The sequence below is a fragment of the Mytilus galloprovincialis genome, chromosome 1, assembly GCF_965363235.1.
Source record: "Mytilus galloprovincialis chromosome 1, xbMytGall1.hap1.1, whole genome shotgun sequence".
In the NCBI taxonomy this organism is placed as follows: domain Eukaryota; kingdom Metazoa; phylum Mollusca; class Bivalvia; order Mytilida; family Mytilidae; genus Mytilus; species Mytilus galloprovincialis.
Window position 1 is genome coordinate 3,652,780 of NC_134838.1, and position 108,086 is coordinate 3,760,865.

At 31.8% G+C, this 108,086-nt stretch overlaps 5 protein-coding genes across 7 annotated transcripts; 2 read left to right on the plus strand and 3 right to left on the minus strand.

The window, feature by feature from the left end:
* Window positions 1–14,657: 14,657 nt before the first annotated feature.
* On the plus strand, window positions 14,658–41,246 carry LOC143063266 (serine/threonine-protein kinase Nek4-like). 3 transcript variants are annotated; one of them, XM_076235314.1, is made up of 11 exons: window positions 14,658–14,898; window positions 15,937–16,218; window positions 17,039–17,139; window positions 23,249–23,348; window positions 25,452–25,559; window positions 32,126–32,306; window positions 32,730–32,783; window positions 33,139–33,189; window positions 36,031–36,121; window positions 36,709–36,808; window positions 40,246–41,246. In XM_076235314.1, exons 1-11 carry the CDS (start codon window positions 14,764–14,766, stop codon window positions 40,363–40,365), a joined length of 1,323 nt encoding a protein of 440 aa, XP_076091429.1. In that variant the 5' UTR covers window positions 14,658–14,763; the 3' UTR covers window positions 40,366–41,246. The 3 variants fall into 3 exon arrangements, with proteins under 3 accessions (XP_076091429.1, XP_076091447.1, XP_076091437.1); XM_076235322.1 differs by having other exon boundaries at window positions 14,730–14,830; XM_076235332.1 differs by lacking the exon at window positions 15,937–16,218.
* A 5,238-nt stretch (window positions 41,247–46,484) lies between these two features.
* LOC143063285 (nicotinamide phosphoribosyltransferase-like) lies at window positions 46,485–67,249 on the plus strand. Its single transcript, XM_076235343.1, has 9 exons — window positions 46,485–46,576; window positions 47,507–47,737; window positions 49,976–50,104; window positions 51,287–51,445; window positions 52,941–53,071; window positions 53,623–53,848; window positions 59,065–59,325; window positions 65,073–65,195; window positions 67,072–67,249. The coding sequence occupies exons 1-9, from the start codon at window positions 46,520–46,522 to the stop codon at window positions 67,153–67,155; spliced, it is 1,401 nt and encodes a 466-aa protein (XP_076091458.1). The 5' UTR covers window positions 46,485–46,519; the 3' UTR covers window positions 67,156–67,249.
* A 5,763-nt stretch (window positions 67,250–73,012) lies between these two features.
* On the minus strand, window positions 73,013–78,284 carry LOC143063293 (melatonin receptor type 1B-A-like). Its single transcript, XM_076235356.1, has 2 exons — window positions 77,888–78,284; window positions 73,013–74,709 (listed from the first exon to the last, which is right to left on the minus strand). Exons 1-2 carry the CDS (start codon window positions 78,147–78,149, stop codon window positions 73,946–73,948), a joined length of 1,026 nt encoding a protein of 341 aa, XP_076091471.1. The 5' UTR covers window positions 78,150–78,284; the 3' UTR covers window positions 73,013–73,945.
* Window positions 78,285–85,206: 6,922 nt separating this feature from the next.
* On the minus strand, window positions 85,207–88,660 carry LOC143063303 (melatonin receptor type 1B-A-like). The gene is made up of 2 exons (XM_076235366.1): window positions 88,170–88,660; window positions 85,207–86,125 (listed from the first exon to the last, which is right to left on the minus strand). The coding sequence occupies exons 1-2, from the start codon at window positions 88,429–88,431 to the stop codon at window positions 85,284–85,286; spliced, it is 1,104 nt and encodes a 367-aa protein (XP_076091481.1). The 5' UTR covers window positions 88,432–88,660; the 3' UTR covers window positions 85,207–85,283.
* Window positions 88,661–89,852: 1,192 nt separating this feature from the next.
* Window positions 89,853–94,517, minus strand: LOC143063311 (protein sll1483-like). Its single transcript, XM_076235378.1, has 5 exons — window positions 94,099–94,517; window positions 93,129–93,352; window positions 91,953–92,142; window positions 90,752–90,961; window positions 89,853–90,195 (listed from the first exon to the last, which is right to left on the minus strand). The coding sequence occupies exons 1-5, from the start codon at window positions 94,253–94,255 to the stop codon at window positions 90,080–90,082; spliced, it is 897 nt and encodes a 298-aa protein (XP_076091493.1). The 5' UTR covers window positions 94,256–94,517; the 3' UTR covers window positions 89,853–90,079.
* Between the last annotated feature and the right edge of the window lie 13,569 nt (window positions 94,518–108,086).

The window sequence follows — 108,086 nt, forward strand, 5'->3', positions numbered from 1 at the left end:
CCCGGTTAAATGACTTTTCACTAAATAAATGCCTTGCCTGTGCATGGAGTTTGTCATATTAAACTTTACCTTTTTCCTCTTGTTATCGAATGTTTGAGGTATCTCTGGTACTCCTACAAAAAGTTATTAATTGTCTGAGATATACATTTTATCAAGTAGGCTGCAGGCTGGGAATTTTTGTTCAACCGACATATGTACTTTCAGTGAGAACAACGAAAAAACTTTGTTACTGCAAAAAGAACACTGAGCCATTAGTTCTTGCTTAATATTTTTTGTTCTTTTCAACGAGAGCATATTAAAAAAACTGATAAGTATTACCATTAGGGTTGCCAGATGTTTACCTCTCTTATAATGAATCAACTTATGGCTTAAATTTATAAAAACCCAACAACACACATAGGAAAGATGTTCCAACAGTAGACATATATTTAGAAGCCATATTCCCAGTGTGTGAAATATCAAGATTCTTCGCATGCACTCTTACCAAATACGTCTTATGTTGACCTTGATATCACAATTCGAATTGAAATTCCAATTTCAAAAATTAAAAGCTGATTTGGTTTCCCTTCCTTGTTGTTGATCTTCCTTTGGTTCCTCTGTATATGTTTTAGTTTCCACAGTATTCGCATGTTAACAGAAACGTCACTGGCTATTCTTCTATCTAAAGATGGAAGACGGCAACAACATCTTTAGTCACTGTGATTTTTTTTTATATCCTAAGGGTGTCTACTCCATGAAAATATTATCATAGCTGTTCTTTTTGCAAAAATCATTCGGAATGTTGGGTCATCAATGCTTTTGAACATCGAATTCGAACTTTATTTATTTATTTTTTTAATTTTTTTATTCGAGACACTAATGAGTATTTTATAGAAGAAACGCACGTCTGGCTAACAAAAGTATCAGCCGGTATCTTTGATGAAATGTTGTGAATGACATATATCCTTGCAACACAATGTTAAGCCCTATTTATTAAACCACGAGAGTGAATGAAAATCTAGGTAAGACATTTGTTTCGAATCAATAAAAGACAGACACAATAAACTCCATACTTTATTTGTTGCCATATTTCGAAGCGTGTAAGCTATCATCCTATTGTATAAAAGGTATTTGAACAAACTGAAGCAATATTTAGATACGCTATAGGATAGAAAAACAATTCTAATTCAAACTAAACATAAAAAATAATTTGATTCAGGATTTCGACACAAGCGCCAAAGTATTGAACTTCAATATTTGGTATGGGTTGTTACTGACAAAAGGAAAAGTTTGAAAATGTAGAATGTAATTTATTTCCTTCCATCTATTAAATTTCTTCATTTACTTTTGAAAACATGTTTAAAATCAATGTGATCACGACCAATTTGCATATAAGACATATGAATTATTTTGGGTTGGGTAAAGATAATTTTCAATGACATTGGTTCATGAAAATTATCTCGGGTGAGTTTTTTTTTCTCAATTTAATAGTCTTTTTCTTTAAATTTTTGTAGCACTGTCCCGAAAAGAATATACGAAGACTCTAATCATATGTTAATAGCTGATAAATACAACACAATGGATCCTTTACTGGGTCTAAGTAACAGGTTAAAAAGTATAGATGCTGAGAATTGTTTAAGGACTATTTCTGCTCAAACAGTTGAAGACTGGATGTAAGGTTGTATAATAACGACATAAAATTGAAGGACATCAGTCATGTTTTGTAAATATGCAGACCAAAAGTATTTCTTATTTCCCTTACCTTCATTAAAGAAACATCAATCACGTGTGGCTCTTTGATTCCAGTATTGATATTTAACTGTTTTTTATAATTGCACACTTATTTGAATAAAAAAGCCATTTTTTGGTTGATAATTATATCAATTGCGGATATCAACATAGTTATCACGTTACATAAGTGTACAACATATTACGTTTGGGTATAAAAACATCACGATATTTACTTTTGAAATCATTTGTACCAGGAAATTGCGTATTTATTCACAACAAGGGACTACAAAAACAATTATTTGACTTAATCAGATGCATTATAATTTTCTTACTTTTTTGGATCGGAATTCCCTTCTGAGATAGTTATCCGACAAGGCCTAATATATTTTTGTATTTCCTACTAATACGAGAACATTTACAAGTTTGTGAAAATCCTGTCTTTTAATATCAGTATTATTCTTAAATACACTACTTCTAAAAAATACTAAATCAAATAATAATAATAATATAACAATTATGACTCATTACATGGTTACAAAAGGAGAGGGCATTATTAAAAATCAGCAGGACTCCATTTACTTTATATGCCAGCTTTAGCTGGCACTTATGGTAGAAGCATCGTTTTGGAATAAAGAACGATAACTCTCTCTCTCTACACGACCCATCTGAAAAGTTTCGTCACTCTCGTTAAATCTCGTACGATTATTTTTTTTTAATGGCGGCCCAATTTAACGTTTCAACGCGAACTTGAAAAAACGGGACAGATAGGAATAATTTCAATATGAAATACGACATGAATTTTTATTTGTTTTACAGAAACAAGAATTTAGAAATTTTGTTAACTTGTGAAGTTTATTTAAATTTTATTGTACCACGGATACCGAAGTTAGGACAACAACATCTGTCGCCATGTTTCGTCTGCTACAACTTTCCGTTATCAGTAAGGCCAAAACAAATTACTTGAATAATCACAGGTACTTCATTTAAAAGTCACAAAATCATAATTAACGATAACATATTTAGCGTAAACGTTCCGTCCAGCCATGGGAACACAGAAAAAAAAACTCTCACGCAAGCAATACATTTCGGATTTTTTTTTATAATGAGTAATGATCATGCCGGGTATACTCCGGTGCATTGATTGACCATGCAGGACTACTTATGTTCATCTGCCACATAATTCCACACATCAAGGAACAGTGATAATGACGTTGGTTATACTGTTGAATGTGATCACGGTTATTCATGTAGCCAATGGCGAATCCAGAACTTTTCATAAGGGGGGCACGCTGACGGGGCGCTCCAGTCATGCTTCAGTGATTCCCTATATAATCAACAAAATTTTCCCTACGAAAAAGCCCCCCCCCCCCCCCCCCCCTGGATCCGCCTATGGTAGCCCACAGACTAAATCACAACTTTAATAACAAAAGTTTAAAACAAACAAAAAATATTCCAATAATTCACAATCTTTTAATTCTATACTTCCTTTGGCAAACTCTCAACACATCTTTTTATTGATTATGTCACATATCAGATATCTACCTTATAAGTCCCAGGAGAAGGAAACTGTTTTGTTTTCTCTCTCTCCAAGGTTAATCATAAAAGGAGACTTGAGTCTGAGTAGTACATTTAGTACTGTATACATTAATGCTCCCATATTGTCCAAAATTATATTTTATGGGAAGATTATGATAACCCATGAGAATACCATGACTTTGATACATGTAGGTATATACAGGGCATGTTACTTTGAAGAATGTGGGCTACATCCTTTAAAATTCAAGCTGCAGCAGTCCCTTGTATATATTTTATGCATCAGTTTAAACCTGATCAAAACATTTTCACTCTACCAAGTACTTTATCACTATATAACTGTCACTCAGGTTCACATTTCAACCTATTTAGCAATACACACTTATGGTTACATGTATATAACCTCACAGTACCAAAATTGCACTCAGTTACCAAATTGTTATTCAGCAAAAAAAAAAACCTGAAGAAATCTTACAAGTTTTCTTTCACCATGACCATGTAAAGTTATATAATTGTCATCTTTTTAAAATGAGCAAATTAAATTTGTTACCAGCATCCTTTTCTTCAAAAAATAATAGTTGAAGCATGGAATAATGTCAAATTGTTTGAAATATTTGAAGAAATAAAACAAAACATCTGTTTATATTCCAGTTTTAAGGATTTGAAATTAACCATACATGTAATGATGTATGGAATTTGAGTACTGACCTCATTACAGTATCATGGATTGTTTAGAGGTCATTTCAAACCCATTTTTCTATGACTCTACATGGACTCAAAATTAAATTGGTGTAACTATATCTTAAAGAAGGATAGTCTACAAAATAAGCACAGAATAAACTTTTGCCTGGTACATAAAAAAAAAAATGGTGAAAAAAAACTGACAATATACATGTAGGTGCAATTTCAGTATTCTCATGTTATCAACTTCACAACAGAACTACAAATTTATTTTCATGACCAAAACAAAAAAAAGGTACAAACCTAAAGGCAATAAAAAGCTTCGCCATGCACAGCCTGATACAACCACAGATGTATATTTAGCATTTTAAAAACACCATTTTTTTATTTTCAGTTGAAATCAAACATATTCTCTTTTGAAAACAGGTATCAGGTGAACTCAAACATTTCTATTCAGCAGAAGTCTTTAACTTCTTAATTTCATATGATAGTAAGTCCAACAAAAATATTGAAAATGTGTACATTTAATTTTTTTTCTAGCTTCTCTCATGTGAAAGCGGTACCTTTTTGGTCACTATTTATGTGTTGCGTCTAAATAAGAATTGTAACACTTTGTAGTGACTGAACAAGTTAAACAAATACTTCTCAAGAAACAGAAAAAGAAGACAACTTGGAACAGCACAAGTCATGCCAGTATACATGTATGTATGAATAAAAACTCAGATCTGACAGAATATCATGGACAACATGTTAGGCATATGTCCTTGTGAATATAAAGTGAGGAAAGTTATCAATAATTCTGCAGATAATGCAATTTTACCAAGTGTTTTGTACATTTTCTGTTGACATTTTCACACAATAAGTGAAACATTCAAACAGGCTAAACTAAATTTGTATTACTGAAAGTTTCAAACAATGACAAGTGTTTTATTTACCAAATAACTCATGTGTTTCTGTGAGAGAAAAAAAAACATGTGCAATTTTGGTAATTAAAGGGAAAGAAGATCCTTTTGCAGCTCACTGGCGCATATCAATTGTGAATATATATATACTTAGTTACCAAATATATTTTCTTTATCATGATACTCACGTCGACATTATTAAGAAATACACATCATAGGAAAAATGCACTAATTACAGATAAAATATTTAAAACACCCTGTTTTGTGTGCATCTCCTTTCAAATCAGTATTTGTTGCATCTATATATACTAGACCAGTTAAATAAATGTAATTAAGTTAAATTTTGGAAGAAAAACCCAAAATTTTGAAAAAAAACCAACCCAAAAATGTTGTTCCATAACCAAAATATCAAGGTGCAAAAATCAATTCTAATCTTCCTTTTATGTATTGATCCTTCTAGTAAAATGTCATAGAGATCCATTCACTTATACTCAAGTTATTCTGTGGAAACTAAATGTGTCTTCTCGAAAACAACTATGACATGATTAAGCATTACTCGAAAGCAAATTTTTTGACATGCTTGTATTTCCCATTTCCATTCTCAATTTTATTCTGCTGTCATATAAAAACTTGAAAAGTAAACTACATCATGTACATGTAACAAACAAAAAATATATGCAAGAAATGACATAAAACTGACTCTGAATACATGAGACTCACAAACTGAAGATGATCAGGTATACAAATGTTTTTTTATTCGAGTCGGATTTTTTTCACCGAAGCCTTTCAGCACTATCAATTAAAAATTAAAATTATTTAGTCAAAATTTAACATTAGTATTAAAGTTTATCATAACAAATTGGCAAATATAGCCATTATCACCTAAAAAACTACTGTGTACAGACTTATCTGTGCGCTTTGGGAAGTTTTAAATGTTTTTAGATATATAAAAGTTAAATTTATTTTGCATATCTGAAAGATAAAATCATTTTTGGTGAAGTTCTGGATTCAAAATATTTTTTTTGTCCTCTGCTTGAACAGATTTTTTATTCATCAATTTGGGAATCTGGATATTTTTTTAGGAAAAATACCATAACCCCTCCTGCCTTTTCAAGTTCAATGATCGTTCCCTAAACATTTTCCATCTGAAGTTATAATTTTATTTTAGACATAAACAATATGTTAATGTAGCCTAGGACATTCGTTCTGAACATGCATGAAATATTTGCCACTGGACGTTCAACAACCAACAACCAATCAATATATATAGGACATTGTCTTAGTATTTATTTAATAGTTAGCAATACAGCTTATAGGTATATCATAAATAGGTACATGTATAAAGCTGGCATTTAAGGTAGCGCCTTCCTCATATTAACAGTTATCAAAGGTACCAGGATTATAATTTAGTACGCCAGACGCGCGTTTCGTCTACATGAAACTCGTTGTCGCTTACCACATGCCAAGGCAGACACAATGATTTAAATTTATTGAATTGTTGAACGAGCAATTGGACACTCATCTAACCTGTATCGTCTGGTGTTTTTCCAATTTATGTACTGTTCCTGATTGTGACATTTTGATGTGTGTGCATGATAAATGCGTAGCAGGATATGTTGCTCTAACGATGCGCTATGTCTACTTCTTTTGGAGTTCATTTGGTTCCCTCAGATTCGTTTGTTGCTTAAGTGGGTATCTTTTCACTCGATTTGTGAGATTCGAACATCTGTAAAAAAAACTTTCGTGTTCATTTATTGGACATACTAAAAGAGGGACGAAAGATACCAAAGGGACAGTCAAACTCATAAATCTAAAACAAACTGACAACGCCATGGCTAAAAATAAAAAAGACAAACAGAAAAACAATAGTACACACGACACAACATAGAAAACTAAAGAATAAACAACACGAACCCCACCAAAAACTAGGGGTGATCTCAGGTGCTCCGGAAGGGTAAGCAGATCCTGCTCCACATGTGGCACCCGTCGTGTTGCTTAAGTGATTACAAATCCGGTAAATAGTCTAATTCGGTAGGTCATATTCATGAAAGGGAAGGGGATTGTAGTTACGACGTAAGGAACATATCCGATATCATTTGTGAAACGGTTATTCCATAACGGTCAACCAACTCGTGATGGCGTCCGTAAAATTTACGAAGGGATGATTTCAACTTCACCATTTGGAACTCTTGGTTTAATAGCTTCCTTGTGAGCAGCAAACCTCTATCAAGAAAATCATGATAGGAAATGCAAGCACGGGAATATCGTATCAATTGGGAGATATATACCCCGTATGCAGGTGCTGCTGGAATGTTGCTACTTAGAAATGGAAAGTTCACAATTGGAAAGCTGAAATCATCTCTTTTGTCGTAAAGTTTTGTTTTCAACCGACCCTCATTGTCAATTTCTAGATGTAAGTCAAGATATGAAGCCGACTTAACTGTATCTGTAGTATCCTTTATCTCTAGTTCGATTGGATAGATGCGTTCCACATAGTCACCAAATTTTGAATTGTTTAGTGAAAGAACATCATCTATATAGCGGAAAGTAGAGTTAAAGGATATTGCTAACTTCTTATCTTTCTTCCTAATCTAACCTATTCTTTATCATACTACCGTTAACACTATGACTTGTTTCTTATTATAGGACTAATAAGACATGTTGATAAAACCTGTCCCTTACAATGCGACTTATCAGATTCATTCACCTACATTGACACTTATTCTACTAGTTCATTAAAACAGCATGTGAAGCGGGATCTGCTTAACCTTCCGAAGCAAAAGAGATCAGTCCCAGTTTTTGGTCGAGGTTCGTGTTGATCAGTCTTTGTTGTGTTTTGTGTACATTTCTTTATCTGTAGGTATTTTTCTTTTTTAGCCATGGTGTTGTCAGTTAATTTTCGACTTATTAGTTTGAAAGTCCCTTTTGTATCTTTTGCCTCTTTTCAAAACAAAATACCAACAGACAAACAATTGTACACAAAACACAACAAAGACGGATCAACACGAACCCCACCCAAAAAATGAAATTGATCTCTTTTGCTCTGGAAGGTTAAGCAGATCCCGCTCCACATGCTGTTTTTATGAACTAGTCAGATGAGTGTGCCTCATTGGTCGTATAATAAGTGTCAATTTAGGTGAATGAATCTGATAAGTCGCATTGTAAGGGACAGGTTTTATCAACATGTCTTATTAGTCCTATAATAAGAAACAAGTCATAGTGTTAACGGTAGTATGATAAAGAATAGGTTAGATTAGTATGTCCAATAAATGAACACGAAAGTTTTTTTTACAGATGTTCGAATCTCACAAATCGAGTGAGAAGATACCCACTTAAGCAACAAACGAATCTGAGGGAACCAAATGAACTCCAAAAGAACTAGACATAGCGCATCGTTAGAGCAACATATCCTGCTACGCATTTATCATGCACACACACATCCAAATGTCACAATCAGGAACAGTACATAAATAGAAATAACATCAGACGAGACAGGTTCGATGAGTGTCCGATTTCTGGTTCAACAGTTCAATAAATTTAAATCATTGTGTCTACCTTGGCATGTGATAAGCGACACGTCATCTTTGTGTGTATGTTTGTATGTTTTATATAGTATGTTGTCGTTTTATGACCGTGTCTCATTAGTCGTATAATTCGGTATGTCATATTCAAGGGAAAGGCGACCGGGATTGTAGGAACATAACAATTTTATCTATAAAATATGATTTGAATTTGGGTTACATAACTTCCTTTAGAGCAGTGCTCTCTTTCAAGGAAATCATGATAGATTAGAAAATACAAGCCCTGTAATATCGTATCAACGGGGGACGTATACTATGAATTCAGGCGCTGCTAGAATGCTGCTACACAGAAAGCAAAAGTTCACAATTAGGAACCTGAAATCATATTTTTTTGTCGCAAACTTTTGTTTTAACCTATCCTCTTTGGTTGTCAATTTCTAGATATGAGGCCGACTTAAATGTATCTGATGTGTCCTGTATACATCTTACGTTCGTTTAGATAGATGTGTTCAACATAGTCACCATACTTTAAATTATTTAGTGAAAGATCATCATCTTTAAAGAAAAAACTTTCTAAGAAGTTACTATATGAAGACAACCTTATATGAATAAAGGAACCAGTTGGAAAGAAGAAGAGCACTGTTTGTGTTCATGGAACTGTTGATTGTTTGTTGAAAAGTACATCCTACAAACGTTATAACTATTGTGTGAGTTAAGAAACCAAGTATCTTGACTTATCGCGAAACAGTCTGCAAATACAGTAGAAAAAACTAAAGTGAAAGCAAAGCGACTCCATCGAAAACCGGAAAGGATGTCATGTGTTAAATACGGGGTTTGAAAATTCCTGCTCCATATGTGCACCCGTATTGTTTCTCATATCCAAACCCGGTAATAAAGTCAAACTCGGTAGGTTTCATTTTAGGAAAATAGGACGGGATTTCGTTTGGGACAATTGGAAAATACCTGTCGTCCTCTGCGAAACATATACTCCCTTACGGCGAAAACAATCATGATGACTTCTGCAATATTTTCGAAGGCATGGCAATTTTTGCACTTGGACCTCTTTATTCCGCAGTTTTGTTGTAAGCGGCAACACATGTTCAAGGACATATACGTCATGATAGAAAATGTAATCTTAATTGGGAGCTGCTTACCTCGTATGGAGACGCTGCTTACCTCGTATGGAGACGCTGCTGGAAAGTTGTTAAAGGGAATTGGAAGCACACAATTGGGAAACTGAAATAATCTCTTTTATCGTAAAGAAACTTATCGACTTATGGTTGACCGTTATGGAATAACCGTTTCACAAATGATATCGGATATGTTCCTTACGTCGTAACTACAATCCCCTTCCCTTTCATGAATGTGACCTACCGAATTAGACTGTTAACCGGATTTGTTATAACATAAGCAACACGACGGATTCCACATGTGGAGCAGGATCTGCTAACCCTTCCGGAGCACTTGAGATCACTCATAGTTTTTTGTTGGGTTCGTGTGGCTTATTCTTTAGATTTCTATGTTGTGGCATGTGTTCTATTGTTCTTTCAATTTTAGCCAGGCGTTGTCAGTTTATTTTCGATCTATGAGTTTGACTGTCCCTCTCGTATCTTTCGTTCATCTTTTATCAACATATAAGGAATTTTTTTATTTGAGCCAGACGCTCGTATTGTCTACAAAAGACTCATCAGTGCAGCTAAAACAAAAAAAAGTTGTAAGGCCAAAGTAAAGTTTTCTCAAATGACACTCATTGTCAATTACTTAATGATAGCCGATATTTGAAATATTCAGTAAGAGGACTTCATCCATGTATAGCAAGACGAAAAGTAAACGGATCATACTAGTTTCTTTATATTCGTCGATATGCGCTCCTATATAAAGTATGTCCTATATTAATAAGGGAACAAGTCGACAAGAAGAGAAATGTATCCAATGATGTGATAATTAACTACGAAAGAAAGTACGACTATTCTTTCAATGTATTGTTTAGTTTTGAACGGGGAATAACTTTGTAAAGACAAGGTTAGTCCAATGTGTTATTATTATTATAAGAGGAAAGAGGATAGATTTTATGGACCCTAATCTTTTGAATTTAAATTCGTATTTGTGTTTACTTTCAAATTTACACATAAGAATTTACCAAATGTCTCTATATGTTCCACCTTAAAAAAATCGATATAAAATTATTGGTATCAAGCTAAAAATGGAAAGGAAAGGTGATCATAGGAACAGGTTAGATTGAGCATGGAAGTAATATTCAATATTACTTCCATTGATTGATAAAGCTGAGACTCAGTATAGGCTGTAGTTTATAAGCTCTTTGCACCTTTCCGTGGAAAGACCTATTGATTTTGTTCTGATTATTATTTTTTCTCTCTTCCGCCTATTTTTTTCTTGCGTAGTATTGTTGTTTCATAAGATGTCGCTTAGATATTTGGAAAATGACATCGTATAGTTTATACGCTTTTAAAATTTACAACCGCGTAACCAAATAAAGAGTTATCTCCCCAAACACTGTTTTCTTGTGACCACTACTCCTTCGCAACCGTAAAAGATTACGACAAATTTATTTTACCAAATTGCTCGCTACAGCCTCAGGATTAGTATTTTAATTTTGACCGAAGCTAATCGAAGACTCCATATGAGAGCTATATGTATTTGATATTAGTGATTTGTATTTCTAACTGGTAAACCATAAGTGATATTGGCCTAGGATCTTTGATTTTGTGGTCCTTCGTCCAAAAAAAAGAAAATTAGGTCAAAAGTCAAGGTCATATTCTATAAATTTTGATTTTGGCTCATTTTCACTTATTTTCAAAAACTGTAAAAGATATCGACAAATTATTTTTACTAAATTGTTTGTTGCAACATGTCGTTACATGTATATTTTGGTTGAAAGGGTGCGTAGACCATAAATTGGAGTTTTCGCCCCTCTTACATTTAGAATTATGTGTAAAGTGTAGGGTATTTTGATTTAAGGTCCTTGGTTTGTGACCTTGAGATTGAAGTCAAGGTCATAGGTTAATAGGACGTTCTAGATTTTGGCCTTTGCTCTAAATTCATATTTTTACCTCATAAAGCCATAGGAGCTGACATTTTAGACTGATTTTTAATATTTTGATATCAAAATAGATCTTTGCTGGTGGAAAGACCTTCAATTGTTCTCTGAACAATTAGTTTTTCATTTGTCATTATTTTTGTGTTTTATCTTCTGTCATCAGATCTTCTGTCTTTTGAATGTAACTAGGAGTGTCAGCGTCTTAATAGTTTGAATATGAAACTTCCCTTTATATTTATATTTGTTGTCATAAAACACGATTATTTTGTATAAAACAACATTAATGGCATATAAATCCGTCTAGAATCAAACGCCAAGATATTTATAGTGAAAGAAGAATAAACAAAATTATTTAGATTTACGTTATTTAGACATAAATCCAAAGAAATAAAACCTAAAATCACTTATATTGAACAAAGATCCAGTTTTTTCGATACGATTTTGGACGAATAATAGTTTCATGCCAGACAAAAGTTTAGAAAAATCTAACATAGTAACTCATCAGTTGTTAAAGTTTCCTATATTGCATTATCGAATAAAATTGAAAAAAATTAGGGGATGCAGTTTGCTTTGCTTGTCAAAAAGACAAACATATGCAAAAAGACCAAAAGACGAGGTCGTTAATTACTACAGATTACAGTACGGTCTTCAACAATGAGCAAATCCAATACCGTTTTATAAGCTTTAATAGATAATAAAAGGTCATGGATGAAATAATGTGAATCAATCCAACAAACCAACTGCATAACTTAAACTAATAGCATCAAAGGAAAAATAATTTTACTTACAGAACATACAGAAAATCTTTTCTAAATTTGAAAATGTCTGTACCAAGTCAGGAATATGACAGTTCTTGTCCATTCGTTTTTTATGTGTTTTGTTATTTGATTTTGCCATGTGATTATGGACTTTCCTATTTGATTTTCCTCTGAGTTCAGTATTTTTGTGATTTTACTTTTCACTAGTCACCTCGTTCCTGTCTTTGAACATGCAAGTAAGGAATCATTTTATTGTACTTGATTTGAGACAAGTCAATACGACTTTCAATAAAAACGTCTCAAAATACATTACATAGTTAGATTTATATGTCTATTTATCTGGAATGTTCCCTGATCATGCAAAGAAATGACAGATCATATAGATTACATTGGAGCATTTAGTCTGTGAATGTATTCCCAAACTGTCATATTTTATTGTTACATCCACATTTTCTTCGATCTATTCTGTCTGGAAAAAAGAAATATAGTGTAATTTGAAAGTCGACACCTACATTGCGTCATGCTTTATCATACTGAACACACACCAAAAAAATCTATTTTTCGATTAACATATTTTCTCTGGAAGAAAAAATGTGACAAAAAATGAAAATCGTTTATATTTTATCAAAAATATGTTTTTGTTTGTTTAGATTCAACTATGTTTTTTTTTAAATATAATATAAAGAATGGGACACCGTGTTATTTTCTAAGCTATAAGCTATGCAAAAATGCCTAAATGTGCATAGATAAGGCATGAAAAGTTCTTAATTGTGAATAAAAAGAATTATATGAGATATAATTTTAAATAAAAATGAGAAGATAGGTTCTGTATGCTTAAAGAAAATGAAAAGAAAAAGTGTCTTATCGACCTTGTTTTCTTGCTTTAAGAAAAAATGAAAATGTCAATCAAAAATTGAAACATTGAAACATTGAAACATTTTATTTCACTAAAGCATTCCAGTATGAAAATATTCCTATAAGACGGTTTTCCTCTTAAATGGATAAGCTGTAAAATTGATTTAAAAAAAACTAAATATTTAGTATTTATGTTAACATTTTGGATAATGATGCAATAATTTACTTATTTTTTTCTTTATACAAAAACATCCAGTACCATACATAAATTACAAATCTTTCTCAAATTTGCAGATTAAGTCAAAGAACTAGACCGATTGTGTACTGCAATTATACAATCCAATATGACGGTTTACAGTGAATCCACCTTGACTAGGATGTATTAGTAACATGATGAGTTTATTAGTATTGAAGACAATCAAAACCAAGAAGTAAACAAAGACTGAAACATTGAAACATTTGAAGAGCTATATGATCAAAAGGATGAAAGTGAAATGATTTAACTTTATTTATGATATTTTCAAACATTAATGTACGACTCCTAAAGTATCGAACTAAAGCCAAAATTCTGAATAAAAAACTACATTTGTATTTGATGCTTCTCCGCTAGTAATGCTGCAATTAGGAGTAAGAACAAAGACTGGTATACTCGGAAGTCAGAATATTATGTCCAGGTATTAGGTTACTTGTCTCCTGAGGACTGTTTATTTCCTTGTGAACTAGCACCTTAAAAAATCGGCTAAGCGTATCAATCGGTCTAGTACATAGCAGTGTAAATCTGTTAGAATATGGATTTAATTTACATTGCATCATCATCATCAATAATTGAAAATTTATTTTAATCTTACTTTATCGATCTAACGTTTTAAAGGGGCACTAGCTGTCAAATTCATGGTCACCGATTTGACTAAAGTTTTCATATTTTATTTATAACAATGTAAAACATTTATCCAAACTATCAAAAGTGTGAAATAAGCAGTTTACAGAGCATAGGGTCAATAATATGTAGTTTCGTTTCGTGTGTATTTTAGTCTAGACTCCATCTAACTAAATATCGAGTTGACCTCAGATTACCATATAAGTGACGTAAACATAAATATACTAATGATTAGATATAAATAGATTAAGCCAACACGTGCCTTTGAATTTTTTTTTATGTCTGTTTAATTTTATTTTATAGATTAAAAATATATGTTTCTCGTCGTTTTTACATGTAGAAGAAAGATTTTATGGGGATCGAATCAGTCATCAAAGGATTTACTTTTGTTTCACTTTCAATGTTGAAATTCCTTTTCTTTAAATAAACAGTACACGTACAAAGCATGCGTTGTCCATTTCTTGTTAAGGGGTTAAATTGAAGTTCACATGAACAAGGATTTAATGAGGTCGACTTATTTCACTTGCAAGTGAATCATTCATTATCAATATTATTTAGCTTAATTTGACAAAATTGAACCATTTTGGCTGCTAAAAGCGAATTATCATTTCACTATTTCACTTTTATTATTGATTGAACAAAAACAAATCATACTTTAAATTTTTATGCATCTCGTAGCTAGTGCCCCTTTAAGACTTAATTTTTTTTTTAAATAATCTCAGGTGAATCCAAACGTCTATATTTAAATTACCCCGAGAATAATAGATCTATTTTTAACTATGTGAATTTACAACCATTTGTTGGAACTTTTCCATAATTTCAGTAGCATGTTAAAAAAACAACAAACTGACCATTCTTATGCATCATCATGGATCCCAAAGGATTAGTCGGGAAAACATGTGGAGAATTCACAGTTGAAAAACCGATTGGAAAGGGTTCGTTTGGACATGTGTATTTAGTGACGAGGACAAATGAAAAACCAGCATGTTCTGGCACATACAAGGTATTGTGCATTGTGTCGTAGATTTAGGTTTAAATCAATGCTAATGATAGTCAACTAACAAAATGATTATTTTGTTTTAATAGAATCGATGAATTTATGTTAAAAAGTATAGCTTTTGGTTGTGTAATTTGATTGATTAAGTCATTACATCTCTCTAAAAGTTTAACCCTCTTAACCTTGAACGATGTCAGATACCTTTGTGATAACTTGATCACAACTTGTAGTCTTTGCATATAATGATTATAATACAAATTCGAAATTCGTGAATGATCTATTGATAAAAATGCACATACAACGGTTCGGAAGGGAAATATACAAACTGACAACAATTCTAATAGTAATGAGTGAAGTAGATTTACTGTTTCATTCGTTTAGTTTTAAAATGCAATTAGTATAATAGAATGCTAAAACATTGATTACTTCCTCTTGGTTCGCGTTCAAGTATTTACCAATTTAAACAATTTAAATGTATAATTGTTTAAACCAATCGGAGTTAAACAAATTATTTTTATCCCTGCTTTTGTAATTCAAACGTTAAAGAGACACAAAAGATTTTTTGATTTGAGAGACTAACCAGAATGTTTATTTGAACTTTGCACTTGAACAAAACAAAAAGTATTTGAAAATTTTATTCAAGTCAAGAAAACAATGCTTAGTTTACGAGCGTACTAAAAATATGAAAAATTTATAAATCGCGCTTTAAAGTGCATTTGATTTCGTTATGGTAGTCAAATAATGTAAAGATAGATCTCGAAAAGTTTTAATTTACAGCACACAATTATAAAGAGAATTTGAAAAAAATTACAAACATTTGCCAATATATTTATCAAATGTTATTAAAGTAAAATATTTTCTAGAATAATATGAAGTTTCAAAAAGGGAAAGCATACCAATCGATTGTCCTTACGTAACAGTATATAGATCTTTAAGTAAATAACACATAACCTAATTATTCATCCTCCATGTCTAACAGTGTTTTTATTTTGAATCGCTTTGTTATGTTCTTGCTTTATATTCATTTCAAAATTTATATATCAGCCAACTCCATTCGCCATGAAGATGGTCCATACAGCAGGTACAAATATTAGAGAACAAACATTGTTAGAGAGAGAAATACAACTTCTTAGAGATTTAAAGAAATATGATCATAAAAATATTGTGAAATATGTTGATTTCTTCCACTACAAGAACTTTCCGTGTATTATAATGGAGTATTGTGAACGTGGAACACTATATGAATTCATTCGGGACCAAAAGAATAAAGCAGTACAAGAAGACAAGTTTGTTCATATTCTTACTCAAATAGCTGCTGGATTGGAAGTAGGTATCCGCATTAAGCTAGTCTTTGTTTTTTACATTCAAACAACAAATAAGATACAAAAACATCAACGAAAAAACACTTCATATAGACACTACATAGTTCTGAAAGAAGAAGGCGAACGAAAAAATGGTCAAACAAACAGATACGACGGACACTATAGACAAGGACTATCAACTTCTTGTAATTACTATGTATATCAACTCTTATAAAGCTTTATCTGTGGATGTATATATTTTCCATATCGGTTGTGTTTATTTTGTTCAAAAACATTTCTACACTTGATGCAATCTTAAATTTGATGTCTTGTACAAACACAGTCTCTGTTATTTAAAACCTGAAATTTGTTGACCTATATAAATGTATTTTGGTTATTGTTCATTGAAGGTTTGCTTTCCTATTGGTGTTAACCCACACTTCCTTCTAATCGTGTTCTAAACAATTTTTTTATCTAAAAAAATAACCTAATCTTTGAAAATATAAATGATATATAGGATACTTCAAAGGTACCTAGCTAAAGAAACTCTCCCCCTTTGGTAATGTAAATCAATAAACAGCTTCAGACATTCCGAGTATTTAAAAAAGATAGAAACTATTTCAAAAATATTTTGGAGTTTAGTATGGCGTTCATTATCACTGAACTAGTATATATATGTGTTTGGGGGCCAGCTGAAGGACGCCTCCGGGTGCACAAATTTCTCGCTGCATTGAAGACCTGATGGTGAACTTCTGCTGTTGTTTGTTCTATGACACATTCCCCATTTCTTTTCTCAATTTTATTTGCATTTTGTAACACATATCACATTCTATTTCTATTTACAGTTCTTGCATGGTAAACATGTTCTCCATAGAGATGTCAAAAGTAAAAATATATTTATAAGTGGACACCTTGATATCAAAATTGCAGACTTTGGAGTTGCAAGGTAACAATTGTCATATGTTTAGATAGAATTATAATTTACAAATCATAACAAGAAATACAAATAGAGTATCACTCTATTACCGCTTCTCCTCATTTGATGATTTAATTATCACTCTATTACCGCTTCTCCTCATTTTATGATTTCATTGACAGATAGAGTATCACTCTATTACCGCTTCTCCTCATTTATACCACACAGTTTCTCCATGAAGGTATACTATAAATAACTAAGTTGTGACATAGTTAAGGACTCATTGATTACCGTCTGTAGGTTACAACTGGTATACACTTGTAATTGACCTTAATGACCTGTACCAAGTCTGTAATTAAGTGGCTGGTGGTGCTTGCCTGACTGAAACGAATACATTTCAACAGAGAAAAACTGACAAATATAAAAGATATATAAATTTATTACAAAAAATAAAATTATATAGGTATTGCCCTTGGGAAATCATCTCAGCTAATTTTGAAAATATTTTTGCTAATTATGAAAATATTTTCCCGTCGAATTCCCTGAATCCTGATCTGTTGTAAAGCGTAGTTTGCGCGAACTATTGATGCTTGCGAAACAGTGGTTGACAGGAAATTCGACATGACTTGTCCTATCAACTGTAGTATAACTAATGAAATGTGAGTTGTAAGTTGATAGAACTTGGGGGATCAAAAATTGTCATTTAAAAGACTGACCAGTGATAAAAAATGCAATGAATGGCCATTGCTCAGATTATATGAAAAATTATAAAAAAAATATATATGAGCTGAGAAATCCCCCAAGTGGTAAGATTTTAAGTGAGGTGGAATTCAAAAGGGGGTATAAAGGGAGCCTTCAAGTCGCATGTGCTGAAAAAGTATTAGAGAGAGAGAGAGAGAGAGAAACAAAATGAATATATACAAATATGATGCACAAAACATAACTGTAAAGTTTGAATGTATCTAGAAAAATAAAACAGCAACTCGTCACATGGCTGAATATTAAGAAAATTATAAGGTTCACATGTGTTTCTTTTCACATTCCAAGCAGGCTCTAAATTGAAATACGCGTTTTTTGGCAAAAAAACTCAATGACACAAGTTCTGTAAACACAGTGAAATATAAATCCAACATGTATCAGGTGAAAACAGCAACTCTTCGAACGGCTGAATATTCTATGAAATCGGTAAATTCGAATTCAAATAATTGTCACTATATAGATAAGACTTAAAGTTAAAATACATTGTTTCTTCTGCTAAACGATAATGTACAAATATAAGTCCAAGTGTATCGCAAGACAAACAGCAACTCTTCGTACGGCTGAATACTTCGTAACAAGTATAGTAATTCGCATAAAAGTTCTGTAATGGTCAACAAGTTCACATTAAAGTTCATTGTCCTTGGTAATCCATTCAAGTTCGATAATGTCCACATATCAAATATCACTCAGTTATTTTTAGACAATGTCAAAGACTTCTGTGCTTTTCGAATAGTGTCATTGGAAATACGAATATAACGACAATAACTGTCTGATGTCCACCGACCAATTGTTTTGATAAGATGATCTTGAATATTAACGGATCCTGCCGATGTACTGGCACCAATTCTAAAGGAATGACCATTGTATAAGCTTGAGTTGTACCCACAAATATCTAGTACATGTCTTAGACTTCTGATGAAAAAGTCCCGGTCTAAAGCGTTACCATTCTCTTTGACAAACAATGGATCTGAAAAACAAAAAGATGCTTCTCTACCCTTCCTGATTGCAATATACTTTTGGACAGCAGAGAAAGGACAAATGGTATGATCGGATTTGTGAAGCTGTATACTGACACCTTTACGAAAAGGATCTGTTTTTGAGGTTTTAAGGTGTAAAATAGCATAAGAATCGAGAATCTCAACATCCGTTACACTTAGATTTACAGTAGAATCAAAATGTTTTGAAACTGTAAATTCACCACATCTAAGAAATCCAAAAAAGGCTACTGTACAGGCCGTTTCTAACATATAATCAGTAAAGGCAGAAAAAACACCTGCTCTAAGAGAATTGCAAATTCTCCCAAGTACCTGAAAAGTAATAGGAAGACGTGGTTTTGAATTATGCTCTCTTTGTATACGTTTGACGGCGCGCATTATCATATTGAGTCTAAGGAGTGTCGATTCATTTGTATAATCAAATGGATGGTCACAGTTACTTTGGATATAATAAAACCGAATTCCACATAAATACAATTTAATGGTTGTATGTAAAAGTCTCAAGTTTTTGTAACAATGTGCGACAAAATAAATCAAAATATCCTCAGAAATCGGAGGCATAGGTTTACCTAACCAGACAACCCCGTTATTAGCCAGAAATGCAGTATAAGCTCGATATCCAACTTTATACGTCTGAGATGTTCTAGTTGATATTACATGTCGCCATAAATCCGATACTGTAGACTTTAATGCCACATTACTCGTGAGACTGGCGGGCACTTGTGAGGTACTTTGTCTGCTAAAGGTGCAAGTATCTTGAACCGCTCTAGCTGTAAACGAGAAAGAGAGTCACTGATATTATTCTGAACTCCAGGAACGTGTTCGGCGCGAAAACAAAAAAATATTTATGCAGGCATACAAAGTAAGAGTTCTCATAAGTTTCATTATCAATAAACATCTGGAACGACCTTTATTAACAATATGTACGGTGGCTTCATTGTCACATCGAAATAAGATTCTTTTAGTTGTCCATGAATGACCCCATAAGATGGCTGCAACAACTATAGGATAGAGTTCTAGAAAAGCCATGGAAAATTTCTTTTCGCATGGAGAATTTAAATCATCCGGCCAAGGAGAACAAAACCATTTTCCCTTGAAATAGCTACCATAACCAATGGTAGAAGCCGCATCTGTATATAGTTCGATATCCCTAACACTAGTATAGTCAGAATCATAAAGCATATTAATGCCATTCCAGTTTACCAAAAACGAGTACCAAAAACGCAATCGGTACGACATTCATCGGTCAAATATATTTTGTCTTTGAGATCCTTGACAGTTGTTGATAAAGATATTAGGTTTGAGACAAAAGAACGACCCGGAATTATAACCCGCATAGCAAAATTTAAATGCCCTAACAATTGTAGAAGTTCACGTTTAGTACAAGATTGTCTGTTTAAAAACTTCTTGATAAATTCACTTATGCGACTTGTTTTATCTAAAGGCAAGCGGGTCTCCATCTTTTCCGTATCAAGTATAATACCCAAATATTCGATAACTGTACAAGGGCTTACAACTTTGTGTTTAGCCAGTGGAATATTAAGTCTTTTAAAAAGAGTAGTCATTAATGCCATAGTTCTCTCTGCGCAAGAATCAGGTTTATCTATAGTCAAGAAATCGTCTAAAAGATGAAATATATATATATAATTTTGTAGATATTAGTAGCAATCCAACAAATCGCTCTGGATAAGTTATCGAAAATAATTGGCGAGCTTCTACAACCAAACGCTAGTCTATTAAAGAAAAGGTATTCTTTACACCATTTAATGCAAAATAAATGCCACTGGTCCTTTCTTATACCTAATTGTTTGAAAGCGGCCTCTATATCGAACTTTGAACAAAATGAAAAACGACCTAATTTTCGTATAACTTTAATTGCATCATCTATTCTGACATACGTCATTGAACAATCTTCCTTACTGATCAAGTCGTTAATACTACAATTATCATCATCGTCATGTGGGGCTGATAAATCCAATATAAGACGCTTTTTCCCGGAGTACTTTCCGACAGCAAGTCCCAAAGGGCTGACTCGATAATAGTTAAACGGTGGAATTTTATACGGACCTGACAAGAAACCTTTTTCACATTCTTTGTTTATAAGTTCCCGCACAGATAAAGGTTGAGAGCGAGCAGAAAAGTTATTCTTACATTCAAGTGTCGGTAAATCAGTACATTTAATCATAGTGTCAAAACCCTCGTTAATACCACTACAAAGATAATTAACAAAATTTATATCTGGATGCGTTTGCAATAAATCACGTAACAAGTTAACATTGATAGGTGAATTTTCGATAACAGGAATTGTTACTAGTCATTTTGTATTTTCGTTGATTGTAGTCGACCCTCTAGAAGATTTGTTCCTTTGAGTATCTTTGTTGCAGTTAAAGGCGGAATGAAAAGCGAAACAAGAACTGCAAATATGAGTCAAAGAACAACCCGGTCTGGCACACCCCCTTGCCGTGTTATAGTTATTGCAGACCTCTTTCCCATCGTGCAAAACTCGTGTTCTGCCCCTCCTATCGACGCGATCGGAAGATGGTCTATTCCGCGGATAAGTACTACGTTCTACTGATTGAGAAGAAAGAGGGCAAAAATTTGTTCCGTGATCAATAGCGTAACAAAGTCTACAAACTTCTGGCCTTGCATGAGGTGCTGAAAGCGTAAGAATGTCATTGTCTTTAACTCCCCAGTCAAATTTAACTTTGAAATCGCGAAGTGCAGTTGCAGCTTTGGCAGCAAAAAGCTTATGATATTCGTAAAATTTTTCACCGTAGCTAGATTCAATTTGGAAGTAACAATCTAATTCTTCATTGCGTTGAGGAAAAACCCTACACATGATGCGTTTATATTTGCCAAAAGCGCAAACGAACTCTTTAATAGTAAGCGTTCTATGTAGCCGGATATCCTTTTTTCCTGGCAAATTAATTATTTTAAAACCACTGCTAGTAAGTAAAGTACTAGCTGCCTGAACGGATTCGTAATCTTTCATAAGTAATCAGGCTAAATTAACGTCCCTACCTTCAATAATTTGCCTTTTAAGCGCTGGTGAAATTGTATCCAAAAAAGGAACAGATGATGACGGCACTCCGCTAATAGTAGCTGTAGATGTGTTAAGGGTGGGATTTATCCCGCAATCGCTTTCACTAGGAGAAACACCGTACCATTTTTATAATGAAAACACATGCTCATCTGCTGTGTGCACTTGTTGAAATCTATTTCGTCTTGTATCTTGTATATTCCCGGGAAAATCCGCTGATAAAGAAGTATTAGAATTATTCCTATTGGTGTTAGAATTCATTGAATCCCTTAATCCTATAACAACTTCGGTTAAATTTCCGATCAAAAGTGGAAGCTCATTAGACGAATTACTGGTCACATTAGGTAAAGTTGGCGAGACTTCCTGGTCTTCATTTGACAATAGTTCAGGTTCGGAAACTGATTTGAGATTATCAAAATAAATTTGTTGTACACTGTTTTACTTAATTTTGAAGTAATGTTTATTCCAATATTTGTCAGTTCTTTCTTGAACTTCTTAACTGTCCAAGACGAACAGTCACTTTCTTGTCTGCTGATTTCAATTGAATCCGGAGAAAACCGACTTGTAGATTTCCTTTTTCTCCGAGAAGCCATAATGTTAAGTAATCCGTAAAAAACATTCAAAAGTTAAAAACTAAACTTTGCATATATATTAAAAGTGTTGTATTAATTCCAGAATATTATTTTTGGTAAGACAAGAACTGCTAACGAAACTGATCAAAAGAAGAAGACAGCGTTATCTATCAAAATAATTTCAATAATGATTATTTTAACGCCTATGGTCTGACCGCTATCTGACTGCTAAGCTATAAAATTCTCGACGAGACACAGAAACAAAAACAATCACCCGAAAGTCGTTATGGATCATTAAGAGAAGAACTTCTCAAACGAGCAATAAAATGCAGCTGTCGAAACAATTATAAACCAAATTATATGCTATATATTCAAATAATTTAACATTTGATGATTTCATTTACAGATAGAGTAACACTCTATTACCGCTTCTCCTCATTTGATAGTTTAATTGACAGATAGAGTAACACTCTAGTAATGCTTCTCCTCATTTGATGATTTAATTGACAGATAGAGTAACACTCTATTACCGCTTCTCCTCATTTGATGATTTAATTGACAGATAGAGTAACACTATATTACCGCTTCTCCTCATTTGATGATTTAATTAGAGTAACACTCTATTACCGCTTCTCCTCATTTGATGATTTAATTGACAGATAGTACATGATCTATTGATTTTAATTTGAAACAAATATTTGCCACTGAACATTTCAACAAAGAATAGTTAATATATATGTATTTTCTGTTAATAAATCATTTCATAAATGTAGGGAAATACCTATTGCTGATCCAGGACAGATGTCTGTTATGATTGGAAGTCCGCAGTATATGAGCCCAGAGATGTTATCACAGAAACCATACGATCATAAGGTAAACAAGTACACACCCGTGATATCGCGGGTCCGTGACTGAATTAAAGTATATAACTATGCCTAAGCCTTATTTTAGTAATTGGTATTGTCATCTGATAAAGTCATGTCGATCATAAGATACACAGTTTTCTCTGCTTTCAAATCTTTCTGTTTGAACCCGTCGACCTGGAACTTATCAATTATTGGAAATATTAATTATTTGGAAAACAAAAGGTCCAGGCTATCCAGGAATGGGTTATTTTTTAATCAACAGCATTGTCCTATATTAGTTATCTTAGAAAGTCTTGCTGGTTGCTGAATAAAGCTACAATAGGGAAAAATTTGACAATGATTTAGCAGTGTCAGCCCTTTTATTATGACCCGTGTATATAGCAAAATCCTAAATACACCGTTTGGTGGTGCGCCTGTCAAATGCGGAACGTATAAATAAAGTAATAGCTAACAGGTGAATATACTATTGGTATCGGTATCGGATTAGACCCGGAACTTGTTAATTATTGGCAATATTAATTATGTGGAAAACAAAAGGGTCTGGAGTGGTGTAATTTTTAATCTACACCATTGTCCTATATTAGTTATATAAAGAGTTGAATTCTTTGATTTGTCGTTTTTACCCGATGACGGCTGACAAATTGGACCTCGTAATTTTAGTATTATAGATATTATATAGAAAGCCCAATATCACTGATTAGACTTTAAGCTATTCGGTTGATTTGATTCTGGTTATGACTATTATTTGAATTTTTATAGGCTTTATACGGATAAGCTTAAATGCGTCAGAAATACCAATAACAAAACAAACTTGAGAATAAAACACACGAAAAGAAGAAAAATCTGTATCTTTCTTGAATTCAACGTTTTTCATTATTTGACTAGTGTAAAGGTCTAGATTGCCAAATGGCTGAAGGAAATTGTTTATAAATTTAAAATTGACTATCAGAACTGATATGTCTTCATTCACGACGTCCTTATTGGACAAGTACAAAAATTATCACAAAAACAATCAAGTTGCAACAAATGTGCAATCGTAGACTTATAAAAGGTAATAGTCAAAGGATTTATAGAGTCATATATTATTCATTGTGCAAAGTAGTTTAAATCAAATGATTTGTTTTAATTGAAAATTTCCATTTCCTCGCAATAATAATTCCTGCAGCACAGGTCTATAGTTTTTATCGTGCACTTTTGCTAAATGAAATATTGGTATCAAGATATGATATCAAGCTGTCCACTTATGTATACACTAAATATGTAGTTGATTATTTCTGCGGAGGTTTGGCTTTATTTGCTGCCTTCTTATTATCGACAATTAAGTTTTTTCCGCAATCTGTTTATTGTCATTTTTTTATACTTTCAATTGATTGTATGAACTATTACTATATATAACATATTGAAGTGAAATTATTTAGTTTATTAAACCTTTAATAAATTACCAAATTTTGGAGAAATTTATTTATTCATCTGACTTTCCGGAGCACCTGAGATCACCCCCAGTTTTTGGTGGGGTTCATGTTGCTTAGTCTTTAGTTTTCTATGTTGTGTCTTCTGTACTATTATTTTTCTGTTTGTGCTTTTGTGTTTAGCCATGGCGTTCTCAGTTTATTTTCTATCTATGAATTTGACTCTCCCTCTGGTGTCTTTCGTCCCTCTTTTAGAGTATACGATAAATATTTTAGAAATAACATATTATCGTTTCAAGGGAATAAAAAAAATTATTTTATTTACTCTTAAAAATTTACAAAAGAAGATGTGGTATGATTGCCAATGAGACAAATCTTCACAAGCGACCAAAATGACACAGAAATTAACAACTACAAGTCACCGTACGGCCTTCAAAATGAGCGAAGCCCATACCGCATACGAGAAAACTAACGGCCTAATTTATGTACAAAAAATGAACGAAAAACAAATATGTAACACATCAACAAACGACAACTCCTTAATTATAGGCTCCTATGGACAGGCACATACATACAGAATGTGGCGGGGTTAAACATGTTAAAATTTGTTTTATCATTTCAAAGTTTTGTTTTTTTGACGTTACCCTTTTTATGTCTTTTCCTACGAAAATAATAACATTATATTTCTGTATTAATTACAGACTGATGTATGGAGTTTAGGGTGTACATGCTATGAGATGGGAACAGGGGATTATGCTTTCAAAGCTGACAGTATCACCAAGATTAAAGAATTGGTTCGCAATAATGAGGTAGGAATCATATACAGATAAATAATAACATAAATACTATTTAATTACATCAGACATTGAGGCGCCTATTTAGGTCTATACTAAATTAAGAAGTTATGTTATTACTGTCTACGAGACAACCATCCACAAAAGACTAAAGAACAAGGCAGTACAAAAGAACGGGTGACTGTGCGACTTTCATCAATGCCCAAAACATACGTTTATTTTGCTTTAAAAGAGTATTACTACTAATGTCGAACTTATAGGTAAGTACAAAAAGGAGGAATACCTTAAAACTAGACAAAATGAACCGCTTAACTATATCAACCAACGTAACGAATTGAAACAACCTGTAGTATCATTAACTTAGTACAACCATATTTCGACGGGAAAGCATGAACAAATACAAAGCCACGTCATGAAAATTACGACTAAAAATGACAATATTTGAAACATTTCGAAAAAACAAGAAATCAGATTGAAAAATGACATCATGCCCTGTTGTCTTTAAAATCAAGTATGATTGCACGGTTCTGAAGTCATTGCAAAGAAACGACATAAAAATGACCTATTGCAATCGAGCAAGATCAATATCTCTAGACTGACAAAAGTAAAAATCGTCATAACGAGCTTGACCTCCATTCTGTGATCAGCTAGACAACACATGAAAATGTGAAAAGCAAGGATTAAGAGAATCAAATATTATTGCATCGAATCATTTTCCAATCAACCATGGACCATAACTCTTGAACCACAAAAAAAAAATTGCGTATTTTCGAACTTAATCTCCATTTTTGCATTTCATAGCAGCATATTAGAATTTGAAATGCATCGGTTAATAAGTTTGAGCATAGAGTCAATAATAAGTGAAGAAAAAAAACATTTTGACTTTCAATAACCAACGACGCGGGTATACATTATGACTTAAAAATTATTTTTTATTAGTATGAATATTTCCTAACAGTTACCTCCAATGAAAAAAAAGGCTGACTATTGTCAAAATGTTTTTTTTTTATTTGTTAACAGTTATCTCCAATAAAAAAAAAAGCTGACTATTGTCAAAATGTTGGTTTTTTATTATTTCTTAACAGTTACCTCCAATGAAAAAAAGGCTGACTATTGTCAAAATGTTTTTTTTTTATTTGTTAACAGTTATCTCCAATGAAAAAAAAGGTGACTATTGTCAAAATGTTTTTTTTTTATTATTTCTTAACAGTTACCTCCAATGAAAAAAAGGCTGACTATTGTCAAAATGTTTTTTTTTATTTGTTAACAGTTATCTCCAATGAAAAAAAAGGTGACTATTGTCAAAATGGTTATTTTTTTATTATTTCTTAACAGTTACCTCCAATGAAAAAAAAGCTGACTATTGTCAAAATGTTGTTTTTTTATTTCTTAACAGTTACCTCCAATGAAAAAAAAAGCTGACTATTGTCAAAATGTTTTTTTTTTATTTCTTAACAGTTACCTCAAATGAAAAAAAAGCTGACTATTGTCAAAATGGTTTTTTTTTATTATTTCTTAACAGTTACCTCCAATGAAAAAAAAGCTGACTATTGTCAAAATGTTGTTTTTTTTATTTCTTAACAGTTACCTCCAATGAAAAAAAAGCTGACTATTGTCAAAATGTTGTTTTTTTATTTTTTCTTAACAGTTACCTCCAATGAAAAAAAAAGCTGACAATTGTCAAAATGGTTTTTTTTTTATTATTTCTTAACAGTTACCTCCAATGAAAAAAAAGCTGACTATTGTCAAAATGGTTTTTTTTTTATAATTTCTTAACAGTTACCTCCAATAAAAAAAAAGCTGACTATTGTCAAAATGTTTTTTTTAATTATTTCTTAACAGTTACCTCCAATGAAAAAAAAGCTGACTATTGTCAAAATGGTTTTTTTTTTATTATTTCTTAACAGTTACCTCCAATGAAAAAAAAGCTGACTATTGTCAAAATGTTTTTTTTTATTATTTCTTAACAGTTACCTCCAATGAAAAAAAAGCTGACTATTGTCAAAATGTTTTTTTTTATTATTTCTTAACAGTAACCTCCAATGAAAAAAAAGCTGACTATTGTCAAAATGTTTTTTTTTTATTATTTCTTAACAGTTACCTCCAATGAAAAAAAGGCTGACTATTGTCAAAATGTTTTTTTTTATTTGTTAACAGTTATCTCCAATGAAAAAAAAGGTGACTATTGTCAAAATGGTTATTTTTTTATTATTTCTTAACAGTTACCTCCAATGAAAAAAAAGGTGACTATTGTCAAAATGGGTTTTTTTTATTATTTCTTAACAGTTACCTCCAATGAAAAAAAAGCTGACTATTGTCAAAATGTTTTTTTTTTATTATTTCTTAACAGTAACCTCCAATGAAAAAAAAGCTGACTATTGTCAAAATGTTTTTTTTTATTATTTCTTAACAGCAACCTCCAATGAAAAAAAAGCTGACTATTGTCAAAATGTTTTTTTTTTTATTATTTCTTAACAGTTACCTCCAATGAAAAAAAAGCTGACTATTGTCAAAATGGGTTTTTTATTATTTCTTAACAGTTACATGCAATGAAAAAAAAGCTGACTATTGTCAAAATGTTTTTTTTTATTATTTCTTAACAGTTACCTCCAATGAAAAAAAAGCTGACTATTGTCAAAATGGGTTTTTTTATTATTTCTTAACAGTTACCTCCAATGAAAAAAAAGGTGACTATTGTCAAAATGTTTTTTTTATTATTTCTTAACAGTTACCTCCAATGAAAAAAAAGCTGACTATTGTCAAAATGGTTTTTTTTTTTATTTCCTAACAGTTACCTCCAATGAAAAAAAAGCTGACTATTGTCAAAATGTTTTTTTTTTTTATTATTTCTTAACAGTTACCTCCAATGAAAAAAAAGCTGACTATTGTCAAAATGGTTTTTTTTTATTATTTCTTAACAGTTACCTCCAATGAAAAAAAAGCTGACTATTGTCAAAATGTTTTTTTTAATTATTTCTTAACAGTTACCTCCAATGACAAAAAGCTGACTATTGTCAAAATGGTTTTTTTTTTATTATTTCTTAACAGTTACCTCCAATGAAAAAAAAGCTGACTATTGTCAAAATGTTTTTTTTTATTATTTCTTAACAGTTACCTCCAATGAAAAAAAAGCTGACTATTGTCAAAATGTTTTTTTTATTATTTCTTAACAGTTACCTCCAATGAAAAAAAAGCTGACTATTGTCAAAATGGGTTTTTTATTATTTCTTAACAGTTACATGCAATGAAAAAAAAGCTGACTATTGTCAAAATGTTTTTTTTTATTATTTCTTAACAGTTACCTCCAATGAAAAAAAAGCTGACTATTGTCAAAATGGGTTTTTTTTTTATTTCCTAACAGTTACCTCCAATGAAAAAAAAGCTGACTATTGTCAAAATGTTTTTTTTATTATTTCTTAACAGTTACCTCCAATGAAAAAAAAGCTGACTATTGTCAAAATGGTTTTTTTTTTTATTTCCTAACAGTTACCTCCAATGAAAAAAAAGCTGACTATTGTCAAAATGTTTTTTTTTTTTATTATTTCTTAACAGTTACCTCCAATGAAAAAAAAGCTGACTATTGTCAAAATGGTTTTTTTTTATTATTTCTTAACAGTTACCTCCAATGAAAAAAAAGCTGACTATTGTCAAAATGTTTTTTTTAATTATTTCTTAACAGTTACCTCCAATGACAAAAAGCTGACTATTGTCAAAATGGTTTTTTTTATTATTTCTTAACAGTTACCTCCAATGAAAAAAAAGCTGACTATTGTCAAAATGGGTTTTTTTTATTATTTCTTAACAGTTACCTCCAATGAAAAAAAAAGCTGACTATTGTCAAAATGTTTTTTTTTATTATTTCTTAACAGTTACCTCCAATGAAAAAAAAGCTGACTATTGTCAAAATGGTTTTTTTTATTATTTCTTAACAGTTACTTCCAATGAAAAAAAAGCTGACTATTGTCAAAACGTTTTTTTTTATTATTTCTTAACAGTTACCTCCAATGAAAAAAAGCTGACTATTGTCAAAATGGGTTTTTTTTATTATTTCTTAACAGTTACCTCCAATGAAAAAAAAGGTGACTATTGTCAAAATGTTTTTTTTTATTATTTCTTAACAGTTACCTCCAATGAAAAAAAAGCTGACTATTGTCAAAATGTTTTTTTTTATTATTTCTTAACAGTAACCTCCAATGAAAAAAAAGCTGACTATTGTCAAAATGTTTTTTTTTTTATTATTTCTTAACAGTTACCTCCAATGAAAAAAAAGCTGACTATTGTCAAAATGGGTTTTTTATTATTTCTTAACAGTTACCTCCAATGAAAAAAAAGCTGACTATTGTCAAAATGGGTTTTTTTATTATTTCTTAACAGTTACCTCCAATGAAAAAAAAGCTGACTATTGTCAAAATGGGTTTTTTATTATTTCTTAACAGTTACCTCCAATGAAAAAAAAGGTGACTATTGTCAAAATGTTTTTTTTATTATTTCTTAACAGTTACCTCCAATGAAAAAAAAGGTGACTATTGTCAAAATGTTTTTTTTATTATTTCTTAACAGTTACCTCCAATGAAAAAAAGCTGACTATTGTCAAAATGTTTTTTTTTTTTATTTCCTAACAGTTACCTCCAATGAAAAAAAAGCTGACTATTGTCAAAATGTTTTTTTTTTTATTATTTCTTAACAGTTACCTCCAATGAAAAAAAAGCTGACTATTGTCAAAATGTTTTTTTTATTATTTCTTAACAGTTACCTCCAATTAAAAAAAAGCTGACTATTGTCAAAATGTTTTTTTTATTATTTCTTAACAGTTACCTCCAATGAAAAAAAAGCTGACTATTGTCAAAATGGTTTTTTTTATTATTTCTTAACAGTTACCTCCAATGAAAAAAAAAGCTGACTATTGTCAAAATGTTGTTTTTTTTATTTCTTAACAGTTACCTCCAATGAAAAAAAAGGTGACTATTGTCAAAATGTTTTTTTTTTATTATTTCTTAACAGTTACCTCCAATGAAAAAAAAGCTGACTATTGTCAAAATGTTTTTTTTTATTATTTCTTAACAGTTACCTCCAATGAAAAAAAAGCTGACTATTGTGAAAATGTTTTTTTTTTTTTATTATTTCTTAACAGTTATCTCCAATGAAAAAAAAGCTGACTATTGTCAAAATGGTTTTTTTTATTATTTCTTAACAGTTACCTCCAATGAAAAAAAAGCTGACTATTGTCAAAATGTTGTTTTTTTATTTGTTAACAGTTACCTCAAATGAAAAAAAAGCTGACTATTGTCAAAATGGTTTTTTTTTTATTATTTCTTAACAGTTACCTCCAATGAAAAAAAAGGTGACTATTGTCAAAATGTTTTTTTTTTTTATTTCTTAACAGTTACCTCCAATGAAAAAAAAGCTGACTATTGTCAAAATGTTGTTTTTTTATTTCTTAACAGTTATCTCCAATGAAAAAGGCTGACTATTGTCAAAATGGGTTTTCTTTTATTTCTAAACAGTTACCTCCAATGAAGAAAAAAAGCTGACTATTGTCAAAATGTTTTTTTTTTATTTCCTAACAGTTACCTATAATGAAAAAAAAGCTGACTATTGTGAAAATGTGTTTTTTTTTTATTTCCTAACAGTTACCTCCAATGAAAAAAAAGCTGACTATTGTCAAAATGTTTTTTTTTTATTATTTCTTAACAGTTACCTCCAATGAAAAAAAAGCTGACTATTGTCAAAATGTTTTTTTTTATTATTTCTTAACAGTTACCTCCAATTAAAAAAAAGCTGACTATTGTCAAAATGTTTTTTTTATTATTTCTTAACAGTTACCTCCAATGAAAAAAAAAGCTGACTATTGTCAAAATGGTTTTTTTTATTATTTCTTAACAGTTACCTCCAATGAAAAAAAAAGCTGACTATTGTCAAAATGTTGTTTTTTTTATTTCTTAACAGTTACCTCCAATGAAAAAAAAGGTGACTATTGTCAAAATGTTTTTTTTTTATTATTTCTTAACAGTTACCTCCAATGAAAAAAAAGCTGACTATTGTCAAAATGTTTTTTTTTTTATTATTTCTTAACAGTTATCTCCAATGAAAAAAAAGCTGACTATTGTCAAAATGTTGTTTTTTTTATTATTTCTTAACAGTTACCTCCAATGAAAAAAAAGCTGACTATTGTCAAAATGTTGTTTTTTTATTTGTTAACAGTTACCTCCAATGAAAAAAAAGCTGACTATTGTCAAAATGGTTTTTTTTTATTATTTCTTAACAGTTACCTCCAATGAAAAAAAAGGTGACTATTGTCAAAATGTTTTTTTTTTTTTTTTTATTTCTTAACAGTTACCTCCAATGAAAAAAAAGCTGACTATTGTCAAAATGTTGTTTTTTTATTTCTTAACAGTTATCTCCAATGAAAAAGGCTGACTATTGTCAAAATGGGTTTTCTTTTATTTCTAAACAGTTACCTCCAATGAAGAAAAAAAGCTGACTATTGTCAAAATGTTTTTTTTTATTTCCTAACAGTTACCTATAATGAAAAAAAAGCTGACTATTGTGAAAATGTGTTTTTTTTTTTTATTTCTTAACAGTTACCTCCAATGAAAAAGGCTGACTATTGTCAAAATGTTAAAAAGTTAATAATGTGGATGCTCCAGAATGAGTCCGTAAACAGACCAACTGCCAAACAAGTTCTAGATAATATACAAACACATAGATGTAAAACCATTGATTCGCATACGACTATGGATATCGCAAAGGCTGTAACTACAGGTAAGCTTAAAAGGCATACATTGATATTCACATTTATCTTTTTCAATTAATGGCAAATATACCCTGATTTACAAAACAAATAAAACATAAGAAAAATGTGTAAGTACTAAAATACAAGATGTTTTTTTTCTTTCAATTTGAATCTTTATCTTCATCTCTATAAAGATATTTGAATAATCACACAAGAGTGTATTATATTTTTTCAATTGGAGGTTTTTCGAATACAAGTTTATATTTGTTAATTTTGCAAAATATGTTTTGTTTAGAAAATTCCTTGCGATTGTCATTGACTCAATTAATTAAGCTGACATGTCTTCTAAATATACTGGTGCAAACGACACTATGCAGATATTAAACAGCGTTTGCCATATGAAGAAAACACGTTTTTATAATAAATACAAATGTACTTACATACTTTGACAGTTTCCCCGACGAATAGAGAAGAAGAAACGACAACTCGAAAGACTAGTGTTATTGGTAAGTAGAAAAAACAATAGTACTCTAGTGAGAGCAAGTATTTTGTTTTGATTTATAGTGAATTGGGTTGATAGTGTAAATACATGAGATACTTGTAGCAATCGTTTCAGAGAGAAGTTAGATTATGTCTTAGAGCGCGTAATAGGCAACTACTTATTCATTCTCACAAAAGGAATATGCAATGAAATAATTTTAACAGACTTCTGCTGAAATATTAAATCTATTTTACTTTACTTCCATCAGCCTTTTATAAACATGTGGTCATATGACTTTACCCAAAATGTGAAATTTTAAAAACGACGTGCCTAACTTACATACAAGACAGGAAAAAACACTCATTTCATTTTTTTTTCAGACCCTCCTGACAGTGGCATGTCGAGTGGGACAGGAACGGTGGAAAACTCATGTAAGCTAACCATACTGTTGTACATCCCATTGTTTGGCCGAAAATGTATTATATATTTTTTTTACAATTTAAGTTAGCTAATATACTTACTGCTCTCAATGAAAAGTTTTTTTGTTTTTTGTTTGTTCTAATAGTATAGATACTTTATTGAAAACTTTCACATTTGTTAGTTTGATACAGAAAGTACCGGTACCTTATCCCGGCCTCGTTAAACATTAGATTGTATATTTAGAAAAATTGTTAGTAATTGTTAGTATTCAAAATTACAAAATATATATACAGTATATTATTGTGTATCAATTATTTCAATATTGATCAATAAAAAGAGAATTTTATTTAAGAGAGAAAGTGAGAAGAGAAGAGAAATTAATAAATAAATAAAACACAAATGCAAAAGAAAAAAAAAAAGAAAAAACTAGAGAAAAAAAAATTAAATAAAAACTCCTTGAAATTTGGAATTTGGCAGCAGTATTTTTTTTCTTAAGATACAACATTAAATAAATTTTGCAAAGTTGGTTTTCCATTGTAAATAATTCATGCAAACAAAAAACAGATATTAAAGAATGTATATGCTATTTTAGGCACAAAACAAGTACAAAAACAATAAACAACATATAACAGTATATTATATAAAAAAAATATATGTTGGTGTGGAGAAGGCTAAAAAACAAAATACACAATAACATTACATAGGGTAATGCTAAGTTGCTTAAGTGTAAATTAATCTAGTAATGGAAGCCAGGGGTCCCAGTAGAGGTTGGCAATGTGAAGAGGCTTTGTTTTAAAAAAATATATTCTTTTCTAGTATTAGATTTTCTTTTAGATAGTTTTTCAGCCCTGTACAATTTACTTGATTTTCACAGTTTTGTTCTATAGATGAAAAAATTTGATAAGAGTATTTTTAAGTTTTTTATTTTATTATTTTCTGTTTTTTCCTAAGTTTCCGAATAAAAGTATATCCATGTTCAATGAAATAATTATTTGTTTTTGGTTATAAATCCAGTCAATGAGTCTTATCGTCAGATCTACTATTTTATGGCATGTCCAAAATACTTTCTTAATATCAAAACATATTCTTATATTATTCGGCATAATTGGTCCTAGTGTTTTATAACAAATGTTTATGGATATATAGTGTTTTAAAGCCTTTTTATATGATTTTATTGATGAAATGACCCCATTATAAGTAAGAAAGTTTGACTTAATTTTATAAATGTTTTCGAATTGTTGAAAAGTCATTAGTTTTCCCTCATCGTTTAATAAATCATTTATCAAAAAGATCCCTTTATCTATCCGGTCTTTTTAGAAAATAGATGTTGTTACTATTTTTATGTTTTCTATATTCCAGAGCGAATCTGATAAAAACTCCTCTTCATTTTTTGGTATGAATTTATTTTCTAAATCTGTCCATGTTTCAATAACTTCTTCCCAAAAAATGAAAAGTTTTCTGTTCACTACCGAAAAATAAGGAAATTTATCGGTAAAATACAGAAAATGAATATAAAGATTAAACAGTGTCAATTCTTCTTTGTGAAAAATGTTCCTGTCTAAGTTTTGTTACATTCCATGTAAATAAGACAAAATTCTCCAAGCTTTCCTATCTTGACCAAACGACTGAACCATAATGTTGACTGTATAAAACATTGAGAAATAAATCCATCACTTCCATGAATTCTAAAGTGAAACTAAATTACTCTAAGACTTGATGGTATTACTCGATTATAAGAAAAAATCTGTCAAAGCTTACTGAAATCTAATTATGGTTTGAAAAGGGTTATTGATGTTTAATGAACTCTAATCTTAGATTGTATTTAAACGGCATCTTAAAAAAAAGGCCATACATCAGTAAAATACAAAAAAGTTAAAAGAAATCACGTATTTAAATTGTTTTCCTCAGATCCTATTTATTTAACAAGAATAAGGCCTTGCTTAAAGTTGACAAAGTTATTATTCTGTAAATTGTACAAGCAAAAAATTCAACAATCAATAAAATACGCGGGGAAAAAGAAGTTAATGCATTTTCAAATCTTTGCTGAATTTTTTGTGTCTCTAAAAAAGCATATGTCCGGAATTCGTCATTTTTCTTCGAAGGATTGACGAAGTTATTGTGTCTAAAAAAATCTTTGTCTCTCTCAAGACAAAATGTAAGCTGCTGAAAATTTTATTTTATCAGTAAAAGACTGCATTTAAAAAAAAAACAAAAAAAAAGCTTTATAAATGTCCATACAAATTTCACAAGATAATTGATAGCTAAAAGAGATATAACCCCAGTCTAAACAACAACAAAAACTATGTTCAATCTATGTGCACACAAAGAGACAATCTCTTAGTTCCTTTATTTTAAAAACGACGGTAATGCTTAAGCATTTTCATAAATGAAACTTTGTTTTGTTGTTACTGATGTTATTACTTCTACTCATTCTGAACTTGAAGTTAAGGATGTTTGCTTGTCATGTTTTGGAATTTTTGTCAGATTTTCGGAATCCTCTGGTTTTATCCATCTGAATGCCTTAAAACAATTGGCCATTGACCCCCTTTTTTCTTTTTATAAATCTTTTACATGTATAATTATAACCCATCTGTAAAAGTCTTATAAAGTCCTTGTTATTTTTTAATAGTTTTTTGAGCACTTAAACATGCCAATGATAAAGCTATGAAAAGTCCAGAGAGAACATTACCCACCAAAATTTCAATGGCTAGTATCTGAAAACAAGCACATTGACCCATATTTTTTTTTGCCCTTATCCCCCATCAATATATACTGGTGTTATGAAAAGCTTGTTATTTCGAAACTGAGTAGCAAACCTCCTTAATCTTTAACAATCAATATATAACTTTCAGTACCAGGAGGACTTGGTTCAACAGTAGAATCAACAATGGCAATCATCAGTCAAAGCAATGATTTCCAGAAACTGTCTTGCCGATATCAAGCGTACGTATATTCCATCTGTTTCCAAGAATATAAAAAAAAAATTGATATGTTGAGGGGAAATATATTTGTGTGGTATCCCTTATATATCCCAAAATCAAGGGAAACAGTATAGTTATTTGCAGGAAATTTCTTTTAATACATGAACATCTTCTTTTAATATGCGTGGTATCACACAAAGTTAGGCAACATTTTAAAACTTATCAAACTAATTTAATTATAATGAGTTGTGGATTACCAACAAGACAAGTCTTTAAAAAAATCACCAGAAGACGAAAATGTGACTATGTTTCTTGATTTCCAATATTCTTTTCCATTTTGTTAGACCTTTCTTTAACATAAAGACCTGTACATACGTTAAACTAACTTTACCTTTTATTACACAAACTATATTAGAGTTATGTTCTTTCTCAAAAAATTCTTGGTCTACCTTTTTATCTTCTTCAATGAAAAAAAAAGCATAAACAGAAATACCGTACCAAGAAAAATGTCCATTAAACCTGACAAAATTAAAAACTCGACTATATCGACCAACAAAATGTTCAATTCTTGGATATGCCGGATTTATGTATACAATTTAATGCTTTCAGAGACCTGGTTCGTTTGATTGGAGATAACACAGCAAGTAAAAAAGTTTCTAAAATCATGAAAGTTCTTCGTAGACATCCACAGAATTATGATAAAATAAAGGTATTAGTTTTTATTTTGCCTGATGAAGAACTTTTTGCCAATTTCTTATTTCAATTTCATGTTTTAAGATCTATAATTATAAACTAACAATATTACACAACCCTATAGGTATAACCAATAGTATCGCAAAGACTTCGAATTTCTAAAGCAATCACAAAAATTCGAGTAGTTCAATGTATATAAATAGGCAAAAGGACATGTCCATATGTAAAATAATTAAAATTTGACGTTCGTATGTTTTATTTTGAGGCTCAATTAAACATAGTACAACCTCATTAATAGCTTTATTATAGTACCTACGCGTTCTATATAAAAAAAAAAGTGTGTGATAACATTGTGTGAGGGAATTCGACGTTTGATGTACCACTGTTCACTCCAGTGCAATTTATGACAATACCACTGCATCAATCAGAATTATTTTTTTTGCAGTGTTTTAAGAAATGATTTTGCTTTGTTGTCGCGTATTATTTGTGAAACATTCAATGTTTTAAAAAGGCGAATTTTCTGTATAAAGTCAATGATTATATTGACTTTTGAAGGCCAAACTTTCTACAGCCTTAAATACGCTAATGAAAGATCCAAAAACTATACCAATACATAACGACATGTTTATGAAATTATAACAAATCTATTGGTTAACAAATTTTTACTCGTTATTGCAAAATAATGAACTTAATATATCTGACATTTTCTCCCTACCCAGTTTACCCCTATACATTTTTATGATGTGGACTGGTCATTGTTATTGAATCGTAGGCAATTTGATTGGATTAAGTTGTTATTAGTTTACCTTCAAACTTGTTTATGCTTTTCATACATGACTGTTGATTAATTAGAACGTGCATGAATGTGTACGGTAAATAAAATGACCTTCAAACTGGACACTGGACGAGTCAATATTATGTTTTATCAATGAAAGTTAAGGTATGAAAGGTAAGAAGTGCCACTTATTCGATTTTCACAAAATTTTCGGAATATACAGTTGAAAGGTTATTTTTTTAAAGCCTATTGTGAAGAGTAAAGAGAAAGTTTACAAATAATACGTTTGTTCCATTAAACAAGTCATTTTCGTAAGAGAAATACCGAAATATATTTTACGCACGACTACGGCAGGTAAAACTAAAGTCAAAATATGTCCGATCTGCCTATTTCTGCACATCAAAAGTCAATACGATCGTTTTAAAGTCAATTTCGTCTACCTCACAAAATCTTGTTAGGCACTATAATCGAAGCTTTTTGCATGTGTAACTGTCTTGTTTGTATCAATATTGATTTATATCACGTGATTTATATCACTCGTGATTAACATGTATTCCTTACCTATTCATGGGCGTTTTTTTATTTATTAAATTTGACACGGATTCCAATTTCAATGCTTCAATTATATAAATTACAGGTATAATTTCAGCGTTAATCATAGACTTTTATTGGCGAATCTGCTGTCTTGTTTGACAAACGTCAACATTAGTCAATCGCGTAGTGGAATGAACTATTTGTTGATTCTTATAAATTCCATAGAACTTTGGACTATTTTAAATATGGGTGTATTTCTGAAATTAATTCTTAAATACTTTTGACTTTTTAACCCTGTATGGTAACATTGCCAATGTGAAATTTTAAAATTGTTTGTATAAACATTGAACGACAAAAATATGTGACGTATAAAATTTTCTGACGTCAGACACGCGAATCGATGATGTGTTTGTGTTCTGTTAAATTGTTCCTTTTTAAATTGTTACACGATGATGACTGCTGTATCCATATTTTGAATATTTTATTTATTATGTATGTTTAATTCACACATCATTGTTAATATAACGGAATTTGATGAGACTGTCAACAAAGTGAGAGGTTTAGCGCTATAAAACCAGGTTTAATCCACATTTTTCGACATTTGAAAATGCCTGTACCAAGTCAGGAATATGACAGTTCTCGTCCATTCGTTTTTTATGTGTTTTGTCGTTTGATTTTGGCATGTGATTATGGACTTTCCGATTGGATTTTTCTCTGAGTTCAATATTTTTGTGATTTTACTTTTTGTTAACACCTGACTAGTCGAATGTAAAATTGTTTGGTTTATTAAAGTAAAACAACCGGAAAAAGGATTCTCATAATAACGAAAACTCAATGAAACATTGCATTGATGCATGTTTTTATCCCAGGCATAGTTTACCTTAGCCTCATTTGGCACAACATTTTGAAATTTTCGGTCTTCAATGCTCTTCTATTTGTTTGGCTTTTTTACAATCTTGATCTGAGCGTCACTGATGAGTCTTATGCAGACGAAACGCGCGTCTGGCGTATCAAATTATAAACCTGGTAACTTTGATAACTATTTAATATGGCATTGGTGAACCTTGACATTTTTCATGTGACACAGATACGCGGAATAATTAAAGTGTTATCATACGTTTACAAAAAATGTATAGAGTATGTTGTTTACAGTAAAATTGTAAAACACATAACTTCGGGAGACCTCCTCTGTAATCTCGATAAAGCTTGCTTACATGAAGTTTAAAGGGTCGTGGGTTTGATCCCTGCCAGATTCAAACCAAAGACTTCAAGGTAGTATTTACTGCTTCTCTGAATAAAAACAAACCGCGACACTTAGTAAATCCACATGTACATGATATTTCAGATTTTTCATTTGCAGTCAGGATTTCATGATAGAATTTGTCTTCAAACAATGAATCTATTGAATCAAGGGTTCTTATGGTAAACACATCAATGATGTATAAAGACATGATTTATAACCTGATTTCCTTAGATTCTCCGTTGATAAATTATAAACTATTAAGAAACCAATCTTCAAACTGTCTCCGACACAGTTTACCTTTGATTAATTTGATTCCCATTGTCTTATACCTCCTCAAGATCAAGAACATTGATTAAGAATAATTCATAACCAAACTACGTCCGGTCTTGATTGCTCAAGTGTTATTTTCATTTACAACTGTGAATTTAGAATCTGGCAATGGGAAACCTGCAATCGTCACGTTTGTCTATGTTCTTATTTGAACTCTCGTATATCTCTGTTAATATCATAAAAAAATTCAGATCTGACACAGACTTCAAAATAATGGTGCTATCTCTCATAGAAGTTCACTGGTTTGATAAAGTTCACATACTTATAAAATGTAGGTTATGGCGACAGGGTATCTTTAATACTTCTGACAATGCATTTGTTTATATAAATCTACTAGTTAACATATGTTTAAAACTTTAATGTTTGCTTTTAAGGCGTATCTCTTTATATAATGTTTGATAAATGTGTGTTCAATTATTCTTTCTCATCAGTATTCGCTGTTATCTTGTTCACAACTATACAAAAACTTCTACCAAAATTGTACACGCATGAAACATGTTTATTAGTGAGTGTTTCCATGTTTTACTGATTTCTAATTATTATTTATTCCACTTTTAATTGTTTTTCTTAGGAAAAGGTTAGAAAATATGTACGGGAAGATAGGTTTGATAAAACCTATTCTATAGTGATGGCATTGAAAGGAATAGAGGAAGCTATAGCAGCACAGACACAAGTAAACTCTTCTGACTAGAGATAATAAAAGACCTTTGACCTTGATAACACATCGTGTACTTTCTAGTATATAGTTAACGACACAGGTGTGTTGAATTTCATCATGAAATGTATAGATATCTGTGGATGTATTTCTACTTGGTATCATTTATGTGTCAATCCGTTTTGCATTACGTTAAAGCGTTAATCTTGAGCAAGCTTCCGGTGAAATCAACAACATACTTATGTTTGTTAACAGTGACTACGGCCAATCAACAGTACAATATGTGCAAAAAACAAATACAGCACATATCTGATATTGGAGTTCCAAAAAATCTCTAGCATTTAATTATGAACATGGTAGCTGCGTTCTATCTTATGTTAGTTCTATTATAGTATCAATATAATTGAAACCGAGCATATGAATCAGATGGACTCGATTTGAAAATATCGGCAAGGACGTTAACCATTTGTCATGTGTTTTGTCTTGTATTCTTAAATAGTCGTTGGTAGTGTTTTTAAACAATTTGTGCCTTATATTTCTGCGATCAATACGTATAAATTATGGACTTTTGACGAGGTCAATACGTATAAATTATGGACTTTTGACGAAGTTAATACGTTATGTATGGACCTGTTTAGATTATATTGACCGATGACGAAGTCCGAGTGTCAATATAATCTAACATGCCCATATATAACGTATTGACTGAGTGAAAGCTCTTAATTTATATATTACATGTGTAAATAATGTATTTGGAAAATGGCCCCCAATGTTCTTTACGAGTATTTTTAAATTGTATTTTTCAAGAATTATAACATGTTATTGAAAATATGAATATTTTTTAACAACTTCATAGCTTGTTGTATTAGCTTTCATAGCGTCTGCATTTAACATAAAATTCTTGAAATATTCAGTGATCAACTTGCAAACTTTTTTTTTTGTCTGCTGCGACGTTTCCTCTGTGATTGCTATGTGTGACGTCATGACGTCATAAATCAATATACATGTAAATAGAAACATAGAGTCAATATACCTAAAAATAAAAACCAGGCTATGGATACGTAAAATAACTTTAGAAACACGTGATTGTAATTCACTGAAAATAGTAAAATTGCTATACCATACGTAATATTAATGAATATGGCATCGTTTGCTATGGCAATATTTCATGTAAAGAATTGCCATTGTGCCTGACAAAATCTAAAACTTGTGTCTTAGTAATTGTACATAATATGAGCGATAAAAGAAACAGATGGGTCAGTCGGTTTACATGAATTTATATAGATTATGACATAAATAGTTGATGCTCGTTTGAATAACAGAATTTAGAAAATAATATGTATATCAACAACCAGTTTACTAGATTCAATTATAAACCATTTGCATTTTCACTTCTAGTGATGTTTTTGTGTGTACTTGTCTTAGGTTGAATAACAGTGGTTTACAAATTAGAACCAAAGCTGAAGATTTCGGACTTGCCACTTAAAACAGTATGTGTTCTACTTCTATTTCTACCGGATAATGACCACAATCAACAAACTGAATATTTTGCCTTGACTTCGGTGCGCATGAGGAGTAAGCAAGATGCTAAACCACCTAGAATGGCGATCACTTGAACAAAGACGAAAAGTTGCAAACCAAATCAAACAATCTTCCTTTGTCACAGCAACTTTCTCATTTACTTTTTTGAAGAGCATAGTTAGTCTTTCGTCTTTGTTCAAGTGATCTCCATTCTAGGTGGTTTAGCATCTTGCTTACTCTCGAGTGATTTTGGTGTTAATTTATCACATAACGTGCTGCACGTCGCTGGATCATCTCCAGTCGGTCTATTTCTGTTTTATTGTATGGATCCCATACAGGGCTGGCGTATTATGTTATTGGTCTAACACGTGTTTTGTACGCTCTTTCCTTTACAGACGTAGATCCGATATTCAGGTTTCGTTCAGGAAGCCGATTGTGTTATTGGCTTTGTTGCAGATGTTGTTAACATGGTCATTCCATTTCAGTTCGGACGTGATTGTGCAGCCTAGTTATTTGGCGCTTTAGACAGGTTCTAAAGTTTGACCATCTTGGTATATTTAAGTGATCTTGTACACAAACTCAATTAGTTGGGTTTCACAAAATCGTTTGGAGCGAAAGCCATGTTGTAATGGGTAGAGAAATTGTTGGTGATCTGCTTGGTTCATGATATGACTTGTGACTATGAGCTCTATGAGTTTGCAGCATATACAAGTCAGAGATATTGGTCGATAGTTCTCTGTTCTATATCTCTCTCCTTTCTTGAAGACTGGGCTAACATTAACATTCCTCCAGTCAGATGGTATATCCCTTGTTTCGATTGACGTTTGGAAGATCAGTGTGAGTTTCATTAGCAAGTTCTTTCAGTAATCTTGTCCTGCTGCTTTGTTTGGATAGCTTTAATATAAAATTTTCTGTTAAAGTGAGTTCCTCAGCGGACGGATATTTGCCTGAAATCTGACATCGAGATGAGAACTCATGCTGGTTGTATGTCTGTTTGGTGGAGAAAGCCGATTGATACTGTTTGTTAAGGATGTTTGCTTGTTCTACTGGGTGTGAATGTAGTAGTCCCTCACTTCGAAGTGGTGCCACTACACTGCTCTATGTACGTTTATGTTTTATGTACGTCCAGAACTGTTTCATACTACTGTATTGGTTATTTTCCTCTTAAGGTGTTACAATATTCTCAATATCTTTCCAGTATGCTCGACGTAGCTCTTTCTGGACCATTCGCTTGGTTTCTTTAAATGTGGAGTTGAATTTTGGATCAGCTGATCTTTTCTTCTTCTTGTACAGTCTGTCTCGTCGATGTATTAACTTGCATATATACGGAGTGAGTCAGGGGGCTATCTTTTTGCTTTTCAGTTTTATGCGGGATATGATTATTTAGATTCTGGTTAAGCTTAGATTTGAACAGTTACCAGAGTTCCTCCACTGAACTCCCATTTGCAGCTAATTCTTTGACCTTCTGGAAACTTTCATTCATTTCCTGTTTGTTATAAGTCAGAAAAGTGATTTACAAGTAAATGTTGGAGATAAATAAAAAAAAATCAAACTTCAAAACCGCAAGTATCAAGATTTGTTCAAAGCCTTTTTGAATGAGAAGATGCAAGAAAAATGAACTCCGATGAAAATTCAAAACGAAAAGTTCGTAAACTAATAGCATTATCAAAAGCTTAAACACATCAAACGAATGGATAACAACTGCCATATTCCTGACTTGGTTTCAGGTATTATTTCAAGTACATCAATTCATTTTTGTTAATTGCAACAGCAATGTACGTGTGTTGACAAGTTAGCATGTTAACAATTTTATGCAGAAGTATGATTGCATTCCTTTCTAGGTATAGCATTGGTTAAAAACAAGAAGCAAGTTGGAACGGTGAAAATATATAATTAAGTCAGTGGTTTGATTAATTTTCAATACACGGTCGGTGGGTGTTGTTTATTTTAGACAAACGGTTAGTATTAGAGTTACGTTTCTTTTAAAATTTAAATTCAAATAAGTGATTTGATGGTGTTGTCAAATTACCATACACTGCTAACATACATAGGTATATTTGTTCATGATTTAGCTGTAAACATGTTGTAGAGACGCAGACTATCTCACAATAAAAAAAATGTTTCTGAATGTTCCCTTTTTTCGTTTTTTTAAATTTCGAGTATATTGAAATTGATATCTTACTTACAGTTTTGATAAATGTCGAATGTGCAGGGAGAAAATTATAGATTATCGATGTTTATATTCAAACGAGATTTCTTAGCAACAATCTTAACGTAGTGTGATAGCCCTGAGATTGGATGTTGCCTTGGACATTCTCGTGTTTGAGACACCATTGATAATCTATTTTTCGCTATTTTGCCTATGACGTCGTCTATATTTATATTGATAACGTCACATACGTCCTTAGTTTCTGATAATAATTGGTCTATATCAAGAGAGTGGCATAATTTAAAACATAATCACATAAAAAGATCAAAGCAAAAATCAAGCGATTTATATTCAGTTATCAACTCTAAAATCTTATATCTATAGTATAAAATCAAAGTGGGCAATACATACAATTTCATTTTTACTACACACGAAAATGCCTATACCAAGTCAGAAAAAGGACAGTTGTTTTCCATTTTTTGAAGTGTTTGAGTTTTCAAATTAGGTATTTGTTAAGGAACTTTTTAAATATTTCTACGAGTTCGGCATTTCTGTTATTTTACTTTTAATACTTCGAATATGAAAAAAATATAGTGCATTTTAACAAGATAAAAAAGGAACACACAACCCTAATAATGAAATAATGGTTTTCCATTTCCCATTCGAAACAATATTTTGTTTATTAGATGGTTCAGTGAAAGTCTTTATGTTTAACATGGAACACTAACAGAATATATTACCAGAAAGTGGGATTTAATGAAAAGTTTAATCATAAGGGCTCTTGCTACTTCGATCATTATATTACACTTTTTCATTCATCATATCGACAGAAAATCACTAATGCTTTAAATATTTGAAACCGCGACCTGTATATCATCTCAACTGTGTCACTAAATTTCATCAAATAACATTTGCAAAATATACATAGTTAGTATCTTCAGTGAACCATATCGGGTGTCCTTTAAATTTTCTAAACATAAAGAAAGAGGTAAGACAAATTTATATTTACTTCATTTCAATATTGTTAAATTTGTATTTTTTTCTATTTATCATGATTCTCTAGCCAAATATTGCGGAAGGTAAGCAGGCTTCAATTGTTCGCGTGTACTTTAATTCAACTGTATGTTAAGCAATGTGTAAAACCTTTTGAATGGATTGCAGTCAAACGTAATTATTTTTTACTATAAATAGTGTAACAGTGTGAGGTTTATATTCTATTAAACCAAGAGTTCCAAATGGTGAAGTTGAAATCATCCCTTCGTAAATTTAACGGACGCCATCACGGGTTGGTTGACCGTTATGGAATAAACGTTTCACAAATGATATCGGATATGTTCCTTACGTCGTAACTACAATCCCCTTCCCTTTCATGAATATGACCTACCGAATTAGACTATTTACCGGATTTGTAATCACATAGACAACACGACGGGTGCCACATGTGGAGCAGGATCTGCTTACCCTTCCGGAGCACCTGAGATCACCCCTAGTTTTTGGTGGGGTTCGTGTTGTTTATTCTTTAGTTTTCTATGTTGTGTCGTGTGTACTATTGTTTTTCTGTTTGTCTTTTTCATCTTTAGCCATGACGTTGTCAGTTTGTTCTTTTGTATCTTTCGTCCCTCTATTATATTGGTTTGATGAATTTCTAATAACTTATATGATATTGATCTCAAGGATTCTTCCAAAAGTTAGAATATAATGATATCTCGTTTTTTATTATGCTCGTTGGACGGATGGTATCGCTCTGATAAGATATCATGAAGTTAGTGTTGTTGTAATTTGCTCTGTCTAAGCAGCTACTATGGTTCTTAATAGCATATTCTCTTTTTTGACTCACTTATTTCAATTGACTCTCTGGTCTGGTATTATCCTCACGTATACTGATTTCCAATTTAATTTCCCTAAGTTTTATATATTTGATTTTGAATATATAGTTCCTCACATATTCAGGCAGTTTTCTTCCGGGTTTTGTTTTTTTATTCAAAAGTTCGCTATGACGGAATATTTAAAACTAAGCTTTAAAAACACAAAAATTTTCCAGTGTTATTTAACATTTTCACATCGGTTAGTTGCCGTTTGGTTGAAATCAAGGCAAACAAGAACCGTATGTAAAACAAATCCCAGACAAAACAGTTCAACTATTTGGCATTTTTAATAATTGTACTTAAATGTGTTTACCGATTCCAAATTGATCTCCATTAATATGGTAAAGAGCAAACGAACAGACGTTTCAAAATTACGTTTTAGTTGTGGCATTCTCACATGGTCTTCTTTCTAGAATGAATATTAGTATGTTCACACTTTATTCAGCGTTTTATTTTGGAAAGGGTAATAATATCAACCAAGGATAATTTTCATTGCAGTTATTGACTTTGGCCACAGCGATCCAATTATAAAACATTCTTATCACGAACCACGAAAAATGAAATACTTTATTCCTGTAATTTTGTGTTTGGTTTATTTTTCTACCATATATTTTAGATATTCTTAGCAGTAACATTCATTGAGACTGTCGTTAAGATGTTAAATCCTGCAGCAGGGACCAACAACATATGTCTTGTTACCGATTCATACAAGGTAAAGATGTTTAGAAAAGTATCAAAAAATTGGCGAACCAAAATGGAAAATTTTAAAAGGGGTAGTTATCATGTATCGTTTATAACCGTTTGTGTCACAGAAAAAGGTTTTGGTGTTTGATATTTAATTTCGTATTGTTTATCCGGTATTTCCCTAGAGAAGTTTTGGAACAAATATGATGTCCGATAGCCTCAATACTAAATGTACGGTGATTAATTGAAAAAAGTGTAAAATAATATCAAACTCCAACGCAAGTTCAAAAAGGGGAAAGTCCTTTATAACTGAAAAGTAAAACGCTATTCATCAACAGAAAAATGACAAAAAACACTACCATATGCTTGACTTATTACAGTCATTTCCCGAAACATGACAGCTGTTTATAGTTTCGTTATAGAAACATAATGAGGAAATCAACATAAACAGACATAATAGATTAATGTGACAATAATTAGGATTCAGCAACTAAAACTATGTAAAAATACAGTACAATTGATTCAAATGAACCAAACACACACGCTCAACTAACAAAGACACATAAAACAGGTCAAACAGATAGTAATAAACTCATAATATTGTTATCCATTCGTTTGATATGGTTGAGATTTTGATTTAGCTATTTTAGTAGGGACTTTCCTTTTTGAATTTCCTCGGAGTTTGGTATTTTTGTGATTTTACTTTTTTTCTCTTTTTGACTTTGTCTACCCAAAAAATAATTAGTCGGATTCCTTAGAAGAACGCTTATTATTTTTTTGCTCCGACACCGATGAAGTTTTACAAAGTCTAAGTAGCAGCTGCTTAGATATCGTACGAGTTGAGAAATGTATATTCTATACGTTGGTAAAGCTGGTATATTGCTGCTACGGTGAAGACCATATTTTAATGCAACAAATGCCTGTTTTAATATATCTTTCCATATGTTATACTTTATAGGTGACACATTATCGCCAGTACCCTCCGAACACCACACTGGTATATTCTTACTTTGAAAGCAGAGGTGGGAAATATCCAACTACAACATTCTTTGGCCTACAATACTTGTTAAAACGTTTCCTAACAGGTCAGGTCGTCACAAAAGAGAAAATAGAAGAAGCTAAGAAGATCTGTAACAGTCATTTTGGTCTCAATATATTTAACGAAGGAGGGTGGGATTATATTTTAGAGGTATAATGAAACTATATTTAAAATGTTTATCCATATTTAACATAATTTAGGGTCAATTAAATAAATATTATGATATACATCGTGGTTTAGTGTGCGTTTGGATTACTACCTAATTTGACAATGATATTGATTGGCAAGTTATGGTATTAAAGTATAGACATGTTGTTGTTTACCTACTCATCAAAATAACGACAAGCAGTGTTGCGATCTAAGCACAAGTACTAAACTAAACGTACAACGTGGTATTTTTGTAAAAAAAATAATACCCAAACTTTCTAGATGAGAAGATTTAGTTATTATTATTTTGATGATCTTTAGATGTTTATGGAGAATGTTTAATTATTTCTATCCTGTTGATGAATACCCCCTATCCCTGGTGATATATTTCGGAGTTTTTGTATTTATATTTTAACATTATTCAGTTTGATATTTCTCTTGTACGTTTATACTAATTCAATTCGTTTAAACCGATATTTTACATTTTCGTCCTTGATTGTTCATTGTTTAACATTGACTGTTCCTATAAATAAAGGCAACAGTAGTATACCGCTGTTCAAAACTCATAAATCCATGGACAAAAAACAAAATCGGGGTAACAAACCAAAACCGAGCGAAACGCATTAAATATAAGAGGAGAACAACGACACAACATCGAAACGCAACACACACAGAAACAGACCAATAATCAGACAAAACACCACGAGAATAACAAATGTAACATGAAAACCAAATACCATGGATATATATATTATGTCTCCCGCCTTTCTTTCCAATCAGACTTACCTATACCTTGCGTCACTTTCCTATTGTTTCAGTTCCAAAACTGTTCTGACTTGAATATTTATACAATGTATGCCATTGGACGCTTGTAAGTAACATTTTATCATACAATCGATATCTATACAATGTATGCCAATTGACGCTTGTAAGTAACATTTTATCATACAATCGATATCTATACAATGAACAAGATAGGTTTACTCTCTTTAACTGAATTTTAATGTGCGTATTGTTATGCGTTTACTTTTCTACATTGGGTAGATGTATAAGGGGAGGGTTGAGATTTCATAAATATGTTTAACCCCGCCACAATTTTGTGCATGTCCCAAGTCAGGAGCCTTCTGGCCTCTGTTAGTCTCGTATTTTTTTAATTTTAGTTTCTTATGTATAATTTGGAGTTTAGTATGGCGTTCATTATTACTGAACTAGTATATATATTTGTGTAGGACGCCTCCCGTTGCGGGAATTTCTCGCTGAATTGAAGACCTATTGGTGACCTTCTGTGGTTGTCTGTTCCATGGTCAGGTTGTTGTCCCTTTGACACATTCCCCATTTACATTCTCAATTTTATTACTAATAAAGCATATAAATCATAATATATTGGTTTAAAAAAAAAATTGTTAAAATGTGATATCGATTTCATGAAATAATTTTGTATAAAAATATCAGTGATAAATACATTTTGTCTTTTTATTGCTTGCCAAATTAGTTTGATATTTTTCTTTTTAATTGATTTAAAATGCTACATTTCTTAAAGGGCACTAGCTGTCAAATTCTTGGTCACCGATTTGACTCAAATTCTCATTTTTGATTTATAACAATGTAAAACATTTATCCAAACTATCAAAAGTCTAAAATAAACAGTTTACAGAGCATGGGCTAGATAATATATAGGTTCGTTTCGTGTGTATTTTAGTCAAGACGCCATCTAATGAACTATCGATTTGACCTCAGATGACCATATAAGCGATGTAAACATAAATAAAGATATGAGTAAATTAAACCAACACGTGCAATTAGATTTTTACAGGTCTGTTTGATTTGATTTTATAGATTAAAAATAGAGGTTTCTCATTGCTTTTAACCGTATAAAATTATTTATGTGCATCGAATTAGTAATCAAATGATTTACCGTAGTTTCACTTTCATTGTTGACATTCTTTTTCTTTAAATAACCAGTTCACGCACAATGCATGCGTTGTCAATCTCTAGCTAGGGGTTAAATTGAAGTTCACATGAATACGGATTTAAAGAGGTCGACTCATTCACTTGCAAGTGAATAACTAATTATCAATGTTTCTTAGCGTAATTTGACACAATTGAACCTTTTTGGCTGCAAAAAGCGAATTGTTATTTTACTATTTCACTTTCATCATTGATTGAACGAAAAAATAAACTTTAGATTTTTTATATATCTCGTAGCTAGTGCCCCTTTGATAAGTCTATTCACTATTTCAGAAACACAATGGTTACCTCCCTTTGTTGATAAAAGCTGTACCAGAAGGACTAAATATACAAACCAGAAATGTCTTGTTCACTGTAGAAAATACAGATCCAAATTGCTACTGGTTAACTAATTATTTCGAGGTAATATTATTGATAGTATTATAGGCAAAACGTAATGATTTCAATTAATATTCACAGTCATGTTAGAGCAAAAATAACTAATCTATTACGCCGTTGAATTAATCTTAAAAAATGTGATGTTTGCCTTGAGGTAGAAATTAAATTAATAAATCTATATTATGATTTCACCTGCCATAAAGAAATTATGTATATAACCTTTGCAGAATAACTCTGTTAGTGTCTACGTATAAATTATTTCTATTTCCGACGTTACTAAATGCAAACAATGATCATGCAGTAAAAAAAAAAACAAGAAATGATATGAAAGTACAGTTAAATGTACTTTTAGTGTCAATCGCAAAAAATACCATGTGAAGAAATCTGTACAATTTTTTTTACCAATTTTCGTATTGCTGGTCAATTATTATATATCGTGAGTCGCCGGTGCCGTGATGATATTTGTGTAACTTGTTTGTGTGATCACGTCCCGTTGATTAGTTCACCAACTATTTTAATTTCTTTTGCCACCTAGTTGTTATGTGCTTGGATTTAATATGACATATTCAGCTAAGAGAGTTTAAAATAAATGGTTTGGTTTTAGAATGATGACTTTTTTTTTACCTATGAAAAAGTACTGTCAAAATTTACTAGAATATGTTCTTGTAAAAATCGGTTTTATATTTTTATAACGGAAACATTCGTTCTGACTATAATTAAACTTTGTTAACTTATATGTAATTTCCATTATCAGCATGGCAAATTTAACTTTTCTTGTAAGATAATAAGTAAGCAGTTTCGAATAGATAATTTTAAACTCCCTCTCCGCAGCTTTTAGAGTTGACGAGGAAAGAAAAACAACGATTCCAGTTCTGTCATAACCATACATCAATAAGTATAAAAAACCATTAAGCGTGAAAGTTTAGGTATCACATCTTTACATACACTGATTAAGCGTGAAAGTTTAGGTATCACATCTTTAAACAATGAAAACAACACGTTACAAATTTTATGCGTCAAAAACGCTTTTTTAGATTTAACTTCATCTAGAACTCCCAGAGCCAAATATTTGAAAGCTATTCATAATGATAACTGAATAAATTAAATCACAATTTAAAAGAACAAGTAACACAGTATGACGTTTTCAATTTTTGCATGAAACTAAGATCCAAATACATTTTATATATGAGTCTTAAAATTTTCCAGTCATACCTAGTTCAGGTATGGTATCCCATGACCGTAGCAACAAGTTCTCTATATCAAAAGGATCTGATTACTAAATATCTGAGAGAAACTGCCGATAATCTTGATAGCTTACCATTTAAATTATCAGACTTCGGATTTAGAGGATCATCATCATTTGAGGTAAGAAAACGTTTCTAAAACAATATTGTGCAATTATCAGGTTTCCCTCTGTTTTGTGCGACACTATGCATCACATGAGGCCATATTTTGATCCTGAAGAAGTTGTTACCTGTGAATAACAGGTAGTAAATGTTGCATTTTACCTAGTCTACTAGATACTGCATTTAATGTCAAAATATTACTTTAAGTTTATCTTAGGTTAAATTGTTTAATTTGTGAACTAGAAATTAAAATATATCATGTTATTGTTGTCTGTTCAGGCGTTATGGCTTTTTTTTTGTATATGAAAATTTAAAATTACAAAACAAGTTTACTAAGACATGAGAAATGATTTCAGAGCGTACAGTTTTCATCAGATATGAGCGAGACTTAAAATTCAACAGTTTTTCTAGTTGAAAATAATTTAACTTTAATACTTAATTTTGAAAATATTGTTCTTGGGTTAGAGTTTTGGGGTGTTTCCCTAAACTTACTCACTATACTGGTTAAATAATGCATTTATACATGTCGCTTTAATACTTCATTACCGACTCTTCCAGGTGTCATAGCTATGATTAAAAATTCCTACCGAATAGAAAAAATATCTACCTCCTTTTACAGATCCCCGAAAGCAAGAGAGAACTTTGAAAGTGAATGGGAATTAATTAAACACTTAGTTCACATGTGCGGAGAGATCTTTCTATTTTGTACTTACTTAAGGCTTTATAATAGTTCATGTAGAATTAATAATATGTGATGCACATCACAACTGGACAGTGATTTGTGTACATCTTAAAAGTACTATCTGTGTTTATTGATATTGTTATATATATATTGATATACTAGTTTTTGTTTGATTGTATTTGAATTATCTCCCCTTGACTTAGGTTGACATTTATTATGTGATTCTGTCCAACATATTATCTGTTAATGATCTCTGGTGGCCTCTCCTGGTACCTCTCATGTTCAACATCATTGTATAGGCAGTGATGCATGTTGATAAAGGAGAAGGCTGGTGTCATCATTAACCTTATCAGCATATTCAGGTATTCTAATCCAGAGTGATAAAGGATGTGTATGATCGAGTAGAAAATTTAGAACAATTAGCATAACTAACTTTTTAAGTTTAGACTGTTATTGAAAAATTTCGTATCAATACATGTATTATGAATTAACTATATACTTATGTATCACAATACTTGGTGTATTTTCAGATGAAATAAAAATAAATTCAAAAAAAAAAAAAAATTCAAAAGCCAGAATTTAAAAATTTGAACAGCAATAAAAGTGCTTTTTCATTATATGTATTAATGATAATATATAATTAACGATGTTTTATATACTATATAAACTCTCTGTTTATGATACTTATCTTAAATCTTTGTTTGTAAAAGTTTATTGTTAGACTTTGTGTTTTTCATGATTTAGTCACCCTAATTAACATGAATAATCGTAACTTACAAAAATGACTTAAATGAAGGGAATAGCATCAATTATTAGTGATTTATTTCAACAGTCAGCTGGTATAGGAGGCTGTGCACATTTGGTGCATTTCTTAGGTTCTGATACACTTTGTGCTTTGATGACTGCAAAAATGTACTATGGCTGTGACATGGCGGGATTTTCCGTACCAGCTGCAGAGCACAGGTATGTCAATACATTTTATTCAAATAATGCAATTAGATGGTATGAATACTACTACAACTGAATATTGATTTCTTGACGTATACAACATATCCGTTTATTCACATTAAATAATGTAAACCTATATCATCATCCAGTACTAGTTTATATTAAAATATTTCTATCCTACTCGTGTGCTATAATGACGCATTGACATTAGCTAAACCTTTTAACTCAGCTTGGTTGTTTTTTAATTTTGACTTCTCAGCTTTGTAAACATATAATAAATCCAAGTTTTAACTTTTTTAATTTTTGAAATGTTTGGACCAGGGTTACTAGATCACTATTATCGATAGTCCAAAATACTGACAACAAAATGCAATGGAAAGATTTTTTTTGTGCAACTCACAAAGCGAAACACACACATTTTCTTAAAGACATGTAACCATTTTCCAAACAAAAATCTCAAAATAGTTTGCTTATGTTTATACACCAATCAATAAATGTTTTGGTAAACTGCGATACCAGTTAATTTGTAGTATTATACTCTAATATCTCTACTGTTATTTGCACAGTACAATAACCACATGGGGAAAAGATGGCGAGACAGATGCATTTAGAAATATGTTAAAACAATTCCCAACAGGGATAGTTTCATGTGTTGGTGACAGTTATGATATGTGGAGAGTTTGTGACAAAGTTTGGGGACAGGAACTAAAAGGTTTAGTAGAAGCCAGAGAAGGAAAGGGTACATTAGTGGTTCGTCCTGATAGTGGTTATCCTCCAGATATTGTTGTAAAGGTAAAACATTGTAAACATAATAAAAAAGATGAATTACTAATTACGAAATGTACACGTTAAAAAGAGAATGAAACACAATTAAAAACACCACTAACAATATATATTTCGATATGAAAACATTGAAATTCAGTTTAAATATCAATTCGTATGGCTTTATGATGCTAAAATGTGAATTTAAAGCAAAGGTAAAAATCTTGAACGTCCAATTTTCCTATGAACTTGACCTCAATTTCAAGGTCATAAACAACGGACCTCAAATGAAAAGACCCTAGCTCAGTTATATGTATGGATAATGAGTTATATCACTTTACCCATTATTCTAAATATAAAAGTGGAGAAAACAACCATTTATGGTCAACGTAACCTCGCAATCAAAATTTAAGTGCTAGAACATGTCGCAACTAACAATTTATTAATAATAATTTGTCGATATCTTTTACGGTTTTTGAAAATAAGTGAAAATAAGCCAAAATCAAAATTTAGAATATGACCTTGAACTTTGACCTTGGCCTAATTTTCCTTTTTTGGACCAAGGACCTCAAATCCAAAGACCCTGGGACGATATAACTTATGGTTTACCAGTTAGAAACGCATATTACATATATAAAATATATAAGGGGGAATAACTCTCATATGGAGTCTCCGGATAACTTCTAATCCTGAAGATGTAACGAGCAATTTGGTAAACTAATTTTGGTCGTATCTTTTACAGTTACGTATGAGTAGGGGCCACAAGAAAAACAGTGTGTGGGGATATAACTATACAACGTAAAGTATTTGGTTACACCGTTGTCATTTTTTAAAGCGTATAAACTATATGATATCTCACCCCAAATATCTAAGGGACATCTTGTGAAACAACAATATTACGCAAGAAAAAAATTAGGCGAAAAAAAAATAATAATAATTAAAAACCAATTGTTCAGAGAACAATTGAAGGTCTTTCCACCAGTTAATATCTATTTTGATATTAAAATATAAAAAATCAGTCTAAAATGTCAGTTCATATGGCTTTATGATGTATAGATTTGAATTTAAAGCAAAGGTCAAAATCTAAAACGTCAAATTAACCTATGACCTTGACCTCAATTTAAAGGTCACAAACTGAGGATCTCAAATCAAAAGACCCTAGGTCTCTAATATGTATGGTTAATAAGTTATATCACTTAACAGAAAATTTAAGATATGATAGGGACGAAAACTCCCATTCATTGTTTACGCACCCTTTAAACTAAAATTGTTAGTTGCCACATGTCGCAACTAACAATTTATACAAAATAATTTGTCGATATCTTATAAGGTTCAAAAATTAGAATATGACCTTGACCTTTGACCTTGACCTAATTTTCATTTTTTTGGACCAAGGACCTCAAATCAAAAGATCCTAGGTTTCTATCACTTATGGTGTTCCAGTTTAAAATACATTTCAAAATTTCAAATACAAAAGGGGAAATAACTCTCATACGGAGCGTTCATATTGCTTCGGTCAAAATTGGACAAATCATGCGAAGGATATAACGAGCAATTTTATAAAATAAATTTGTCATAATCTTTTACGGTTGCGAAGGAGTCATGGACACAAGAAAAAACAGTGTTTGGGGAGATAACTCCTACAAAGAAAAGTATTCGGTTACGCAGGGTAAATTTCAAATGCGCATAAACTGTTCGATATCATATACCAAATATCTAAGCATCATATTGCAAAACAAATATTTATCGCAAGAACAAAATTAGGCGGAAGAAAAAAAAATAATCAGAAGAAAAACAATAGGTCTTTCCACAGAAAAGTGGAAAGACCTAATAAAAGAGGGACAAAAGATACCAAAGGGACAGTCAAACTCATAAATCTAAAACAAACTGACAACGCCATGGCTAAAAATAAAAAAGACAAACAGAAAAACAATAGAACACACGACACAACATAGAAAACTAAAGAATAAACAACACGAACCCCACCAAAAACTAGGGGTGATCTCAGGTGCTCCGGAAGGGTAAGCAGATCCTGCTCCACATGTGGCATCCGTCGTGTTGCTTAAGTGATTACAAATCCGGTAAATAGTCTAATTCGGTAGGTCATATTCATGAAAGGGAAGGGGATTGTAGTTACAACGTAAGGAACATATCCGATATCATTTGTGAAACGGTTATTCCATAACGGTCAACCAACTCGTGATGGCGTCCGTAAAATTTACGAAGGGATGATTTCAACTTCACCATTTGGAACTCTTGGTTTAATAGCTTCCTTGTGAGCAGCAAACCTCTATCAAGAAAATCATGATAGGAAATGCAAGCACGGGAATATCGTATCAATTGGGAGATATATACCCCGTATGCAGGTGCTGCTGGAATGTTGCTACTTAGAAATGGAAAGTTCACAATTGGAAAGCTGAAATCATCTCTTTTGTCGTAAAGTTTTGTTTTCAACCGACCCTCATTGTCAATTTCTAGATGTAAGTCAAGATATGAAGCCGACTTAACTGTATCTGTAGTATCCTTTATCTCTAGTTCGATTGGATAGATGCGTTCCACATAGTCACCAAATTTTGAATTGTTTAGTGAAAGAACATCATCTATATAGCGGAAAGTAGAGTTAAAGGATATTGCTAACTTCTTATCTTTCTTCCTAAGAAGTTCCTGCATGAAGTCAGCCTCATAATAATAAAGAAACAAGTCGGCGAGTAGAGGGGCACAGTTTGTTCCCATTATCAGAACAAAATTTGTTCCAATAATCAGAACAAAACCAAAAGGTCTTTCCACGAAAAGGTGGAAAGACCTAATTAAAAACCAATTGAAGATCTTCCCACAACAATTTTTCGATTACCCAAATTTATTATTTGCGTCCCAGCATAGGTTTCTTTATACTCATAAAATTAATAAACGTTTCTGTCTATTTTTGTCTGAAATAAGAGAGATAATTGTCAACTTTCGGTCTCAAATCATAGCTTTATTTACACTGATTCCAAATATAATTCTATAAAATGTTGCCTCTAATAAATGAGATACTAGGTACTTTCAGATTATGGAATTTCACGTCCTGTCTCAAATGATAGGTTTTTGGCATTTTTTTATTCGAGTCTTTTGTAGACGAAACGCGCGACTGGCGTAAATATATAAATTTTGATCCTGGTATCTATGATGAGTTTATTTGTATGCCTATTTGAAACATATAGCTTCTAGGTACGTTTCCATAAAATAAGTGCAAAAATAGCTACTTCCGGTTTACTCCAGGTCACTTCTGGTCGATGTTTGTCATTGCCTCAAGGCAATAACAGTTTGCAAAAGACCATTTGGCTTTATCATGTACCAAGATGGAGTAATAATCAATTCACCTGAACTTTAATCATTTAAGGTCCAATACTCTTGGATGTCATTGGATTGTTTCAGATCAAAAGTTCATATCTCAATCACAATTAGGCGAACATTTTCTTTAGTTCCTTTATTTATATATATTGAGAATTTGACCTTGACTTTTTGATATTTACCTAGTTTTTCTATTCTTTGAACAGACCATAGTTCACATACATATGGTTTATCAGTAACAAATGCATATCACTCATTTCAAATGCATTTGGGGAAATAACTCGCATATTGGATATTCCTATTGCTTCCGTCAAAATTGGACAAAAAATCCTAAGGATATAGCGAACACTTTGTTAAAATAAATTTATTGCTTTCTTTTATGGTAACGAAGGAGATCTCATAACAAAGGAAGCAGTATTTGGGGAGATAACCCTTGCAATAAAAAGTCTTCGACTTAACAGGGTTAGTCTCAAAAACGCAATAACTGTTTGATATCATATGCAGAAATCTAAACGACATCTTGCGAAACCACAAATCAAGTTTTGAAAAGTTAGCGGTAGAAGAAAAAGAAATCGATCAGAACAAATACAAGAGGTCTTTCCACAGAAAAGTTGAAAGACTTAATAAACGAAATGTTTGTAAATTACATTGTTAATCTATTGAGTTGTACTAGCAACTGAAATTTTACAGAAATGAAAACAGTTTGTCTGATCAATGGCTAGACGAATTGTTCTGTCCCCACAGTAGCGTCTACGATTTTAATGAATGTTTTGAACACGCATCATAGCCGTCGGAATGGAAGTGCATACTTTGTCCGCGTTATGAGCGTACCATGCTGCTACCCAAAAGAGACTATAAGTCATCCTTTACTACGAGTCGGTTCATTTCCTCTCTCCCTCATTTTAAATGTACTCCCTGTGAAATTCCAAATTCTTTCTTAATGTAATAATAAAAAGGTGTCGTATGGTTATCAATGAGACACATATCCAATAATAGTTCAGTGGAGGAACCAATTACAGACTACAGTATGGCTTTCAACAATGAACAAAACCCATACCGTATAGTCTGGTATAAATGAACCATCTAGGAAAATTATGAAATTTATGAAATTTATGAAATTTAATTGAGAAAATTAACGTCATAAGGTATAATATGATAATGTACGAAAAAGAATAAGATGGACAGGCAGATATAAAATGCGACGAGGTAAAGCATGTATGTGATCACTCCACCTTCCCTTAATCTTGAGCAGCGGTGTTACAGCAGAACAAACTATAAACAAATAGTTAAAAAGTACTTACATCATCAGATGGATACAAAGCAGGAAAAAAAATCTAGCAAAAACACAAAACTGACATCCCTCACAACAAAAACATACACCTAGAACAGCTTTGAGATAACTCTAACTTACTGGCATTTAGTGCATAGCCTATACCAACTTATAGATAAAAACCTGTATCATGAAAAGTAAGAAAAAAACACATGAATTTCTATATTATCTACCATCAACCTGAACCCCAATCTGCTATTCATATATTTTCTTTTGAACATATTTTGTTATCACACCGAAGGTACCAAACGTTTTCCCACTGAAAGGTTCGACCACTGCAACCAAAATATAAAAATGGACGAATTTTTATATTTTGGTTGTGCGAAATTTATAAATCATATTCGCTACCAAATATGATCTTATTCGACGCCTTCAGTAAGGAAGTTGCTATTCCCTTTACATTATGAGAAACGTTTTCTTAAAAGAAATCGTAGTTTGTTGTCTTTTTAAGCATTTTCCTCTCAACTTAGTAGAATCTATTTAAGTAGTGTTTTATGACAAAGTAATGAACCAAAACCTCACCATAATCAATAAACCGTTATATATAATATATTTATTATTGAATGCTTCGATTGACGTCTTTCAGGTGTTGGATATTTTAGGGAAATATTACAAAACAACAATAAATTCAAAAGGGTTCAAACTGTTACCTCCTTATTTAAGAGTCATTCAAGCAGATGGCGTTAACTATGAAACATTGGGTGCAGTTTTAGAAAATATGAAGAAAAATCGATGGAGCGCAGACAACGTAGTGTTTGGCAGCGGTGGTGCTCTCTTACAGCAAGTAGACAGGGACACTCAGAAATGTGCTTTCAAATGTAGTTATGCGGTTGTAAACGGAGAAGAGGTAAATCAATGGTTGACAAAAACGCATATATTATCGAATATAAATAAGTTTGAGTTATTGCTTTTGTATTTTTTCTGAATCAATTTTGTTGACATTTTTTCCATATCTTTTGTTTTATTACGTGTCAAATGTTCCCACTATTCAGGATGGTACGTTTTAATTCCTTCGCCATTACTGACCTGCTGAAATAGTGTTGCACATGTGTCGATGATTCGTTATTTTGACATCTAACAGTTGTCAACATTTATTTCGTTATGCAATCGAACCATATTTACTTATTTTTTATATATCTAATTGTTAGATCACTATGCTTAAAAGTCCATGTGACGTTTGGTCTGTCGTTTACGTTTACATAGATTTTCTTATCCAATATCTACCAAATTTGAAGTATGACACAAATATTCAACTCCAAGGCCATTAGAAAAGGGGAATTTCAAAAAAAAAATTAAATGCTTTCAATAAACAGAAGAAAGTGAAAAACAGCTATCATGTTCCGTAAAAGGTGATTGGTATAACCTGGTTTCAAATTGATCTATAAAAAGATCGACAAAAGATACAAGAGGAACATTCAAACTTTTAGATAGAAAACAAACTGACAAAGCCATTGAAAAGAAAATAAAGACAAACAGACAAACAATAGTACACAAGATACAACATAGAAAAATGAAGACGAAACAACACGAACCCCACCAAAAACTGGGGTGATTTCAGGTGCTCTAGAAGTGTAACCAGATTCTGCTTCACATATGGCATCCATCCTGTTGCTCATGTTAGCAAAATAAAATGGTAATAAGTCTAATCCCATTTTACCATATCGTACAATCTTATATTAATTGAGTCGTTGAAAAACACAAATAAAAGCAAATAACAATAAAGATAAGTTATTTAGCCTGATTTGATATAGCCATATAATGTGGCGAAGGTTAAAGTAGTTTTATGTGCGCAGTAATGCCATCCTCGCTAACTAAACAATTTTTCGAAAAAAACAAATAAAAAATATCCTGTTCAGTTTCGCTGCCAAGAAAATGACCTTTAACTTGACAAAGAAATATAACCTTGTATTATACAATTACACGGCCGACACTCGGCTAACCGAGAGATTGGTCGGTTAATCTATATTGAGTATGCGGCTATATCGGCAGTGGGTCTGTTAATCGGGTTGGCTATACGTCTGTTAAGAGTAAAACGCACAATTTAATGTTAAACTCGATCAAATATACAGATTTTTGGCATATTATAAGAATTAAATCAAAAAAAGAAAAGTGTCTGACAAAATGATATCTATCAAAGAACATTTTCCACCTTTAAAAACATTTCATAGTCTGCGCAGTTTTCAGTAAAAGTAAAAGGCGTCGCGCAAGTATGTAGTATTTATGATTACACGCATAGCAATTTTTTAATAAAAGGCGAAACAAACAATTTTAGATATCATTTAAAAGACACAAAATACTACTTTGGTTCTTAAATATAAATTGACATTAGTCAATATTTCATAATTGTAATATAACGTGAGTAATACCACGTTTTAGTGAAAATTATGTGAATAAAGTCTGTTAATGGGTTGGACAATTGAAATTGTGTCAGTTAAGAGTTATTTAGCCACGAAAATAGTTGTGCTACCTTTATATTTTCCCATTGAAAATGTTAAAAATGAGATGTTCTTGAGTAAAAAAAAAAATATTGTAAGGGTTCCGCGGAACCCAGTGTCTCGCCTACTTTTGTTGTAAATCGCAGGCTCAACAAAAATGAAGAAAAAAATCAATAAAATTATTCCTCTTGATACTATCTAATGATTGTAAGAAGCTTCTGTCCAAGTTAAGTAAAAATTTAGGATAGTGAATGAATCTAATAAATGTTTTGAAAACTTTAACTGCAGACTGTATGTAATGTAAACTGGAAGAAAATCTAAGTCCATTTAAAAGTAAAATACAGAATAAATGGAGTTATCTTTTTACAATATTTACTTCTGGATACTATCTTATGATCATAAATAAGCTTCTGTCCAAGTTTGGTACAAACCCAGGATAGTTTAAGAAAGTTATTAAATTTTTAAAAACTTTAACCACAGAGTGAATGTAATGTTTCCCCGCAGAAAAACTAAGTCCATTCAAAAGTAAAATACGGAAAAAAATGAATTTACTTAATTACAAAATTTACTTCTCGATACTATCTTATGATCATAAACAAACTTCTGTCCATGTTTGGTACAAACTAAGGATAGTTTAAGAAAGTTATTAAAACTTTTAAAACTTTAACCACAGAGTGAATGTAATGTTTCCCCGCAGAACAAACTAAGTCCATGATTTATAAGTAAAATACGGAAAAAATGGCATTTTATTTTTACAAAATTTACTTCTGGATACTATCTTAATATGATCATAAACAGGCTTCTGTCCAAGGTTGTTAGAAATCCAGTATAGTTCAAGAAACTTTAACTACAGAGTGAATATTTGTGGACGCCGCCGACGACGACGACACCGACGACGACGACACCGACGACGACGGAATGTAGGATCGCTTAGTCTCGCTTTTTCGACTAAAGTCGAAGGCTCGACAAAAAATAATAATACGATGCAACACTATCCTTCCAGTAAAAGCATTTTTATTTTGACTTTCTTTGCATTTTACTCAAGAGTGTGTCACTTCAATATAGCGTGATCTGGGTTGGTCGCTGGAATATGCATGAATTTATTATTAACGATTTCAATCAGCCTTAATTTTTGTGTCTGCTCAAAGTAGCATGTTCTCAAATCCGATTGAACGTGTCTTTCTAATACAACACAGGGTACATATATAACGTGTTGTCGTTTTCATATGCACATGACATTTGTCACTGGACGTTTAGGTGGTACCCAACACTACAGGGAGATAACTCTGTAAAGTCAGTGATACGTTTTAATTACGTTGTGTTGTAAAGGGAATAATAAGCTTCTCGAAGATCAAAATTGGTGTTTGTCAAACTGCTATATATAATAACCAGTTAATTTGTTAATTTTTCTGACAAAACGGTTGGTTCAAATTTTTTGAAATTTTTATATTTCTGTTAAAGGTTCAAATTAAATACTTTGTCAAAATTTTATCCAAATTAAACGAACCACATTGATTTTAGTGAAAGTGTTCGGTACCACCTTAATCCTAATTCCTCAGCATCATCCAATTGTTTTTTTTTCTTGTATTACTTAATCATCTGTTGTTTACAAATCATTCTAAAGAAGTAAATGGAAAGGAGCGAATGCAGCTACATTTGGTTGTATTAAAATTTAATTCATTTTATTCCGTTTAGTTCCTTTTCTACATATGTGCAGAGGAGAACTGCAGGTGTCCACATGTAAACGTCAAGCATTTGTCACCAATATGAGTACATCGCAATCCGTTACTGTTTCAACACCCAGGGGGGTTTCATGTCTTTATTCTTAAACAATTTGTTTTCTTCTTTTTTTAGCAATGCATCACTCTCTACTGTCCTTATCTTTTATTTTGTATTCCGTATCTCCATCCAGATTCTCGTGTATACCATGAGGGTACGGATTGGGGGGGGGGGGGGGGGGGGTTGTTTATTTCTATATTCTTTAAATGGTTATGTTACTTTTCTCTACATTTTATTTATCTTACCCATTATTCTTTCTCTATTCTTTATATTTAGGCATCCCAATATACTGATGTTTAGTTACATTACGACGTTAATCTCTGATTTATATACTGGTTACCAATGTAGATGACAAATTGGTGGCATTCATGACAATTAAACAGAATGCGACCATTCTCGGATAAAATCAATTTTACTTTAATTTAACACTTTTTGAAACCATTTTTATCGATTTTCAATATCCATTGCCTACATTGTTATTGTTCGTGTGTTTTGTTCCGTATATTTTACATTCCATTGCTCATGTTTTGTTTCCGTATATATTTTATGTTCCATTGCTCAAGTGTTGTTTCCGTATATTTTAGCCGCTCGTCTTGAGCCTACCAAATGAACACACCATAAAGTAATAAAATTATACTTTTATTGTCATTCATAACTCTTAACAGACTAATTAACAGACCGGGTTTTATACATCCGACCCATTAACAGACCAGGTTTTTAATAAAGATTGATTTATGTCACCAAAATACAGATTTTTGTGTAGATTTTTCACAAAATGATATCAATTTGGTTAACACTCATAATGCCTGTCTTTTTTCGATGTTCAAAATAGTTCATGCAAGTAAATTCAACCCAAGTGTCATTTTGTGTACATTTTATGTGTGTAAAATGTGTATAAATTTACTGATGAGTAATTTGCCTTTTCATTTTATAGATCGTACATAGAAGCTAGAAAAATAATAATTACACCACTGGATTCAGTACATTGAATAGTTTTGTCAGACATAAATATTTTTTATGATAAACATATATTTAAAAGGTTATACAATGAAACATTCTGAGTTTTCAATGATTTTCTCGATAACACCTTATTAACAGACTTTAGCCAACCCGATTAACAGACCCACTGCCGATATAGCCGCATACTCAATATAGATTAACCGACCAATCTCTCGGTTAGCCGAGTGTCGGCCGTGAATTAACTTCCACTAAGTAAATAGTTTGAAGTTCGATGACTATAATGACTGCAGTGATCGAATTGAACTTAAAATAAATGATATTACAGATACATTTAAGTCTGCTTCATATCTAGACAAATAGGGTTGATGAACCAACTCAACGACAAATATCTGATTTTGATTTTCTACTGCGATCTTCCATTTTTTATGTAACGCCACATAAGATGCACATGCATATGGATATTTCCTAGATGATAAGTTTTTGTTTTTCTAGTTGTTGCGTTTTCTATAATGGTTTCTAACATAGAAGAAGTATTATTCTCAATTTTGAAGTTGGTGTCCTATTTTGAAAGTTTTATTCCTTTAGTTGCGCCATAATCGCATGCTATACTTGTTAGAGATAGTCATGGAAATGTTTCGTATACATTTTTCTTTTTTTCTCGATTATAATATCAACAAATGCGACTAATCAGTCGATTGTTAGTGGTTCGTGCTAGGTAGTTTTCAAGGATGTACTAGTTTTAAGTGTATAATTGTTTGTCTATTGGTCTATTTACTTCCGAGTTTGAATGTCCATCTGGTATCTTTCGCCTCTATTTTAATTGTCATGATCCACTCGACGTGTCCCACTATTGGAGTACTGCTTAATATGATGTAGCAGATTATTTCAAGTCTACATTCAAAAGGGTGGTGTTGAAGTTTTTGTGAATTGTATTTTTGCTATTTAATTAACATGTATGTGTGGTTTTGTATCACTAAAGGACTAGCCTGTCTTGAGATAAAGAATATGTTGGCACTTATAGATTTGATTGTCTGTAAAGATTTACATGGATGATGATATGTGACGTTTTACGTTTTAGTCGTAAATTTTTTTTTCAGACTTATGATTTGTCTATTTCCCCATGACAAGAAATAAATCATTTCAAAATAATTCGAAATTAAAGTGTGTTGTTGTTTTATAATCCTTCAAAACACATTGCATGATAAAAAATAATTAAACAATCTGAAGTAAAAACCTCTATCATGACTCAGGAAAAAAAGATATTAGAATGAAGATTTTTCTAAGCAGTTGAATTTTGTATACTAAATCGATAACTTTTCATCAACATTATCTACTTCTTGTACGACATCTGATACTGATTTTCTTTTTTATAATGAATTGCTTCCCTTTGAACTGATTAAGATGTATTTTTCTATCGTAGAGAAATGTTTTCAAAAATCCAGTTGATGATCCTGGTAAAATGAGCAAAAAGGGTCGCCTTACTCTTGAATATAAAAATGGGAAATATAAAACAATAGAAGAAGGCAAAGGTGACACAAGCAAGGTAATTGTAATAAATATTCAATTGGACCTATTTATAGACAGTTGTTGAGTACTCTCAGTTATGTTCAACCATCTTTACATTATTTGTGTTCATGTCCGAAGGCAGCAGCCTGTTGTTTAGTGGTTGTCGATGTTTCTTCTCCGTCAAATCTAGATTTTGATCAAGTGTTTGTTAAATCTTAGTTCAATATTTTTAAGGCGGGAGGCTTTCATACTATGCAGACGTCATATACAGGAGTTATCTCCTTTGCCGAGACAGCCCAAACAGAGTAATGAGGAGGAAAGATAAAAGTGCAGACATCCAGAATTCGACATATTACCGAATATGACTATTTTACCAGAGAGAATATCACAGTTGTTTTCATTCGTTTGCCGTGTTGATAGGGAAAAATAAACACATAAAAATACTGAACTCCAAGGAAAAATCAAAACGGAAAGTCCACAATCAAATGGCAAAATCAAATGATAAAACACATCAAACGAATGAACAACAACTGCAATATTCCTGACTTGGTACGGGCATTTTTAAATGTAGAAAATGGTGGATTAAACCTGGTTTTATAGCGCTAAACCTCTCACTTGTATGACAGTCGCATCAAATTTCATTATGTTTACAACGACGCGTGATCAAACCAGACATAATATGTAAAATAGTCAAAATATGGGCACAGCAGTCATCCATTCGTCACTGTGTCACAATCAAAAACGTACTTTCTGTTTTGAATTTTCATCGGAGTTCGGTATTTTTTGGTGATTTTACTTTTTTTTATTGCTTAAACGCCAGTTTTCCATTTTTTGCATCCGACAATCAATTATTTAGTTTATTTTGTAGATTATGTTGGATATTGTGTTATATCTTAGCGTATGCGGTATGAATTCTGTACATTCAGCATTATTTGTCAGTATTGATGAGTCTTTTTAAATAGTCTTGGATCGTCTTCAGTGTTTTTGTTTTATATTGTTTGGTCTTACATGATCTTGCCTTATATTGCAGTTATTTCATTTTAATTTTCTTTATGTATGTAAAAGTCAAGATGAAAAAGTGAGCTATTTCATTTATATCATTTTTTACATGTATCATCTATTAAACAAAAACAAATCAGGGGAAACACATTATCTATAACAGGAAAAGAATGTTGCAAAAGAAACACTGAACTTCGTAAAAAACACCACTAACATAGAACGGAGATACAACTGCCATAATCTTGACTTGGTACACGTCATTTTAAATCAATGGTGGACTGAACATGGTTTTCTGGATATGCAAACCTCACGCTTGTATGGTAATGTTAAGAATATCTATAATAGTTATTAAAGGTATCAGGATTACAATTTAGTATGTATTCCATACAATGACAACATTACTTGACAGGAATACAGTACACAAATAGACGCAAGAACATTACGCACAGATAATACATAAATACATACTTTAATAGTGCATTACTGGGGACTTTCCGATTTGATTTTCCTCTGAGCTCAGTATTTTTATGATTTTACTTTTTACATCATTTAAACCACTGAATGACAAAGGACACTTACAATAAATTTACAACAGTACAACAGGATACCACAAACAAAGTATAAACTTCATTTCACATGAATGTACTAATGACACAAAAACTGACGTTTTTGTGACGATTATGTAAATACTATTAAAAATATATTTGTTAAATCTATAGACATGTTCAAGAACATGAAATTGGGAATGAGTTTATAATTGTGTTATTTCATGTATTTGCCAACCATGACAAAAGCATCACACTGAAATTGTGTTTGTAATGGTGTCATTTTTTCAATCAACCATGTCTGTTTTCTTCTAAAACAAAATGTGTGTGCAAACAAATATGTCACTTGTATCATATGTTGGTTTTCAGGATATTCTTGTTCCGGTTTATAAGAATGGTATTCTTTTGAAGGAGTACACCTTGGATGAAATCCGGAAGAATGCTCTGCTTTAACTTGGTTGTACTCTAGAAATATTGATTTTGTATATTTTCGCTACTTTTATGTACCTGTTTGAATTTTACGCAAATTAAAAATACTTTGGATAAACATGTTAAGATTTTTTTCTCTATCATATTGTAATGTTAAAGGAAGAGATGTACAGATTAAAAAGCTTATCTTTTTATCATTCTATCCATAATGACAAGATTATATTAGTGTCAAACTTAGAGTTATTCATACTTTGTATATGCATTTCTGTACCTCATCGTATTGAAAATTGTTGACCAAAAAAATATAAAAAATACTTTGATTGAATGAACTGTACTAATAATAATTTATATTATGAAACGTTGCAGTCAAAATGAATTATTATTATAATCGAAGTATTTTTATAACAAAAGTTCATAACTTAAGTTTAATTATCATAAAATCAATCAAGACAAATAAAGGTGACAAATAAAACATTACTACAAACATGCTGTGCGCAAAAAGCATGTACCTAAACCGCAAAACAATATTTTTTTATTTAAGAACTAATTCTGTCGTTGTTAAAAAATCTGCATTCTGATAATACAACTATTCATACCAATTGTATAGATATGAAAAAAATGTATAAAGATAGATTAACCACGAAGCAAACACTCTCGTGCTTGATGTTTTTTTAATAAACAAATCAAAATTTAATCCTTTTTCCAGATGAAATCTCGAAGAATGCTGTGCTATAACTTGGTTCTCTAGAAATATTGATTTTGTATATAGTAAATTTTATGTTTTACGTATTTTATCGATACTTTCATGTACTTCTTTGAATTAACGCAAATTAAAAATACTTGGGATAAACATGTTAAGAATATTTTTTTCTATCATATTGTAATTTTAAAGGAAGAGATGTATTGAATAAAAAGCTTATCTTTTTATCATTCTATTATGACGACAAGATTATGTTATAGTCAAACTCAGAATTGTTCATGCTTTGTATATGCGTATACAAAATTCAATCCTGGTATATGTGATGAGTTTATTTTTCTGTACCACATCGTATTGAAAATTGTTGACAGAAAAACCTATAACAAATCCTTTGTTTGAATGAACTGTACTATTGATAATTTATACACTGAAACGTTACAGTCTAAATGAATAATTATTAGTATTTTTTATAGCAAAAGTTGATAACTTAAGTTCAATTATTATAAATAGGTTTCCAATTAAAACACGAAAACAAATATGCCATGCTTAAAAAGCATGAACCTAGACCGCAAAAAACATATTTTCTTATTAAAGAACTAATTTTGTCGTTGTTCAAGAAGCTACATTCTGATAATATAACTATTCATACATATTGTATAGATACGATAAAATGTATAAGGATAGATTTATTACGAAGCAACCACTATCTTACTTGAGGTCTTTAAATAACCAAATCAAAATGTAATCCTTTGATAGCAACGTCCATGCTGATTGCAGCTAATATTAAATGAGCTTTGGTAGGCCATGACATTAATATATCATTACAAGATAGCATAATAACATCACACAATAGTTTTAAAGATGTAAGCAGACAACCATCTACTCATGTATTTAAACTTAACTTTCTGAAACTTTAGAACTATAGAAGTTCTCATGTTGCACTGGTTTTTTTAAATAAAGTAATAGCTGGGTATAAGTTATGGTAAGTTATTCTAAAGTGCCTATCTTATGTTCATATCCGATTTGTTTTGGTCAATGTGGGTAAATTGTAACAAAGATTAGATTCGAAGTGTTGTAAAGATTCAGAAATACCCAGTCGAATTATACTAAATACACAAATTCTAAATCTATTATTAATGTATTGTTTACAGTTATACTAAATACACAAATTCTAAATCTATTATTAATGTATTGTTTACAGTTATACTAAATACACAAATTCTAAATCTATTATTAATGTATTGTTTACAGTTATACTAAATACACAAATTCTAAATCTATTATTAATGTATTGTTTACAGTTATACTAAATACACAAATTCTAAATCTATTATTAATGTATTGTTTACAGTTAAAGTGAATAAACTTCAAATCCGAGATTGCATATCATACTCTGACTCTGGTTATATAAAATATAACAATACTAGACCGCATAATTATCTTAAAGTAAACTGGGACCTGCATATATATATAGCAGAGAGTTATGCAAGCAAATATTTACCTGATGTGATGACTAACACTCATTAGATCAAGTTACAAGCCTGGCACCTTTGATAAGTTTATTTTGTCTAATAACAATTGTTAATATAAAAAAGAAGATGTGGTATTATTGCCAATGAGACAACTGTCCACAAGAGACCAAAATGACACAGACATTAACAACTATAAGACACTATTTGGGCTTCAACAATGAGCAAAGCCCATACCGCATAGTCAGCTATAAAAGGCCCCGATATAACAATGTAAAACAATTCAAACGAGAAAACAAAGGGCCTTATTTATATAAAGAAAATGAACGAAAAACAAATATGTAACACTTATCAAACGACAACCACTGAATTACAGGCTCCTGACTTGGGACAGCCACATATATCAATAATATGGCGGGGTTAAACATGTTAGCGGGATCCTAACCCTCCTCCTAACCTGTAACAGTGGTATAACAGTAAACATAAGAACGAACTATTAAAATCAGTTGAAAAGGCTTAACTCATTAGCTGGACAACAATACAGGTGGACGTGGCTGGGTTCTTGTACATCCCGACAACATAAAGACACTAGGAACAGATCCGGGAGTACTCGCAGTTGTCTGACTGCTAGTTCAAAGTCACTAATAACTATCATGCATATTACTGTGTTGAATAGGTAGCCTTCTAGAATAAGTTTATTTAAAGGAGCGACAAATTTACATGGATCATTTCTAAATTTCCGGGCACGGTTAACAACATATCCGTAAAAATGAGGATGTGCTATCCCGTTTGAAACAGGTTTTCTACAGGTAGAACCAAACTTCACAACCAAATCTTTACATCTATGGAATAATTTAGTAAAGGTTTTAAGTAATTTATGGTAACGATATACCTGGTTACATAATTTATCAGTAAAACATAGATTGCGTTCATTAAAATCAAAAACGTCACAAGAGACACTGGCATACCGAACGAGCTGTGAAATATAAACACCGTAAGATGGTGCCAAAGGAACATCACCATCTAAAAATGGTAAATTAACAATAGGGAACGAAAAATCGTTTTGTTCAACGAAATCAGTACGATATTTTACGTTTAAAGTTAGATTCAAAACAAACCGGACATAGCTTTATAATATAGTTAATTGCTACCTTAGTTTGCTATTAATAAGTATTAAAATGTGCATTGTTATTAAATGCAATATCAGTAATTAGTTCAAATATAATCTTAAATCAATCCTAATTCTATCTTATTCATTCAAATGTGACGTCATTGTTCATTTTTTGATGATCTGTTTTACAAATTCAAATGACGTCATTTTTTGTCATTTTTTACAATTTCAAATATGACGTCACTTGGCGTTTAGGTTTAAACCTATTCGGATTTGTCTTCATTTTGTGTTACAAATGTCTGGTCATGTAATGTATTTCAGTTGTTTCCTGTAATTAGTTAATACTTCAGTCTTATCATGTACATCTTTTGTATATAATTTTATAAATTTACTGTTTGCAAAAGTATAAATTATTCTAAATAATAGGGATGTTCTGGTAACTAACAGAAAACCCTGGCTGTTTTTGGCACTTTTTTGATCTTGTGGTCCTCGATGCTGTTCGACTTTGTGCTTGTTTCGGCTTTCAAACTTTTGTATCTGGGTGTCACTAGTAGATCTTGTGTGGACAAAATGCACTTCTGGCGTATTAAAATTTTGAACTTGTTGCCTTTTGTTGGCTGTTGTTTGTGTGTTTCTTTGTCGATTGTGTTCTCCAATTTATTTATATTGTAGTCCTGTGGTGTTGAGTTGTCATTTTAATGTTATATTTCACATGGATATAAAAGAGGGAGGTTTGGCATGCCACAAAACCAGGTTCAACCCACCATTTTTTTCCTGTTAAAATGTCCTGTACCAAGTCAGGAATATGGCCATTGTTATATTATAGTTCGTTTCTGTGTGTGTTACATTTTAACGTTGCGTCGTTTGTTTTCTCTTATTTTTGAGTGTAAATTCACATTGCGATAAGAAGTGTCACGGTACTTGTCTATCCCAAATTCACGTATTTGGTTTTGATGTTATATTTGTTATTCTCGGGGGATTTTTTCTGATGCTTGGTCCGTTTCTGTGTGTGTTACATTGTGGTGTTGTGTCGTTGTTCTCCTCTTGTATTTAATGCGTTTTCCTCAGTTTTGGTTTGTTGCCCCGATTTTGTTTTTTGTCCATGGATTTATGAGTTTGAACAGCGGTATACTACTGTTGCCTTTATTTGTCGTAAATTTTAGTGTGGAGTTTCTCGTTTAAAATCGAATATCTAAGTCCAGGAAAGGACAGTAATTACCGTATCAATTTGATTTATTTAAAGTAAGTTCCTTGGGGTAAATCTCAGCAGTATATTGAGAAAAGTCTTGATTATTTAACGAAAATATATCATCAAGATAACGGTAAGTGTTGTTGAATTTATCAATTGAATGCAATTTCGACGGGTCTTTACTGAGTTTAGTCATCAACTGTGATTCGTAACAGTACAAAAACAAGTCTGCTTTTAGAGGGGCACAATAAGTACCAATGGGGATAACTACAACCTGACGATAAATTTTATTGCCGAAACGTACTTAAATATTATTAAGAAGAAAATTAACAGCTTCAATCATCTCATTACACCTCCAGTAAGTATATCTAGCATATTTACCTTTCTCATTAGAGAAGAAGGCTTTAAATGAGTTGCAGCAAATATATTTGCATTCAGCTTTACCAACGCGACCATTTAATTAAATAGGAAACTTTTGTTTAATAAGATAGTGTGGAAGTGTAGTGTAAAGAATAGAAATTTCAAAACCGTCAACAGAATCAAAAGGACCATCAAAGGCATGTAATTTATCTAAAACATCCAAAGATTTTTTTACACTCCAAAAATAGTTTATACCACTATGTTCATATATTTTATTACAATAGTTTATGAAAAGCTCTTTAATAGTAGTTAATGAATTTGTTAAAAGCACTGAAAGATTAGTTGTACAACACTTACTAGAGGCCGAGATAAAACGAGATTTAAATGGTTTTTTGTGTAGTTTAGGTAGCCAATACATATAAGGGACCTTCAAATGTTTAGAAGAAGCCTTAAGCTTGCATGTAGTATTTTTATTTCAAAAATCGAAATATTTTGTATACCTGCTCTGTTTATTTTTGCAAAGTCTTAAAAGTAAATAAGTGAATGCTTATCGAGTCGCACTCTTTGTCGAGTTTACTTTAAATTCTCGAGTTAACTGTTGTGACTCGAGTTTCAACAATCAACGTTTACTTGAAACTCTCCACCTCACCAAGTCAGGGTTAAACTTGAGTAACCCTTGAAAGAAGTCAAGCCAATCAGATTTTGTCATTGTTTTACGCTTGATCAGGGACTTATCCTAGAGTTACCTAGATTTGTTCCGAATAGCAACTGTAGTGCATTCACGTGATACTCTTGAAACTCTAAAATCGATTCTAGAGTTTCAAGTAAACTGGGTCATAGAGATAAAGTTATTTTTTTTGGTCATATTTAATATTGTTATCTAATAGGGTATTGGTATTGCTCTGCTCATAATTGTATCGTATTATCAACATTGATCGTGATTTTGTTCAGAATAATAATCGGGGCTCAATGATATTTCATCAGTAAGGAATAATATAACCAAAGTGATGTTTTTTCTTCATTGTAATTCCTTTTCTTTTGGTCCACCAAATACATTTTATTATTGAACTTTGAAGTTTATTTCATACAATCATCACAATTATAATCACTACAAATATTCATAAATCTCTATATATATATGGTTGATCTAAATAAAGACAATAGTAACTTAATATCACTTACAATAATATTTCAAATTTTGCATGTTCAAAATAAACTGTTTCGTCATCAGTATTTATTGATTAGCATTTAAAGTCTCTTTTGTTCGCCTCTCTTTTCCAGCACTACTTGCTATTGTGGGGTGGCCAGTTCTTTTAGTGGAGATCTGGAGAGAACCACTGACCTCCGTAGGAAAACTGACAATCCTAGTCAATTTAGATTTGAATCGAATGCATCTGCCACGTAGGGGATTAGAGATCGTTCACACGGGCACCTTCGACAGCACTTTTAAAACAAATGATCAAGTAAATACAGACAGAAGCAATCCCATTTACTGCAAGAGAAAATCCGAACGGTGTTGAATTATCACAATGAATGAGACTGAAAAAAAACTAAACGATCGAAACTTACTTTACAACTGATTTTTCAGTCTTTTAAGAACTCCTTTGATTTAATAATTGTTTCAATGCAAAATCGATCTACTAGTGAATATCATATCATGGCTGACTTTGATTTTTTTCAAAAGTATATAATTTAATGAAATTTATCGGTTCTTTTACCTCTTACAATTCCCATTGTTTACCTTTTCAATAATAAGCAATACGATGCTACCTGTTTTTCAGTTTGGGAAAGAGTCATTCATTCCTCATACTGAAACGGTAAGATCATCAAGTAACTAATAATGTTACTAAGGTGCAGTGATTCTTTTTTATTTTATGATTAATAGTCATTTAAATCAAACTGATAACTTATATGTCATTTTTCCGGCGCAAAACTTGTTTACGACATTGGTAGTTTCTTAAAATTTTTTCTTTAGTGTGAGGTTTTATTCAACAATTAGAAGAAGATGATTTCTCATTGACCCTTGTGACAAAAGATAGAGACACTTGACCAGTAGGCTCTTTTCCTACTTCATTGTGGCCAATCTTAAACATTTTATGGAAATCTTTTTTAAATTTTTCATTTGAAAAATAATAAATAAAGAAATTAATCGATGGATGAAAATGGGCAAACACTGTGATACAAAGATGCACTTCGTGGGAAAATGTATCGTTTGAATCAGCCACAAGCAATATTGCAAACGGTATCCAACAGATCGAAAATATTGCATACACAATAAATATTGTTTTTGCAAGGCGCAAAGATTTATTGTCAATGACTGGTGCGTTTCCTCTACTTGTAACTTGTTTTCTTTTATGTCGGACAAATAAAAACAATTTTAAGTAAGAAATTCCTACAACTATCAAAGGAATCCACACAAGACAAACTGAAAATACAACAGTATAACTGTATGTTGCCATTCTGTCCCAAATACATTCCAAACTTTTGTCATCAAAACCATGCCCACCAATTCCACCATAATTAAGTAGAACCATGATCAGTCCAACTACATACAGTGATATACACATTATGATACATGATCGCCGAGTAAATATTTTCTCGTAATGAGAGTTGTGACAGATTAATATGTATCTGTTGAAACTGAGCAATGTGATAGACCCAAGAGACACGATACATGAAACTGTACACATTTTCCCGATTATATCGCACAGAATTGGATACTGCATGAAGAATGGCCGGCCTTCAATTTTACCTGAAAAAAAAGAATTAAATGAAATGTTTATTTATTGAAGCGAAAACTAACATAAGTATTTATTTTCAAAATTCATGTAACAAAGGTAAAGCATTTGATTTACTGATTCGATCCATAAAAAAATCATACTTGTACCGGTAAAAATGATGATTTACATATAATGTCAATTTGTAATATGAAATTAAACAGACCTAAAAAATCCAATTGCACGAGTTTTGCTTTCTATTTATATCTATATTTATGCTTGTATCGCTTACATGACCTCCGGAGGTTTTCGGAGGTCAACTCGATAGATAATTTAGATGGCGTGAAGACTTAACACAAGAAACGAAACTACATATATTCAAGTTCATGCCCTGTAAATTATTTTATAATTTGGATAAACGTTTTACATGGTTATCAATCCAATATGAAAATTTGAGTCAAATCGGTGGATATTTCATCTTTATCAAAGAGGGACGAAGGATACCAGAGAGACAGTCAGACTCATAAATCGAAAATAAACTGACAACACCATGACTAAAAATGAAAAAGACAAACAGTCAAATAATAGTACACATGACACAACATAGAAAACTGAAGAAAAAGCATCACGATCCCCACCAAAAACTAGGGGTCATCTCAAGTGCACCGGAAGGGTAAACAGATCCTGATCCACATGTGGCACTCATCGTGTTGCTCATATTATAATAAATCCGGTAAATAGTCTTATTCGGTAGGTCACATTCATGAAAGGGAAGGGGATTGTAGTTACAACGTAAGGAACATATCCGATATCATCTGTGAAACAGTTATTCCATAACGGTCAACCAACTCGTGATGGCGTCCGTAAAATTTACAAAGGGATGATTTCAACTTCAACATTTGGAACTCTAGGTTTAATAACTTCCTTGGGATCAGCAACCCTCTATCAAGAAAATCGTGATAGGAAATACATGCACGGGAATATCGTAACAATTAGGAGATATATATACCCCGTATGCAGGTGCTGCTGGAATGTTGCTACTTAGCAATGGAAAGTCCACAATTATCTATAAACATCTAAAAGCATTAAGGACAACTGTTTATTCATATTTGTCATTAATTTATAATAAATATTTGTAGGCTTGATATATGTCCTATTTCATCTCACCACCAAACAAGTTTTTTTTATATTCTGTTAACTATATTAACTGTTTACAAAATTTAGAATTTTTGAAAAACTAAGGCATTTCTACCTCAGGCATAGATTACCTTAGCTGTATTTGGCAAAACTTTTAGGAATTTGGTCCTTAATGCTCTTCAACTTCGTACCTTATTTGGCCGTTTTAACTTTTTGGGGTTCGAGCGTCACTTATGAGTCTTTTGTAGACGAAACGCGCGTCTGGCGTATATACAAAATTTAGTCCTGGTATCTATGATGAGTTTATGATAACAAATGTTTGATTATTTCGTAATATAACATCAGAACTTAGTATGGGTGAAAATATAAATATAATATAGATTTCAATGATTTCTTTGACATTAATTGAGGTTAATTAGATGTACCTTATTTCACAGTTGATAGCTCAATGAATATCTATCAAAATAATTGTATAATTAATTATTGTATATTTGTATTAGTTACATTATTCTATAATGTCAACTATGTTTTTCCTGTGACTCTACTGCACCAGAAATGTTATAACATATTATATATTATTCTGGTGGGCGGAGTTTCTCCATCTTTTTTGTGTGTTTTTCTGCTGTTCATTCATAAATCGGAAACTTATATCAGAATTCGGAAAATGGCCTACAGCAAATTAAAAATAGTATCTGTCTGAATTGAACACTCACTGCTGATATTCAATACTGTGGATTCATTTATTTTCGTGGATACCAATTTTCGCGGATTGACGAAAACGATCATTTTCGTGGATATTTGATTTCGTGGTTTTGCCAAAGTCTGGTTACATTCCTATAGAAAATTTGTAATTCGTTGGACATTGGAATTCGTGGTTTCCGGGTACCCACGAAATCCACGAAAATTGGTATCCAACGAATAATATTGAATCCACAGTATAAGTAACCTATTTTATAGAGTTATTACTTTCTTACTATGTTATTCAGTGCTTTTTCAATCTTAACGTTTTGTTATGAATCACAATTAACTACCAAACTGCGTTAAAATTTAATTCAAGTGAAACATTAGATACTTCTTTCAGTTCCTTTATGTAATATGTTGCTTTATATAATTATACTGCAGAAATTAACACAAGACTACTGGTTTAAAACAATCAAAACATAAGCAGAAATATTTGACATTTTAACACTTCATTCAACATAATTTTTCGAAGAGGTTACCCATTAGTGTCGATAGATTGCATGAATAAACGTTTGAAATAATCAAAACCTTAAACATATGTTTTAAAAAAGTAAAATCCTATTAATATTATATTCTTATTCGAAACAATGATTTATTTTTAGACATAATACTGTAATTCCAATTTTCATTCAATCTCTTATTGTAGTTGCAATTCAAAGTATTGTTGCATATCGAGTCCTTCATTATTATATATAGGACGTAGTGTAAACTCATATGCTAAACGACAAAATAAGAATTAAACAAAAAAAAAACTTTATACTTTGTGAGTATTTTCAAAGCAAACATGATTGCCATACACCAATTGCAAAGTAACCTCTCAATCAAATTCTTCGAATATATCTCATTTTCCTCTCTTGAACTGTATATTCATTTACTTCGCCATAAACGTAACCATAACTTATTCAGTAAATCTTTAAGAACTCTTTGTCGTCTTTGTATATCTTAGTCGTATTTGGCTTGGTATGAAATTTTGAGTCCTCAATGCTCTTCAACTTTGTACTTGTTTGGTTTTAGAAATATTTTGAAATGAGCGTCACTGATGAGTCTTATGTAGACGAAACGCGCGTCTGACGTACTAAATTATAATCCTGGTAACTATGGTAAACAAACAATAAGATAAATCAGCATGTTTTGTTGGCATTATTTGTAAAAGTTACTTGATTGTATACATATTCTATAAAATACTTGATAAATATCTCGATATTCATAATTTAATACAATAAGTATAGACACTCTGATAAATTGACGAAATCGATGACCGTTCTGCAAAGTTAAGATACAGATATGTATTCTTTAAACCAACAAAAGAATCATACAGTAAGAAATATTACTTACCAACAACGCTCATAGGATCTGCTACCATAGTAACGTACATGTCTGATATAGCTATATTGATGATGAATATGGACTGTACGCTCAACTTTCCCTTCGATCTGGCTGTAATAATCAAAATTAGAGCATTCCCGAATGTTCCTACAAGAGATGCAATAGTCTGTAAAGCTATAGATGTAATTGCGAACCCAGGTGATTCCTGAATAAATTCATATTTTCCAAAATATTTGATAACGATACTAGATATGTTGAGAGTAGTATTCATAATTCAATTCTTTTGTTATATGAGCTCTAATAAATTGGTGAATGCAATGTCCGTTCTGCAATATCCAGATACAGATGTCAACTGGTTAGTTTGCTGATGGTTAATCGTTGATTGGTATAATGTTTAAAAATTAAAGTAAATCAGAATGTTCTCCCCTTTATAAGTCTAATATAACACCTACATGTTTAAAACTGTATAACCGTAAATGAATACGTCAAAGCAGTTTGTAATTGGTTAATGCATCAACAAAATTATTATATTTGCATTGGTTTTCAGTAATTTTTTCATTCTGGAAAAACGTCGGAAGTACAATACCAGTCATTTCCCTTGTTTACAGGCCACCTAGTATCTATTTTCCTTTATAGAGATGACGTGCTGTCATCATAGATCTTTAATCATATCCTTGTATTACAACCCCTAATTAAAGGATAATTTCAAAGAAAGACGCGTCTCTGTATCACCATTCAATATATTGTGATGTCTTTTCCCTACTGAGAGATATGGTATATAGCAGTATTTGGTAAAGTCCAATAAGACACTTCAATCTTTTGTTTTTAATGAGGGAGAGACGACTTTGTGGGGACAATAAAAATATAAAATATCAGACAAAGTCAAAAAAGGAGCAACACCCTAGCCAACAGATGAATAACATTTAAATTACATTCATTCACTTATATATTCAGATTGTGCAAAATTAACCATTTCACAATCGTGAAAGATCAGACAAATAAAACTAATAAATCGATCATTTTTGGGGAGATTGAATGCATTTTCAACAGATGTAAAAACTATGAATCTGTCCTCAGGGGTGTCTGGCAAATGTTAAGTGAGAGAGTTATCTGTACTCGACTACTCTTTGTACTTAAAACATTTCATTTGTAAGATAATTTTTAGGGTGAGGTTAAGTTATGTTAATTTGTCATAGGAAAGAAAATAGATTTACAAATAAGAAGTGCACTTTTTTTTATTTAACAATTATTATTTCCGGAATGACTGTTCAATCTTTTTATTATTATTTTATACTATTTTATCATCTTTTTTATTTTATTCTTCGTTTAGAATGACTGTACACGCTCTGCTTATATCTAAATTGTATGCACTTATAAACACGATTATCTACATCAAACAAAAACATGTTTAAAAATTTTTGATGCCATAATACTTTTTGTTTTGTAAAAGAGGGGCGAATAATACCAGAGAGACAGTCAAACCCATAGATTGGACGTTATTTGACAACTCCATGGATAAAAATATATAAAGACAGACAGATAATAGAACACACGTTTGATAATGTGTTACATATTTGTTTTTTGTTCATTTTTTGTACATAAATAAGGCCGTTAGTTTTCTCGTTTGAACTGTTTTACATTGTCATTTCGGGGCCTTATATAGCTGACTATGCTGTATGGGATTTGCTCTTTGTTGAAGTCCGTACGGTGACCTATAGTTGTTAATTTCTGTGTCATTTAAGTCTCTTGTAGAAAGTTGTCTCATTGGCAATCATACCACATTCTTTTTTATATATGAATAATAGTACACAAGACACAACATAGAAAACTAACGACTAAGCAACACGAACCCTACCAAGAACTGGGGGTCATATCAGGTGCTCCGCAAGGATAAGAAGATCCTACTCCACACGTGGCACCCGTCGTGTTGCTTCTGTTATTACAAATCCGGTAAATATTCTAGTTCGGTAGGTCACATTCGTGAAAATGGAAGGGTATTTTAGTTACGACATAAGGAACATATCCGACATCATCTTTGGAATGGTTATTCCATCAGCTCATGATCGCGTTCGTAAACTTTACAAGGAATGATTTCAACTTCATCATTTGGAACTATGGTTTTAAGAGCTTTCTTGTGAGCAGCAACCCTCTATCAAGAAAATCATGATAGAATTCTTTTGTTTTTGTCGGAGAGAGATTCCAATAAAACTGTATAGGATTAAATATAATTTAAAAGACTAGCGGAAGACACCAAATTCAAAATGCATATACGTTTTTCACAACTAATAACGCTATATTATAAAATGATAAACGAATAGAAAACTAAAGACTGCGCAACACGAACACCATACAGGATGATCTCATATGCTCCGGAAAGGTAAGAAGATCCTGTTCTACTCAACACACCCTTAGTTTTGCTCCTATGTAAGTTCAAGCTCAGTGTAGGTGTTATTGGGTAATGTCACATTCAAGAAAAAGAGGATAGGATTATGAGTATGACAAGTAAAGATTTCCAATAAAACGACATACGAACGTTATTCGACGTACGGACTTGCACTTTGTAAATACAGCTGTTTCCCAAGCCACGGAAAGATATATAATATTCAGTGATATGTTAATTTGTTAACGTAATTGTTCCTAGATATGATATCGTTGTTTCATCTCATAGAGACATAATTTGGGAATGTTACAATATAAAAAACATGGTAGCGTCTAAATTTTAATTCTTATGAGGGCCAAAAGTGGAGGAAAGGGCAGTATATATTTTTGTATACGTTTAAACTCTTACAGGTTCGCGGCATATAAATCTTAAAAATATGTCGAACAGCCCTATCTTTTGAACTATATTTTGACCTTTGAATAAAAAAGAATTGCATATCAAAAACGTGAAATCACAAAAATACTGAACTCCGAGGAAAATTCGTAACGGAAAGTCCCTAATCAAAAGACAAAATCAAAAGATCACACACATTAACCGAATGGACAACAACTGTCATATTCCGGACCTAAAAATGGTGGATTGAACCTGATTGTATACCTCTCTCTTGTATGACAGTCGCATCAAATTCCATTCTTTTACAACGATGCGTGAACAAAACCGACAAATAGTTAAAATTCTTAAAATATAGGGTACAACTTTCCGTTCTTGGATATAATTAATTTTTCACGAAACTTCGTTGTAAAAGTGGCACAGTTTGAGCCGCAACGGGTGTTCCTCTGGGAAATTGCATTGTCTATATTTACAGAATTGCAACCTTGAAAGAATGTTTCTTGCCAACCATTGGTTTTGGTTAAATACGTTGCTCATGTTTAAACCAATATCCAAGAGTTTTAAAATCCTACTCTAGTATTTTCGAATAATTCTAACAAAAAAAAATGATGAGAGAATTCATAAATTTTTACTTATCACGTGAGACTCTAGATAACCACCGTAATTCTCACTGACATACCACCACGTATAAACAACACCTTACCTTTAAGGAAAACGTTTTATCCGAAGGATGATTTTCGGACAATTTCAAAAACTGTCTAAATCAACTGTCAATATCAGCGTTCAGAATATTGTTTTAATTTAATTTTTTCATTAAACGTATGAATAAAAAAAAAAGTCAATTTAAATGTTGTGTTTAAAAAGGTGTGCTCGATTGAAAACTAAAGTATGATTTTTTTTTTGTTCAATCATCAATGAAAGTAAAATAATGAAATCATAATTCGCTTCAAGCAGTCAGTATGGTTCAATTTTGTTACATAAAGCTTAGAAACATTGATAATGAATTGTTTACTTGCAAGTGAATAAAACGACCTCATTGAATCCGTATTCATGTGAACTTCTATTCAACTCCTTAGCTAGAGATGGATAACGCATAAAGTGTGTGTGATCGTTATTCAAAGGAAAAGAAATTCAATATTGAAATTGAAACAATCGTTCCGAATTTGATTGACTGATTCGATCCACTAAAAATCTTTCTTGTGCAAGTAAAAACGATGATTAACATCTGTTTTAAATCTAAATTATAAAATCAAAAAGACCTAGAAAAATCTAATTGCACGAGTTCGCTTTCTATTTGTATCTATATTTATGTTTATATCGCTTATATGACTATTGAGGGTCTTTCGGAGGTCAACTCAATAATTAATTAGATGGAATCAAGACTAAAATACACACATAGCAAAGTTACATATTATCAAGCCAATGTCCTGTAAATTGTTTATTTTAGACTTTCAATAATTTGGATATATGGTTATAAATCAAATATGAACATGAATTTTACAGCTAGTGCCCCTTTAATCTCAATCTAGTTTAACATATAATAAATGTTCGTGGTGTCTGCATATATTTCTTTTTTATTGTTTCAATTATTACTAATAAACATGATATGATTTGAGCTGTGTCGGATAAAATCAACCTTATGTAAATGAATACCAATACATCTGTTAACCTATTTCGGGTTGAAATATAAATGCAACTGTTTAAGGAGGCTCGCGGGTGCAAAAATTTCCGCAAAAGATTAACCATTTGTTTTTTTCATTACAAATTTTATTTATTACACTATTAGTTATTACTTTATGATTTGGTACAAAAATCAACAAAAAAAAAATTGATTCTGTTTGACCCCAGATGACTTTTAAAATGTTTATATCATTGAAAAAGCTGCAAATTATCTCCCTTTGGTGCAAAAATGCCTTTTTTTGGCATTTAAATTGAAATATCTTTTATAACTCATTGGTGACCTATATTTGTTGTTATTGTTTTCAAATAAGGTGTACTAAATAATTGTAAAATTTATGCGATTTCTGTAATTTAGTTTTTTTTTAATTCGATATTACCTCTATTTCTCCTATTAGTTCAAAAGAAAAAAAGGACATTTACAAAAATGTATGCTTCTTTCGAAGACAGATTGCGAGCTTAAATGAACGGTGACCTCATTTTTTTATTTCATTTATCTATTTTATCTAAAAGTATATGATAAAGTTCTTTTATAGAAAAATATAGCGAAATCCTATATTTAAAAAAATATTGATTTATACCCGCGAGCCCCTTATGAACTCTACAAAACAGTCAAAGATTCTTTTATAATTTCGTATTTGAATGTTCTAAACCCAACCTTTAGTCTTGAACATGTACATGTATACGTGCACTTTTAAACAATCGATTTTATATCTGACGACGATTCTTATCTTAGTTTATTTAACTTTTGATGCGGTACTGCATAATTGGATCCTGACTTAGGAAAGTGTGTCTAGTGGCTAGATTGCTAATACAAATATCGTTACGCATCGTGATTGGAGTATTAATTGATGATATTAACCTTGTTAAATTCGTTTAAGAACTTCTTAAAGTTAAAGTAAATGTTTGCCTGAAATTTTGTAGAATATTTAAATGTTATGTTATTGTAAACACTATCTCCTGTTTTTAATTGTATATGTTTTTGTATACCTTTGCATCATTGAGTTTTCCAACAGTATAGCATTTTTGTACGGTTGCAATGATAACATCGAAGGTGTAGAAAGTTATCAAATCCAACCTGCATTGATGGTATGAGTTGTTCAGCACTAATTCAAAACACAAGCGGAGTCAAAAACATTACCAGCGTCTAAATTTGGGAAAAAAATATAAATCTAGATTACTCACAGGGAGCTTTGATGTCGTCATTTCAAATCTCCATCATTCGCTTAGGTAACATACAGTTTTTTGAATGCCTTATATTTAATAAGATTATGCACTTGCAAAGGATGATTGAGTATGTTTTCTCAATATAAAGAATGTATATGTAGCTAGTTTTCTTCTATTTAAATCAGTAAGAACAGATCATTGCACGATATAAAATACGAAATTTATTTACATTCAATTTTTAAATAATGGAATTGATGCTGTCAACATCAGATATGTTCTTCACCACAATGTAATCACAAATCCAGTTTCTTTTTTAATTGAATTTGTTCTTTTTTTACTCCTACAGTTACATCAAACCCATTTGATTTAGAATCTGTAGCCATAAACAAACATGACAAGACTTTGATTAAGAAACACCCTTTAAAATGTGACGTTTCAATTTCTCCAATGTATATGTTCCGGACCATATGAGTATTTGGACCATACGCGTATGGTCATGACCATATGCGACTTTTACGTCAGGTTATAGTAAAACAGTTGACTTCTTGTGTAACAGTTCATTAAGATATTTTTGCACTCGTAATAACATATCGGTAATGGAAAAAAAATGTGTATTTACTATAGTTTTGACTAGTGATGAAATTTACTGTGTGAAACTGCTTATTTTATTTTGTTAATCTTCTTCGTTATTACTAATACTAATTTTTAATGAAAAAATGACCTTTGATAGTCTTTTTAATGACGTGACAACTAGAGGTAAGCATAAATGTACCTCTTAATTACCCCGACCATACGCGTTTTTGGTTGCATTGTAGTTTCTGTGTGTGTGTTGCATTGTCGTTTTGGTTTTTTATAGCACTTCAGTCTTTCTGTTGTTTCGTTGTTTTCCTGTTTATAGTTTATGTGTTTACCTCAGTTTAAGTTTGTAACCCGGATTTGTTTTCTCTCTATCGATTAATGACTTTCAACAGCGGTATACTACTGTTACCTTTATTTTTCATGTATTAAGCATTTCATATCACCTCACAATGATATTTTTTTTTATATTTCGCTGCTTTGTAATGAACTCTCTTGTTAACAAATCATGAAGTTTAACTGTATCATGGTTTAGCTTGAATTGTGAAATTTGTTTAAAATGCATGTACCAAGTGAGGAGTATGACAGTTGTTATCCATTTGTGTGGTGTGTTTGATCTTATGAGTTTGCTATCCATTTGTGTGGTGTGTTTGATCTTATGAGTTTGCTATCCATTTGTGTGGTGTGTTTGATCTTATGAGTTTGCTATCCATTTGTGTGCTGTGTTTGATCTTATGAGTTTGCTATCTATTTGTGTGCTGTGTTTGATCTTATGAGTTTGCTATCCATTTGTGTGCTGTGTTTGATCTTATGAGTTTGCTATCCATTTGTGTGATGTGTTTGAGCTTATGAGTTTGCTATCCATTTGTGTGCTGTGTTTGAGCTTATGAGTTTGCTATTTGCATAGGGACTGTTCGTTAAACTGTTTTATGACCTTTTAACAGCGGTATACTAATGCTGCCATTTTTTTGGCTATTCAAGTGTCAACATATCAAAATTGTTTTAAATTTTAAGTATTATATGACTTTTACATAGAATCAGCAACTTGACAAGAAAGTCTATCAGAACTTATTGATGAAATATGGATAAAAAGATAAGTGGGAATACGTACATGAGATACCTACAAATAATCAACAAATAACAATATTTTTTTCTTTATTTCGAAAATAACTAACTGACGGGTTCCTTGTTATAAAGTGTAATTTTATCTTTAGATTAAGATGCGAACAGATTGGATGAGGATGATTTCAAATCAGATAAAGATGTTATCATATCAGATGAAGATGTTTTCAAATTAGTTGAAAATGTTTTCATATCAGATAGAGATGATTTGCTTTTGATTTTCCTGACAGACGATAGCGAAACTTTAACATTGTTTTTCTTGCCAATATGAAATAGTTTGTGAAAATCTGATTTAAATTTTCTATTTGAAAAATAATAGATAAAAAAATTAAATGATGGATGAAAATGGGCAAACACTGTGATGCAAAGATGTATTTCGTGGGAAAATGTATCATCCGTATCGGCCACAAGCAATATGGCGAAAGGTATCCAACAAATTGAAAATACCGCATACACAATAAATATTGCTTTTGCTAGGCGCAGGGATTTGTTGTCAATGTTTGATGCGCTGTTTTTACTTGTTACTTGTTTTCGTTTATTTCGGACAAACAAAAACAGTTTGAAGTAAGAAATTCCAACGACTGTCAATGGAATCCACACAAGACAAACAGAAAAAAATACTGTAAAACTGTACGTTGCCTTTCTATCCCAAATACATTCCAAACTTTTGTCATCAAAACCATGTCCGCCAATTCCAGCGTAATTAAGTAGAACCAAGATTATTCCAAGGACATACAGTGATATGCACATAATGATACATGATATCCGAGTGAATATTTTCTCGTAATAAGAGTTGTAGCAAATTAATATGTATCTGTTGAAACTGAGAAATGTGATAGATCCCAAAGACACAATACATGAGATGGTACACATTTTCCCAATTATCTCGCACAGAATTGGATACTGCATGAAGAATGGCCGGCCTTCAATTTTACCTGGAAAAGAAGAACATATGTGATGTCATAGTTGATACTACAAAATGAGTCTTTTGCATACGACGATACGCTTTGTTATTTTACTTTGTTGTGGCGTCCAAATGTTACGCCTGGTATATAAGATGAGTTAATATGGAAAATATTGACCAAAACAAATTATTCAAAGATACAAGGAAATACTAGTGTTCCTAAGACAAGCGAGACAAGCGCATGCTGTAATTGTTATCTATTACTTATTTACTAGTATGAAATATGCTTTGTATGTTTGATTATAATCAGGTGCAAGGGTTTTAAAATATCAGATCAATACCCAGAGACAATTCGAATTTAATAGTAAACTAAGTTGGAGTTGTTGATACTTTATACATATTTACTACAATAAAAAAAATATCATAATAGAATCGAATGCTTTCTTTGAAACAATTCAGAATTAAAAATGATCTGTTATTGGCATGTGGATTTAATCTGAAGGTAAAGCTTTAAGCACAAAACTTCGGCAGATATTTGTTCACGGATATGAAACCAGTATGATCCCGTGTGCTATCAAATGTATAGCCTAACGATAATGTTAATTGTTCAGTTGTTGGATTATAAACTCAAAACGGAGCTAGGGCCGTAAACAACTGCCGTGATGATATAAGTGTGTTGCTCCGTGTTGAAGGCCTCACTGATTGTGAGATGTAAAACAACAATAACAGCTCTGTTCCCTTTATTTTTGTAATGTGGTGTGTATATACTTGTTTTATCTAATAGATAAAAAAAATTTAAAAGAATAAAAGTCATACAACAGTCTACAAAAGAAACCCCAAGATATTAAAAGACTAAACAATTCACCAAAAACCGCGTGTAATCTCAGATGCTCCAAAACAATTATCGATTTCACCCAGAAACTCTAAACTTATATGTATGACAGAAGATACTTTTATTTATTAAACTCGCATTAATGATAATTTTGAGACTTTGTTTTCTTTCCTTTTGCGTTTTAGTTATAATATGAACCGACACAACCCTATATAAAAAAAATACATATTGTACGATTGCCAAACTGACAACTATAAACAACAGTCTAAACGACTTATATATAAGCTACTATAGGTCAACAAACTGTCTTGAAAAATAGACAAACCTCGACCGTATAGTCAACTAGCCTGATTTATGACAAAACAATACTAAAACATTTCAAGTAAGACAGATAGTAACATATACGAATAAATTCAGCTTCCTGACTAGAGACATACAGAAAAGGAATATGGCGAGGTAAAGTATGTTTTTAAAAGCTCAACCCTCCAATGATCTGGGATAGTGGTGTAACAGCTCAGCATAAAAACATACCGTAAATATTCATAAGCAGAGACTTGATTGATAAGACTGGCTCGGAACACAAAAACAACTTAACAAGACAGACAAAGATAGTACTGATCTTAAAGTATAAAATAAACAATGTTCTCTGTGACTCTATTATTTTTATATAAAATGGAGGTTGTCCATTATTACAGGGAGACATGAAAGATCAATTAAATTTATCAAGATAGTTATTCTGTGTTTTAAACAAGTTGTAATTCACAACAATGTTTCAAGTCGATTTTTTTTTTATATTATATAAAGGAGTCATGTGAACTCGAATATAACAAATAAGTAACAATCTAAAAACAGTTAATCTGTAAATGATCTTTTTCTGGCACACATTAACACCAGTTTTCGAAGCCTTCGTATTTATTTTCTTCTTAACCAGTTGATTAAAAGATGTTTTGTCTTGAAACCAACCCTTTTTGAAGATTCATAGTCAAAGAAGATTTTGTATCGATATGTTTCAGTCTAAATGACAGTGGCTGTGCAAATTCATATGCAAAATAAAACAAATCAGAAACACTTGCGGCAAAGGAAGACCTTACAAGATTATGATGCTAGAACTAAAGATGATGTTATCTGATGTCAATGATGATTTCTGTAGACACCAGCACCATGTGAAAATGTTGCTATAGAGCGATTATTTGTTTAAAATTTACTGTTTCCAATTTGAACGTGATATAAGATAGCTACTTACCAACAATGCTCATAGGATCCGCCATTAAAGTAACGTACATGTCTGATATTGCTATATTAACGATAAATATAGACTGTACGGTCATCGTTCCCTTCGATCTTGCTGTTATGATCAAAATTAGAGCATTTCCGAATGTTCCCACAAGAGACGCAAAAGTCTGCAAAACTATACATGTAATTGCTAAGCCTGGAGATTCTTGAATGAATTCGTATTTTCCAAAATATTTGGAAACGTATCCAGGTGTATTAAAAGTCGTGTTCATAATTCAATGCTGTAAGTAGAACAACTCTAGAAAATTGACGAATGCGATGTCCGTTCGGCAAAATTCAGATACAATCTATTAACAGTTAAGTTTCTGTTTGGTTTGAGGTGAATCGTCGTTTGTATATATTTTAATAATAACCAGATGTGTTCTCCTCTTTTATAAGTTCTTCAAGACACCTTCATGTGTGTGATAATATCACGTAAACATATGCGTAAAAATTATCTGTTATTATGGCGATGCACCAAGAAAATGACTATATTTGTAATGACAAGTAAAAATAAAATTATAATACATTTCATCGGAAGTAAAATACAAAGTTTTTCCTTGTTTACAGGCCAACCCATGTTTATCTCGATGACGTTTTGGGCTTTTAGTTCTATAATTGCTAATTCATATCCTCTGATTAACAATCCCTTATTAAACTATGTTTTTTATTTAATGCAACTTCTAGTTATCATATTTTTCTACATTCATCCTTATAAGTCGCAAATAACCTGACAACGCCATGGGGAATAACAAAAAGAACAAAAAGACGGAATACAAAAGACAATGTAAAGAACTAACGACCGATCAACCCAAACCCAACAAAAGAACTAACGACCGATCAACCCAAACCCAACAAAAAACTAACGACCGATCAACCCAAACCCAACAAAAAACTAACAACCGATCAACCCAAACCCAACAAAAAAACTAACGACCGATCAACCCAAACCCAACAAAAAACTAACAACCGATCAACCCAAACCCAACAAAAAAACTAACGACCGATCACCCCAAACCCAACAAAAAAACTAACAACCGATCAACCCAAACCCAACAATAAACTAACGACCGATCAACCCAAACCCAACAAAAAACTAACGACCGATCAACCCAAACCCAACAAAAAAACTAACAACCGATCAACCCAAACCCAACAAAAAAACTAACAACCGATCAACCCAAACCCAACAAAAACCGGGGTAATCCCAGGTGATCTGGGCGGGTAATCAGACCCTGCTCCAAATGTGACACACGTCCTTTTGGTTGTACGGTCGGTTATACAGAAAGTCGAGTAATGTCAAATATATTTATATTTTGTTTTACTGTGTCAACAGATCCGAATGTGAACGACGGCATAGACATGTATAAACCGTTAAACTCTCACACACACTTCTGGCCTAAGATTCAAGTTGGAACACTGCTTCTGTCAACTGCCACCTCCTTGTGGCCTAATATTCAACTTTGAACACTGTCTCTGTCAACTGGCATCCTTCTGCAAATAGATTCAAGCTCGAACACTACCGTGTCATTTAGTTTTAGATTCTGAACGTTGATTAAAAGTCTAAACATGATAAAAAAAAAAATCAAATTCTTCATCGTTTTTTAATATAGGACTCACAAAAGAATAAAATATATCAAAAACATATATTATACAAAAAGAAATATGTAATAACAATGAGAAATATTACAAAATCACATATTTTTTACATAAAAATTATTAGCAAAAATGTGTACATATCTTTAAATATTATGAATATTCATTGAGATTCTGCAGTTTAATCTAATGGACCCGATAATTATGCACAGGACAGAATCAATCACGTGACCTACAGAGACGTGCAGACTTCAGGAGGACACATGGCAGAATCAATCACGTGAACTATAGAGACGGGCAGACTTCAGGAGGACAAAGAACAGAATCAATCACGTGGAAAACGCCATTTGATACAGACTGATCTGCTACAATCACTCTTGCTTGGTTTATCTTTACTCCATCTACAAAAATCAAGAGGTCAAAATCAGTCCAGTACATTTTGGATCTAATGTTATTTAATCTGGTTTATCTTCATGTGTGAAATTAACAAACTTATCTTATAGTCATAAAACTACTACCAACAAAATTTAACACCAAAAATTGTTAGCCTTTTAACATAAAAATATCAAAGATACATAATAGGCGTAGATGTAAGCAAAGTCCCCGACATGTAAAAAAAATAATTCAATTGAAAGAAGAAAAAACAACTGCTTGATTTATGATCAAATCAAGATTCACCAACGAACAACAACCCCTGAATAACTGGCACTGGCTCCCGACAAAAAGTTCTCATTGAATAAACAATCTTTTAATGGCTTGTCTTGAATGTCTTTCATTTCTGCATGAAACTCTCATTAACACTAGTAGCTAAAACTATGAAATGAGTCCACTTTTTTGGTTTTATATATAAAGAGTTTTCTTTCTAAAAGGAATAACAGATTGGTGCAATTCAATGCAGTATAATTGACTATCTGAATTCTTAACTTCATGTGTGTAACCATGTGCATTTACATTTACCTGGACTGACTCTGATTGTTACATTGTTTCCCTCCACAGTCTTAACCGACAGGTTTTTAAGTCCTGCGCTGTAATAGGTCAGTGGTATCACGTGGTATGTTAAGACTTCCGTCAGAGCTGTGATATTCTTCGACAACTTCTCAAGGAATCCAGCTGGTAACTTTTCAAAGGCTTCGTTTGTTGGTGCAAACAATGTGTATGGATCTGGACCTAGAATTAATTAAGAAATAATTGATACAAGCTATACTTTATTGCAGTTTTAACATGGGTAGGCATTTTATTCGTGATTAGTTTTGCCCGAGCGATAGTGAGGGCTAAAATAACACGAATATAATGCCTACCCATGTTAAAACTTAACAATAAAGTATAGCTTGCATAAATTATTTCGATTCTGATTAGGACAATTAAGGTAATTTCTATGTCAGATGTCTATAAGGGAAAAGCGATTGTGTAGGCTCTTCCGTGAACCTCCCTTTGTTGTTTGTAAAGAAGCAAACAGCTGGCACTGTGATTTTTCAGAGGGAGAAGTTTTTGAACAGCCAGCATGAATGGTTGTCGTATCCAGGTCAAATATGTCGGAATGCAACAGATTACAGTCATAATAAAATAAAACAACATGTGCATCGTTTAAGAGTTTGGAAGTGTTTTAAGTTAGTGAAATATATTAAATGCATGCTAATTTGATAAAATTCATTATTCTGCAGTAGTCAATATACGCATGTGCAAAAACAAATTATTTGATTAGAGCATGGTTTTATTTATAAAGCGAAAGAAGCATGTCATATTAAAATAAGAAACAAAAATATGATATCGAGTATATCAATATGTTTCAGTCCCGGAATAATCCCAAATAAGATCCAAAAAGCTGGAAAATTTCTATAAATCAGGGTTGTGATTTTACTATGACATGGATCTTTGCAAAAAATAAATATCTAAGACAGATATGTGTTAACCCTATCCGGATACCTTGACAGCACGTGCCTTCATATGACATATTAATACATTTCTTGATAGTCAAACATTTTTTAGGAATTTTAGGTCTTTAATTCTCTTCAACTTTTTACTTGTTTGGCTTTATAACTATTTTGATCTGAGCGTCACTGACGAGTCTTATGTAGACGAAATGCGCGCCAGGCGTATTAAATTATAAGCCTGGTACCTTTGATAACTATTTTATCTAGTTTTTATGTAATATACATACCGGACAATGTCTTGACCAGTTTGGCCAAAGTAACAGCTTTTACCAAAGTCATTAAATCTTTATTTTTAGCCACAGTAGCTACAAGGTTTTCCGTTGGGAGAGGAAACATAACTCTACTTATAACGTGTATCACTCCGTTTGATGCCTTTTGGTCAGCTAATACCACTGGACTTCCTGTAGCAGTCACCAGCTATAAATATAAAAGGTCTTGTATTATAAAATCAGTATTTATAAGTAAAATATAACATTGAATAAAGTGTGAATGTAACTGTACCTCAAAAAAGGTAGCAGTTACTAGCTAGAAATTAACGTCTTGTACTCAGTATCTATCTGAATAATATAACAGGGAATCAAGTGCACTTCCCAAAACTATTTGAAGGAAGTAATGAATGCCCTGTCTGTCTGCCAGACACATACTTTATGCATCACATAACTGTATCGCGCTTAATTATCACAGAGTTTGAATTTCGTGAGTTCAAAGGGAAACTTTTTTTTTTATGTCTTAAATTCTTATTGTTCTTAAAAATCAAATTTTTCCCCAAACTTTCCCTTTTATCCCGAATAAGCGAAAACAAGACTCTCGTAAATTGTCAAATTGACTGTACGTAAGGGCAGGGAAAAAGCTGTCTTATTACTTTGGAAAAAAAATTACACGAGAGGATTTTTTTTCTGCTATTTTTGTCCGCCTCTGTTCTACAAAATAAAATAACTAGATAATATTTTGTTTATCTTAAAGTTGCTATATCCTTGCATTATATAAGGGGAAGGGGATATAGTTCACCATTTTGTTTGTAACACTGTTACCACGTTACAATACAGGAACACTTTTTGTCAAATCGTTAAAAGACACATATTAAGCTAATTTAACTTAATATTAGTAGCCTTGACGTTCATTGTTTTTTTTGTAAGGTTTTATCAGTTTGTTTTTAAAGGGTCTCAAAATCGTTGCCTTCTCATAACTTGAGATTTTTCAACCACTGTATCTTTTATTGTTGATAAGTTAGGGTCGAGAAATCTTTATTTTATGTGTAACGTTACCTCTACCATTTGTTCTATTGTTATGATATATTTCTTTTTACTATCCTAAAACTACACTTTTTTCTGATCGATTATCTTTGAATAGAAATCGAAAATAAAATATTTTTAAAACACTATTTTACTTTATAAAAAAACTACCTTTGGTTCAAACCATGGATATATGTTAGTTCTAATACTGGCAGCTGGATTAAGCGTTGGAACAATCCCTTCATCTTTAATTTGGTTAGAAAATACACTTCCTTTGAGAACGTGAAATTCTAATACTTGAGCAAGAAGCTTGTGGTCTTTTTTCAAACTATCTACAACACCAGGTGGTAGACTAGCGAATGCCTCGTCAGTTGGACCAAATACTGTAAACGGACCTAAAATGTAAACAGTCTCTTGATAAATATTTTTAAATTTGTATAAACACAGCGTGCGTATATTTACATATAATTTACATGATTTACTATGACCTCTACTAAATAGCCGATAAACATCGTATGCATTGACCGTACTGTATTGATCTACTAAATGGCCTTTATACAAATATGTCACTTAGTCGACATCCTGTGCTCATTATCAATGTCCATGATACATTTTATAAAGAACAGAGCAAAATTTATCATCTGAAAACTGATTTTCCAATGTAAAGAAAACGGTCTTGTATATTTCTGTACAATGCATCTTAAAACATGGCTACTTACCAACATTTAAATATTAATATTAATTAATTAAAACATTATCACAATGGACCGGACAAATTGTTCAATTCTAAGGAAGTTATTGTTTTTGTTAGCTAATATGTACAGCACATGGTTTTTTTTAAACACATTATCTTTGTCGATAAATGCAGTCTTTTAAAATTTACATCATATTTCATTGAAAATGGAGATATACAAAATACATACAATTATGTATACAAATGGCTAGATAAATAGTAACCGGTGTTTTCCAATCAATATGAGTGTTAGCTATGGCTATTTATAAACTTGTATTTTTATAGGTAAAGTGACCTACATTTCTGTGGTTATTTATACACTTGTATAGTTATATAAGTAACGCGTTATCTTTCTGACAGGTAAACTTATATGTCTTACTAAAGTTGTACAGATAATTCATAGTATACCTGCTGATGATAGAACGTCAGCTAGACCGGCAGCCTTGACCAGCTGTACTAACGTATTTGCTCCCAGTTTTCCTGCCAATTGGACAATAGTATCCTCACATAAACAGCCAGTGATTACACTCAACAGCAAAATGTACGAGAACTTCATCATGTTCATGTTGGTTCTACTAAAGCAGCAGTTTTAATCACAAGCTGAAAAGAAGCTACCTACTATTGAGCAAGGTTCTAAAAAATAGCAGCTGACTGTTACGGTTGAGTGTATAGTTAAAGTTATATAAAATGTTTAATCACGTGGTTCACACCCGTGTTGAAGGTTAAAATGAAGAAGGTTCAAATCCCGGTTATACAACATTTATATATCTGTGTACATACAAGTACTTGATGTCATTCCGGTTTTGAGTGTGTGGATGGATTACTGTCATGAGACCAATCATTTTTCTTTGACGAAAGAAAGAATTAAGTGACCACGGGGTAAACGAAAATTAATCATAAGTTCAGACAATACGGTGGTAAATAATAAAAACGACTTAAGGTTTATGTACCCTTCTGTAGCCATTTTTGTACGAATTTTTCAAACCTCAATTGTATCAAAACTAAAGATATAATAAATAATAGAGATAGGCCATTTAGTACATGTTCCAAGGGGAAACTTGATGCAAAGCATTATTTTTTACTGTTTCATTGCATTTGATAGAAAAAGAGGACTTTGTGGCAAATAAATCAAGATTTTTATAGAAAATCCACAGCCTTTAATACAGAGATTTTTGTTATAAAATTTGAAACATAAATTACTCACTTGATTTTCTATGATGTGCTAGTGTTTATTTTTTACAAAAAGTTCTAAGTAACCTGTAAATTCCAAAACACCTCGTGCTGAGTCACTAAAGTCGAGCGCACCCTAAAAGGTGTACTTGATTTTGGCCATATTTATACTTGTCTTAACCAATAACTACATTTATAAACTTGTTTTAAGGAAATCAGTGCTAGCACTGCATGCAATAATCCTATATCTATCAGTCATCAAATTGCCAAATATGAGAGTACAAGGATAAAGGCTGTGGATTTTCTATAAAAATCTTGATTTATTTGCCAAAAAGTCCTCTTTTCCTATTAAATGCAATGGAACAGTTAAAAATAATGCTTTGCATCAAGTTTTCCCTTGGAATATGTACAAAATGGCCTATCTCTATTATTCATTATATCTGTAGTTTTGATACAATTGAAGTTTGAAAAGTTCGTACAAAAATGGCTACAGAAGGGTACATAAACCTTAAACATGTTAAAGACAAAAAAAAAACTTGTCTAAAAACGTAAGTCAAAAAATTTAAAAAATCAGTAACATGAACACAACAAAAACCGGGGATAAACTCATGTGCTCTTGCGGAGTATTCAGTTCCTGCTTCGCTTGACGTACCGCCGTAATCTGAAGCAATTACCTATTTCTGATAACCCAATAAATATAAATAATGATAAATAGATAAAGATAGGACTACCTTCAACACTGACTTATATAAACGGTAGACTTGGAACAGGTACAAAACAAGTGAGCCGGTTTAATTACATTTTGAGCACTGACTTAGTCCTTTAATTTCTAAATCTTTATCAACAAAATCAAAATAGACAGAATGGTAAACTTCACAAATCAATTTAGGAGAATCGCTTCAGTGATAAATCATAAAGATAAATTTCACAGTGAGCTTTAAGTCCTTATTTTTGTTATATTTACTTTGTTGCATAGATCAAATTTATTTGTTCAGTGTATGTTGACTAAGTAAAAAGTAAAATCCCAAAAATACTGAGCTCCGAGGAAAATTCAAAACGAAAAGTCCCTAATCAAATGGCAAAACCAAAAGATAAAACACATCAAACGAATGGACAACAACTGTCACAATAATTATTTCTGACTTAGTAAAGGCATTTTCAAATGTAGAAAATGGTGGATTGAACCTGGTTTTATAGCGCTGCTAAACCTCTCACTTATATGACAGTCGCATCAAACTTCATTATATCAATACCGATGCGTTACCAAAACGGACAACATAGGTAAAATTGTCCAAATAGGGGTACAGCAGTCATCACCGTTTCACAATCTCAATCAGAACAAAAAACAAACAAATATTTAACAAAGAAGCACACAAAAAGCTTATATCAAATTTAACAACCACATTTATTGCTCACTTATTTTTGTATTATAAATCAACCCATAAAGGATTGAAATAATTGAAGTCCTGTGACTGAATGGCTAGGTTCACATCAGCTCTGGACTGGGTTGCTCAAATCTATGGCTAAAATTAGCCATAGGTTAGCTTATCCAACGGCTTATTAATCATTAATTTATCCAGTGGCTTACTATCTGTTGGCTATTTTTCAATTGCTCCAAGGCAAAATGGGAGTATGGTTAGTAAGCCACTGGATAAGGTAATTTAACCAGTGGATAACAGCTATACTCTCTTTTAATTTGTCTTAATGTAGACGTTGCTGTTTTTCCCCAAGTTATTTACACTAATCAGAAGTAATCTGTAAATATTACATAACCCTTAGTTCAACTAAAGATTGCAACTGCGAGTGTTCCTAAACACAGGTTCAATAGGAGATACTATTTAATGCAAAAATATACTGAATATTAGTTAAATATTACGGCTATTTATTTTACTACAGAAAATCTCAACCTTTATTTCTTGTATACCTTTAGTCACTGGCAACGTAAACTTACAAAGAAAAAAGGGTGCTCTCTAACACGACCGCGTTGATGTCTAAAAATAGAATTTTTGTAAACCCGGAAGAAAACTATCACCACAGATTATTTTAAAATTCAACATCAAATTTTTATCATCATCAGTCATTTCTTATATTGTGAATAGATATTTATTTTTAATTTGTTTTAATTTTTATTTTCTGGGGGAAGGGGACTGACTGCTATTTTATTTATTTTTTGGGGTGGGGTGGGGGGATATAAACAAAAAAGCGGGGTCTGTTTTGAATATTGTTTTTTACTTTTATGTTTAAAAATAAATAAAGATAAGAGTGTAGATCTCCTAAATATTTCTTAATTATCAATAATGTTCCCAAGAAAATTATACTCTAAAACTTCAAAAGTTGCGCACAATATTCCTACATCACCATTAAGTTCGACGTCAACATGGTCAACGAGCGTTTTCTGAAATTTTGAAATCGCTTAATAAAATTTGTTAGTTCCATTCATGTGTTTTTTTACATGTTGTTGGTTGATTCTGTCTGGTTCTTTTAATGTCTTTTAACAATATATTTTCCTCAAGTTGTGGAAATCAATTTAACAATGTTTACCCTCAATTCACCTTCAAATGCTGTATATTGTCGTAAGTAATGTAGCAAGGGAAAATGGGACGGAAGTTTACGGTTTTCCATAAATAAATTAAAACAAAATTTTGGATATGCAAAAATATGATCACAGGCTGCTAAAATTTCATGGTGCATATCATCGGTCATTGTTAATTTTCCATATTTTGATTCAAATAAAAAAGATCTGACATTCTGCAAGTAAATCAAACATTTTTACTCTTAATTTATTTGAAATAAATCATATTTTCCCTGACACACACTTTGTTGAAATACAACCCTTCAATCACTTGAAACCCAGCTTAAAAATTATGTGCTTGCTTTCCAACGTCTCCTGATGTACATTTTAAAATTAAGTAATTATATTTTCTTGGGTCGTCTGTAAACATGGTAAAACGGCTAATATTATCCTGGTATACAACCAAATACAGCCAATTTCGTTGAGCGTGTAGATAAAGGTAATACCTTTGATTACATTGAAGTCATTATAAGGTTAGGTAAACTACCCTCCTTTAAGAATTGACTAGTCCGACAGACAACCAATATATCTGTCTGTAGGACTAGGCCACTTCGAAAGGAGGGTAGTATACCTTACCTTACAATGACTTCATGGTTCAGCTAGCAAGCAAGCTTACCAAAGATATGACCTTTAGCTACAAACTCATTGAAATCAGCTGTAATTCAATGAAATAGTTTTGGTCGCTGTTTGCGATTAGTCTTTCATTAACCTTCGTTTCATGTACAAGTTTATATTAACGAAAAGGCCCAACTTTCGCTAGTACAGGAACAAGTTCCATTATGACAGCTATAACATGAGTAGCAGGACAAGTCGCGAACTAAACTGACATTTCGAGGACTTGTCCTTTTAATTTAGTGAATGCACCTTACTGAAGGGACGGCTATAAGTTATCTATATCTTTTTCTTGGTACTTCCCCAACGTAACGAACAATTCTTCTTTTACATGTAGAGGACTGTCTTGGTGTCTCAGCATTGTCTTTGCAACAGTGGTACATAATTATCATTGACATTATCAGTCAAATATTCGCCTCTATCAGCAATAAATCACTAAAAGCTAAAAATAATTTTTTAAAATAGCAAAATTTAATCTGTTTGGATTCTATGTTCCGAGTCTGTCAACATGCCCCATTCTTTTTTTCGATAGCCTTCAATATCTTACTCCAAATTTCACCACACGATTTTGTTTAATTATTAGAAACATTTCATTGAAACAAATTAAGCACATGTAACGTCGGAAATAAGCGTTTTTTCAGATTATTTGACGTTTTCATACGTTTGGACAAAATGACTACCGTTTTGCAATGTTTTGTAGCATTTTATTCCTTTAATACCCAAACATGTAATTAATAAAAAAAAAAAAAAAAAAAGAATCTAGGCATTTTGTACTTTCCCTGTATCTTACTTTTGTTTTGATTAATTATAAATCAGGTAAAAAAAAACACATTTATTGCTTTAACAAATGAAATATTAACTTGGACAAAATGACTACTGCTTGAAAAACGACTGTAAAAAGAAGCCTTTAAAGAATCTACTCTTTTTGAACTCACGAACAATGAGGCAAATATTTTTTTGGATAGTTGTTATTATTACCTTACTGTTTTCATACACTTTCTGCTATATCTACTTATAAAATTCATTTCTGGTCTTTGAGTCAACGAAAAACGTCGGACATTTTTCTTATTCTAGCTTAATATTTATTAGCCGCCGAGTCCAAAAAAAATTTTTTGTTTGCGGAGGAAATTTCTAATATTCTCTTTTAAATCCTATGGGTTAAAGTTAACTGATTTTGTTCATAAAAAAATTGGCTCAAAAGATTTTCTAGAATGATAAATCTTAATTTTTTTTTATTTTTTATTTACAGTCAGTTGCCATTTGTAGCAATATTTTTCCAGTTTATGGAAAGCAGATTGTAAACCGTTTTGCGATTTTGATAATATTAAATTCAAAGATCATAATATGCAAAACTAAGACTACAAATTGATATTAAGGACACAGAATCACATGTTCCATCAAAAATTTAATGGAGATCATTGATAAAATAATTAAACAATGTGGGGCTCAAACTTTCACCTTGTTTGACACTTAGATTTTTTTTTAATCAGATTGTTTATTAAAGATTCACAACATTAATATATATCTTTAATAGCTACGTGGTCGGCTGTAAAAGTCTGACATGAAAAATATAAAACAATTTAATTGAGAAAACTAACTACCTAATTTATAACAAAACCTAGAAAAGGAGTAGGTCCGATAAGGGCCGATTTTGGCCTCAATTTTTAAGTTCATATAACGACATATTTTAGACACTTTTTAAACACTTAAGTGTCTATTTCAAATGAATCAATTAGTTTATGTTAAAGATTTTAACTGATTAAGTCATTAAAAACGCTCCGATTCAAACTGAAATATGAAAAATCTATCAAATATGCCAAAAATCGTCACTTTTCAGATGTTTTTTGTCAAAAATGAAAGTGGCCGCATCCGGGTTCATCCTCAACCTTTATATATATTATGTATTATCATCAAATTCAACTTACATTTCAATATCACGAATGAACACGAATGCGGCCACTTTCATTTAAGACGGAAACCGTCTAAAATTTAGCGAAAATGCTGAAATTGTGAAGATTTCAGTAAATTAGCATGACTTAATGATACTAGTACACGATATCTGTGCATTGTATTGTCAAAAACAGCCCATATTTAAGTAGCAGAACCATACTTCTTTCCAATAAATAGCTTAACGATTACATTTTCACAATTTTGTAAAACTGCTATATTTTGGGGCTAAAAAGGGTCTTACTGAACCTACTCCTTTGAACCATTATCACCCAAATCAATCCCAAAATAACAAAAAAATCATTGTCTTAAAACAATAATAATGCTTGTTTTAGCCCTTTATTCATACAAATTAGGACAACACCCAAATTAATCCATGATTCCATCCATCTTTTTTGTATGTAACCTTGTGCATGTTGTGGATAAATTTCATAGAGATCCATAACACTTGTACACACGTTTTTTTAAATAGTTTAAGTCATAACCTCCAAATCAATCCAAACCCGTTCCTTTGTTGTATGGAACCTTGTGGTAAAAATCAATTTCACAGAGATCCATTCACTAGCACACAAGTTATATTGTCTGGAAAATGAATTTCTTCCATCAACGACATTGCCATACCATTATACGGACGCCAAAGAAATGGTGTATGTGCTGTGCTGGATGTATAGATACGCAACCATTTCATCCTGAATCCAATGCCTCATGCAGGCATATGTAACTTAATCTGCACGTATAAAGATCATTGAAATATCTCCACAATTGGTCTGTGTTATCGGTAGCCTGTTGCAAGGCTAGATTTCTGCCCTATTTAACACAACCTCTTTCAAAAGAGGCAATCTGTATTTGTGCTAAAATTCTTAAAGATCTGGCATATCTTGTTTTTGTATGTCAGTATGTCCTGAATATGCATGAAATATAACAATTACATGTGTATCCAAGGATTTGTATAGGAAGATCTTACTATACAAATCCTTGGTGTATCCAACAAGAAAAAATTCTTAAACACGTTTTTATATGCATAGATATACATGTGTTGTGAAGAAGTTGTAATTTCGTACAAATATAAGGGTTTTTTGTACACAGGTGATACACATTTATTTGGAATAATTATTTTATTCAATTTTTTACTCGCAAATCTATATATTACTTCAACCTAACTTTCAGCACTGTTATCTGTCTTAATACTACAAATAAGGATTTAGATTATAATATATATATTTTTTTTTACCAAAACCAAATTCTATGTCCACAAAATACAATAGGAGATAGTATTTAATGCAAAAATATACTGAATATTAGTTAAATATTACGGCTATTTATTTTACTACAGAAAATCTCAACCTTTATTTCTTGTATACCTTTAGTCACTGGCAACGTTAACTTACAAAGAAAAAAGGGTGCTCTCTAACACGACCGCGTTGATGTCTAAAAATAGAATTTTTGTAAACCCGGAAGAAAACTATCACCACAGATTATTTTAAAATTCAACATCAAATTTTTATCATCATCAGTCATTTCTTATATTGTGAATAGATATTTATTTTTGATTTGTTTTAATTTTTTTTTTCTGGGGGAAGGGGACTGACTGCTATTTTATTTATTTTTTGGGGTGGGGTGGGGGGATATAAAAAAAAGCTGGGTCTTTTTTGGATATTGTTTTTTACTTTTATGTTTAAAAATAAATAAAGATAAGAGTGTAGGGTTAGGGCAAACATAGAATCGTATGTTTGACGTCAGAACGAAACGTTACATAGTTAAAGATATAAAATAATTTTGTCGTTCAAAGTATTTAGTATTTAGAGAACAATAACATAATGGGATTATAATAGAAACGCAACATAATGGCGGGATGTTTAAAAGTACAGAGCCACGTCATATGTACAAAAGAAACACAAAAAGTCACACGTACAAAGCACACACGCAAAAATGAAAGATAATACAAACAACACATTGACGGGATGCATAAGTACCGAGCCACGTCAAATGAATATTACCAAAAACCGACCAAATAGTAAAAGCAATATTAAAAATAGAACAAAGACAAATAAAAGAACAATATAACACGTTATTAAGATCTAAACAACGTCAGTACGCATAATCTATATACCAAGACCATCATGTATTATTTGTGAAGTTGATATGGAATATCAACAAGCCATTTCAATTGATATTTAATACTGTGTCTTTCTATGTTTTGATGTTTTGCTCTTTTTTCAGGTTAGAAGGTTTGCGCCTATTAAAACGTTTAAACCCGCAGCAATATTTGCACCTTTCCTAAGTCAGGAATCTGGTGTTCAGTGATTGTTGTTTGTTGATATGTTTTTAATTTTTTAAATGGATTTGAACGTTGGTTTTTCTGTTTGAATGGTTTAAAACTTGTAATAGTTTGGGTCCCTTTATAGCGTGCTGTTCGGTGCGAGCCACGGCTCCGAGTTGAAGGTCGTAATGTGACATATAATGATTTGCTTTTACAAATTGTGACTTGAATGGAGAGTTGTCACATTGGCACTCATATTACACATTCTTATATCTATGTGACTTAATCAACGACTGCACCTCAGAGTAGATTCACATTAACAGCATACAGTGGCGGAATGAACACAAGGGGCATGAACCCCCTATCATTTACGGTCACCAAAATGTTTTCTGACATTATTTTATTTCAATTGAATCCGATTATCTAGATATGTAAGATGCACAGAAATGATGACTTTACTCACAGCCTGATTTGACTTATCGTTAATTAACCATGCTTGATTTACTACAACATAACTAGTGGCATAATCAAGGGGCGGTGGAGAAAGCATGCCCCATCTTATTAACCCCCCCCCCCCCCCCCCAAAAAAATGTTGGCATACCAGTAAATCGTCCAACATAATATAATTCCGTTTTGGGAGCGTCGTCAACCTTTTCGAAAATCCAGAATCCACCCATGATATCGATGCTCGTGAAAATATTTGACAACTATATGTAATGTGTATTTTCAAAGGCTTCTATGTAAATACATGCAGGTGAGTAAAAGCTCCTGTGCATAAAATTAACAATAAAAATAGTACTTTCAAAATTGAGTAAAAATAGATGGCCAGTATCAAGTTCATGAGTTGTGTCTGTTTATCTATGAATATCGATATGGAAAAAGGTAATTCAGTTACATATTGAAACAAAACGCTCTTTTTACGGAGAGAAAAATGATCTCAAAATGAAAGACAAAGTGTCAAACGGAAGTTCGGCATTGACCATTCAGTCGTCGGGAGAAGGAGGGATGGGGTGATTAAAATTCGGAAACAAGGATTTCTTATTTGAAACTTAATTTTTCATTTTCCGTAATTTTAAATGGAAAACAGCTACAATAAAATACCGAAATACCGTCCTCCATCTATAATAGATTGGAAACAGGTCGTCAGGTCATTAAAGACGCTCTGTCTGCCTACCGTAAAAATTGGTGAAAACGTGAAAAATCTGATAACAAAAATCTTTAGACAGTCATTTGAATAAAATTATGAATACTGTTAATATTCGAATATCTCATTTAGGAAACAATTCTGAAATTAATAATAGGATCCATGATATTCCCATTTCTAGAATTAAAAAAAAACTCAAGGTACTCGCAGGGCGGTTTGTGTTCGTACCGACAGACAAGGCAGCCAATAATGTAGTGGTGGTGTGACGCATATACTATACGGAAGTTCTTCAAAATAAAATTATCAATTCCTCTACATTCAGGTCCGTACGCACCACAGATAGTCAAATCGTTAACAAGCATAACATATTTTAGGTATTTTTTATATATATATCTCTAATGATTTTCGGTACTTATCCATCTTCGGATTTCAAATGTTTGGCTTTGAGCGTTCCGGATGAAGGTAAATCCAGAAAAGCTCTTCGGACGCAATAAATTATTAAACGTGTTGTTTTCCATTGGTTTTTGTGCCTGATCAATTGTGATATAAGAAACAACTATTTGGTCTTACGCATAGTAAAATTACCACTAAGTCTTGCAAATCCCATTGCCACCTGTGGGTGATGTTCGTGAAGGGATGCCATATCTCGGAAAGGATCGGCAACCATCGAGCCTAATTAACATGATCAAGACAAACACAATACGGTATCATGCTTGGTATGGACTGTTTGTAAAGTACGATATCTGACTTGTGAAATGGGCGTACTACAGAAAGCACAAGAAGTTCTTAATTCATAGTTGAAGGCCAGAAATTAAACTATGGTCGTGATGACTCTCTCTCCTTACACCAGTTGATCAAATACTTAAACGTCATAGAGTCATGAGTAATATTTTCTGCGTTTACGCTTTCATAAGCTGAAATCATCAATTCAAGCAAAACACATGCTGTGATCGATGTGCGTTTTTATTCCTAATTAATTACATTTGAACAAACATGAAAATAATTTGCCATTCTAGGTGTTGCAATATCGGCGTCAGTGAGGTCACATGTCCATTCACTATCACGCAATATTTCACTCAGATTTTTAAAGCAAGCCATTGCAATGTGCAATCCACCAAACATGACGATAAACTTATCTTCTCCGTACAAATCTGGCCATTCCCACTGAAATTGCTTTGCCAATACTAACGGGGTTGATCTGCAGCTATAATTTATGGCTGCCCGGGATTTAGAAAGTTAACCACCTTTTTCATCTTATCCAATGAATGCTTGATCATTGCACATGAAAGGACGTGTTTTCAAACAGTGGCATCATAGAAGTTACACGAACTCGAACAGAAGAGCCTAAATGTTTAGAGGAATGAAATGATGAGAAAAAATATGTTTACAAAATCAAAATCCTTATCTGTAAGATGTACTTCGATTAACTTGTAGTGTGTGTAAATTGCTAATTATGTCTATAAATAGTCTGCGCATGCGCGAAATTGTTATGTGTATAATAATCTTAAAAACTGGTATTAAAACAAATTCATAACGTCAATAAAAATCCAAAAGCACTAAGTATATAATGATTAGTTCAAATGTTTTTATGTGAATTTTGTAATATTTTCGCTCATGCCCAAACCCTGAACATGGTAAATATTCATTTCTTGTATGTATGTCACACGAAAAGAAAATAGCGACCAGATCTGATAATATTTTATTCTAAAAGAAGGTCAAAGAAAACGTTTTCCAGAAAAATAAGTATTTTAAACTTGGAAAAAACATCCATTTTAGAAAAGGTGGTGGCCATCTTGAAAAAATATTTTTTTTTATGGCCAGCAGTTTTTTCTTAAAAAGTATATAATAATGATGCTTCGTGCTAATTTACATGCTTGTAGCATCATGTGCACAATTCTCTCGATTTTGCTTGCTGATATATATCTTCCACTATATTGTATGAACATCAAGATTATTCTCCTTAAATCTGTATAGGGAAGTTTTATCCAGCTCTAATAGTATAGTTTTATTGTTGATATTCACCCCATATGTATCTAGTGTTAAATTAGGTATTAATATATGATAGAACTTTCTTGGTATTCCTAAGTATTGGAAAATTTTATATACACAGAAGTAGTTTAACTAAAACTACAAAGTTATTTTTCCTTTACCTGTATATATTATGAAAACCGGTTTTTTTCAAAAGTGAATTGTTAAATATTTCGCGGTGTTGTCTTGCCATGGCTTTGTTTGGACTTGTTTGTTTGCTTTTTGGCCATGAATGTTTGTCCATACTATTTTATTAACTATGTATTTGCATTCAAGTATCGCAGATCAAATTTATACGTTCATAGCCTAAATTGCTCGTCATAGGTGGCCCAGTTTTCTGACCTCGTTGCCGCTAATCTTATATCGCGCATATATTTTAACAATTCCTGTGCCCGTGTACTGTATTTTTCAATGTAGACACTCATAAAAACCATGAATGCTGAAGTCCATTCATTTATGGACAAATAAACACTCGACGATCTTTTTTCATTTAAAATTTTTCCCCTTTTTAATTTCAAATCGCCCTCGTTTACCTCTTCCATTGCTTTTTGCGTTCTCAAATTTGTTCCTTAATTTTAAAAGGCACGTGTTCCCCCACTGTGTCATGAATGCTAGATTCTTGTGACGGAGTGAAATCAATGGAATTATTTGCAATTTCAAAGTTTAGGTGTAACGGGTCGTGCCTTACAGCGGGGAACGCTCGTGCATCCTCCTCCAACTCATTACCTGATGAGAAATCAGTAGTTTCGATCGTCCTTCTGCAACCACGTGTCCGACCCCTTCTGTTTTCTTGGCAGTTCTTTTCCGGCCAGCTCCGTCCTTCTTTTGGGGGATTTCTTCGTTCTGTCCTCTCTGTCCTCCTGTCCTGCTAGTCGCTCTAATCTTCTTTCCCATGGCCCTTGATGGCGATCCTATGGCATTTCTCTTGTTTGGCATCTTTTCTTTTTCTTTTAAAAAGTATAACTAATTGGTGTAACACCTGCTTTCTAGTTGACAGCAAATTATCTAGTGCCCGATACGGGAATTCCAAAATTCTAATTCAAGCTGATACGGAAATTCCAAAATTCTGATTCAAGCTGCGAGCGCCCTCTATGGCCATGCCGAATATTGCAATGAGCTACAGACTGCAACACCCACGCACCCACACGATAGATTTGATTGAATTTAACCAGATTATTGAAATTATAAAATTTTTATAATCTCTATTATTAACGTTTTTTGATTGAGTTAAGCCTTCCAATTGATATTATATCGTGTGTTTTTCTATGTTGTGATGTTATACTATTGTTCCAGAAAAAGAGAGAAGGTTTGGTACCATTAAAACGTTTCGTCCCGCTGCAAATGTTTGCACCTGTCCTAAGTCAGGAATCTGATGTACTGTAGTTGTCGTTTGTTTATGTAATTTATACGTGTTTCTCGTTTTTTATATAGATTAGAACGTTGGTTTTCCCGTTTGGATGGTTTTACACTAGTAATTGTGGGACCCTTTATAGCTTGTTGTTAGCTGTGAGCCAAGGCTCCGTGTTGAAGGCCGTACATTGACCTATAATGGTTTATTTTTATAAATTGTTATTTGGATGGAGAGTTGTCTCATTGGCACTCACACCACATCTTCCTATATCTTTATACAATAAAATTGAGAATGGAAATGGGGAATGTGTCACAGTGACAACAACCCGACCATAGAACCGACAACAGCAGAAGGTCGCCAGCAGGTCTTCAATGCAGCGAGAATTTCGATCCCGCACCCGGAGGCGTCCTTCAGCTGGCCCCTAAACAAATATATATACTAGTTCAGTGATAATGAACGCCATACTAAACTCCAATTTCCATTCTGAAAAAAAGACGAAAGATACCAAAGGAACAATCTACCCATAAGTCGAAAGCGAACTTAAAAATAATACAAAAACAAACAAAAAAGACAAAACGACAAAATCAGTATACAAAACACAACACAGAACACTGTCAGAAGAATGCGCAACAGAATACAACCATAAACCAAACATACACTTTCATTTGCACACTGTAACGATTAGTTACCACAGTCGTCTTTTGTTAACGCGTAGTCCTTCCAATAGCTTGATTCGAGTGCCACTGATGAGTTTTACGTACATGAAATGGGTGTCTGGTCTGCTGGTTTATATGCCCAATACAGGTACTATTAATATTTTTTTTCAAATAACTCTTAAGACTCGTTCTCATTTTGACATATACAAATACAGTTTTTATATTCGATATAACTCAGTTCTGATTGAAACTCATGTTTACAAAGATAAATTTATAAAATACTATTTTAATACAACATCCTTTTATTTCATTTATCATCTGCAGGGGTCCTTCATCCGGATCAATCATCATGCAAGTCTGATTATTGTTTCAATCTTTGGTTAATCAGAGTCAAACGTATTGATGGCTTCTTTGTTGTGGTGCATGACGATGTTATAATTGTTTGTTTACTAGTCAAACTCATACCTAATCTTTGTGGTCAGTATCACGATTCTTAACTAACAATAGATGATGAATTTAGATAACATGAACAAATATTTGATGAAAGTTTATTTAACCCTACAATTAATAAATCAAGAAATGTGCCAGATATATGATAATATATAATTGCTGTTTAATTAAAAATGTACATATTTGCTAACATACTATAATGATGA

Bases quoted from the DNA above. Each gene is read 5' to 3' on its own strand.
- LOC143063303 (XM_076235366.1), bottom strand. From the start codon at position 88,431: ATGAACACGACTTTTAATACACCTGGATACGTTTCCAAATATTTTGGA. The intron at 86,126-88,169 runs GTAAGTAGCTAT...CTTCTTTTCCAG, and splicing joins GGATCCTATGAGCATTGTTG to GTAAAATTGAAGGCCGGCCA.
- LOC143063266 (XM_076235314.1), top strand. From the start codon at position 14,764: ATGGATCCCAAAGGATTAGTCGGGAAAACATGTGGAGAATTCACAGTT. The intron at 17,140-23,248 runs GTAACAATTGTC...TCATAAATGTAG, and splicing joins GCAGACTTTGGAGTTGCAAG to GGAAATACCTATTGCTGATC. The intron at 25,560-32,125 runs GTAGGAATCATA...ATTTCTTAACAG, and splicing joins AATTGGTTCGCAATAATGAG to TTACCTCCAATGAAAAAGGC.
- LOC143063293 (XM_076235356.1), bottom strand. From the start codon at position 78,149: ATGAATACTACTCTCAACATATCTAGTATCGTTATCAAATATTTTGGA. The intron at 74,710-77,887 runs GTAAGTAATATT...CTTTTTTTTCAG, and splicing joins AGATCCTATGAGCGTTGTTG to GTAAAATTGAAGGCCGGCCA.
- LOC143063285 (XM_076235343.1), top strand. From the start codon at position 46,520: ATGTTAAATCCTGCAGCAGGGACCAACAACATATGTCTTGTTACCGAT. The intron at 47,738-49,975 runs GTATAATGAAAC...TCACTATTTCAG, and splicing joins GGTGGGATTATATTTTAGAG to AAACACAATGGTTACCTCCC. The intron at 51,446-52,940 runs GTAAGAAAACGT...TTATTTCAACAG, and splicing joins GAGGATCATCATCATTTGAG to TCAGCTGGTATAGGAGGCTG.
- LOC143063311 (XM_076235378.1), bottom strand. From the start codon at position 94,255: ATGAACATGATGAAGTTCTCGTACATTTTGCTGTTGAGTGTAATCACT. The intron at 93,353-94,098 runs GTATACTATGAA...TTTACATTTTAG, and splicing joins TGACGTTCTATCATCAGCAG to GTCCGTTTACAGTATTTGGT. The intron at 90,196-90,751 runs GTAAATGTAAAT...TGATTTTTGTAG, and splicing joins AACAATCAGAGTCAGTCCAG to ATGGAGTAAAGATAAACCAA.